The sequence below is a fragment of the Squalius cephalus genome, assembly GCF_949319135.1.
Source record: "Squalius cephalus genome assembly, chromosome: 20".
In the NCBI taxonomy this organism is placed as follows: domain Eukaryota; kingdom Metazoa; phylum Chordata; class Actinopteri; order Cypriniformes; family Leuciscidae; genus Squalius; species Squalius cephalus.
In genome coordinates this window covers 11,157,853-11,287,331 of record NC_137141.1, presented here as the reverse complement: position 1 = coordinate 11,287,331, position 129,479 = coordinate 11,157,853, and the positions used below count along the sequence as shown (strand labels likewise).

The 129,479-nt window shown below is 38.8% G+C and overlaps 4 protein-coding genes across 10 annotated transcripts in view; 3 read left to right on the top strand and 1 right to left on the bottom strand.

Moving 5' to 3' along the window:
- Positions 1 to 6,143, top strand: part of krtcap3 (keratinocyte associated protein 3) — an 8,597-nt gene extending 2,454 nt beyond the window's left edge. Inside the window, exons 3-6 of the mRNA XM_079854001.1 lie at positions 87 to 146; positions 3,434 to 3,622; positions 3,997 to 4,131; positions 5,259 to 6,143. Of these exons, the coding sequence (XP_079710127.1) occupies positions 87 to 146; positions 3,434 to 3,622; positions 3,997 to 4,131; positions 5,259 to 5,354 (480 nt within the window). The 3' untranslated portion in view covers positions 5,355 to 6,143. The remainder of the gene's footprint in view (positions 1 to 86; positions 147 to 3,433; positions 3,623 to 3,996; positions 4,132 to 5,258) is intronic.
- Positions 6,144 to 7,787: 1,644 nt separating this feature from the next.
- fzd3b (frizzled class receptor 3b) lies at positions 7,788 to 42,792 on the top strand. The gene is made up of 7 exons (XM_079853979.1): positions 7,788 to 8,093; positions 9,628 to 10,180; positions 29,645 to 29,841; positions 30,856 to 31,873; positions 36,441 to 36,589; positions 38,669 to 38,893; positions 40,140 to 42,792. The coding sequence occupies exons 2-7, from the start codon at positions 9,878 to 9,880 to the stop codon at positions 40,354 to 40,356; spliced, it is 2,109 nt and encodes a 702-aa protein (XP_079710105.1). The 5' UTR covers positions 7,788 to 8,093; positions 9,628 to 9,877; the 3' UTR covers positions 40,357 to 42,792.
- cdc42bpaa (CDC42 binding protein kinase alpha (DMPK-like) a) lies at positions 42,556 to 118,986 on the bottom strand. 7 transcript variants are annotated; one of them, XM_079853937.1, is made up of 40 exons: positions 118,101 to 118,986; positions 107,906 to 107,997; positions 102,349 to 102,432; positions 102,147 to 102,242; positions 100,802 to 100,950; positions 77,624 to 77,717; positions 75,479 to 75,520; positions 74,168 to 74,368; positions 73,273 to 73,524; positions 73,063 to 73,142; positions 71,765 to 71,925; positions 71,546 to 71,668; positions 71,158 to 71,291; positions 68,515 to 68,757; positions 68,330 to 68,440; positions 67,311 to 67,561; positions 66,921 to 67,026; positions 62,043 to 62,167; positions 60,414 to 60,519; positions 60,080 to 60,228; positions 59,254 to 59,345; positions 59,074 to 59,150; positions 58,731 to 58,769; positions 58,046 to 58,168; positions 57,724 to 57,798; positions 57,515 to 57,620; positions 57,298 to 57,434; positions 56,399 to 56,538; positions 56,224 to 56,305; positions 55,861 to 56,080; positions 55,299 to 55,361; positions 54,569 to 55,165; positions 52,844 to 52,941; positions 52,606 to 52,690; positions 52,062 to 52,185; positions 50,571 to 50,688; positions 49,979 to 50,161; positions 48,889 to 49,006; positions 47,067 to 47,227; positions 42,556 to 44,674 (listed from the first exon to the last, which is right to left on the bottom strand). In XM_079853937.1, the coding sequence occupies exons 1-40, from the start codon at positions 118,276 to 118,278 to the stop codon at positions 44,543 to 44,545; spliced, it is 5,547 nt and encodes a 1,848-aa protein (XP_079710063.1). In that variant the 5' UTR covers positions 118,279 to 118,986; the 3' UTR covers positions 42,556 to 44,542. The 7 variants fall into 7 exon arrangements, with proteins under 7 accessions (XP_079710063.1, XP_079710064.1, XP_079710065.1 ...); XM_079853938.1 differs by lacking the exon at positions 75,479 to 75,520 and having other exon boundaries at positions 57,724 to 57,801; XM_079853939.1 differs by lacking the exon at positions 75,479 to 75,520 and having other exon boundaries at positions 57,724 to 57,801; positions 67,311 to 67,558.
- Positions 118,987 to 123,962: 4,976 nt separating this feature from the next.
- Positions 123,963 to 125,822, top strand: lft2 (lefty2; the record flags this gene model as incomplete). Its single annotated transcript, XM_079854119.1, has 4 exons — positions 123,963 to 124,227; positions 124,800 to 125,043; positions 125,132 to 125,383; positions 125,495 to 125,822. The coding sequence occupies 4 exons, from the start codon at positions 123,963 to 123,965 to the stop codon at positions 125,820 to 125,822; spliced, it is 1,089 nt and encodes a 362-aa protein (XP_079710245.1).
- Positions 125,823 to 129,479: the final 3,657 nt, after the last annotated feature.

The following is a 129,479-nucleotide window of genomic DNA, read 5'->3' as shown; positions in this document are numbered from 1 at the left end:
TTCGAACCGGGTAATCAAACCAAGTGTGAAAGCACCCTAAAATTACACTTAAGTCCTCAAACGTTTTAAAATTATGTTTTCCTCAGAGCATCGCAAGTGGAATTGTTGCAATATTGGTGTCGAGGAATATTACCTACTCGAAACTAGTAAGTAACCTTTTCTCTGTTTTAGTGTTATATTTCTAAGGCCTTATCTATGTTCTGCATACCACTACAAAAATACTATGTTCTTTCCCTGTATTATTTATAGTCAGCATGAAACAGAAGTTGCGATAAGTCTTAATTGTGACATACTCACCTAAAGGATTATTAGGAACACCTGTTCAATTTCTCATTAATGCAATTATCTAATCAACCAATCACATGGCAGTTGCTTCAATGCATTTAGGGGTGTGGTCCTGGTCAAGACAATCTCCTGAACTCCAAACTGAATGTCAGAATGGGAAAGAAAGGTGATTTAAGCAATTTTGAGCGTGGCATGGTTGTTGGTGCCAGACGGGCCGGTCTGAGTATTTCACAATCTGCTCAGTTACTGGGATTTTCACGCACAACCATTTCTAGGGTTTACAAAGAATGGTGTGAAAAGGGAAAAACATCCAGTATGCGGCAGTCCTGTGGGCGAAAATGCCTTGTTAATGCTAGAGGTCAGAGGAGAATGGGCTGACTGATTCAAGTTGATAGAAGAGCAACTTTGACTGAAATAACCACTCGTTACAACCGAGGTATGCAGCAAAGCATTTGTGAAGCCACAACACGCACAACCTTGAGGTGGATGGGCTACAACAGCAGAAGACCCCACCGGGTACCACTCATCTCCACTACAAATAGGAAAAAGAGGCTACAATTTGCACGAGCTCACCAAAATTGGACAGTTGAAGACTGGAAAAATGTTGCCTGGTCTGATGAGTCTCGATTTCTGTTGAGACATTCAGATGGTAGAGTCAGAATTTGGCGTAAACAGAATGAGAACATGGATCCATCATGCCTTGTTACCACTGTGCAGGCTGGTGGTGGTGGTGTAATGGTGTGGGGGATGTTTTCTTGTAGGGATGTCCCGATCCGATCCACGGCATCGGTATCGTGCCGATACTGGCCCAAAACGCTCGATCGGATATCGGAGGGGAGAAAAAAAATTATCCGATACCTATGATCCGATACCCATTAGCAGCTAGGGGTGGAACGGTACGTATTCGTACTGAACGTACGTTCGGTGCATGGATTTACACAGAGAATACACGGTATAAAAATAAATAAATCTCGCGTGCACATTAATTAATGTAATACGGAACTAACGTTACTGTTAGATACGCGCATATGCGGGTTCTTTAGGGACACCTAATCTGTAGCCCGCCTTAGCTCTGAACGCGCGTCTATATCGCTTCAAACGCTCACTTTATCATTATACGCGCGCGGCGCGTCCTATTCGCTTTGGACGCGCGAATGGATTCAAACTGTTCAAGCATCGAACTAGACGCGATAGACGCAAATTTGACGCTCTATTCGCGTTTGGTGTGGACGCAGCAAAATGAACAGGCTGCGATGTCAAGATTGCAATGCTGGAGTGTGTGTGTGTGTGTCAGAGAGAGAGAGAGAGGCACGGGCGCGATCGAACAGTGGAAACATAAAAACATACTCCGTCATTTTCATACAGGACATCATTAAAACTGCAAAAAGTGTTTAGCCTACTTATATTTCTGTAAAACACAACATTGTGCTTTTGTCAAACTGTCAACTCTTGTCAAACTGTAACTGTCACCCAACCAAAATCACACACACACACACACACACACACACACACACACACACACACACACACACACACACACACACACACACACACACGCTGTTTAAAAGCAAAAATGATCTCATCTTTTGGACATTCATCATTGCATTGGTTTTCATTTCTTGTCCTAAAACAGAGCACTAATCTGTTTATTTTTAAGTTACACATTCTACATTGAATAAAAAATAAAATCAAATGTGTTTTTAAAAGTAGTATTAGAAATAAATTATTTATAATTCAGATGAGAATAAAGTTAAGGTTAATTAAAATTTTAAGGAAACAAATATATTGATCTGAAATATAGCAAATTAATTTTAAATTCATTCAGGTTACCAAACATATCTCAAGGTCTTTTGAATAAAGGCTGGCAGTCTTTCATTATCAACTGTTGTTGTGGACTATATACTGGAGAAGTATTTGTTCTCCATTTGAGTGAGATGTTTTTATGTGGCTAATTGATCAAAGTGCTTCCATTATATTTTATTATTATTAGTATTAGTTCAAGAATAAAATAAAAATATCGGATTGATATCGGTATCGGCAAATAGCCAAAGCTGCGGCATCGGTATCGGTATCGGAAGTGAAAAAGTGGTATCGGGACATCCCTATTTTCTTGGCACACTTTAGGCCCCTTAGTGCCAATTGGGCATCGTTTAAATGCCACGGCCTACCTGAGCATTGTTTCTGACCATGTCCATCCCTTTATGACCACCATGTACCCATCCTCTGATGGCTACTTCCAGCAGGATAATGCACCATGTCACAAAGCTCGAAATACTCTAAAGTACTAAAATGGCCCCCACAGTCACCAGATCTCAACCCAATAGAGCATCTTTGGCATGTGGTGGAACGGGAGCTTCGTGCCCTGGATGTGCATCCCACAAATCTCCATCAACTGCAAGATGCTATCCTATCAATATGGGCCAACATTTCTAAAGAATGCTTTCAGCACCTTGTTGAATCAATGCCATGTAGAATTAAGGCAGTTCTGAAGGCGAAAGGGGGTCAAACACAGTATTAGTATGATGTTCCTAATAATCCTTTAGGTGAGTGTACAGTACAGTGCAAAAGTCTTAGGCACGTATACCTTGAAGTATTTTCACCCCAATAAAATGGTTTTAAGCCAGTTATTTATTTATTTTGCTATAATGTGTCAGTGTCATTTCCAAACATTCATTTTACCATTAATTGTTATAATCCAGTGAGATTTCTGTATGCACAAGGAGTCTGATAACAGTCAGTATGACCTGATCTCATAATCACTGAGTCTGTCTGTGAATACATGAAGAAACAGGAAAAACTGAGACAGATTAAATCCAGAAGATCTGCGGCAACGTCTCCAAGACACTTGAAGAAACCGATTTTTAGAGTAAAAATACTAATGTGCCTAAGAGTTTTGCACAGTACTGTTACTGTATATCCGAGTGAAACAGCTTCAATAACAAGAAAAAATGTAAACACCTTTTTTAATGCCAGTAAAAACAACGTCATCAGAGAAGAGATGTCACTGCAAGAGGAACGGGAAGTTATTTTCATTCCGAGGGCACATACATTTTTTTATTTTTTTTTTCATATTCCATGATAAAGCATGAATTGTCCATTTTGATTTTATGGTGTCATTAACACAGCTCTGTTCTTCTGCTTCCTGCAGCACATCGGTCTGTTAGTGAGTTCCTTTCTGAACACCCTGCTCACGCTGGCATGTTTATTGGGGTTGATTTTGGCTATCAGTCTGACTATTTCAACCGACGGGAGCGGCCTCATGAAAGGATGCAATTCCACCAACAATGCACGTTCTCTGGTTATCGTCAACTGCCCTTTTGATGCCACTCGCATCTATGTGAGTCTTTCTACTGGAAAACATCTTAAAACTACAGCGAAAATATTAGAAATGCATCTGTTTATACACATCAGCATATTACAATGATTTCTGAAAGATCATGTGACGCTGAAGACTCGAATAATGATGCTGAAAATTCAGCTTTGCATCACAGGAGGATATTACATTTTAAAATATATTAATATAGAGAGAATTTATTTTAAAATGTAATAATATATCACGATATTCCTGTTTTACTGTATTTTTGATCTAATAAATTCAGCCTTGATGAACAAAGGAGACTTTTTTTCAAAAACATGTATAAAATGTTAATTATTCCAAATGTCTGACATTGAGAATCTTGCATATGAAGGCTGAACTTGTTTCTCATCCAGGACACAACCCTTGCTCTGTGGTTCACCTGTGCTGCGTTTACTGTGCTGGAGGCTGGACTGTCTGTGTGGTGCTTTATTGTGGGTCTCCAATTAAGAGGCATCGGACCCTGTGCTCAAAACTACATCAGAGAGCAGGTACAACTCTGAATATTCATGCAGGTGACTCCGCTGAATTAACCTGCTGTGTGTAAAACCGAAATCATTTTCCTAGGGATTTTCTATGGACTGATTATGGAAATGATTTTGCAGGGTTCAGAGATTTTTTACATTTATGCATTTAAGGCAGAAGAAAGCAGGTGGTCAAAGCTTCTTACATTTATACATTTTATCAGCCTTTCAAAGTGCTAGTTTTTGAAAACGATACCGTTATTAATTATCTCCATGTAAACTACAAAAACTTGAATTTGAGAAAACGGAAACATCATGCACGTGTGTATTATGTGTTCAGTTTATTTGTTTCTTTGCAAAGCGACATCGCCAACTACTGGCCTGGCAGCAGAGTACAGCATTTTTAGTCATTTTCGCGGATCCGTGTGAACGGAGATCGTTTTAACAACATTGTCATCGTGGAAAACGCAAAGGGAAAACTTTTTTGTTTTTAGTACATAGCTGTCATGTAACTGTACCCTGAATCTTCAAACAAACCGGTTTCAGACTCTTTGAGATGAGGTGATGTGCAATGTTTATTATGAGAATTTATTTATTTTTTCACTTTTGATGCATATAAATCTATTGTTTGAGACCTCCACAACAAAATGAGAAACGGTAACACTTTATAATAACGTTCAGTTGTAACATCATTTATTAAACATTTATGAAACGCATATTCATGTTTTGTAAATGATTAGTTAATCATTTACTAATCAATTGTAAATGACGTATAACTGAATCTACAAAACATACAAACAATAATTAACATATCACTTATTAATCATTTATGAACGCATAGTCATGTTTCGTAAATAATTAGTTAATCATTTACTAATCACTTGTAAATGACTTTGGTAACGAAATTTACAAAACATACATAAAATGTTAGTATATAACTTGCTAATCATTTATGAATGTTATGTAAATGATTAGTTCATCATTAACTAACCATTTATAAATGCCTTGCAACTGAACGTTATTATAAAGTGTTACCTGAGAAACCTTTAAAATAGCATAATTTGGGCACTGTCATTCTAAAAAGGTCATGTAGAACTGTAATTAAAAAACATAGGGATTAAAAAGAGCTATAATATGAGTGTCTTTCATAACAGCTGGAAGAGGAGGCCTTGGCGTCTAGATCAAAGATGGACCAACACCACACAACTCAAGGAGAGCGTCTCATTGCACATCAGTCCGCCAGCGCTTAGAGAGAGGTGGGACATTTACTGTGGTGAAACAGAACATAATGCAAGTTTTCATCCATATGGAGTTACATTCTGCATTTGTATTAATTAATAATGTAAATTGTTCTGTAGATGATTTGAAGCACTGAGGTTGTGAAACAGATTTTATGCCAGTTGAGGATGTTTGGTCTGCATGTGTTCAGTCTACTCATATAGACTGTAAATAAACCAAAAACATATTCATTGTCATTTTCTGTAACTGTATACTGTATTACATGTTGTGCAGTTATCGTTTACATGGAAACTAAACGCCCAACTTAATTTCAATTTTTTTGATGTTTTGTTATTGCGCTCCCAATGTCAAATATACCAAATACTGTTTTATTTTACTTTAAAGGAAAGCAATTGTTTTACTATCTAATGTGCCACACGGTGAGCTTTCTATAGCTAGTTGTCATACAAAGTCCAATATGCAGTATAGAGAGTGTGCTAGAGCGCCGTCAGAGACGTTAATCTGGGGTGGATTCAGTGATGCAGAGAAAATCTCACACTCACAGATAATCTAGTGTGATTACAGTAGTTAAATATTGACAGAGACATGACTGAAACTGTCAAAACACAGAGATTTCCCTCTGCTTGATGCATTCAGTTTCAATTCAAAAGACTGCGTTTGTTTAGAGAGCTGTAATAGTTTCATTCCTGACACGTTACTCAAAATCCCTCATCTCGATGCAGAAAAGCGATTTATTATTTTTAATATTGTGGTGTGTTGTTATCAATGTGCATTATATTTGAATAAATACATTTTAATATAAAAGAATGAGTTTTCAGAAGTCTAACTGCTCCATAATGATTTTTTTTTTTTTTTACATAAGGCTATGAAATGTTTTTGACATGCAGATATAATAATTTCATTTTAGATTCCACAACTAGAGTTGAAATGGTGAACATTGTTCTTTTATATCTGCACTTTAAAATAAGTTTTACACATTTGCTACAATGTTTTAGTAGTTTTATGAACAATTATCTAAAATGCAATTAACATGGCATGAAAAGTATGTTGAAGAGGATGAACAACATTTTCTGAAGACCCACTTCCACTGATCCTTTGTTAGATTGGTAAAATAGTTCTCAAAGACCTGTTTTGTGCCCTTGTGCCTCCTGTGATCTCACACTGGCCCGGTTTAATTCCATATGTAAGTTGATGATGTGTTCTCAGTGTTATGGTAAAGCTGACCTCATTCACTTCACTGCACCTGTTGGACTGCTGGACATCTGCTGTTCACTCGATGCATCAGAGACAAAAGAGTGTCAGAGACAAAAACCTCTACAATCTAGATTATCAGACTCCTCTCTTTATATGGTTATTACTTTATCATTTAATCAAGATGAAGAGAAAAATGCATAATAAAATAACCTGTTCCCCTGGTTTTTGAGGTCATTGTGAATATTAGTTTGAGAGAGTTTTATTACATAAGGAATAGCATAATGTATTCAGTTATTTATCGTTTATATTTTTCCCATTATCTTTTATTTGTCACTGCTTTGATTCCTGTGCAATATTGTATGTAAAACAAGTTCCTCTGTAACTGAAGGCAAAATATTAGTGCTGTCAAATCGATTAATAGCGTTAACATACAAAGTTTGAGTTTATTTAATGTTACATATATATAAACACATATGTAAATTCAAACATTTATGTTAGATGCGATTAATCTGTTTGTCAGTGCTACAAAATATACCTTTTAAAAATATTTTTTTCTAAATATATTTTTTTTTACTTTAAAATATATAAAATATAATTCAGCTATAAAGAAAAATCACTCAGTTTTCGTTTCGAAACGACTTAATTAAAAATGCACCGTTACTCAGTGCCAGAGATGGACATGCGCAGTTCCTTGAAGTCGATTGTCGCTGTCTTGAGGAGGGGGCATAGAAATACAATAAGCTGAAAGATAGGAAATTACTATGAAACTTCATAAAATGGGCGAGTATATCTGCCGGGAGGTTGTTTATATCTTGCCAGGTAGGTTGTGTCTAAACATTAAAAATCATAGTTTAAGCTTTCACGGTGTATTTTCAAATTAAGCGGTTATTAAAGTTTCTGAGTACTGTTATTAGGGATTGTGTCGACCGCACACAGAGCTGTTTTGGTCACAAGGCGCTTGTTACTTTTCTCAGCGCTGGTGAGTTTGGACTAATCACAATCGTTAGTGGTTATAGATTTTAGCTGTATTATATTTGAGAGAGCTATCTTAGATTTTTTATTTGTTTGTCAGATATTAATCCTTCGAATTAAGGTACTTAAAAGATTATACATATTATTAAAAAATACTTTCTGACAAGACAAAAACCGTCGTGGGATTTGAATGCGGCTCAATAGCGGTCTGCGCCGTTGAGCCTCCAAGCGCCCCCTGGAGGAATAAAGGTGTATGTGTCATTGGAAACAGCTGAAGGTGGGGCGAATCGGGAGTTTCGTTGCGATCGTGAATATGCAAAGCCACCGGGCAGCCGTCCGTGACGCTCTTCATGTGCTCGTTTCGGGTAGTTTACGATTTTTGTGTCCATCAGCGTCTCAATGCAAATAAGCAGCCGGAGCGAGTGTTTTCATGCTGTGTGAGTGTCTGAGTGAAACTGCAGCACGGACTTCAGTGTGTTACATGACTGTAGGTGCTGAAAGCAAACCTGCAGCGTAAATCTACACCGAGAGACACGCTGTATAGTGTCATATGGAGAAAACCAGATGATCTTTGCCAGGGAAAGGTAAAGTTTCATATGCATAATATTGCACGCACTGTTCAAGTGTTTTAATCCACATAAATATGTGGTTTTAGCATATATTTTCTATAATCATATATATATATATATATATATATATATATATATATATATGTGTGTGTGTGTGTGTATATGTATATGGTCTACTGTTCCTGTCTGTAAATGCATGTTGATTAATTTTCAGACATGAGTAATCCAATCATATGTTACACTGCTGACACCGCAGACCTGTGTGTGAAATATCGGAAATGATTTATGTTTATAACACGTATAATGCAATCTAAGGTGTGCATAGGTTTGTCTATAATTAAATTATTTGAAGAATATTGGTTAATTTGACATGTCTAGTAATAGTAGAGAATTCATGAAGACTTTCTTCAGATTTTTAATGTCTGGTTTCTGTGTTTCGTAGATGGTTGTGTGTTTGTAGACTCACACAAACGTGTTGTAAGGGGGATGGGATGTTTACACTGGATCCTGTTAATTCAGATTCAACACAATCGGGATTAAGAAGGGCTGATGAAATGGCATGAGAAAGTGTATTACTCACTGCCCATATTACTCGCTTTTCTCACAAATTGATTTGAATTAAATGCATTTCTGTTTAAAATAAAATATATAATATATATTGAAATTAACTAGGCTAGAATTAATAATATTTTCACGACAATTAAGCGTACAATACTGTACGTCTTTTCAGTACAGTAATACAGTAATGAATGTCTGGACACAGTGATTTTTAATTTATAATAAGAAATAATGGTCATTCTTTAGTTTACCATCCAATTCTCACTATTAACTACAACTTTTGCCTCAACATCTCCTAATTAATGTTTATTAATGTAAGTATGGATAAGGGTATGTAGAATATGGTTATGCAAAATAAGACATTAAAATGTACTAATAAACAGCCAGTATCATTAATATGCATGCTAATCAGCAACTAGTTAATAGAGAGAATTGGACCCTTAACTAAAGTGTTACCGAAATAATTAGATTCACCACAGCAAATACTACTGTAATGTATGAGTAATTATTTATATATATATATATATATATAATACTTCAACACAATTAAAATATTTTCTTTTGCATGCACAATTTAATTTTTTTTTTTTTTTTTTTGTAAAAGAAATGTGCTTAATTGTCATGAAAATAATGAATAAATGCTTAGGGGTCCTAAAATAGATTTTCTTAATGCAAAATATAATTGTGTACATTTTCTCCATTTTGGAGCTGAAATATGACCCATGCATGTTCTTGAACGGTTTTGTGAGGTTCACCTAGTTAATGGATTGTTGGTTTTGGTTTACGGCTGTTATAACAGCTGTTTAACTGGTCTTGCCTAGTATAGTAACTGTTTACAAGCTGGGGTTTACATAAGCTTGCTTTGCCAGACACAAAACTAATGAAGTTAACCAGTTAAAATGGATCATTTGCTTATCTACACACACTGGCTTCAAATGAGTCTGGTAGCATTTTAAATTCATCTTATATGTATTTTTAAATGTTGTTCCAGGTATCCAGTATCAGTTGTCGTAGCCACATCCTAGAGCCCCGTTTGAGGGATCCATTGAAGACCACCCTGACCAAAGACAGTTTCTCATTCATTCAGTAGTCTTGTATGCATGTGAGAGGATGCATAAGACTGCGGATCAAAGCGTGCACTGACCCGAGACGCCGGTCAACAGACAGGTATCCATGAGGACCATCTGACAGAACAGGAAGGGCATGGAAGCAGTCGATCGCAGCGGTATGCCTTACACACTATGGGTGTGGCGGATCTCTGCGTAGAGAAGAAACCCTTGTGCTCGCGTTCCTGCCAGTCTCAGTTCTGCCACTCAAACATGGATTTACCTTCCCGAGGGATGTGGCTCTTCGGGGCTCTGCTGCTCTTGTCCCTGTTCACGAGCAGCCTGGGCATCCACATGGACTCGGTGGTGGGCAGTCACAGCATGTTCACCTGCGAGTCGATCGGTCTGCGTATGTGCCAGGATCTACCCTACAACAGCACCTTCATGCCCAACCTCCTGAACCACTACGACCAGCAGACGGCCGCGCTGGCCATGGAGGTACGAGCCGCTCCTTCTGTCTCTCGTTCTGCTGGGATTTAGAGAAGGTGCCACAGAAACCGTGTTGCCATGGAGCTTGTTGTAGTGGAAGCTTGTGGTTTGTGGTTGGTGCTTTGATGAACTTGAATAATTTAGACTGTTGCAAGTGAAGTAATCTTAATGTCATATTTTTAAACCTGAGTGTGAGAGCTGCAGGATTAGAGGTGCTATTTTGGGGGGGGTTGTTCTTGTTTTTATCTTAAGGGTTGTAAGGTACTGTTATTGTGACTACAGCTTGATCTGAATATGTCGTCTAATTTTCGTCTGTGACATCCAGATTTTGATTTTGAGATACATTTTGCCCTTTTTCCTAACTATTCACTGGGTGATTTTGCTCTCTTATGGACATTGTATATGAGAACCCTTTAAGTTGATTACTTCATGATTTCTAAATATTTATCCATTTGGATAGGAATCTATTTTTGTATTTATTGAATATATTGAAAACAGATTGTCATTACAACCAGTGTTGGGTTAGTTACTCTAAAAAAGTAATTAATTACTAGCTACTAATTACGTCAACAGTGTAATTAGATTACTATACTGTGTTAATTAGATTACTTTAGTGTAATTAGATTTCTCCCTAAAAACTATTGCATTACTAATTACTTTCTAAATCCCATATCAACCTCGACCAGTTGGACAGTGCAAGGATAGTCATGAAACTGCTCTTTTAATTCTTCCAAATAAATAATATAAAATCGCATAAATTATTCTTGAACTGACCAAAGTATTTAAAGAGAGGTTACATTAAAAACAGACATTTTAAAATGTTACGCAAAATGTTGATGTTTTAATCCACTATTGTTTAGAATTCTTCTATTGTTTATACAGTATTTAATACAATTACATCAGAAGTAACTGTTATTAAATTACAGAAATATTAAGAGTAATCCTTTACTTCACCTTTTCAAGGGAAAAGTAATTAGATTACAGGAAGTAATCCCTTACTTTACAGTTTAAAGGAAGACTAGATTACAGAAAAAATAAGAGTAATCCCTTACTTTACTGTTTAAGGGAAAATTAAATTACAGAAAAATTAAGAGTAATCTCTTACTTTACTGTTTAAGGGAACATTTTATTATAGAAAAAATCTGAGTATTCCCTTACTTTACTTTTTTAATTGAAAAAAAGTAATTAGATTACAGAACAAATAAGAGTAATCCCTTACTTTACTGTTTAAGGGAAAATTAAATTACAGAAAAATTAAGAGTAATCTCTTACTTTACTGTTTAAGGGAACATTTTATTATAGAAAAAATAGGAGTAATCCCTTACTTTACTTTTAAGGGGAAAGTAACCAAATTACAGTAATTTAATGCATACACCAAACACTGATTACAACCCTCCGAATTTGTTAATGAAAAACAATTAGATTGTTTTGAACAGTTTATAGTGACATTTCAATCTACAAACATTCTCTTTTTCCCATTTGTGTGATGCAGATTGTGCTTGCTCAGGATTTTTTTTTTTTAATTCCTTCCACGGCCATTTTGATGAATCATATCCATATGAAATGCAATGAGATCATTTTTGCCCAGAGGTGTTTTTGTGCAATGGATCTGTTATTCATCATAAAAGTAAACTTAAGTGCTGTAACGTCAGTCATCAAAGATAGTAGATTTAATCTCGTTTTAATAAAAAGGCTAGAATAATTAAAAGTAGGCTAAATATATATTTATCATACAATCATTATAGGTTAAACATTCACCGCATTTGAGAGACGTTGGATATTGTTTCATTTGACTAAAACATTTCTTCCTGCTAAATAATTAGACTTTTAGAAATTGATTGTATAGATATAAGTAATTATTAACCGTTAACTCTAAATGATTTGTTTCTAAAATAGCTCATCTGTTACAGAAATATCTAGGGAATGTCAAACAGCCAGGAATGGAACGTTTGTTGAATGCTGCTTTATTCCATGTGTTGAAGGAACAAATGGAGCCATCTTACATTTTTTCCCAGTTCGAACGGCCTCATAGTCTCTGCTGAGACCCATAAAGGCTGGATTGATTTGAAGCGTGGAATAATGCTCTTTCTCCCATTGTTTCAGTCAATTAAACACGATGAAGAGCATAAGCGTCCATCTGTGTTCTGAGATCACAACAGGGCAGCCAGTGTCAGTTGTCTGCTGTAGGTCTGGGGGGGTCACGTGACCCGGGCGGCACTGAGGTGTCAGGGGTGTACAGTATCCCCTGTGGATATGTATTACATCACCCCGAGATGCCCTGCTGGTGAACCAGAGCCAAAGTCCTTAAAAACAAGCCTTTACCCCCCTCCCTATTTGCCCCAGTGTCGCGATGATGTTGGGTGGACGAGTTGATGAATCAATGGGATATGGAATTGTGATTTGTTCCAACATCACTGAAAGTATTTTAACTTTAACAACGTCAGTATCGTTTCCAAATTTTTTTTTGCTAATATTAATATTATTTTCCCCCAAATTGTTTACTTCTTTACAGATTCATCCCTTACAGTAATTATTTTACAGATGTTATGTGATTTGGAATTTATTAAAACAAAATCGGTTCAAAGGAATTTGTTCTCTGATCGGACATGGCTGGCGTGTGACTGTTGCACAAGGGCTTTATGTTTCTTTTCTGTTAGAGATCGGATGGGATTATGTGGAAATCTGGTGTGTATGTTAACTGAAGTTTTCTCTGTTGTGAATGAGGCCAGGCGATTAGCGCTGACCCTGATAAAAACCATAAATATAGGTTATCCGTGTATTATGTGTTTATGCTGAGCTGGATTCTGTGCTCGTGGATATAATCCAAGCAGAAGGATATTATGCTTTTTACAGTTAAAGCTAAATGTTAAGTTTAAACTTACAGAAGTTTGATGAATGTCACAAAATTCTTTAAAAATGTCAAATAAAAATAGCCTATATATATATATATATATATATATATATATATATATATATATATATATATATATATATATATATATATATATATATTTGTAATTTCACCCAAAAATTAAACTGCTTATTTTTCTATATGAAATTATTAGGGTTTTTGTTGTGCATTGTGACATTATTTTCATTATTTAAGCAAATATATTTCCCTCCCAAATTACTGTAAAATAAAATGTCATTTTAAATGTTTATACAGAAATGAAAAATCATCCTGTTACACTGATTTAAATTTTTTTAAGAATGCATTAAATTCAGTATAAAAACACTACCATTAGGCCTATGTATAAATACTTTACAGTTAAAATAATATGTAATTATTTTTTCACTTTACATTACTTATAATTTGGGAGTAAATGTGCTTTATTGCCATGGAAATAACTTTACAATGCAAAAATATTTTAATGTTAGTATTTAAACAGGTTCAATTTATTTTTATTTTTTATTTTATTTCAAAATCATACTTTTAATTTTAGGGTGAAATTTGACCCATTCATGTTCTAGACAGGTTTCATGAGATTAACCCGGTTTTCAACAGCGGTAACCAATGGGTAATTACAAATTAACCAGAATAAGATGTGACTGTGGGTTTCCTTGACGTTTCACCAAAACCACTCACCCTTCCCGCCCTGTGCTGATTAAACATCTCCAGAGGAATGGTTGGTTTTGGGGTCTAGACACCCTCATTGTGATGCGAGCGGTGATGCTGTAAGTGGGCGGAGTCTGGGCGATAATGACAGACCTGTGTGTGAGATCATCAGTAAGAGTGATGTTGCATCCCAGTTCATCTGTTTCTACTATGCCCTAAAAGTATGAACTGTTTTTGTGAAGAAAAACACACTTTTGAGTGTGTAGCAGAGGAGTAGGCAAGCTTTGGGACATCTTCATCACAACTGCCTATAACGGACAGCTCTGTCGCTTAGTTACACGCATCCTGTCAGCATTTAAACTGCCCTGTCAATCATCTTGTCACAGTTAAAATCCTCCACATTCAATTTAGTATTTAATTTCCTACCGTTTCTGAAGGAAATGTAGTCGCACGTTGATCTGCCAGTCGTGGGTCACACATTGCCATGTTTGTAGTTTTTCTAAATTCGAATGCTATTCAGGACGGATAGTATGTGAATTGGGACGCAGCATGAGACTGTTCAAAATGTACTGTAAACTACTACTGTATCACTGCCTAAAAACACAGTTTTGCATGCAGGAAATTTGCATAGTATGTGATGCTACATTGTTGTCCCATGACCTAGTCCTAGTGAGTATATTGCATGTTTCATTCAGCAAGGGACGTCCAAGCATGTATAAAAAAAACTTTTCACATTTTTATCAAATAATGAGTCAAGAAAGATATTTAACTTGTAATTTCCGGTTTCATTTGTTACTGTGGAAATGCAAGTCAAGTCGACACTAAATCACGCATTCTGTTTAATATGGCACGTTTTGGCAAATGTAAAAGGTCATCTGTGTAATCCAGGCATGCAGAACATTTGCATACTAAGCCACACAACCTTCATATGCAGCAATAGCACAAGTAGTATGTTAATGTGCTATTCTGCACATCACCTAGAACATTTTCCACAGCAGAGCTGAAAAACGTGGATCTGGGATAGAAATGCTATTTTTTTGATAAGCTTTGTTTTTCCATTGCTGGATGAAAGATAAGGCATAGAAAATACAAAGAGCTCGCTGGCTGGTAAGTTTTTAGCATCTCTAGTGTTTTGTTTTTCAGAGGGAGCATCAAGTAGCTAAGGTCGGAAAAAACATGTTTTGAGTCCTTCAGACCTCTAGCTGTTTTTTTCCGAGAATGCATCTTGTTGTGAACGGCCCCTAATTCTGCACATTTTTGTGTGCGTTCAGATTGAAATAATTGTAATGGTGTGGTGTTTTTCTGTAAGACCCCCTGTAGTTTCTACAGAACTGCTCTTTTTGAGATGGACTCAAATCTCTCTTTCACCCTCTCCAATTCTCTCCGTCCTCCTTAACAGGGTAGAGGCGTCACCATGGCCACAGACCGTAATTGTACGGCCTCAAAAGGACAAGCTTTAGTGTTCCCAGGAGGCGGTCTCTCACGCTGACCTTTGACCCCTGAGGATGAAGAGTTGTCAAAAGCCCTCCACTTCAGATGGGCCTGTTCCTTCTTCAGGGTTACCATGGTATGGCTATTAAAAATGTAGGGAAAGAACGCTTGGATGTGTGAAACCTAGGGAAGACGCTGCCAGGGCGAGAAGTGATATTGATTCAGGGCTGGTTGAATGACAGGACAGAAGGAGTGTGGGAGCGAGCTGTCCTTTCTTTCTTCTGTTTTTCTTCCAGAGCTCAGATGAAGGAAATAACTCCACGTTTTGGCCAATTTTCCCATTCAAGGCCCTTGAGTCTTTCACGTCTGTGTGAAAGTGGAGGGCCGCCCAGAGCCAATTGGTGACTGCAGAAGGAGTTTATCTTTGTTGTTGTTCTAGGAGAGACAGGATGTGTTTTATTCTCCGTGTGCCCCTGAACACCACAATTTATTCACCCCGTTCAGAGAGGCCAGCGTGTTGCCGTGTCACTCACATGGACGATTCACTTCTTGTTTTGTGTCCTCATTTATAAGCACTCAATCAGCGTCTCTTTATATCCGTGAGCTCAAAATTCAGAGTATGGCCTGGAATATTTTACAGCATTTTGAATAATGCATAAATGTTGCAAAGTCTACTTTTCATAAATATATGTTTTCCTGCAAGGCTGTATTACATTGATCAAAAGTAAAGACTTTTGCATTGTGACAAAAAGATTTCTATGTTAAATAAATGCTGTTCTTTTAAACTTTCCATTTATCAAAGAATCCTGAAAAAACGTATATTTCGGTTTTCACAAATATTTTAAGCAGCACAATTGTTTTCAACATTGATAATCTTGCTTGAGCACCAAATCAGCATATAGAATGATTTCTGAAGTATCATGTGACACTGGAGTAATGATGCTGAAAATTCAGCTTTGCATCACAGGAATAAATTACATTTTAAAATATATTCAAACATTATTTTAAGTTGTAAAATTTTAATTAATTCTGTATTTTTGATCAAATAATTGCAGCTTTGTTTGATTAAATAGTGTATATATTCAACCCTTAAATGCATGAATGTTTCGCCAATCATTATTACATATTTGGGTCTTTAGCGACCCGGATCTATATCTAACATGAATGGATCTCTCACTGCTGCCATAGTATAAAACCTACCTGATATTTTAGTTACAATTACAAAAGAATTAATGAAGCATATTTCGTTTCCTTTTGGAACTTGGAAATTTGGAACTTAGTTCAATTTTAGCAGATCCTTATTACCATCATCACTGTCATCATCAGAGCTCATTTCCCCAGTACATTCAGCAGCTGGCTCATATTCACAATCTCATATTCTCAAAACTATCATTTTCATATTCTTCAAAATCAATATTATGATCGCTGATAGCTTCTTCACCAGATCCACCATCAAGTGACAGTGTGACACTAATATTTCATTGCATACAGTACTTGCTCTGCAGTAAATCACCGAGCCAAGTTTTGCTGATGACGTATTATTTTGTTTTATGTGGAACATCATGTCATTGTTGTGTCTCAGACATTGCCACCTTGAGGAATAAGCACTTATTGAGTCAGAGATTCAATTTTTGTGCAGAAAAAATATGCACTATTACATACCTGGGGTCGTTAGCGACCCTATACTGTTTTACAACAATTAATTTTAAAACAGAATGGCTATTATTTTTCTTTTCTTGTTATATTGTTTATAATGAATAGATTGAGGAATACTAAGAAGTTGATGTCTAATTTTGTGTAACTCTATCTGTGATATTTTGGTCTAGATGTGTTGAAGGAGGGAACTTATTCATACCGCTAAGTCTGAGAGATTTAAAGTGAACTTTTAGTTTCCTTAGCTGACAGTGATGATGTAGTGTAGTGTCACTCATCATCAAGCAGATTTGATTGATTAATACAGCACACCTTTTCTGTGTTTAAACCATAAGTTTGATATTTACTGCCAAAAACACTTGATCTTTAGCAGGAATGGTGGAGCTGATGTGAGCTGCAGACAGACTGATGGTAGGTCACTGTTGATGGGAAACGTCCTGATAGTATCTGACAGTATTCTGGGCTGGAGGGAAGAATCTGTTACGTAAAGACTCTACAACTCTTCAGTTCAGAATATCTAGTACACAGCAGTTAGTCAGAGCTTGTTAACTTGAGATTTGAGCTGCCAAGAGCGTATAGCAAGAGATGGATATTTGTGTTTGAATGGGTTCTGTGTCCTCCAAGACTTCAGTGTTAACTGGCTTTTATTAGTAAGGTTTGATAAGACAAGCATCACTTATTATTGCTTATACTTGGGGTTTGTGATTGGACAACAGTGTTGCACAATAATGTTCTGCATGATAAAATAATAGGCAAACAATTTCCACCGATTTACATGGGATGAGGGACCAGAATTTCACAGAGGCTTGGGGATTTCAGTCAAATGTAGGATTAAATGAATGTAAGATGATGATCTGTCATTTGACCTGTCATTTGCAGTAATTAAATGACTAATGACAGCTTAAGGAAGTGTTTCGAGCAGAAACGCAGTCATTCAGAACTCAGCATGGCACACACAACGACCCAGTAGGGAAAAGGTGACCGATTCTCGCATTAGACTCAAATCCTTTGACTTTCTAATCCTGAGAGAATGCAACTCTCCGTTTTCTCCTCAAACACGCTCTCTGGAAAGCTGGCAAACTGGATTTTCCACTCGCACAAGGCATGTTTGCTCGACCGATTCCACCTGCTCCGTGAGCGAAGGGGGGAGTGAGGGGGTTTTCCTGTTCGGATCTGATTTCAGTCTTCATCCGTGTTCAAATCTGCCAGAAAACACTGTCAGTCAGGATCCCAGTCTAGACACCTGCATTACCCTGCAGTCATCCATTATTATACCTCTATCACTGTTTTTATGGACAACTACTTGGTAAAAAAAAAAAAGTAACTGCACTGCACACTCGCTTATAAGTTTATTTCTACAAATAATTTGGCAATGTTTCATTTGATAAAGGCTTGTTGACGAAACATTGGTAGAAATAAACTTATAAGTGAGTGTGCAGATATATTATTCTTTATAAATTTCTTTTCGCCTAACTTGCACCTCCATAAGGTGCGTGTCTCCTTTAATGTTTTGCTAAATGTATTATGTATGGTACTACCATGCAAAGTGGTACTACCATTACCTGGTACTATGGTACCATTTTCTACCATTGTCCTGTATCATGGAAATACCATGTTTTTTTTTTTAAAGTACCTTGTAAATAATGTATTATGTAAAAATGAATATGGTAATCATTCAGTAGTACTCTATACCAAAGTACCCTGGCAATTCATGTTTTTGTTTTAGTTTTTTTGGACATGATGGTTTTTTTTAATCATGACAACAACATGGCTGTGTTCGAAATCGCCTCCTATATCCTCATTGGGAATACGTTACTCCACTAATATAGTCCACCTGAAGGAGTAGCCTAAATGAAATGAGTGAATTCGGACACTGAAGGGATTTTGCATAGTTTGTGATATCCATTTAATAATCATTTGAAACTTTGCATACTGGCAGCTAAGTAGTAATGAAAACTAGCATGCATAAACCTTAATTAAACAATTTAATAATCAATTAAAAAGGAATGTATTACGCTGTAGCCACATTGGACCAGCGGTTTGGAAAATGGATGGATGGATGGATGATTCAGCACGGGAATTCATTCGGCACGACCCTCACAGTGCATTATGGGTATTCTCTACACTCGTTATCGCGGTGCATCGTGGGATTGAATGAATGCACTCGATATCGTCCACTATGGTTTCGAACACCACTACAAATGGCTGTCCTCTTAAATAGTGCCCAATTTAAGGGTATAGAAGGCAATTTCGGACACAGCCCATGTTTTGGGGTAGGTATCACGATAATGGCGTGATATTCTTTAAAAAAAGTTACCATGGGGAGCCAAGCAAACCATGGTATTTCCTCAGGACTTTTTTGTAAAGGAAATTCTTTCTGTTTGTCTCTTTCTGCAAAACTCAAAATGGTGCCAACCCTTGTTCAGATATACCTCCTTTTCAACCAAATCCACACTGAAATACAGTAGCCTAGATAGACATCTTTATGTGTTATTTTTCTCAGCAAAGTTCTCAAGTAGCCCAGGAAGCCGTAAAAGCATGCAGTCGTATTCTGAAAGCTCAAGGCTTTCAAAGGTAACCTCTATTCATCGATTCTTTAAATGAATCATGAGCCTGACAAAAGAAAAACAGGAAGAAACTTAATCCATCCATTGAAGTGTTAGAGGAGTGGCGGTTGGCGACTGTGAGAGACAAATGTGCTGTTTTGCACCGCTGCCAGAAACCCCTCTGGTTCCTCGGGCTGCTCCTCCTACACAGTCTGGGCTCGCTGGCACGACGGCGCGCCATTCACATCAACCCCGCAATGTTTTAATTACCATTACCGTCTTAGACATGGAGATTAGGCTAAATAATATGTATGAATCTCTCTTTCGGGAATGCGTGAGTGGTCTTGATTAATTACACCTTCACGTCTCAATGACAGACGAACAAAAAGATCTTTTCGCAGAAGATTAAACTCTTGCGTGCATTAGTCTTGCTTTATTTTTTGCTGATCACAGTGTGAAAGGTGTAAAGTGAAATCTGTAGAAAAGTAACGTTATACTTAAAGCCAGTGCAATTTTTTTAAATTGTCCTGGATGCTGATTGATCAATGCAGTGTTCCAGTAGCCCAGGAATATAAATGAATATACACTGCCTGGCCAAAAAAAAGTCGCGGTTTGGATTTGAATAGGCAAGAGTCTATTATTGGATCATTGTTTCAGTGATTATTATGTTTCTATCATGTTATATGTTTGGCAACAGTTATTCTAACCCTTATTGATGGAGTTTGTAGCTTTTCATTTCTTGAACAACCATGTTGGAAGACACATCATGGCCATATTCCAGGAGGACAATGTCAAGATTCATTAGGTTAAAATTGTGAAGGAATGGTTGGGAGAGAGCATGAAGAATCATTTTCACAGATGAATCCAGACCTTAAATTCAATAAAGTCTTTGGGATGTGCTGGAGGAGACTTTACAGAGTGCTGGACTCTTGCATTCTCATATGATTGGAAATAACATCACAACATTTCCATTAAGAGGTGCATACATTTTTGGTCAAGATCTTTTATTGACAATGCACTGTAAAGTCTCCTCAAGCACATCCCAAAGACTATAAACATATAAAAACAAATAACATGCTAGAAACATAATAACCTCTGCAATAATGATCCAATCAATGCCTATGTAAATCCAAGCAGCGACTTTTTTTTTTACTTTTTTTTTGGGGGGGCTGGGCACAGTGTGTGTGTGTATGTGTGTGTATTTATATTTATAGTATTGGGACTCCAAACCTTCAAATTTTTTCGTTTTCTTAAAACATTATAATAACTTTGATACATCAGATTACACATTGTAATGTATTTTATCTGTTTAGAAATAATTTTAATAGCTAAATAATTATAAATGTTATAATTTTATTTCATTTTTTATTCCTTGTTACACCTTCAAGATGCATTACATTCATCATAATATGTTATAATGAATAATATAACACTTGATATCTACATTCAATGCTTAATGAATGATATGCCCTTTAAAGGTACAATCATGAATACGTAAGCCTTATAATTAAATGAATCAAATATACAGGCTTCAAATAAAGTGCTAGTCCTCAGCCAGTAGCAGGTGTGTCACCAGCTCTGTATACAGTCAAGTAGAGAGAGATATACGAGTTAATGTAAGTATGCAGCATGAGTTACATATTTCAAAACACTGTCACATAGGATCAGGCATATACTCTGATGAGCTGAATTTTTAGGCCGTTCGTGCAGAATGAGATATATGCTTTTAAGTCAGCGATGTGAAATGGGTGGTGATTTGTTCAGCAGAACTTGTAAGGTGATGGAGACCGACGAGAGGCTGTTAGATGAGGAATCGTCTCTGAGAGTGGGGTCAGTGGGGGCGAAACCCTCGGGGAGAGATGGATAGATGGAGAGAGAGCTATCCGAATGCTCTTCCCGCTGGGAAGTTTGTGCTGAACATCTAAGTGCACACGCTTGAAGACACACGCTATTTGAGTGTTTACAACACACGCGTGTTACCATACATACAGTATGGCTGCGTGCTGAAATATTGAGAGCAATTGTGCCTGTTAAAAGCATGTGAGTAATGGAGGGTGAACACGCTTCAGTGGAGTTTCTCCTGGTGGGACGCTTAGATGCTAGCGGTGGGCGGTAGGAACTAAATCTTACAGTTGTTTAATTTCATTGTAAATGACTTCATATCACAGAATAGATATTTTTGCTATAAATATAACCCAAAAGCGTTTTTATATGTTAGCCTGTGAATGAATATTCTGTGAATTAATACTTGGACTGTTGGGCATGGTTTTTTAAGCATAGTACCATGGTAAAACCATATTTGAAGTATCTTGATACATATGGCATTAGCATGTTACCATATTAATACCATTCATTTCAGACAGAATATTGCTTGGCAAACCTAAGAAACTTATGGTTGCGTCTATTATTATAAATAAAGCTGTCAACGCTGGAACAATCTGTGAGACTTTAAAAAGACAGCTATTGTTTCTACTTTGAGTCTGATTTTTTTGCTGTTGTGGTATGAACAGCATAGCAGAATCTTTAAAGCTTGACACATTTCTGCCGTCACTTAGTATATGGTGTACAGCCCAGCCCTATTAGACAGCAAAAAATTCCCTTTATAGATCCGTGTCATTTTAATCCAGCTTTCTTCATTTTAAAGTAGTTCATCATTTCCCAAATGTCTGTTGCTTGATGGATGTGCGGCGCTCTTTTCCTCTTCAGAAGGCATCAACCCTCAGGACTGTCTGTCTAAATTTGGCAGCGCTCTTTTTTTTTTCTTTTTCTTTTTTTTTCTTTTTTTGTCACTGTGCGTTCTTTAGGACCATCTTTCACGCTCACAAAATAAAAGGCTGTGATCTCCATTCTGGATTCAGAGTAAGCCTGCAAACCGGCATTTCACGCTCTGACAGGGAGAAGATTCATGGCGTTCTTGTGGCATCTCTATCTGCTCGACAGATCCAGAGATTGTGTTGTGTTGTGTTCAGAGACGGAGACGGTCTGAGCTGCCGTTTGATGTTACACCCCTGTCATTCACATGCTTTTAGAATTACTTGGGCTTTTGGGGTGATTTATGAAAAACAAGTTTTGACATTTCAAAGCAGGGCTTTTCAAACTCTCTCTATGTTGTTGATGCAATTGTTTTGATAGACGGGAAACAAGATCCATTTCTAGTTTTAACATTATTTATTTATTCAGACATTCCACTTTAAAATACAAGTAGTAGGCTATCAGCTGTTTGAAAAGGTACCCACATTTTTCGAACAATAAAAATGGGTAAAATACAAAAATTTGGCCATCAAGTAACATTGGGATCCCCATATCTATGGGATTGAACCATATAGGGCCTTAAAAATGAAGATTTCAAAAGAAAAGTTTATTAGGAATGAGAATCTAATAGGATATTGAGATATCTTTAATACTTTTAGAGTTACAGGCATGTAAACTTTGGAAAAATAATATTTATGACATTTAGACAGGCGTTTTCTAAGCAATTGCATTGATAGAAAAAATTAGATGTATTTCTAGTTTCAAAATTATTTGTTCTTCAGATATTCCTCTTTAAAAGAAAAGGTATCATCAGCTGTATGCAAAGTGACCCACAATTGGTTTTTGACCACTGAAAACGTGTACAATTTACGCACATTGAAATCCCAATATCTCTGGAAATGCACCATTTTGAGCCTTAAAAATTGAAGATCTCACAGAAAAGTTTAAGAACCAGAATCTAAAAGGATATTTTAGAGATCTTTACTACTTCTTGAGTGACAGGCATGCAAACATGCAAACACAATTCGTGCTTTTTCCCATTTTTGAACTGTTACCATTGGATTATAACACAACAAATGTTGCCAGAGTCAACAGATTGTACTAATAGACTAACTAATCTCTGTGTAAAAAAAGTCATTTTTACCTCCCTGTAATTTGGTTCCAAATCTCATGTGAAAATTGTCAATTTCAATTTTGAAATTTTCACAAGTGCGTGAAACGTTGCTTTACCCGGGGGTTCAAACTAAAGGCAAGGTTTAGAACGATGATAACCCGGGGGTAAACAGTGTGAAAAGCCCTGTATTTTTAATATGAGCTTGAGACTATGCTGATAGAGAATATTTTATATCAACTTAACTTGTCTTAAAGTCTGTTTTGTGTCCTACTTTGTGGAATATAGAGCAAGTTGTATGGACCGCTTGAAAGAAAATCATATGGCTTTGCAACAACATTAAAGTTCATAAACACATTGTGTATGTTTGCACTGTTTGTGTATTGAATGCTGTGTGTTTTCTTCAGCTTGTAGTACATGTAAGGCGTCCTGTCGCGTACGGCTGCACTATCGTGTCTGATCCACATAAATAATAAAGACTGCTGGTGTAATTCAGTTCCTCTGTTGTACCTGAACCCGACTCCCATAAGACGACTCTATTATCTCCTTCTGCACGTGTCTGTGTGTAACAGTAGAGCAGGGAGTTATGGGGAGGACACTCAAAATCAATAAAATGTCCAGTTCAGCATCTACAGGGGGGGGAAACATGTCAAGAGCGATGCAAATTCTGTTGGTACAGCTCAATTACTGAAGCATATGTGGTTTCCATACGGGAGGCCAATAGAAGCTGCTCGTGTTTCTTTTGATGTTGCTTTAATTCACTCGCTCCTGAGGCAGGGTAAATATTTCATAACCCTCTTCAAATATTGATAAAGCTTTTATTCACGGCTCATTTGCTTCATGTGAATTTTGAGAAATTTATTTTGGAACTTTTTTAAGGCACGCTGGAGCTCCTCGTTGATGTTCCCAGTACTGAGCTGGTGTCTTTTTCTTGGTGGGAAACCCGTAATTTATGCAAATTATCTGTAAATATTGTCCTACTTAGGGATTAAGTTCACTCGAGCAATCCATGCAGGAATGAAGCGCAAATGCTGCGGTGTGTCAATCTCCCAGTTCCTTCCAAAAAGCACGGTGGTCACAAAGGGCCAGTCCCCAGCAGGAAGTGCATATGTATGGGCTAAGCCCAGGTGGAGGCTCATTGTCTGTTCCTTCGAAGATTTAAATTTAAATGCCCAGCTCTGCAGCTGCTCTCTCTCCCAGCATGCACTGGGCCCCTTCAGGGCACAAAAGCGTCCTTGGAGCTGCCAAACTGGCATGTAATCCTGCTGAAGGGGCTTTAGGTTACTGTACCCAGACAACTTTCTGCCTGTCTTTTTGCACCTTGATTTTGGGAGGCAGGGGCCGGATTCACGAAAATCTTCTTAAGAAAGATACATTCTAAGAAGTTCGTAAGAATATTCTTGGGCGCAGTTCTTGAAAAGTTCTCATACTTTCTCTAACAATAAGCTCATAGTCTTACTGTCACAACTGGGTTGTTTAGCACTCAGAGTCATGTTTTATAAATGTGTTGAGTGGTTTAAGTAGTTCTTTTTAAAGAGCCTGTCTCAAGATGGAGCAGTCTATTGCATTTACTTGCGATTGTCAAATCGCAGGATGTGCTGTGTCAAGTAAAGGGATCATAGTTGATCTGTGATCCGTATGGACCAGGCACCGCGGTTTGAAACGCATGTGATTCTCTGATTAATTGCAAGGTAGTTGCATAGAGTGAAAGTTTATCTTTTTAAGTTTTAGGTCCTGTAATTTTAAACATTCAAGTGATTTAAAAAAATTCAAGTGCAAGAAGACAAAAGAAGTTTGAACATGAACGTGGCAACATGCACATACACGCAGAATTGAATATCCTCATAAACAGTCTTGTCTTTATGGCTTACGTGAGCGTAAACAATTGAGAAAGAAAACGGATGTGCATCATTATATTGGATCCATGCATTAAAGTGACAGCAGCCTAATAAACCTGTTATTAGGCTTAATATTAATCAAACAACTGAAGATAAAGAGAAAATTATTTCTGGAGCTTTAACAAAGATTAATTCTATTTCATTTATACAGTGAAGACTATGCAGTGCTATTTTACATTTGACTATTCAATTGCTGTACTTGAAAACTCTTAGACTTACCTGAAAAACATAAAGCACTGTTTATTTCATTTGTATATTTGTTCTACTGTATTTATCTATGCTTGTAATTTGCTTTTTTTTCAATGCATATTCACTCCCCTACAAAATCACCCCAATCTTTCTAGAATGATTAATTCTTTACAAATAGAGCTATTCAAATCATCTGGTGAAATTGTTTTCATATCGCAATATATAGAGCAGAAAAACTAAATATTGCAATGTCAGTTTTTTCCAATATTGTGAAGCTTTAGGGGTGGGAGGTATGACCAAAATTCTGTTTCACGGTATGACTCATTTTATTTCACGGTAACGATATATTTCAAGATATATGTAACGGTCACCAGCCGGAGTGCCCTTGAGAGCCACCAGAGGGCACTCCACATAAGACTATGATCACTCACAAACTACATTTCCCATAACTCACTGCCCGGACTCATCATCACTTATCACTGATCACATTCACCTGTTACCTCATTCACTGATTGCATTCACCTGTCTCATCCTGTTAGTCTCAGTCTATTTATACCATGTTCATTCATTCACTCACCGCGAAGTCTTGTTAAGTGTTACACTGCTATTCTGAGCGTTTCCCTGGTTGTCTTGTTTCTTGTTTTTGGATATCTTGCCCTGTTTCCTGGATTACTCTCTTGCCTCTGGTCCCTGGATTATTCTCTTGCCTCTGGTCCCTGCCTGTTTTGTTTGTTTGTTTGTTTCTTTGTTTTGGACTGCTTTCCTGTGTATGACCCTAGCCTGTATGTTGGATTACGCCTCTGGATTGCCCCACAAAATAAAGCTGCATTTGGATCTCCTACTTCGTGTCTCTGAGCAGTACGTGACAGAAGACTTCGCCTCACCCAGATCCAGCAGCTATGACCTCCAGGAATCCAGCAGTACGGATATCGCCTGATCTTCCCAGCATGAGCCGGGAGTTCGCTGGACAGATCGCGGCCTTGGCCCTGGATAGCCTCGATCTGTTTCAGTACACCTGGGGGTTTGTTCCTCTCGCTGCCTCTTGCTCTCTGGGTGATGAGGCAATTAAGTTGTGTTACCGGCTGGGGGCTAAGGAGGTCGACCCGAGGGAGCTCCCCGATCTCTCCGGTCTGGATTGGAGAGAGGCACTCTCCAGATGTCTGGAGAGCTTCCTTCCGTGGCACCCCATGTCACCGCCTGCACTTCACGCCAGTCCAGCCGAGCCCACACTTCACGCCAGTCCAGCCGAGCCCGCACTTCACGCCAGTCCAGCCGAGCCCGCACTTCACGCCAGTCCAGCCGAGCCTGCACTTCACGCCAGTCCAGCCGAGCCCGCACTTCACGCCAGATCTGCCGAAGCCAAGGCAGTATGCGTCATGCCCGCCGCGCCTGAGACAGCAAGCGACATGCCAGCCAAGCTAGAGCCTTCACCGCTGGTCCCGTCCAGCACAGAGCCCTCTTCACCGCTGGTCCCGTCCAGCACAGAGCCCTCTTCACCGCTGGTCCCGTCCAGCACAGAGCCCTCTTCATCGCTGGTCCTGCCCAGCTCAGAGCCCTCTTCATCGCTGGTCCTGTCCAGCTCAGAGCCCTCTTCATCGCTGGTCCTGCCCAGCTCAGAGCCCTCTTCATTGCTGGTCCTGTCCAGCTCAGAGCCCTCTTCGCCGCTGGTCCTGCCCAGCACAGAACCCTCATCGCCGCTGGTCCTGCCCAGCTCAAAGCCCTCATCGCCGCTGGTCCTGCCCAGCTCAAAGCCCTCATCGCCGCTGGTCCTGCCCAGCTCAAAGCCCTCATCGCCGCTGGTCCTGCCCAGCACAGAGCCCTCTTCGCCGCTGGTCCTGCCCAGCTCAAAGCCCTCTTCGCCGCTGGTCCTGCCCAGCTCAAAGCCCTCTTCGCCGCTGGTCCTGCCCAGCTCAAAGCCCTCTTCGCCGCTGGTCCCGTCCAGCTCAGAGTCCTCTTCGCCACTGGACCTAACCAGCTCAAAGCCCTCGCCGCCGCTGGTCCCGTCAAGCTCAGAGACAGTTCACGCCACTGCTGCCGATCCAGAGACTGTTCTCGTCACTTCTGCCGATCCAGAGACTGTTCACGTCGCTTCTGCTGATCCAGAGACTGTTCACGTCGCTTCTGCTGATCCAGAGACTGTTCACGTCGCTTCTGCTGATCCAAAGACTGTTCACGTCACTTCTGCCGAGCCAGAGCTTCACGTCAGTCCTGCCGAGCCAGAGCTTCACGTCAGTCCTGCCGAGCCAGAGCTTCACGTCAGTCCTGCCGAGCCAGAACTTCACGTCAGTCCTGCAGAGCCAGAGCTTCATGTCACGTCTGCCCGTCCAGAGTCTCGTCCCGCCGAGACTGAATCTGTTCCTGAGCCTGAATCTGTTCCTCTTCCTCTTTCTGCGCCTGTGTCTTCGGACAAGATGGCCGAATCCACGCCTGTGTCTTCGGACAAGATGGCCGACTCCACGCCTGTGTCTTCGGACAAGATGGCCGACTCCACGCCTGTGTCTTCGGACAAGATGGCCGACTTCACGCCTGTGTCTTCGGACAAGATGGCCGAAACCATGCCTGTGTCTTCGGACAAGATGGCCGCCACCGATCCAGAGTCTGTTCAAGTCACGTATACCGAGCCAGTGTCTCCGGACAAGATGGCCTCCACCGATCCAGAGTCGGTTCAAGTCACGTATGCTGAGCCAGTGTCTCCGGACAAGATGGCCATCGCCAAGCCTGTGTCTCCAGACAAGATGGCCGCCACCGAGCCAGTGTCTCTGGACAAAATGGCCGCTGCCACGTCGTCTGAGCCCTCAGTAGAGATAGCCGCTGCCACGGTGTCTGTTCCTGTCCTTGAGCCGGTGTCTGTTCCTGTCCCTGTGTCTGTTCCTGTTCCTGAGACGGTGTCTCTTTCTGTTCCTGTTACTGAGCCAGTGTCTCTTCCTGTTCCTGTTACTGAGCCGGTGTCTGTTCCTGTGCCATGGCCGCCTGAAGGGTCGCCTGCACAGCCTGATCCGCCCTGGTCGCCTGCACAGCCTGATCCGCCCTGGTCGCCTGCACAGCCTGCTCCGCCCTGGTCGCCTGCACAGCCTGCTCCGCCCTGGTCGCCTGCACAGCCTGCTCCGCCCTGGTCGCCTGCACAGCCTGATCCGCCCTGGCCTCCCATCCTGCCGCTCCATGGGCCTGGCCCTCCATCCCGCCCCCGGGTCCGCCTCCGCTCCACCTCCCTCCTGAACAGTTTTAGGAGCGTCTGGAATCCGCTCCTTAAAGGGGGGGCTATGTAACGGTCACCAGCCGGAGTGCCCTTGAGAGCCACCAGAGGGCACTCCACATAAGACTATGATCACTCACAAACTACATTTCCCATAACTCACTGCCCGGACTCATCATCACTTATCACTGATCACATTCACCTGTTACCTCATTCACTGATTGCATTCACCTGTCTCATCCTGTTAGTCTCAGTCTATTTATACCATGTTCATTCATTCACTCACCGCGAAGTCTTGTTAAGTGTTACACTGCTATTCTGAGCGTTTCCCTGGTTGTCTTGTTTCTTGTTTTTGGATATCTTGCCCTGTTTCCTGGATTACTCTCTTGCCTCTGGTCCCTGGATTATTCTCTTGCCTCTGGTCCCTGCCTGTTTTGTTTGTTTGTTTGTTTCTTTGTTTTGGACTGCTTTCCTGTGTATGACCCTAGCCTGTATGTTGGATTACGCCTCTGGATTGCCCCACAAAATAAAGCTGCATTTGGATCTCCTACTTCGTGTCTCTGAGCAGTACGTGACAATATAGTTATTTATATATGTAGTTATTCTCGAAAAATTTACAATATAGTAAACAAAACACACTCAACTAGTGCATGTATTTATACTATATCCCCTTTTACTTCCATAATGTGACGCATTTATTTATTGGGAAAAAATGTGGGCTGGGACTTCACTTTATCCATCGGAAATTGATTGGATGTTGAAAATAGATGTTGAAAATAAGAGGTCTTGATGACATAATCTAAAATGTCATCAACATTTAGTTTGAAAGTTGTTTCAAAAGCAGAGCAAGTTGTATTTTGATTCCACAGACAAACATCTGTGTTCAATGAATCACTCACATTTTTAAAGTGAATTTTGAAGGTGTCAGTTGTGATTTCATGTTGACTTCTGCCTGAGGAGGTTTCTTGCACTATTGCACTTCGACTTAAATCCTTATTCGTAAGCATAACACTTGCCAAAGGTCCAGGGGGGGTAATTTTCCTGCCAAACTGCTTCCAGAGCCAAGCTGTGTGTTTTTACGAGATCTGTCCTAAATTCTCAGGGCTCTTGGCATGAACTAACTCTCTGTTCTCCCTCCCCACCAGCCCTTCCACCCCATGGTGAACCTGCAGTGCTCTCCAGACCTCCGGCCGTTCCTGTGCGCCCTGTATGCCCCCGTGTGTATGGAGTACGGACGGGTGTCTTTGCCCTGCCGGAGCCTGTGTGACCATGCCAAGAGAGACTGCCAGAAGCTCATGGATATGTTTGGAGTCACCTGGCCGGAAGAGATGGACTGCAGCAGGTACCGATTCAACAGCTCCAGTTTTTTTAATAGAAATTGTAGATCATTTTTGAGAAAAGGGACGAAGTGTACTTTTCCCTGTTTTCTGACTAAAACGGTGGTTTAACCAAACGCAGATGTTCCAGGGAAACCTTTAATCTCCAATGAAAAATAACTATTCTGATAAGGGAAAATATGCTCACAATTCAAACCAGCTTGAAATAAGTCTGCAACATATTTCAATTTAATGTTAGCAGCAGTAAAAAAAAACCAAAAAAAAAACCAGTGGTAATAAGGAAACACTTTGAAAGCTATGGAAGCTTGTTTCCGCCACAGAATAAAAATAAAAAAAAGGTAATTGTGACTTTTTATCTCACAATTCTGTCTTATTTTTCTCACAATTGCGAGTTTACATCTCAGAATTGCATGTTTATATCTCGCAATTCTGACTTTATAACACGCAACTGGGAGATATAAAGTCACAATTGAAGAACTTAAGAGTTTTCTGTTAAAACGGTGTCGTGTTAGCGGTTAGCGGTTTAAGTTAATAACTAATGATTGTTGCGACGGAAGTGAATCAATCAAACTAACTTTAGCTGGACAATAACTTTACTCTAGAGCTGCTATAAAGCCAAAACACTTTACTTTAATTTCCCATTATCACTGTAAAGCCACTTTGGAACCATCTACATTGTTAAAAGCGCTATATAAATGAAGATGACTTGACTTGACAATTGCATGATATAAAGTCACAATTGCGTGTTTATATCTCACAATTCTGAGAAAAGATGTAAGAATGGCAAGATATAAACTCGCAATTGCGTGTTATAAAGTTAGAATTGCAAGATAAACTCGCAATTGTTAGTTTATATCACACATTCTGACTTTATATCTCGCAATTCTGACTTTATTTCTCGCAATTGTGAGATAAAAAGTCGGAATTATCTTTTAAAATGTTTTATTCTGTGTCGGAAACAAGCTTCCATAGAAAGCAGTAGTTTTGTGTATATATACATCTTTGTCTGTTAACTGCAGGTTCCCGGACTGTGATGAGTCTTACCCTCGCGCGGTGGATCTGCTGGTGAACGAGGACCCCACTGACCAGTCGCCCATGTCGGTGCAGCGCGACTATGGTTTCTGGTGCCCCCGCGAGCTCAAAGTGGAACCCGAGCTCGGCTACACGTTTCTAGGTGTGCGCGACTGCTCCCCTCCCTGTCCCAACATGTATTTCCGGCGCGAAGAGCTCACCTTCGCCCGCTACTTCATCGGCGTCGTCTCCATCGTCTGCCTCTCCGCTACGCTCTTCACCTTCCTCACCTTCCTCATCGACGTCACACGCTTCCGCTACCCGGAGCGGCCCATTATCTTCTACGCCGTCTGCTACATGATGGTGTCGTTGGTGTTTTTCATAGGCTTCCTGTTGGAGGACCGCGTGGCGTGTAACACGGCCAATCCTGCCCAGTTTAAAACGTCCACAGTGACTCAAGGCTCGCATAACAAGGCCTGCACACTGCTTTTTATGGTGTTGTACTTCTTTACCATGGCAGGCAGTGTGTGGTGGGTCATTCTCACCATAACCTGGTTCTTGGCCGCTGTGCCCAAATGGGGCAGCGAAGCCATCGAGAAGAAGGCCTTGCTCTTCCACGCCAGCGCGTGGGGAATACCTGGCATGCTAACCATAACCCTGCTGGCTCTGAATAAAATCGAGGGCGATAACATCAGCGGCGTGTGTTTCGTGGGCCTGTACGACGTTCACACTCTCCGCTGGTTTGTGCTGGCGCCGCTGTGTCTGGATGTCCTGGTGGGAGTGTCGCTGCTGCTGGCCGGGATCGTGGCGCTCAACAGAGTCCGGATGGAAATTCCCCTGGAGAAGGAGAATCAGGACAAGCTGGTGAAGTTCATGATCCGGATCGGCGTGTTCTCCGTGCTGTATCTGGTGCCGCTGCTGACTGTGGTGGGGTGTTACCTGTACGAGCAGACGTACCGCTCAGTTTGGGAGATCACATGGGTGCAGGAGCGCTGCAGAGAGTACCACATACCCTGCCCTTTCCAGGTAAACATCTGTCTGTCTATTTTAATGTTTTACTTTGACGTTTTGTAAATTACACACACACCCGTGCCAAAAACGTGAATTTTGAAGCGGTTAAGTTTATTTTAGACTTATGTTTTTAATAAATAACTAGATAAGACAGTTTGGGGGTGTGAGTGTGTGCAGTTAACGTTGTAAAACAAAACGTCAAAATATCGTCACCACAGTATGTTTACCACAGGCTTTATTTTACTCATAAATTGAAAAACTCCACCGGAAAATCTTAAGGGATCCAGCAGCGAATTAGTCTCCCGTGTTCTGACGTTATTCCTGCACCAAAATTAATACTTAAGCACCCTACACACCGGGACGAATATCGGCGTGCGTTATTCGCCAGCGTTTTTCAACGCGCTTTTTGTGTTCACACCCAAGCGATTTTCGCTGACGATGAGCCGAGTGAATATGCAAATTCATTCCCTGACATTAGATGGCGCTTAATGTAAAACAGAAACCACTCCATAACAGTTCTCCTTTATCAAGATTTTTGTAGTCGCTGTCGCGTTTGTCATATAGTTCTTTATGTTCCGACACCAACGAGATCAGCAGCTCTACAATCATCTTGCCTTGCATCTTCCTCGTCTTATTTCTTCCCGGCAGTGTAGACGCTACTTGGTGTATATCTTCTTCGCCGTTACGTCTGTGTGCTCGGCAAGACCGTTTTGTGTTTGAGCGCCCCCAAGTTGTGTTTTACTGTAACTTCACAAGCTCCAGACACGTGAGCAAAAGCGCCAATCTCATTGGTCGGACAGTTTTTGACGCGGCGCGTCAAATAAAAAAAACGAACCCGAGGCGTTTTTTAAAAAATGACGCTTTTACGCGTGCCGTTTTTCGCGTCGGTGTGCACACTCACATTGGCGCCCTTTGTTTAGTCACGAGGCGTTAAACGTCGGCGAATATCGCGCGCGAAATTCGTCCCGGTGTGAACAGGCCTTTAGTATTCAATTCTAAATAAAATCGTACTCACCCCAGATAAATACATAATGGATATTTAATTGTTCATACTCATTTTCCTTATTTTTCCATTTATATTACATTTGACATCTAATGCTCACTTAAATTAATCCTTAAAAACATTAATAATTTAACACTATTAAATGTAATCTAGTAAATCTCAAAATGAATACGTTTTTCATACTGTACATTTTATAATGGCATGATGCCTATATTTGTTTTTCTATGCATCTTTTGCATAAACATAAAACCTGTAGCTCTAGTTTGCTTTTTTTTTTTTTAAGATAAATACCTTAACCAAGTTTAGTGTTTTGTTCTTCCCTCATATTTAAAATATATATAAAAATCAAATATTTTACTTGTATTTTGATGGTTTAAATCAAACTTAAAGGGCCATTAAAACCAAACATCCCCTCCATACATCACTTTTGCCCACTACTGTATTACTATAAGAGATATTGTCTTTTTATATTCAGAGTTGTGGCAACAATACTTTGACTTTATAACAGAATTACTACTGGTTTTTCTGGAAAGTTTAGTCTTTAAGCCCTCAGATGGTGTTTTAGTGTTTCTAGCAACAAGGTATAGCCTATAAAACTGTCCTACTTGTGCAGAGAGGCTAAAGAGATTCAGAATAGTTACCGCCCACCTTTCCAATTATTTCTTCTCCCCTGATCGTAGCTATTATCCTCCTCTAAGTGTTACACCAGTATTTCTAGTTGCTTTCTTTAAGATAGAGACATCATAAGTGTTGGACTGATTTACTATACAACTGTTTGATTTGACTGACTGACTGAATAAAGATGATTGTAATAATCGCAACCTTCTGCAAGAGCCACATTTGTTGAAAATATCCATCGTAATGGTTCTTTTGTGTTGGGGGTTGAATGGATGGTGAGATACGATCCAGTGCAGTGATGCATGAGGCATTTTTATTACAGTGTAACCGTAGACGCTCGGCCTCTCCCTCCACACAATAATAAACGGATCCGAGCATCACGTGGTGTAGTAATTCTCTCCCCTCCCCTCCGGCATATATCTCTGTGTTCACCATCACTGGCTCTCTCGCTGTGGCTTGGAAGAAGAATGCCTACATTCATCTCACACATTTAACCGTTGAGTACGTTTAGTTAGAGGCTCAACTAATGGAAGCCAGTTGGCACAGCAACAGTCCAGCATATGATTGGTTAGGACTAGGTGATGTACATAAAAAAAAAAAAAAAATCTTAATTAGTCGTTAGGTTTTATTGAGATTATATGTATGTTTGTAATTACATATTATTTGTTGTCTTGATTTACTGAAAAATGTATATTTGCAAAATATCTTTTTTAAATAAAAGATTATTTAAAAATATATTTAAAAATGTAAAAAGGCTAATATAAATGTATATGTATGTGTGTGTGTGTGTGTGTATATCTATACAATAAATAATTTAATTTAAAGGCTAAAAAATAATCAAGCATAAAAGATCAAGGCATGTTTTTAAAATGATCGTTTAAAAAATATTTTATTAATTAGTTATAAGTAATGAAAATTAATTAATTAAAAAAAATATTTCAAAATTATTTTAAAGTAAATATATTATTATTTAAATTAGTATTATATTTATCATTTATATATTAAATATAATATTAAATTAAAGTAAAAATATGTATTTATTGTAAAGTAGTATTTACAAATAAATTAATTTAGTTGTTGTAATTATTTGTTTTATATAAAACATTATTTACAAATATATTTAAAAAATATCAAAAGGCTATAATTAAATATGTGTGTATCTAAAATAATGTAATTAGTTTATAGATATTTTCTATGTATATAAAAAGTCTAAAAGGCTAAAAAAAATAATCAAGCAAAAAAATGAAGTTCAATTTACTTTTTCTACAGTTTTCCAGGACAAGACCCAATATTCAATCATTTTTATTTATATGCATAATAATAAACATTTTGTACCAAATTCTGTACTTGTATTTGTACTAAATTAATAAAAACATGGACATATAATAATAAAATGCCACATGATCATATGATATTTTTTTATTAAACTTATTAATAAAATATTTTAATATGCTATATTTGTAATATTTTAATATTCTTAATGTTTTAATATTAACAGCGTTGTCTCAATTTTATCGGCAGTAAAATCATTTAATTTAATTTGTGCACTTGATATATATATTGCCTTGTGCAGATATACTTTTGCAGGATTATTTTTCAGATACTATACATCTCTCTCTTTCTTGCTTCTCTTGGCATGTTTCATCATTGGGCTTGTTCTGCCTGTATTGTGCTCAGCCCCTGTAGCGCTGCGTCCCGTAGTGAAGGACAGACCCCCTCCCCGTCCCGCTGTGTTTAAAGGTGCTCAAGCCTGTCATTACCTCAGCCGCTCTAACAAAGACCACAGATACTGACTCACTAAAGCTCAGGGGCTGAGCAGGGCCGTGATTGGCTCTACATGAGACACGCTCTAGCTCAGTATGTGAGGTCTAACGCACCGAATCTGACGACACGTGTGTTATTCGCTCATTAGGGAGGGTTCTCGAGTATGTGGAAGTAATGCACTCGAAGGATTGAGGATGTGTGTCATTCACCTGTCAATGTGAAGACGTCTTAGTTTATGCCAATTAAGTCTTGTACTAACAAATGTTTAGTCATTTTAAAAGTGTGTCACTGAGCAGAATTAAAGGGATAGTTCACCTAAAAATGAAAATTCTGTCATCATTTACTCACCCTCAAGTTGAACACAAAATAAGATATTCTGAAGAATGTCGGTAACCAAACATTTGTGACTTCCATAGTATATTTTTTTCCCACTATGGAAGTCAATGGGGTCCATCAACTGACTGGTTATTCATATTCTTCAAAATATATATTTTTTGTGTTCGGCAGAAGAAAGAAATTCATACAGGTTTGGAACAACTTGAGGTTGAGTAAATGATGACAGAATGTTCATTTTTGGGTGAACTATCCCTTTAATAAACTTGACAGACGGTCTTATCCTTCCTTTCTTGTAAATATATCTTGAAGGCAGCATACATCAGTATTTTCTATGAATATGTATCCTTGTATGATAACGTGTGCTTTAAAGACGTAAAATGTCATCCCATGTAATCATCTGAAAACACCCTCCAGAGTTTTTACATATTCACTTCCTTGGCGGTGGCAGTTGGCGCTGTGTGTGTGTTGTGTTGTGATGTGACATGCATGAATGCAGCATCCAGGCGCTGTGACAGAGGAAGAGGAGGAGAACAGGCTGTTGTTGTGGCTTGTGCTCGCAGGATAAAGCAGGATTGTCCGGGAGCAGCGAGCTGTGCAGCCTGAAGGAGTGAACGGATACACGTTTAAACACACACTGGTACAGAAAGAAAGTGTGTCCATGCACACACTGCGAAGTTTTGAGAGCGAAGATGAAGCGGTTAGATGAGATGGCAGATCCGTAAATGACAAAAACTAATGGTGGAATGTTCCTGAAAGTGTTGTGGTAAAGTAAAGGATGCAGTGAATGTGTGGAGTATCAGAGACGGACTAATGTCTGAACATCTCTCTCTCTCTGTGTGTGTGTGTGTGTGTACTGTGTAGGTGGAGGAAACCAGCAGGCCTGACCTCGTCCTGTTTCTGATGAAGTACCTGATGGTGCTGGTGGTGGGCATCCCGTCGGTGTTCTGGGTGGGCAGTAAGAAGACCTGTTTCGAGTGGGCCGGCTTCTTCCACGGGCGTAGGCGTAAAGAGTGAGTTACCTTCCTCATTCGGCTTTAGTTTACAGGAGAAACGACTCAGGAATTCATTTAAAACTAGACATGATCTAGTGGTGTATATATGCAAGAGGGTGTTGATGATGGACAGAGAACAATAAAACACTGTAATGCTTTTAATGGCATCAATAGTTTTATTCAGAAAGCTCTCTAAAGCAGGGGTTTTCATGCCACCGACCCCCCATTTCTAACTTATAAACACAGCTAAATATTTTAATGCTAAATAAAGCAGCATTAATACTGTAAAAATATATCAATATACCGTATGTGTGAAATATTATTTGGAGAAAATAATAATAAGACAATAATTCTTTCTTTTTTTGCTTTTATAACTGTAACATTTAAGTCATTCTACATTTTTTTTATTTAAAGGTACAATATGTAACTTTTTTGCTTTAAAAATAGCAAAAATCACTATATCTATGTTATATATATTTTTTAGTTGTGTACTTACATTATCCCGACTGTTTCCAACAACTTTCAAACCAGGAGAAATTTGTAATTTAATTCGAAGATTTTTTTGTCGCCGTCAATGGCGTCATATCCGCGTTGTCCCTGGTTTCCACTCGTATTGCCATAGTAACCAGAGCTATGAACCAGAGCCCTCTGATAGTAACCAAAGCGACTGACATGGACCACTGTGTAGTTCGCAATGTCTATTTGCACGCTGTTGTTGTTTCGTTCAAACATTATGGACCATGTCAAGCAGACTTTGGATAAAAAAGGAGAACTAAACGAGAATCAATATCAGCGCGGTGTTTTCGAGATGCTGAGAGCTCCCATAGACAGTATATAAACGAGAGCTCCACATCCGAGACTTCGACCGCTCCTACATGTACTTTATTAAACAGGTGAGCACATTTACATAAAACTAATCAATGTTATATAGTTCAACAATGATAAAATGTTAGAATATGGTCTGTATGTTATTCTAATGTTGATCTAGCTTACTGCTAGTCTCATACAGACAAACTAACACATTAATTTCAACACATTCAAATGCAGTTTAGTGTGCTAGTGTAATGTTAGACCAAGTGAAACAGCGCTGCGTTACCTCACAAGTTTAATTTGTCTAATAAACTGACCTGTGAGTTGTAATTCTGCACTGTGTGTAGTTCGGTAGAATGTAATGTCCATATTCCTTTTATATCCACGGGACTCGCGTCGCGTGTGGAGCTGATAGCTGTCTCTTAGCAATCCCGACCTGCTTCATATCACAGTCATGATAAAAACATTGATGTATTCAGTCATCCATAAACATTATTAGATCGGTCGGCTTGACGTTGACGACAAGATCCATAGTTCTTGCAAATGTTGCGTCATCAAACCACGCCTTTGTTATTGTAAGAGGTTAGCGACACCTAGCGGCGAAAAAATTACATAGTGTTCGTTTATGAACTCAGAATGCTAATGTAATTATATTGGTATTTTTGATTTTATATAGGCCTAAAATTAACTCGCCAAACACCAAATGCGAAAATCGGTGTTGGCGAGTATATGAAACAGTGTGAATCGCCAGTTGGCCGGTAACAATTTTATTAATTTTAACAATGCAGTGTTGTGTGAGAACATGAATGTGAACAACACTCGGGACAGTTGACGTGCCAGTGCTGCATCCTCACGAAAGTTTAAGCCTTGACAATTGAAATATTCAAGACGTGAAAGAGAACTCAATGCGTAACTCATTACCAAAGCGTGCGCCCAGAAATCCACGTCTCAGTCCTGAATCGAGTCCCTTCTTCTTGCACTTGAATAGACATTGTCAAAATGCCGGTCTTGGCAAGTATCCTCGTAAGTGAATGTAAACAGTTGAGAAAGAAAACGCATGTGTATCAGAGTATATTAGGATCGTGCAGGTCTTAAAGTGACAGCAGAAAACCTGAAAACTGTGTTATATATAGATTTGTATCTTTCTGTATGTAAATATTTTATTCTGCTTGTCTATCCTTTATCTCCGTTTAATTGTTCTGTTTATTTGCCTATATTTGAACTGGTTTTAGCCTGTTGTTGCCATGAAGATAGCATAAAAGTCCATTTGTTTGTCCTGGTATCCAGCAGCGGCGCAGTGAATGAGAGCCGGCAGGTTCTGCAGGAGCCCGACTTTGCTCAGTCTCTGCTGCGTGACCCCAACACACCCGTCATCCGCAAGTCCCGCGGGACCTCCACTCAGGGCACGTCCACCCACGCCTCCTCCACACACCTGGCCATGCTGGACGACGTGCGGAGCAAAGCCAGCAGCGTCCACAGCAAGATCAGCAGCTACCATGACAGAGACGCCAGGTGAGTCCTGCAGCGTCCCGGAGGAGCTATGATGATCCACTTGTGCTTATATATGGAGAGAGATATGCTAATATCAACTGCTTGTTTATATTGTCTAAAAATATAACTATATTATGACCCTGATCTTTATATAAAGTTGGATATCTACGTCCAACTTTATTCGTATTCATACAGTACACTCACCGTAAAGTGACAAATACCAAATAGCAAATCTCAACTGCCTGATTTTTTTTAGTCTATCTATATTATCTTTATAAAAAATTGGATATATAAGTACGTCCAACTTTAATCGCATACATACAGTACTCATGTAGGGTGATACAGGATAGCAAATATCAACTGCTTGATTGCTTGTATCATCGAAATATGTCAAATATATTATTGCCCAGCTCTAATCTGCTAAATCCAGCTATAAGCCATGAAGATGTTAAGATATTATAAACATCATGATTTTCAAAAAGCGATACACAAATAAAATTAACTTGATTTGACAAAAGATCCCCTCCCTAAAAAAGAATGGCTGATATATATTTTCATGTATAAATGAAAATTCAACTGTGAAAAAATCACATTTATTTCCACAAAAATAAATGTGGAAAATATGTGGAAAGTATTTAGGTTCTATTAAGTTACTATTTACTAACTATAAGTTACTAACTATTTTTTCCTATCTATCGTTAGTCTACCTATACTGTAAATTATGAAGTTATGAGTTATGATAAAAAAACTCAAGCATTGAATATATATGTATACACACACACACACATATACATACATATATATACATATATACACATACATATATATACATATATACATACATACATACATATACATATATATACATATACATATATATATAATGTATGTATGTATGTATGTGTGTGTGTGTGTATGTGTGTGTGTGTGTGTGTGTGTGTGTGTGTGTGTGTGTGTGTGTGTGTGTGTGTGTGTGTGTGTGTGTGTGTGTGTGTGTGTGTGTGTGTATGTATGTATGTGTATACATATATTCAATGCTTGAGTTTTTTTATCATAACTTCATAATTTTTTCTATTTTTCTCTTTTTTTCCTGAACCTTTCCTTGGGTCCCCTCGATCCCGAGTTTGAAACCTCTGATCTCATGCAAGTGTATCAGTTGAGCTTCCTCTTAGAGTTTAATATAGTTGTGCGTGTGCAGACATGTTGAAGATACGTGTTCAAAGAAGCCTGAACTTAATTAACCTGCCGATTTTCCTTCTGAACACAGGTTCACCCCCTCCAGCCACAGAGGCACGGAGGAACGCCCGGCGTACGGGAGCATGCCACGACTCAACGAGCAGCTGTCCCATCACGGAAGCCTTCACCGCCTCGACAGCCAACCCAGACACGGCAGCATGCGGGACCTGAGCGACGCTCCGGCCACTAGCATAACGCACGGATCCAGTGTGAACCGCGTGGCGGAGGAGGACGGGGCAAGTGCGTAACCCAGAGACCTGTCCTCAGATTTGAGTGAACTGAAACGAGAGACGTATATCTGTCGGCGCGGGAGAGTCCCTTGTCCTGTAGGAGCCTGGGAAGCCGTTGACGGACAGACATGTGCTTTGGCAGCGGCAGGGAAATCCGAAACTTGATGCATGCGTGTTGACGGGCCCGTCCTCAGGATCTGGCCCATCGGCGGCGCACCTGAGTAACAAGATATGTTTCCTTTGATACTGTGAAGTTCTGTTGGATGAAGTTTACTGCATGTTTCGCAGGACCGGCCGCAGCTGTCCGAGGGGACATTTCCCATTACATCCATCGCACAACCCTGTTTAAAGAGTTAATGGATCATCGACGCTTCAAGACCGATGATATCAGGTTTCAGACCCTTGACGGTTCAAAGAGAGGGGGTATCAGTGGTTTTGTGCCTCTGGCGAGCTGTGTTTGGTTGAGAAGGATCGCATGGAGAAACGACGTACCGGAATCCTCACCAACACCTGATGTGCTTTGTCCCAGCCGCTCTACCTCATCACACTTGATATCGCTTCACTCGTCACATTACGCAGTTAAAATGGATCGAAAACGGCGAGCTGTTTTTCCGACCGTGTGTACAAGCGTCTTAAGCTTTGTAAATGGTGCTTCTTTCTGATGTTGCTTCATGAATATTTCAGCAGGACATTTCCTCATGCGCTGGTGTACTAAGGCTGGTTGAAATGCACATGTTTTATGGAACATAAAAATGTGTTCTTGAATTTCCATGACGTTAAACTGTAGGCCATCACGCGCTGTTTCACGACACGCTTTAAAAGTGAAGTTCTGAGTGTTTCTGTTTACGTGTTGGATGAGATTACAGTGGTACACGGTGCCTAAACGTGACTTTGGACCTGAGCTTTGTAAAAGCCGCTATTACTGCTTCTGCTGTAGCTTTGCCTTCGGTTTCCCGATCACATTTGATCTTCATGCTCCGTTCGTCTGTCCACTTTACTAATGAGGAACAATACAGCACTTTAACCGCGGCTATCTGTTGAATGTGTAGAGACAGTAAATCCACTCATAGCGTCGTTCAAGATTTCAAATAAAGATTTTGTAAAAATTAAAAGCTTGAGGTGTGATTTGTAGTTCCCCATTTTATTGAAATAGTCAGATAATGAGCTTTCCATGTGAAAAGTGGTGTCCAAACCAATACAAATAACAGTATTCCACCTTAAATACATTTGTGCAAAAAAGAAGAAGAAAAGAAATAGGAAAAAGGTCTACATTGCAGTATGGGGTAATTCATTTTCACATCCCAACCATTCACGCCACACAGGTCAATAAAATACAATAAAAATAAAACAGAACAAAACAATCCAGCCGTACAGTCCTTAAAACAAGTGATTACACCTATGACATGCAAATCTGTACATAGTCTTACAAAAGTCAAAATCAAGAAGAAGAAACTATGTGATATGAAGTAGCAATTCACTAACAAGGCAAACAAAATCCTCACGTGAAATGCATGCGAATGTGTCTTAAAAATCTCCAGCCGTCTCCTCTCATTCTAGTCCGTTCTACCTACATTGACCAGTTCACACCGATCTAAGAAAACTAAGGCACCTCCCGCTCTAATATTGATCTATTCATTGCTAAGTAACAGTCCTAAATATCAAACGGCCGATAAATCTGGATTTGTCATTTCTACAATCTTAATCCTCCATCATGCAAACATATCATCATTGGTTCTGACATACCTGAGATCATTTCAAACAGGTTTCCTGTTCATGTTAATACCATAACCCTGGCAAATTGTTTCTAACCCGTTATAGCCTTTTTAGAGAAAAACAAAAAAACAACCTGTATTCTGAATATTAGTTTCCGTTTAGAAATGAACATGATCATGGAATAGAGCGAATGCATAACTAAGGTCCCGAGCAATACCACAGAGTGAGCGCTTGAATTAAAAATACAACATGTGCCGAGTTTGCTGGACTGGTCCACAGTGAAGGTTTCAACAGTGCTTGCATATAATGGAACATACAAAATGCTGGCAATAGTAGAATTAATAAAACCACAGGTACATATGCACAAACTTATTGTACTTGGGTGTGCTTCAATACTGAAAGTTCGTTCGTTTTTTCAGCAAACAAAAGCTCACTCAAAAAATGAAGCTGTCCTATATGATTTTTAGCATTATATTGAGAAACTGTGAACTGCAATGTGTGCAGTTCTGTAACGTCAGACATTGACAATGCAAGTGGAAATATGTATATATACATACATATATAATTCTGTATTCTTGCATTGCGTGGAAAAGAACTGCGTCAACATTCTACCTAACGTCACTTTCCCAGGAGAAGTTCAATCAAAGCTTTAGAACAACATGCGGGCGAGTGAATGATATACATTTTTATATTCGAGTGAGCTTTTCCAAGGAACAACCTGGAATATTTGGGAATTCTGAACAGCGTACAGATGTACAATCATCTGCAAAATTAGTTTGAAAGGAATGGCTGAAATCCATTTCTCAATTTAGCAAAAGCGAGCAGTAGTGGATGTGAACACGTCACATGCCCATTAGTGTATGGAACCGGACTGATGAGGTTCTGTTGGAGTCGTAATGGCTTGGCTCTCTAATCTGAGCTATTTTGAGGTTCAGGGATGTTTGACAGATCACCACAGCAGCTTTACTGTACGTACTTGATGACCTAATCTGTCATTATGAGCTGCAGGAAGTGTTAGAGGCAAAGCGTTGAAGCCCTTTCAATGCTTTCTCCATGTCACACACACATTAAATGCTCTGGTACAGCTTACACTACATGTTATATTCACATGTACACTTTAGGCAAAATTTGGTTCTCGCGAGTAAACAAACAAAAAAAACTCAAACACTGAAAATAAAAACACATTACTAAAAGAATAAAACCTCTTTGGAAACAGCATTATTGCTTCTGTAACAGAAGCGTGAAGCACAGATGAACAAGGCTGCAGTGAATCGGTTACATTCAGCACAACAGATTATTTATGATCGCGTATGATTGAGTGTGTTTTATGTGTTTATGTCTTGAGTTCTCTTAACGCTGGATCTTGCACGCAATGCAACAACATTCATGAAACAAAAGCAGTTCTTAGAAAACATTCATACATCAGTTTTGTTAAATGTTTTCAATTCAAAAGAACCTTGAATTCAATGCAACAATTCACACGATGGTTTTATGAAGCGGCCTTTAGAGTGTTTAATGCGACAGTTTACACATGAATTCACTGCACACTTGTGAATCTCGCATTCAACTAAATTTGTGCACGACTGTCTACACGAATGATTTCACTGCAAGCTTGTTAATGTTATATTCCATGGATAAAATACACATAAGAATGGCTTAACGAATGATTTGCACAAAAATATTGTTCTCCTTGTGTTTCATGAATGAGGCCCAATACTTTTTTGTAGTGTTCCCTTGCAAATCTTTTCATCTCGACAATGGAATTAGTGGAATTACGAAAAACTAGCGTTTCTTGACGAAATAATGCTTCGATTTACATAAAAAGAACTGACGCGGAAAATAAAAAAGGAACGAAGACTCTCTCGAAGCCAATTCACACTTATTTAACAACAGAATAGTGTTATGATTTCATTATATATTATACTCTACTTAAACTCTATTTACATTATTGAACTCAGAATCTATGTTGAACTCTGACCTCTGAAGGTCGGCATGGCACTGGAGGGTAGAGGCTGAGTTATACAGTAGTGCCACAGCTGGGGGCGCTCTATCTATCGGGGCTTGTTTTACACTGATTGGAATGCCAGGAACAGTTTTCCGTGTTAGTGTTATGTGTTTTAAAGTAACATCCCACCCTGTCCATTAAGACTTTTGAATGCATATTTTTTTCCCTTGCGTTAGATGAGGCGCACTTGACAACAAACACTGATAAATTCACGTTAAAGCTGTGTGTTTGTCTTTTTGGCCCCCCCTCCACACCTGTGGCGGTGAGAGATGAGCTACTCTCAGTGGACTGTTCCCCATCCAACAGAGGAACAGAAACTGGTGATGGGTCCACTCAAAAGGGATGTAAGGTGCAGGGTAATGTGCGTGTCAAACAATCACATGTGTAATGCATATGCACACAAACACACACCTGGCCCCAGCGGGTGTTTGGGAATATGACGTACAAGGAGTGGGTTCTTGGTCTTGGTTAAATGCGTGACTGAGCTCATGTCTCCCAGCCCAGGTGCTGGCCGCGCTCCAGAGACTGAGTCTTGCTCTTGTGCGGGGGTGAAGGGCTCGGTGGGCTGCTCAGGTTGGAGCTGTTGGAGGCCGTGGAGTGACGTGGCGAATCTGAATCCTGAAAGTAGGACACAGACATGGAGATGATGAATAAACAGACTAAAAATCCAGCAAGGATGCATTACATAAAAAATTCTTCAGCAAGGATGCAATAAATTGATAATAAATGACAGTAAAGACATTTATAATGTTACATTAATGTTAATAATTAGAAATGTTCTTAAGCAACAAATCATCATATTAGATTGATTTCTGAAGGATCATGTGACACTGAAGACTGGAGTAAATTCAGCTTTGCAACACAGGAATAAATTACATTTTAAAATATATTTAAAGGTACACTATGTAATGTTTTTTGTTCAAAACATTCAAATAATAAATACATCAAATAGTCAATACATCATTAATCCTTCTTCCAAAATGCGTTGGCCTGTAAACCTGTTACAATTGTTTTATATATTTGTTTTTTTCCGGGAAAATTAACTACATATGTCACTTGCCTGTGTGTGTATTGTCATATGCGTAAATAGAGAAAAGCTGCTCTGCTACTTTGACGTGTGTATGGTGTGGGAGTGGCATTGGTCAGCTGTTACAACGAGAGAGAAAGGTTGACATGGAGCAGATAAATCTCCAACCTCCAGTGAATCAGAGGACTATACAGAGGAGCGTCTGCTGGCAAAAAGAGAACGCGACAGAGCTCGTAATAAAACAAGAATCAACATTGGCTTGGCTTTTCAGAGACGGTGAGAACCGAGGGATTTGAAATGTTGTAAAAGTGACGCAGAGATGGTGTTTTTACTCAGCTGGTGAGTAAGGTATATTCTTGAACAGAAAAATTGCCATATGTAGCTCTCTAACAGAGTTCATTGTGAAGCATTATCTATTGTGAAGGCTCATTTCATTATGGCTGTTGTAAAGCTGTGCTGGAATTTATTTTCAAGGAAGTACCGCATCTATTAACAGGTAAAGCTACAGTGACATCTTCAGCCAGAACGCTTGAGATCTTTCCATCTAAACTGGTTATATCTCTTCAGACTAATAGTGAATGTTTTATGAGCAGTAGAATAACCATATTCATCCACACAGTCACACAGAGCTGAAGCACAACCAAAACAATGTTCTTCTGCAAAATGCATGCAGTTATGTTTATTTAACCACTAGAGGGTCAAAGGTTACAGTGTACCCTCTAAGGCAAAATAACAGCTGACCATTTTAACCCATCTCCAATGCTCACGGTCAAATGCTGTAACTACTGTATAAATATATAAAAGTTAGAACTAGAGAACAAATTGCATATCGAAATTGTTGACACTTTGCACATTTACTCAAAATTCACTAAAAAGACCTGAAAATATTTGTTGTCCATTTACTCGGCTGTTGGTAGATTTTGGGTCTGACGTAAATCTTCATCTGCCATGCAGAAACATGTATTGGCTGATGTAATCGTTTAAAAATAGACAAACATCAGCCGATTAAAGAGTTTATCACTAGCTAGAACAACCACGACAGCAACTCCTCCTCTACACAATATAAGTGGATGTATAAAAGGTGCTATGCAACACATTAATGCTAGCAAACGCTAGCACTTCCACCACCTACACAGATCAAACACGCTTTCAATGTGGAGACAGCTCAACTAACCCATTTCTCCATATGAGGTGGGAGCTAAAGGGTTCAGGGTCATGTGTGTTACCTTTATCTTACTAAGCAGGGTCCTTAAAGCCCTTTTCAGATCAGGGGTCTTCTCTCCTGGACACTAAAGAGTCACACACAGCACCCACACATCATTATACAGTCGATGTGCACAAAGTCAAACGTGGAGCCGAGGCGCAAACTGTGTGTGTGCAGGTGGAGTGTTAGCAGGTCAACACCTCAATCTGTGGATATGGTGCCACTTCACACACTCAACACATGCATCTAGCGTGAGAAAGAGAGGATGGAGACCCTCCAAACACATTTTGGTATGTGAAATGCAAAAAATGCCTGTATATTGGTTTTTAGGGATTATATAACACACTTTTAGTGCTCTCTATTGGGTTTTAACTGTGATCAGCATCGCACAAAAACCTCCAGGAGTGAAACTTTTACCTGTTCTGATCAGTCTGGAGGTCGAATCAACATGTTAAATCAACATTCACAGGAACAACACACCATTAAGGGGCAAATACCCCTTTACAATTGAAATCCCATCAGTCTTGTCATTCAGAAAACACCAAAACATTTCCACATGACTATCTCAGCAGTGGGGTTGCAGAAAATCTACATTTTATTCATAAATAACCTTATTTTTAGCAATAAAAACCTTTAAAGTCTTTTTTTCAAATTCGTTTTTTTTATTTTTTTTTTTTTTTATTTGCTTGCTGTTTTTTTTTTTCTTTAAATGCTAAAGTTAAAAATGGATATGTAAAATACTTTTAGAAACCAAGGCATCTGGGAAAAAAGCCACTGACCTCTCTGTCAAACTGGGAGAGAGGGGCGTCACTCCCGCAGTCCACGCCCCCTCCGGAGGAGAGCGAGCCTTCAGAGGGTGATGTCATCTGACGTTTGGTGGAACCGTAGTTGCCAACCGAAAAGTCCCGTCTCATTGCGCTGCCATTTTGAGCGGTGGAGCCTGAGATATGGGACACAGCCATAAACAGATCCTTAAGACATTTGCCGTGGCCCTATTCACCTACTTCTACTATGCCCTTAAAGTATGTACTGTTTGTGAAGAAAAAGTACACACTTTTGAGTGTTTAGCAGAAGAGTAGGCAAGCTTTGGGACATCTTCATCATAATTGCATCTTTAACAGACAGCTCTGTCGCTTAGTTACACGCATCCTGTCAGCGTTTAAACTGCCCTGACTAATTCTTATTTCGAATACTATTTACGACGGATAGTATGCGAATTGGGAAGCAGTCATTGACTCATTTACCATGAGAACCTGAAAAGTTCAAATTACACTATGTCTGACGCAACATCAATTGAAGATGAAGTTTAAAAACTCAAAAGAACATCCGAAAGTTCAAAAAGAGAAATTGAAAAAAGAAAAGAGAATTCAAACATTCAAAAAACGTTCAAATTTTCAAGACAATTTAAAAAAATATTTTTTTTTTAATATATATATGTATTTTTTTATATATTTATACAGGTGCTGGTCATATAATTAGAATATCATCAAAAAGTTGATTTCAGTAATTCCGTTAAAAAAGTGAAACTTGTATATTATATAGACTCATTACATGCAAAGTGAGATATCTCAAGCCTTTATTTGTTATAATTTTGATGATTATAGCTTACAGCTTGTGAAAACCACAAAATCAAAATCTCAGAAAATTAGAATATTACATGAAATCACACAGTAATTACACAGTGATCCTATGGTCACTGAACCAGGTTTTGGTTGTTTTGGCAGTGTGGGCCGGTGCAAATCCTGCTGGAAAATGAAGGAAGCATCTCCATAAAGCTTGTCTGCTGAAGGGAGCATAAAGTGCTCTGGAAATGTCCTGGTAGACGGCTGCGTTGAGTGGACAGCACAGTGGACCAACACCAGCCGATGACATGGCTCCCCAAACCAACACAGACTGTGGAAACTTCACACTGGACTTCAAGCATCTTGGATTGTGTGCCTCTCCATTCTTCCTCCAGACTCTGGGATCTTGGTTTCCAAATGAGATGCAAAATTTGCTCTCATCAGAAAAGAGGACTTTGGTCCACTGTGCTTTATTAAATCCAGAGTCAACGCAGCCGTCTACCAGGACATTTTCACAGCACTTCATGCTTCCTTCATTTTCCAGCAGGATTTGCACCTGCCCACACTGCCAAAATAACCAAAACCTGGTTCAATGACCATGGTATCACTGTGGTATCACATGGTATCACTGATACTGTGTGATTTCATGTAATATTCTAATTTTCTGAGATTTTGATTTTGTGGGTTTCATAAGCTGTAAGCCATAATCATCAAAATTATAACAAATAAAGGCTTGAGATATCTCACTTTGCATGTAATGAGTCTATATAATATACAAGTTTCACTTTTTTAACGGAATTACTGAAATAAATCAACTTTTTGATGATATTCTAATTATATGACCAGCACCTGTATATATATATATATATATATATATATATATATATATATATATATATATATATATATATTGGCCAAATATGCCAATGTTTTATGGATATTTCCTATTATACCAATAGATTTTCTACCAATAATTGAAACTAGCAATAGTTTCTTGAGTCACTCTTATCCATATATATGAACATATTTCAGTACTCACGTGTACCGAGACCACTGCTGGCGCTCATAGATCGGCCCGGTTCAGGCCTGGCCTTGCTGATGGAGGGGATACTGACGGATGCTCCCAGGACACCACGACTCTCCTGAGCGCGCACATTCTGAACACCCCAAACACACAGTGGGCAGAGAAAAACATTATTATTAAAAAGCTAAAAATACACCAATGTCACTGTAAATTACAAAGCAAGGGGAAAATTAAATCATTTTCTCACTTAAGTTTTTCAATAACATTAAAAAAACCAGCAGTATACACAATATTTTGTCATTTAACAAAACCCATTAAATGTACACTTAAATTTGTGGTTTTTAATCCATGTCTGTTAGCATTGCGGTCATACCTGCTTTTAATCCTTAAAGGTGCAGTAAGCGATTTCTGAGAAACACTGTTGATATTTGAAATCAACCCAAACAAACACACCCTTCCCTTCGTTGCTCCGCCCCCAAAATGCACAAACACGCAAAGAGTAGATGTCTCTTTATCATAGCTGAAGTGAAGCAAATTAATGCTTTAATGACACTCAAAACTGTCCTGTTACTATAGCTAATTACAACAACCGAATATATTGGTTCTGTGAAATGAATCAAAACCAGTGTTACTCACATACAGAGCAGAAATAATGCAACCTCGGCATCCGTTTACAGGCCTTCCCGCTTACTCTCCAGCGCTGGTCCTAAAGCTCTTGCCTGATCATAACCCTTCTTTTTCAGTGATATTCCTCTTAACTTTTCTCTTTTGTAATATCTCTCTTTCTACAGCCTTTCTTCAAATCTCCCTCTTGCTCACTCTCTCTCCTCCCCCATTATAAGTGGACATGCCCCCAATTGCTGATTGGCTACAAGTGTGTTGTGGTTCTCGTCCAAACCACTTTCAACAGTGTTTTGGTTACTGCACCTTTAAAAAAAACTAAGGAGGAGGATGATTTGGCATGCAGAGCAACAAACAGATTGTCAAAAATTGTGACACAGGCAGACAGTCTGAAAACAGACTGAGGGTGAAAGTGCGTTAATGCATGTGGGAATACATTCAGAAAACAGATGGAGTGAGTCTGTGTCTCTCTCTCTGGTCCTACCAGAGAGCAGATGGAAGCAGGGGTCCCAGGAGCGGAGCTGAGAGACAGGGAGTGGGAGGAGAGAGGGGAGGAGTCCTGGGACAGGAAGTTGTCAGCAGAGGTGAGTGTCATGTGATAGACATGCTCAAAGCGGGTAGGGGTGGAGATGAGGCGCAGATGAGGAGAGGGGAGAGGAGAACCGGGCTACAGAAGGAACCCAAGAGAGGCAGATACAGAGGGGTGAAATGGAGGAAAAAAAGAAAGAAAAAATATAGATGCATGCAACAGTTTACTGCTCAATAATGGCGTAAATAAGAAGAATAAGTTGGAGACAAGTCAATGAGATAAAGTCATTTAAAAGACAACATAAGAGAAAATTGGCCCATTTACTTCCTAAATGCTGGTTAAATAAAATGGCCATGTAACGTGACATTATGAAAGTCAAATGTGGTTTTATGCCATCTTTTAATCAAGCTCATCTATAAAACTGAAATAATAACAGTGGAAATAATTAACAGCTCATGCTCAACAAAACAAAACAGCTCTTAGAAACAGATGGATGGAGGCGTAGAATCTGAGAGGTGACGTTCTCCCTGCTGTCAGCCGCTCCTACCATTGGCAGATCTTTCAGGATCTGGATCCCATCTCCCGGGCCCATATGAACCACATGGTTGAAGTTTGTTGGGTTTGAAATTAACTTGTTCCTCATTTCTGGGTCTCTCAGCATCTCCCTGAAGAGCACAAACAATGCAGTGAGACTCAGAGCACATGAATACCTTCTCAAGACTAGAATAATTCAACAAATTGCAAACATGAAACTTGGATTACAATTAAGGGCTTTCCACAGTCTTACCTCATGCTTCTCTATAAATTCATAAATTTTTAACAGAAACTTTCACTTGCTGTTTAGTTGCAAAGAATTACAATGCTGAAACTGTAATGAATTATTCTATTTATTTTTATTTTACATGACATTTTCACAAATAAACTTGCACCGATACTAAATTTAGCCGATACCGATTATTTAGAATGATATCTGCTGATACGATAGTTTGATTTTCTTAAGGAAAAAAAACTCCCAACTAATGCTGTAAACTATACAGGGAACCTTCTCATTTGGTACACTATTAGAGGTTAAAATTAACAACAGAGCCCCAACTACTATTTTCAACTCCTATTTGTAACTTAATAATAACAGTGTAGTTTTCAAAAAAACACTTGTCTTCATGGTAAATTTATTTAAACATACATACATAATTAACAGTAAATAAGCTCTTCTTTTTTATTGCAAACTAATGAACTGTGAACACTGGATAACTATTAAATGCAACGTTAAGTGACATGTTTACAAGCTTTTTTATTGATGTCTTTCCACGATTGAAACACTGATGAGATGTGCGCCTTCACACTAGAGTTTATGGTACGCTGCGCATCCACAGAGATGCATTGAAGAAGTACATATCGCATGACAGAGCAAAACTCTCAAGCGCTCAGAGTGTTCAGTGACTGAAAATATATCTATGCTAAACTTATACTTAGCCTCTAACACACACAGGTGTGTAAAATCTAGAAATGTATTATCCAATGGCTAATGATAGACATTTAGTCGCCTAGAGTGAAGATTTAGTCGCATTGTAGAGTTGACTTATAGTTCATATCGTGGATATCGCAACTTTAAAATTGATTTTTTTTAACTGTTAATGTGTTATTGTCACGTTCTTCAACAGCCCTAAATTTAACACAAGAAACGTTTTCTTCACACACAGTATGAGTTGCAGTCTGACAAGTTTTTCCACCCTCTGACAGACACAATATATTTGGCCTGATCATTGGCTGTTTTTAAACAATTGGCAGATGACCGATAGTGAAAATAATCCCGATTATTGGCCGATACATTGGTGCATCCCTAATAGACTTGCTGCTGACCTCATAAATATGTACATAAGAATTTTAAACCAGGGATAAAATAATCATGAACAGTGTGAAACTTAATTTTTTCCTAGGATTTAGAATGGCCTAAAAATGAACAATTTCAAGTGTGAAAAGCCCATCAGAGTTTCCTTTAGAAGTCATGCTGGTTAGTGTTGCTAGACTTGAACATTACCTCCTCTGCAGAACTCTCTCCTCCTCCGGCACGCGGAAAGAATAGCGGCGTTTGCTCGTCACACTGCGCACCATCTGTTTACGGCTGTTGTCAGATGTCTCTGGCACCACCAGCTCATCTCCCTCTGCACATCATTACACAGTACACAAAGCATTAAACAAATTACACAACACATTTAACGCTATGAAACGATAGAACAACAAACGTCTATTAGGATGTAAAAATTGGTTAAATCACATACGCATGATGAGTTTAAGCTTCCTATTCACAAGATGCTACATGTTAAGCCAAATTCTTTACATTTTAACAATATGAAATCAAAATCGACCCCATTCTATTTTCAATAAATGTTCCCAAACCTAGTGTGAAAGATTATTCAGTACAAATTATTAAGAAAACAATGTTTGTGTGAAAATGCATTAGCTTTCTCTGCCTCTGAAAGAACTTTTCCCTTTCTTATCTTTTATTTCCTGCTGAATATGCATAAGTACGTGGGGCAGGAATATTGAGAATCCTGGAGGAGCAGCAGGAGGGAGAATCTCACCCGCTGTCTTGTTTTTAAAGTAGATGAGCCGTACGGTCTCCAGCCCCAGCAGGTTTAGAGAGCCATCAGCGTTCAGAGGATGAACCTGCAATGCAGGAGACACACAGCTCATTAACACACTGAACTTTCATTTACCACCTGCTTCCACTATATTTTATTCCAAAAAGAGATGAGAAGCTCTCTGGAAGTGTGTCTTTTTTATGATGTGGTATTATTGAAGATATAATGAAAAGTGTACATTTTTCAAAGGCATCGTTTGAATCCAATCCATAGTGTTGACGTCGAAAACATCCACTGCATTCTCGCTGTACACTGACAGATAAGGTGCATTATAACCTGCAAGACATAAGTCACAGAAAACAAACAAGTTATCCTCAGCATGCCAACGTCCCAGGACATTTTGTGCAAATTATGAGCACAACATCCGCAACTATTATAATATATGAGCACATAACTACAACAATGCACACTCTCAACTCGAGTACACAAAATATCTAGCGTAAAATAAGGTCATAATATTTACATAAAATAAAATATAACATGTATTATATTCTAAATATAATGGGCGATGTGACCAAAATCACGATATGAGTAATAAAAACATAAACTAAATACAAGCATAAAGGAAAACTAACTACAATAGAACAGAGACATAAATTAAATACTGTAGGGTGTTTGGTGTTTTAAGCCCCCAACGGCGCCTTCCAGGCAGCGAGGGGATGGGTAGGTTTAAGGTTGAGGGTAGGGTTAGCTGCCTCTAAGGAGCCATTGGGGGCTTAAAACACCATCGAGCAATTAAATAGACCTTCCTGAAAAACTTAAAGCATTAGAAATAAGAAATACTAGGTGTTGCATCCAAGGACGTATTCATTCATTTATTTATTTAGTGTTACGTCCAAGGACGTATTCATTATCATTATGAATCGTCTCCTGAACTTTTTTTTATTTCTGAAAGTGTGGGCGTGGTTGTGTGCCCTGTGTTGTTGTTTTCTCTCTCTCTCTCAGGCCTAATCATCAGCACCTGTAACTCGTTTGTGAGTGTGCCTGAGACGGAGAGTATAAGGGTGCAATCCAGTGTTTGCAGAGAGAGACGCACTTCTACCCTGCTCCAGATTGAATGTTGTTCTGATATATGTTTGCTTCTGACATTCAGAGACAGTATTTGTGAGTTAGCAGTGGCTAACTGAGTTTAGCAGTGGCTGGTGTTCAGTGATCTTGTTCTCACTACAACTAAAAAATGAAGCAGAAGGTATTGTGTCTTTGTTAAACTGTTTAGTAACTACCGTTGTGAGGGAAGCTGTAGGGGGTGAGCACCTTTTTCTTTTAAATACTATTTTTGTCCCTTTTTTTTGTGTGTGTAGCAAGGGAGTGGAGGGAATTTTATGTTTATTTCTTTGTGTTTAATCTTTCTTAGGTTAGTTAGGACTCCTCCCAAATTTAGGTAGTGGGCTGTTTTGTTTGTTATTTTAGGCCTTGCTCTCCCCTGAGCCATTGCTCCCTAATTATGGTTTGTACTTTCTTTTGGTATCTTTTTTTGTAAATAAAATCTTTTCTTTGATTTATACATGTTCTGGTGTCGTCTTCACTCTGGGACAGAGGATTGAAGTGTGTGCTCGCTTTTTATTTTATTTTTATATTTGTTACCTCCCCTCCCGACCCCTAGACGATTAGGGGAAGGTAACACTAGGCTACATAAGCAGCATTTAGCGAATGATCCAAAATCACTTGTTTTTAAACCACTATATAATACTGTACATATATCAATTATATTATAAAACCATTTCAGCAATAATATCTTTGCCTTTTTTTTTTTTTTTTTTGAAAAGCTACAATATTGTAAAAGCTACAATAATACATTTCAAGTGCAGTAATTTCATCCAATTTTGTTGATTGGTACTATCACACTGTAAACAAGTAAACACAAGCCATGATAATCAGAACAGAAAGACCAATCGTCACTCACGGCATGAGGTGGGCTTAGCCGGCCACATCAGTTCCTGTTGTCGTGAACGTCTGCCCTGGCAGTCCACATACACACCGATACTGTTAAAGCACAAGAGCAGCTCTTTACTGGAGATCTCCACGAGGCAGAGAGCGTCCAGGCTCAGATGCTCGATGAAGGCCAGGGTGTGATCGTCAGGGTGAAGGAGGCTATTGAACGCTCCATCCCCCTGAAGATTGAAGCGCACGAACCCGGAGTGGAAGCCCACGCAAAGCTTGTCGCCCTGGAGACCCATCCACTGCACTGATCCTGGGACGACGATATCCCGCAGCTTCCGATGGCGTGTTTTGCTCTTGTTGAGCTCATAGATGATCACCTTGTCAGTTTTTTTCATGGCCACAAAAAGGCATGTGAGAGATCCGTGTCTGATTGTACCCGAAACCAGAGTTTGGCAGCCTTTGGTCTCCGCTATCTTGCAGAATTCGGCATCTCGATCATCTAGGGCCGCCATTGGGTAGAGTCGAACGTGGCCGTTACGACCGGATATCACAGCAATCAACTGTTCTGATGGGATTAGCTCAATCTGATGGACCTTTTTATCTCCTACCTTGATAATCTCTGTGAATAGGAATATATAAACAATAAGAGGCTTTGTATTAACATCAAAGAATGCAGTAAGATGTCTAAAAATACAGTGTAAACGCAACAGATAAGTACAGTAAACGCAGATAAAGCTTTTAATTATGCTTACCGTCTTTGGTAACATGAATAACGTACAGCCCTTCCTCATTGCCCAGGGCTATCCTCTCATGATCTGTGGATAAATAGAAGTGTAGTTAAAATAAACAGAAAGCAGTTTGATAAAGCTACGCTGGATTGAGTTGGACCAGTGCGGACCGGTTCTTAAATTGTTGTTATATTAAAGAGGATTTTTCTTGCTCTTTTGAAGTACGGGAATTCAAAGAATTAATAAATGTTATATAAAAATTCAGCAGTATATCTTTATATATTATTATATAATATTATTTTACACACATTATAATTATATTTTTAAATATCATTATATTATTAAATATCATTATATATTTATTTATAAAGTAAATATAATTATAATTTTTGGGTGAACTATCCCTTTAACATATGATCGCTCACATACACAAGGCGAGCAGATATCTACTCATTTCACATGTGAAGAGGTTAGCCAATCACATCAGAGATTATATAAATATGGAAGTCTTAATGATTGTTATGTAATAAAAAACCTTGACATTAACATTATAAACCTAAGATTATTGGGACGTGGTGGATTGTACCTATAATAGCAGCAGCTTGTGTGGTTTTGATGAGAGGCAGTGTGCTGTCATACGCTTCTTTAGGGACGTAAACAAAGCGTTCTTTAAGTTTGCTCTTCTTCAAGAGGCGGTGCAGCTCGTTCAGCAGCCCGACCCACTTGGTTCTTTCCTGATCGCTGTCGGCCAGGATCAAGATGGAGCATTTCTTATTGCTGGATGAGGAGAGCTGTGACGCTGTCACCTGCAGGAGAGGAAGAGGACAACAACTTCAGATTTTATCACTGAACACAGGCACAAAAGAATTTTCTAAAATTGCAGTACAATACTAATGTTACCAATATGAACTTATGTAAATAAAATATTGTACAATCATGTTCAACTCACCCTAAAGATACAGGGAACGTCCTTCCTGTTCGCATGAATGACATCTGATGCCAAAACTGAGCTAACTGAAAATTCCTCGTCCCTAGGAAACAAAGAGAACGATTTAGATGTCATGCAAACACAGTCATTAGAGTCAAAGACAGGACCAGATGTTTGTTTTGAAGTTCTCACTGACCTCATGTCAATAACCTGGTTCACCGTGACACCAGGCTGAGCAGCTTTGCCCTCTGGGAGATCATATAAGAAGAGTTTGAAGTCACAGACCACAGCGATGGACCTCTGCCACCCCTTCTTCACACCTAATGGTTTCGGCACCTAAAAGAAAAGATCTCAGAATTAGTTCTCAAATAAACTGAAAACAAAACTGTCCAAAATAGAGGGTTAACAGGTTAGTTCAACCAAAATGAGAATTCTGTCATTAATTACTCACCCTCATGTCGCTCCAAACCCGTTCTCCGGGAGACAAATGAATATATTTTTTATGAAATGTGAGAGCTTTCTGTCCCTCCGTTGACAGCTACACAACTACCACTTTGACGCTTTAAAAAGTTCATGAAGAGATAGCTAAACTAAATATGAATTGAGCGGTTTAGTCCAAATTTTCTGAAGGGACACGATCGCTTACATGATGAAAAGAATTTTGGCTTTTATATATAAACTTGACATGAGAGAACCAATGAGGTTCATTCTCGTGTTACGCAAGCATGTTTGAGCTTCCACAAGAACCAATGAGGTTTGTTCTTACGGGTCTTACGGGTTTGGAACAACATGAGGGGGAGTAATTTATTACAGAATTTTCATTTTTGGGTGAACTATCACTTTAATAATATTTTATTATATTATGTTATGTTATATTATATTATACTTTTATTTATATATATTATTTATATTATAAGTACAGCAATATTGCCTTTGGTGACAGACTATTTTTAAAGCTAAAACATTATAGGCTGAAATTATAAATGAATCCTAGTCCATTTTTCAGGAAGATAAAGTTTATCTGCTAATAGTAATATTAACAGTAATAGTTTTGATTACAAAAATGTAATTAGGATTTAAACTAAAGCTTCTAACCTTGACGTGGCCCTCATAAGCTGTGCCGATGCCCTTCTGGGGGTCGATACCCAGCGGTCCTTTGGTTTGATCCGGTGGGATCGGGCACACGGCAGGAGCTTTGTCCGCACACGTCACATGACAGGAGAAATTACAGACTGCAGGAGGAGGAGAACAAGATGAATGCCAATCTTAACGTCATTTACCATTTCCATGACAACCTCAGCTGAGCCCTTACCTTCACACGTACAGCCCTGCCGAATGATTCCCACCATTAGAGAAGTACACTGGTTACACTTAGTGGCCGTATTGAAGGTTTTCACCACGAATTGATGGGCCTTTGGCTAAAAAAATAAGCAATTTAGAAAATTTAAAAATTACAAAACATAAGATATGTTTGACCGGCTGATATGAAAGTAGTTGTAGAATGTGAGGAAAATGAATTACTTTAGGTGTGCTTTGACCAGAGCTACTGTATCCTGATCGAACGGGTGTTTGAGCGCCTCGTTGTGGCTGATCTACCTGCTGGAAACATAGTCACGGCTATTAGTCACAACATGCTCCCTACCTAGACGACAGCCCTATAAGGCATCTAACCACATGCTTCTGACCACATTCTAAGGTGGCTACTTATGTGTCTGCATTGGATAAGGCAATCCCTGAATGCACTGCAACAAGCTCTGTGTTAAGTTTCATCCAAAATGGCAGTTAAATGGACTAAGTTTCTGAGTTTTAGTGTTGCTAAAGGGATCAGACATTGTGAAGTCACCTCTTGAGACTCCTGCAAATCGCTGGTAGTTGAGGGCGAGCGAGAGTGTGACGTGACCTGGGATCTTCCATCTTCCTCACGGGATGGTGTGTTGGACAGGCTGAAGTTATCGATGGAATCAATCTATTGAGAAGGTTAGAGAAAGGAAACATTTAGAGAACCGATCCAGCTGTACTATGAACTATGAGCAGCAGATGGAAAGCATAATGCATTCAGACCCAAGACATGCCTGCTAAACATAACAACTGACTCTTTGAAACAACATCATGCACATTAGCAACATTTTGACAGGACAGACTCAAACAAGACCCAAACAACACATCAATGATGCTTGAAAGGAACAAGAACCGAGAATGTAGAGAAATCTGAAATGCAAACAACTCATGTCTGTTTCACAACAAGCTTCACAGTAGTTTAGCAACAGCAATTATATGCAAAAGTGAGTTAGAAGTTGAAATAAAATATTTGCATATGTATTAGATACAGAAAGTGTCAGTTTGCAGTCCAAATGCTCATGATGAAGAACCTGCACATTGAAAGACCCTCTGTGCACATGAAAGACCCTCTGGGAAGTGTGGATATGTCGCTTCTGCCATGCAGTAGCAGACCGCAGACATGCATCAAAGTCACACAATCAAACCAACAGAGATGAACCACTGCACCAAGCACAACAAAAGGAGCTTACACGTCTGCCTTTGCCGGATGGCCCAGAGACAGTGGAGCGCTTCATCACAGACAAAAACAGACAGATACAACGAGAGAAATAAATAAAAAGAGAGCAAACAATATATGAACACGGAGAAAAGGATTTGCACATTTACTCGATTTTAAAATTACAGACTCAAAAGCCCAGAGGTAATAATCGAGAACGTATTTCAGCCAGTTATTTAATCTACAGTAAACCATGTAAAGACAGAGAATATAAGAGGAAACATAAATATCAATAAATCATTATTTTCTGATTTACAAATGAAAAAGCAGACAGAATGAATTAATGAAGCCACATGCCACTGTTTCAAAACACCTACATCAAACTGATCCAGGGTGGAGGTTGGAGCATTGAGGAAGGCCAGGAAGGAATTCTGGGAGTCTTGGTGCTTGACCCCTATGTAACACATAACATGACTTAAATTTCCCATACAAACATATACACCATCTAAAATATCAAGAAATTCTGCCTGATTGATTTCAAATGTTCAGGCTTTTACCTTTAGACAATCGCAGATTCTCAGTTTCCTGTTTCAGCCTCTGGATCTCTGCCTGCAGGTCCTGGTTCTTCTTTTCCAAGTCGTCCAGCTTACTGTGCAGAACAGAATCAGACACAATGTAATGACCATAACCTGATTAATTCACCAATATATGGCCATTTTTAGATCATCATTGCTGGCCACTGGTCAATTAACCTTTTACTGAATTACATTGGTCAAACCCATATCGGTTGACCATTATTTGGGATTCTTACCAGCTATTCACTGGATTGTCAACAAGATAATACCAAAGTCCCTTTTAGGCAAGTCATTTGACTCGGCGGCCATCTTTGAAACGCCTCTCAGGCAGCTATTTCAGTCATGCAAGTGCAGCTCCTATCTCTTTGAATGAGGAAATTCTCCAAAGCTGTTCACCAAGCTTACGATTATATTTCATATTTAAAATCACCAATGAAATCTGACAACAACGGTCTCATAAATTTTGTTTCTAAATGCTCAAATCATGACAAAAAAAAATAATTTTTCATGCTGGAGCAGCCAATGCAGTCACATAAGCACATGTCTCAGAACATGACTGTTTTTATAGCAACCGGAGCTTCTAACGGCAGCTGCAGTGACCCAATGACTTTGCCAATTGGCAATTGCCTCTTTTACTTAGAAGGCGGGATTTATTCCGCCATATTGCGCGTTGAACTTTCTCCCATTCATAATACAAGTGCATCATCTTTGTATATCTAAAGTCCTTGTTAATACCTATCAACTCAATTCCTGATGTACCAACAGGTACGTCCTACTGCAAGCTTTAAAGGAGAGATGTGTGTTTTACCACTCAGTGGCCATATGGGACGTCTTGACTTTGTTGAGCTCATCCTGGATGGTTTGTTTGGCTCTAATCTCGGCATCCAATGCAGACTGCAGCTCCAGACGGGCAGACATGTCCAGCTTAGCAAAACGTCTAATCTTCCATGGCATGTCCTGGAAAACCAGAAGAAAAGAGAATTAAACATCTACTGGGACTCAATGCAGTAAGATTTGGTGCCATTGAAATCCTTTAAATTAAAAAAAGTCAATGTTTAGAATAAACTCTTAACTCATGCTAAAATGCATTCCTAAAACTAAGCACTAAGTTAACAGTCAAGATCAAAGTTTAGTTCTCTTACAGTAGCACGTGCACCCAGACTGGTGTTCCTCAGGCCTTCCAGTTCTTCTGTCATCTTAGTAGCCAAAGCCTGCAGATATCCTCGAGCATCTTTCTCATCACTGACCCTGAGAGAGAAAAACAGATGTTCAGAACCACCCTTACCAAACATGACCACAAGGTGGCCCCACGGCCACGCAAATACCAAAGGTTTGGTGCCAAAGAAGCAGAAGTGAACAAACATTGAATTACAATTATGCAGAGGAGTAGCAAGCTTAATAACCATTATTTTACTTTTTTATTACATTTTAGAATTTTCAGCCTTGCAGCCATGATTTTAAAACCAAGAAGAAGCTTTTCAAGCAGAGGTTTCAAGCAATGGACTGAATGAACAGGAAAGTGGTGATCTTTTATGGCTAGTTCCTACTAATCTGCCTTTCAGCCAGGACTACTGGGCAAATGTTATGTCGCATAATTAATATTCATTAGTCAAGCTGCTAAGGTTAATAATTTGTCCCCATCCTACTCTTTTCAGATCATTCCTACACTCCAGCACTTTGGGTCTAAGGTCTAGATTTGTATATACTGCCAAATGAACTGATGCATTAGTGCATTCATTTTTATTTTTTTAAATAATTTTTCTAAAAACACAAGTCAATTTGTTTTGGAAATGCAAACTGATTGTGTATGTTTGAAATAGCTACTCTTGGGGATAAAATTTCTGGGAAATAGCTAATAAAAGCTAATTAAAAGAAAAAAAGCTTGTTATAAAGAAATTATAATATACACTGCCCAGCCAAAAAATTTAAAAAAGGCAAATGCTTAAGAGTCTATGATTGGATCATTATTGCAGTGATTCTTATGTTTCTAGTATGTTTTATGTTTGGAAATAGATCTTCTAACCCTAATTGATGGAGTGTGTAGCTTTTCATTTCTTAAACAACCATGTACAAGATCTTGACCAAAAATGTATGCATCTCTTGATAGAAATAACATCTCAACATTTATTTCCATCAAGAGCCTGATGAATCTTGACATTGTCCTCCTGGAATATGGCCATGATGTTTCTTCCTACATGCTGTTTAAGAATTGAAAAGCTACAAACTCCATCAATTAGGGTTAGAAGAACTGTTGCCAAACACATAACATGATATAAACATAATAATCACAGCAACAATGATCCAATCATTGACTCTTAAGCATTTGTCTATTTAATTCCAAACAGCGACTTTTTTTGTTGGCCCGGCAGTGTATATTTGCTTCTTAAGTTCAGGGTTTGTCTGGCCTACAACAGGGTCAAAAATGTACCATCGTTTGAGGGCAAAAAAAAACGCCCACGTCTTGTGGAGAATTCCTCTGATTTTTATTGTTAAATTAACATTTGATAAATATCATTATATAGCACACTAGGCCATTCTAGTAATGAGTTTGTGTTTAGCACCTCAGAAGACTACATAGGGACCTGTAATGTAAACCAGCAAAGACATTACACTAACAATGGAACTGAAAAATGGCTTTTATTTTTTATTTGACAATAAATCAGTTTTCTCTGAATCTAAGCATGATCAGATACATCAGAATAAAGTCTAAGACTGATTCCAGATTAAAACGTGATTAGACAGCAAGGTAAAAGCATGTGTGCGTTTCTCACCATTGAATGATTTCTGTGATCTGGGCCTCCCAGTGGGCCACACTCTCTTTCTTATCAGCCAGTTCTCTCATTTCCTCCTCCAGCTGTTTGTTACTGCTGCTCAACTTCTCAAACGAGGACATCGTCTACACACAATAAAAGATGTTATTAAATACACTACAGATTAAAAAGTTTAGATTTTTTTTTTTTTTTATTAATACTTTTTATTAAGCAAGGACACATTACATTGATCAAAAGTGACAGTAAAGACATGTATAATGTTACAAAAGATTTCTATTTCAAATAAATGCTGTTTTTTCTTTTACACTTTCTATTCGTAAAAGAATTCTGATAAAAATGTATCACGGTTTATACAAAAATATTAAGCAGCACAACTGTTTTCAACAATGAGAGAGATCATAAGAAGAATGATTTCTGAAGGATCATGTGATTGAAGACTGGAGTAATGATGCTGAAAATTTAGCTTTGCATCACAGGAATAAATTAAATATATCAAAATAGAAAGTTATTAAGTTGCAAAAGTAGAAATGTACATTGCAATAATATTTCACAATAATATTGTTTTTCTCTTTTTGATCAAATTAATGCAGCTTTGGTGAGCATAAAATAGATCTTTCAAAAGCATAAACCTTTACCGACCCCAATGATGTTTTTGAATGCAAGAACGGATAAGATTATACAGTACTTTCTTATAAACAAATAGTCATTCAGTCAACCCACAGACTTGATTCTGAAAATGTCATTTAGCACATCCCTAACCCAGCTATACATTTAATTTCAGTAAACAGAAAATAATCCTCATTTGAGGGTTTTACTCCTGCACAACCCAATTAACACAACAGGCTCGAAAGCATGCCGCCATCATCATTTCAGAAAATCACAAACCAATACGGCAATTTGAGGGGGCAGATGTAATTAAACGGACCAGAGAATCAGAGCCTGCAGGATGGACCACCATGCAAAGCCACCCACGTCCCTCTAATACCCTCTACATTTCCACCCCTAAACCACTAAGAACCACCAAACGCTCATGAATAAACATGACCCCCTCCGTCTGCAATGCCTCAGTTGACTTCGCAGTAAACATGTCTGCTAGTACACATTTATCCAGTCAACTCTGATTTAGATGCGCTCTCTATCTTAAGCAAGAGCTGGTGAGGTTGACCACCCCATAATTACACTTGCATTATTCAACATTTTCATTTAACACCAAGCTCTGACCGGAGTGCTGAACCCTCGCAGTGGTCCTCGGGATAACCGTTCCAGATTCCTGTCTGTTGATCAGCATATTTCCCTGTGCTTACACAGGGGGGAGGATGCTGACTGACTTCCCAGTAAAACATTGGCATGGTGGACCATATCTTCAGCTCAACACACTCATGGAAAGACTCAGTCCGCAAATGGCAACGGCATGTTTTCTTTCTTTCACAACTGAGTGCTGCCCTCCAAGGGTTCTTCTCTAAACATCTCTTGCGTGTTTTTTTGCACCACTCTGTGTGCTTTACACTCCATTTGAAGCGCTCAGAAACGGTCCCAAGAATTAATCAATGGTTTTAACAAAAAAGCATCAACTCTGACCACTAAGAAGCAAAGCGTCCTGTCATCTTCAGCGTAAAGACCACATCAAAAGTGAAGTGGAATCTTTGACTTCAGTAATATGAGAGTTGGAGGTTGTGGTTTCAGGATTGTGGGCTGATGTGTTAGTGTTGCACAGCATCCTGGAGCCACAGTAGTGTCATAGTATCCAAGCCTAAAAATACTGGTATGCCACAAATTTTTCAAATCGTAGTAGTTTTACTATATGAAACAGTTTATGCAGTAGCTAAAATTGTTTGCACACCAACAGTTTAACTTGAATCTGAGGGATGTCTAAAATACTGTAAAACAATAAACATGACAAACACAGTCGACTGTCATTCGAGAAGACTTAAAGGGTTAGTTCTCCCAAAAATTAAAACTCTGTCATTAATTACTCAAACCTGTAAAACTTTCGTTCATCTTCAATACACAAATGAAGATATTTTTGATGAAATCTGAGAGCTTCTGTCCCTCCATTGACAGCTACTCAACTACCACTTTGACGCTTTAAAAAGTTCATAAAGAGATCGTAAAACTAATCCATATGAATTGAGCGGTTTAGTCCAAATTTTCTGAAGAGACACAATCACTTTATATGATGAATAGATTGAATTTAAGCTTTTATTCCTATATAAACATTGATCAGCGGACATAAACAGAACCGAACCTGCTTGACGCGCAAGAACAAACCTCATTGGTTCTTGATGAAGCTCAAACGTCCTGCGTAACACGAGAATGAACCTCATTGGTTCTCACATGGCAAGTAAACATGCTTGAGCTTCATCAACTCACACATCAGTGATTTACCATCACTGATGTGTGAGTTGATGAATGTTTATATGTGAATAAAAGCCTAAATTCAATCTGTTTATCATATAAAGTGTTCAAGTCTCTTCAGAAAATTTAGACTAAACCGCTCAATTCATTTGGATTAGTTTTACGATCTCTTTATGAACTTTTTGAAGCGTCAAAAAGGTAGTTGAGTAGGAGTCAATGGAGGGACAGAAGCTCTCAGATTTCATCAAAAAGATCTTCATTTGTGTTCCGAAGATCAACGAAAGTCTGCGAAAATGACAGAATTCTCATTTTGGGTGAACAACCTTTTTAAGATGACAATATTCACCACCCTCTAAAAAAAACAACATGAGTGGCACTGAGATAATTCAGTTGGTGTAATATTGTGAGATATAATTTAAGCCAATGTAAAAATGCTGTTTGAGATTGACTTTACTTCTATCCACCTTATTCTGCTCTAAACAATGGGCGCTGCCATAACGACGACTCCGGTTCCATACTTCCGGTTCGTAGCGCTTGACCTGTACTAGTAGCGAGAGAAGTTCAGTTTTAACGCTAACCACTCTAAACGTTTACTTTATTGAATGCATCTGATACGGAATCGGACATGGGCATTATCTCCTTCTTATCTTATGCTCGAAACACTCAGTTTCTAAAAAGTTTGAAATCTTCTTTGAATTGTTAAAACAAATAACAACAGCACATGAGGAGCTTGAACTCATTCTCTCGCTGCTAGTACAGGTCAAGCGCTACGAACGGAAGTAGGCAACCGGAGTCGTCGTCATGGCAGCGCGCATTGTTTAGACTGAGCAGAATAAGGTGGATAATGTGACGTTTTTGTGAGAAAATGATTAGGTGTCAAGACCTGATTGTATCGCACTTCTATTTTCACTTCTGGCTCTATCATCCTGAAGTCAATGGTTTCTTTGAATGGGTGTTCGGTTAAATGCCTGAAATGACGTCTCTGTGGTTAACATGATAATATGTTCACGTTAGGGCTGAACGATACATCGAATTTTCATCGTCATCGCGATATGAACTCGCGCGATGAACACATCGCAACAGACAGCCTGACACGATGAATAACACCTGGTTCAGATTACAAGATTTTTGTGTCTGTTAAGATAGTCACGGTGTCAGATTACTCGATTTTGACTCCTAAAATCTTGTCGTGTCATGGACAAGAAACATGTCAGACTACACGTTGCTTTCCGACCAGTCATCGCGTGCCGTCACACGCACACATTCACTCGCAAACATTCACTCGCAAACATTCACTCGCACACACACACACACACACACACAGTCCCTCGCTCGCTCACTCACTCACTCACTCGCGCGCGCACACACACACACACACACACACACACACACACACACACTGTCCCTCGCTCACTCACTCACTCGCGCGCACACACACACTGTCCCTCGCTCACTCACTCGCGCTAAATAGTAATCCAGGCAGGTAATAAACGTTTGACCTATCACGCAAATAACCTATTAAAGCACTAAGACATGGGAACAGTATATTCTATTTTACAATGTCTATTTAAAAAAAAAAAAAAAAAAAAAATTCAGGAATTGTTGTTAGCTATAGCTAACATTCACATTTGAAAATTTATCGCAAGTCATATCGTCATCGCAATATTAAACAATGTTATCGCACATCGCAGCTTTTCCTCATATCGTGCAGCCCTAGTTCACGTTTTATTCTATGACATTAAATAGATCGGTAATGCCCTGCTCATGAGTTTTTAAGCTTTTATTTGAAAAGGTGGTTGCTTAAATGTGGCTAAATGGGACAGTCGGGAACATTAAACGTCGTCATGTCGACCAGGAAAACCCATTTAGTTAACTTTTACAGCATCGTTGTTAATACTCACACTCTTGCAAACTAATCTAACTCAAACTACAACTACAAAAGTTGTAGATCTGAAATAAAGATTGGTGGTGACGTTAAAGTCATGTGATCGTGGTGTAGTTTGTTTAAAGCCTAGCTTTAGCTTTTTACTTCTGACGATTGTTTTAGGCTTAACATTTCATAAAAGTAGTGTTCATTTGTGCTAATTATCTTGATGAACAACGCATGTAAAATCATAAACTTTTGTTGGTCACAGAGTTTATTTTCTGCAATAATCCAAAAGCCAATGGAAAAAACGTATCGTCTTAACGTCAAGGGAATCAGGGCGATGCTAACTTACAGGAAGGCAAAAAAAAAAAAAAGTCATCCATGCAGCACTCAATATGACTTTCCTAAAACAATGCCTAAATAGATATTTGGATATTGGTTAACATTATGCAATTGCCCGCAGTGCCAAAGGGACATCAATGGAAAAGCAAAGTCATTTCAGAGTTAAGAGCAAGTTATTTCATTTTTAAGAACGATTATAAAAACATTTGTTCTTTGAAATAACCTGCATCAGTGCATTAAGTAAATAGGCTGAACTCCCATTTCATGTTGACACTCAGTTATCGTGACAGCCATAGGAGTGTGTGAATGTTCACCTTGTCAAGTTCACTGGAAAGTTTCTTGTTCTCCTCTGACAGCAGCACTCGCTCTCTCTCGTACTTCTGTTTGTACTCGGTCTCAAACTCCTCTCGTTCGCTCTGACTGTGAGGGTGAAATGATTTATTGAGCATCAGGGTTACTCAGCATCCAACACACACTGCCAACATCCTAACACAAGCCAAACTCCATAGCTTATTTTTAAGAGGTCATGATCTACACTATATTTCTTTTTTTTTTCCTTAAGACCACTTACAATGTTAGTCAAGGTTCGTTGCACCACAAATTATTGTAATTTAGTTTTACAATCAGCATTTTCCACCCTCTCTGGCCCTTAGACTTATCAAGTAGAATAATACATTGAATAATACATGTAGTAAGATCAGTACCCCTCTCTGCGGGTCTTCTCAAGCTTGTCTTTGAGCATCATGATCTCTTTCTTCAAGGTGAGCTGCTGTCCCTCTGCTTCCCGCAGCTCCTTCTTCAGGTTCTTCAGTTCGTTGCCATGTTGTAGTTCCCTGCGTGACAGCTCTTCCTCATAGAACAGACTCTTCTTCTCCAGGTCTGCTCGTAATTTACTGAGCTCCTGGTGCTGCTCAGAGGACCCAACGCTTGGAGAACGGCCCACCTGCTTCTGCTGCTTCACGACACAGGGGAAAAAAAGGAGATTATCAGAAACATGTATACAGATCATTTTAAGATAGATTAAATTAATAAATGTGACAAATGAATGTTTTGTGATGTACATGCATAAAAACCTTCTCACAACATAAAATAATTTACTAATTAAATCAATGGAATCATAGTGTTAACAGAACACTATATTAATTTTCTAATTAATTAATTAACATTTTGCACACTTTCCAACCGACTTAATATTTTTACTAATAATCAATTTAATTATTTATTTAGGATTTAAGTGAGAAAAACTGAATAGGTTTCATAAAACAAGCAACATTTTGACCAAAAAGCTGAGAAAAAAGCATTTTTGTCAAAGACTACATCCAGATCAGATTCAGAAAGATGATCAAAACACAGATGGACTAGATCGAGTCCATCAACTCGCTAACTCCATCACTAAGGTTGCACATGATATACCTCGTCCTGGGGTGACATTTCATTCTGTAATATTAGGCAGTTTTGATTTATATGCTGTTTAATGTTGATGATCGCATTATTTTACATATGCATCTGCTAACATGATATGGCTTGTTTCTGCTTCTTCTTCACGTGTCTTTTGATTTCCGTCAATGGCATGGAAAGAGTTAATAAAAGCAAGCCAACAGACATCACAAAGCACTCTTAATTTTCCATGCTTGTCGCATTGTGCATAAAACCCCCTTTAACAGTGGCAAAATCACTGTAACACCTTTATTTTCAGAGAAAAGGTGTGTTTGTGTGCACATACCTTCATTCCATCCAGCTCTTCTTCCAGTTGTCTGCTGTACTGCTCACTGCGTTCCCTCAACTTCTTCTCTTTCTGAGCTTCAGCAGACCACTCTTCAGTCTGGGCCTCCATCTACACACACAGACACAGAGTTTACACATGTAAAAAACAGACTCCTCTGTTCAGCCGTTCTCCTCCACACTAACCTCTTTCTTTGCCCGCTCAGCTTTGCGCACATCCAGCCGAAGCGCTTCCACCTTCTGATTGAGGGAATCCATCTCCTCCTCTTTGTCCCGAAGCTGTCGGGAGAGTCGTTGTTTCTGTGACCGCAGCTCCGTCACCCTCTCGCTCAACTCTGCAAACTCCTGCATGGCCATTTTCCTCTGGCTGTCTGCCTCTTTCAGCTCCTTCCCCTGAGCTTTCAGCTTCTCTGAGGAGTCCTGCAGGCCCTATAGCCAAACAGTAAACAAAGTTGTACAAAAGATTAATTAATTAATAACTATTAATAACTGTATTAATTATACACTATAATTAGGGATTATAATGATGCTGTGATACTGTGCTTGTGTACTCGTACTCTTTAATATGCTCCGATACCAACAACCAATACCACGCAGCGTGTTCAGTTCGTACTGCTTGTGACAAAGAAAAACCGACAACAGAGCGAACAGAGAGCAGAATGGAGATATCTGAGATGTATTGAATTAATGGCATGTTAAACAAATGAAATATTTACGCCTATATAGCTGCTGTGCGTGAGCTGATAAACGAAACGAGCAGTGGATTGAGCGTGCAGCAGTTCAGTCTTGCGAGCTTGTCGATCGCATATCCCTTTTTCACAGAATCACTGGAAAGTTTGTAGTTTGGTCGGATATGGCAATAGCAAAGAAGGTAAAACGAAGCACATATTACTAACGTTAACTGATGGTAAAAGGAGAGAGCGCATTCTTGGCTGCTGATTGCTCGATCAGCACACACGAGTCAATTTCGATTCAAATTAAAACGTATATGGAAGTAAAAACTTGAACTGTAACATGATTTATTTATAACAAGTGGTTCCCTGCATTATTACAAGACATCTACAGGACAAAAAGTTTACTGTGCACAAACATCCGAAGCGTGCGCCCAGAAAGCCGCGTCTCAGACAGCGATTGAATACGCCACTGAATTCTCTTTCACGTCTTCTTGCGTTGAACTGACGAATTCACACAAAATTATGTAAAAACACCCGTCTTTGCGAGTTGGTTATGTCTTAAGTGAACAGTTGAGAAATAAAACTCATGTGTACCAGTATATTGGATCCGTGCATTTGGTCTTAAAGGGACAGCAGCTTAATAAACCGCCTGCAGTGTTTTTAAAATTAATCAAATCAACAAAGGACAAATAAATCACACACTGCTCTTGACTGAATGATTTTTGTAACATTAATAAAGATTAATCTATATTTAATTTATACAGTAAAGACTATGCAGTGTTATTTTACATTTGATTACTTTATTCAAATTCTATACCTGAAAACTACTGTTAGAACTACCTGAAAAGCAGTTGTTTTTTTGTTTATTGCATTTATTTGTACTATCTGTAATTGGTTATTTGTTCTTATTTTATTACTGACTGTTTCCTTGTTTTGGAATGTTTTCAATGTACAATAATTAGGCTAGTAGTTTTTGATGTAGTATCAAAATTGTAATATTTCACTGGTATCTAAACATTTGAACCAGTGACCCAACCAGACCAGTAAAAAATAAAATAAAATCCTTAGCACTGAGCCCTGCTGAAGCAGCTCTACAAATGTGCTGTGCTGTGCTATTAAATGAAAGATAAAATATGATAGAGCAAAGAATGAACAGTGAAAGTAACAGAGGCTTGTACAATACATTTTAAAGCAACACCAAGGAACTTTTTCTCTGCGGTCGCCCTACAGGTTGGAAGCGGAATTGTCCATTACCGCTGTCGTAAATAATTTAGCCTACCGCATCCTACTATCGCACACGCACACGCACGCTCGCTGTTTATCCAGCACTGGCTTTGGAATCTATTGTAACGTTTGCCGTAAAGCAAGTCAAATTTGTAGTTTTCTTATGTCTCATTAGAACTACAGAAACGCGACCCGATCTGGCAATCTTACATAGCGTGGATATACCAGATAAAGGACCGCAAAGCGGTGGCATAAGTGCCTTTCACCCTGTTACGACTTGATGAACCACTGAAACGATTTTGGAAACATTATTAAAAATAAAAGGTAAAAAATCCTACTTAGTGTTGCTTTAACAGGAATAATTAAGCAAGAAAATAGCTGAAGGAAATATTATTTGCTAAACAAATTAAATCAATGAATATGATTCATACTCTTTTGGATTCCCTACCTAATATATTTAAAAAATTATAAATGCAATGAAAATACAGGTATTAGTATCGGCGAGTATCAAAAATGAAAGTATTGGTATTGGCCTCGTTCTGGAAAAAGTGGTATCAGTGCATTCCTAATTATAATAATAAAACAATCTATTACAATTAATAAAAATAAAGATTGAATACTTAATTAATATTCAATTTAAATGTATAATTATTATTTTACACACTTTCATACCAACTTGTTTATTAATATAAAACTTATTTATTGAACATTTGAGTCATTTATTATACGGTATATTGCAGTGGTTGCCTATTTTTAGAAGTTCAACAAAAGTTGAGGTGAATTTTGTCATCTACTAAATTATTCTAATCAGTGAAAATTAAACAGATGCATACAGCATAACATAATACATCATTATACCTCTCAAGAGATATTATGCAGCGCTTTCAAACAAATCTGTAGTGAGAGACATTGCTTGTGTGAAGCTGTGTACCTTCTGCAGGTCATCTCTTTCCTGCTTCGTGCTCTTGAGCTGTTTCTCTAGAGATCGGATCTGTTTGGAGGAGTCTTCCAGATCCCTGCGGGCAGAACTGGTCTGTTCTAACTTCTGCTCCACCTGTCCTGTATCTGAAAGGGGGAGGAGAGAGACAAGAATACATGGAAGGGGCACAAACAACAACGTGAGACATTAAAAACATTGTGTATTTATGAGATTCAGTTGAGACACAACTGTAAATGTCATGTGCAAAACAAACATGCATTTCTTGGTATGAGAAAAAGCAGCAATTTATGTTGATCAAAATTGTTAGTAAAACCTCTATAGACAAAAAGTTTAGTCACATCAAGCTAAATTTGTGTGATTCATGTTTATATGAGATTACCTGCGATCTGTTTCCTTAGCATTTCTATCTCCTCCTTCAGTCCACGGATCTCAAACTCTTTGTTGGAGGAAACAGGCCCGTCCCCGCTGGAATACTGCAGAGCCTGAACTGCTTTTGTGGACTCTGAGGACCAGAAGACATTACGACTGTCAGCCAGAAAGACTAACAACTCTGGGATTATTTCAGCAGAAAATAGGCTAAGGACATGAGTGCAGACACCTTGTAGTTTGCGACTGAGCTCCAGTTTTTCCTGCTCCAGACGGCGGATCCTCCGTTCATACGCCTCAGTAGCCAGACTGTCCTCCAGGCCTCGCTGCACGCCCACGTCCATCTGCGTAGGTGCCACAGACTCCCGCAGGCAACCGCGGTCAGACAGCGTACTGTAGGGGAAAACAGGGTCAGGGGTCAAATGATCACACTAGAGCAGGGGTTCTCAAACTCTGGCCCTCAAGGTCCACTTCCCTGCAGAGGTTAGATACAACCCTAATCAAACACAACTGAACAAGCTAATCGAGGTCTTCAGGGTTATGAATAGGGTTATTCATGTTTAATGAATAGCCTCGGGTTCGGGTTTGTAACTTAGAAAAACTATATAGGCTATACATATCTATGCGTGCCGTGTGCTTGGCTGCTTGCTGTGTTGTGATCGTAATTATGTGAGAACGCGAGAGAGAAAGTAGCCTACGTGCAGTTTCAGCACCGTCGTCCTCTGATTGCGGTGTTGTGACCGAAATAGTGCGCGCGGGAGCACAAAAACAGTTTTGTAAAATTACATATGAATCATTTTTATTTTATCATATATCATCTTACAAAACTGTTTTGCACATGTGCTCCCGCGCACGCTATTTCAGTCACAACACCGCAATCAGAGGACGGCGCTGAAACCATCAACTGTCGATGCTGTTCTCTTCCTTCATAACTCGTACTGAGAAGGATGTATTAGTGTAAATAGTTGTGCAACTGCGCAAACTTTGTTTTGAAGTTTAATGTTTCAGTTCCAGGGGAATTTGTGACTGTTTCTCGTAAGAAAATCCGTGCTTTTTCTCTTTTTTTTCTTGTGTGCTCACTGATGAGGGGGCCACTGTGCCTTGGTGAAATGGTGTTTGTACATCTAGCCTATTTTTTTAATTATCGTTGCAAGCAATCATAAAATACAGCATATTGCATAAAAAAAAAGGTATTTACTGTGAGAAACGGACCTCGGGTTCTGGTCGGGCTCTGGCTTAAAATATAACCGTAATGGTCGGGTCGGGTTAAATGATTTCTGGTACGGGCCGGGTTCGGGCTTAAGTTTAAATCCTGTGCAGACCTTTAGGCAGCATGAGTTTGATCATGGTCTGAGTTAAACTGTGTAGGAAAGTGGACCTCAAGGGCCAGAGTTGAGAACTCCTGCACTAGAGACTTATACGAGTCAAGATATCATCAATTTTAGGGCTGATTTTTGTTTTAAACAGGACGGATTTGAACCTGCATCTCCAGCATGATCACCTCAGATGAGTTTTACAGTGATATCTTACCAGTTGCTGGTGTAGGTGAAACCTACAAATGGGAGATGGTGTCCTGAGAAGGCGGTGTGGGAAGGAGGTGGCATTGTCTCCTAAACAGAGCAGAGATCATAAGCTGTAGCATCTCTAAAAGATCTGGGTTGGTAACCCAAAGGTTGTGGGTTCAAACCCAACAATGTGTGATCGTCATTAAGGTAGGTCAAAAATAAAAGTGCAATTTACTGCTGTATTCTTGAGGCAGTCGTCATCCACGTCAAAGTTTGATGTGTCAGATGGGCTGCTGACTTCAGGGATGTAGGGGGCGTCACAGTTGCGGATGTTCTGCCAGTCAATGCCGGAAAAGAAGGGGTGCTGTTTGAAGTCCACAATGCCGTTCTGACCTAGCCTGTGCTCTCTGCAACAGATGAGTCTGCGGATCAGGTCTTTGGCATTTTCCGAGACTTCTGTCACATGGGCAGGGAACTGGAACCGTTCCTGCGGGAAACAAGGTATGAAAAGAAAACCACTTAATAAAAGACACAATATTGGAGACACAATTGCTGTTGCTTTTATAAAAGTGTTCTGCATTACAGTGTCAAAGAGGACCTATTACGCCCTTTTACAGTCTTGATTTTGTTTTTGGGGTCTACAAGAATAAGTTTTCATGCTTGAATGTTTGATGATTGGTCAACCGCTTCCAGCGTGTTTCAGAAACATCACGCCCTTTATCATAACTGCAAGTTTCAACACACCACCAAGCCTTGTCCCTTTTTTTGTCTATACCTTGGGGCGGGAATTATTTAAATGAGGAATAGTGATGTGTTTGTTCCCGGAAGAAAACTCAAGACTACAATGGAGGCGTTTCAGGGAGTTCAGAAACAATGCTTCCTGATATTGAGAATAACTCCCTTTGGAGTAACTTTGTGCTGTGTGACTTTGCAGATCTTTTTTCATGCTCAAACAGCAACATTACACACTAAAGAAAGCTGGAAATGTAAAAAAACTTTATAGATCCTCTTTGAAGGTGTTCTTAAAAGCTTTGTGTTATGCCTAAAAAGCATTAAGCATTGTAAAATCACTGCAGTGCATGGCCTTTCATGGATTATTGTTTTAAAATAACATTGCTATGAGTCTATACCTTGTGGTTCATAATCTTGCCATACGTTTCCACCAGGGACTCTGCATAGAAAGGAGTTTCCCCGTACAGCATCTCGTACATGCAGACGCCCAGTGACCACCAGTCACATTCGGGGCCATATTTCCCTTTCCCGTCCTCCATAGCTTGCAGGATCTCAGGAGAGATGTAGTCTGGAGTGCCCACAGCCACAGAGGACTGCACCTGTGATGACAGAAAACGAGTTTAAGAGCATGCTGGAAAGTTCAACAGGAGAAAAGGCTGCATATTACACTCAAAACTGGAACACATTCTCAATTTAGTAAGCTTAATTGGACTGGTTTAATTTACACTTAATTTCTGCTTTGGAAACAAAGTCGAGTTTACAAGGAACTGGTTGACAGCCATACAGAATTTTCTGCTTTGTTGTCTTAGTCATGTCTGTACTAAACTGCACTAGTCATTTACTGCTATTTAGTCAAGGGTCTAGCTACATTTTAATAGTCTGTCTAGTGGTTTTTAAACTTTAACATTTTTTGGATCAAAAAGACACTTTATATTATATGAAATGCATCCTGGTGTCAATTCATGACACAATGTCAGGTCTCTACCTGCAGGGCTGTGATGCCTGGTAAAGACTTTTTGCATGAATGCAATTATTTGCATGAATCTCACAAAACCTGTCAAGAACATGGCTTTTCTTTTTCCTTTTCTCTTTGTCATTAAGTATAGCCAGTCTTTTTGACAGGTATCATGAGATTCATCTATTTACTGTGGTGTTTGTTATTACGACTGCAGGAAAATTCAGGACCTGGCATGTTGAGAACAGAAACAGAGAGGGGTTCAGTGTCTGTCTGAGCAGATCACATCACAACACATCCTGTCAGGGAACAAGGCTGAAAGGCAAACTGATCCCTGAAAATGCGTCTTTATTGGCACAACACTCATCACTATAAAATGCAAATTAATAACTCAAGCCATTTCATTGGTTGCAGCCAGCAGAGGTGGGCGTGGCCTAGGGGAACATGTCGCTCAAAGTATTCAGATACACAAAGACCTCTCAGAGCACAAACCACATTGAGAGAGAAAAAAGAGATAGAGATATCACTAATGAACAAGGGGGATGATTGGAGCTTCCTGGCCTGGGTTTAAGTGGGCTGAGCAGCCGGAAACCGCCTGTAATGCAGCCTGTGGCAGATGTGTGCAGCTGGAAGAATTTGTGGAAGTGAGGCAGTAAATTAGCTGCTCTCGCTGGCAGTGACACACACTTGAAAACACACGGACATGTGAAGAGAGTTAGGCACACACGTGCGAACACGCAGAGACCACACTCACGCTGCTCTTGTCAGAAGTCGGGGGGATATCCAGCCGAGCTGTCTGCGACGTGCCAGAAAACAGCAGCACATATCAGATCAAGTGAAATACTCACCCCTTCTTCAAAGACAACTCTGAAATACAACTCTGATCAGAAACTGCCTTTCAAACCGAGGGTGTCCTCTGGGTCTCCCATTATTTTATATTAAAACAGTGTGCCTACATGATTGAGCTGGAGCCCAATTTCTTCAACAGAATTGTTTTTTTGTTAAGCACAACTCTCAATTTATTGTCCAAGCCCTTCTCATCAGAAAACTAGATGAAAGAGCATGTGTCAGATGACATAAAACTCTTTTTGTAGCATTTTCTTTGAGGCTAGAATACACTACAACTTTTGCACAGTTTTTTTTTTAGATGAGTCAACAATAGTTGCCGAAAGTCTTTTCGCCAGTCGGAGTTGACAGATTTCACAGAAAATCGCACAGTGTGTGATGGATGCAGACTCTGATTTTTAGCATCAGAATATGATTCCATCCTGGCGGAGGATATAGAAACGTTTGATATTTTGAGCCCATTTTAGAAAACATATTGTAATGTATGATGCATCGCTACTGATTCACACAGATAAAACAACTGATAGCGCCAATCACCTCTTACTCCCATTATAATCTATAGTGTCCATACTGGCCATACTGCATTCAAATGCGCTTGGCTTGTTTTTTTCTTAGGCGACTTAGCGCATAGAGTCGCTACAAATACTACTGCAGTCATCCCTGCACATTTGTTTCATCTGCCACGAGTCTTTTAGCAATGAGCTACATGTTTCTGTTGAGTTTGTTGTGTTCGAAGTCTGGTAGTGTATGACCCTCAGCCGGCAAGTGTATAATGCCCAGTTTTTCTCTGTAACCATTGACAAAGTAGGCAAGTGAACAATGCCTAGGTTTAAATCTGTTCGGATTTTAAAAATCGTGTAGTGTATTCCAGCCTTCAGCTGTGTAGTAATAATCTAATAATCTACACATGCACTGAAACTGACTTTATTTTTAAGAACCTTAAATGCCGATACACTTGCACTACCATTCAAAAGTTTGGGGTCGTAAGATTAAAAAAACAAAAACAAATTAATCTCTCTTGCTCACCGAGGCTGTATTAATTTGATCCAAAATACAGTAAAACATAAATATTGTGGAAATATTATTACAATTTAAAATAACTTGTTTTCTATTTTAATATATTTTAAAATGTAATTGATTCCTGTAATGGCAAAGCTGAATTACTCCAGTCATCAGTGTCACATGATCCTTCAGAAATAATTCTAATATGCTGACTTGATGCTCAAGAAACATTTATTATTGTTATCAATGTTCAAAACAGTTATGCTACTTAATTTGTGTGGATTTTTTTTAAAAACGTGATACTTTTTTCAGGATTCTTGAATATAATAGAAAGAACATTATTTATTTTAAATAGTTTTTTTGTTTTCTTTATGAATTTGATGCGTGCTTGCTAAATAAAAATAGTCATTTCTTGAGAAAAAAAAAACACTGCCCCCCAACTTTTAAACAGTAGTGTAATTGAGGCAAAACATTGTTGGGATATGAAGTGAACTAAAATATGGGACAACCAACCCAAAACTGATCCCAAAAAATAGCTACACACTTACATCACACTTAAAAAAAAATCCTCAATGTCACTGCATAAGATAGACTTGATTCCAAAGTATTTTCTCGTTCACTTTCTCCCTAGTGATTTAAAAATATATATCTTCAGTAATGGATTATGCAATTCGCAATGCCTCGGGAGACTTTTTAAGTCCCATGAGGCATATGCTGTAAGTGACATTTTATTAGGATGTTTTCTTGGAATCAATGCCATTACTTTGGTGTTGGTAGCACCAGTTGAGCTAGAGAAACACTGATGAGAGCTTTGCATTAAAATAAATATGTTTTGTTTTTACATTTACACATTCCTGTTGTGAGGCTTTCAAGTTCAAGATCTGTCTGACTCATTACAGTGTAGATTAAAACCCTAAAAACACTAAAACGCATTATCAGCTCTAAACAGCAAACCCAATGACTTCCTCCTCCTGTGAAATATGAGGATTAATCTTCTGGTGTGCTCTTATGTCTGCATATCCACTGATATTCAAACAGCTAACATACATACCGTTCCATCCTCCCTGAGTTTAAGACAGGAGCCGAAATCTGCAAGCCGAATGTGTCCATTCACATCCATGAGAATGTTATCTGGCTTGATGTCTCTGTCAGAGAGAAAACAGAATGACACATTAACACAAAATCAATAAAAGATTTGAGATGTTATATGTTGATGTGAAAGAATTTGCTATGAGCCATGTTCAAAGCTGCCATGGTTGTGGATTCAAATCCCAGGGAACACACACACGAACCACATTTACTCTTTGAATGCACAGCAAGTTGTTTCGGATACGAGTGCATGCAAAAATACATTAACGTAAATGTAAATATTGCTGTTATTATTGTATTTGGTTTACATGAAGCAAAAATATTTTTTGAGGCATGCTACAGCTTAGAGCCAGAGGACTTTAGAGAGCTTCTTAATGAGACGGAGCAGTAATTCACAGTGGGCTTCACAGTGGGGACTTGTGTCCGCCCCGTAAATCACCTCTATTCCTGAGAGAGCCACAGAGGAAACGGCTCTGTGACACAGAAAGCCTCCATCCACTCCACATAACACAAGCTCTTATGAGAGGAAGTCAAAACAAACAGAGGTCAGAGATTTGAACCTGTCATTTGCAGGGCAGGATTAGTCTTAATAGGGTATGAGAGGTGTTCTCTGCCCCGTCTGTGACCTGCCCATGGGGAAACCGGCACTAGAAGCATAAACAAACAGGCATCAAAGTGTCGCAAGTTCATGTCTCCATTACAGCTTATATGAACCTATGTGTGAGAGAACACGCTCGAGGCGAGAGCGAAACACACACTGTTCTTATTCTTTTTCACGCTCACGCTCTTGTTCGCCCCTCGTAAATTTGATCCAGGAGGGTTGACGTGGAGCAGTAATAAAGACGGAGTGAATGTTAGCATGTGCCTTGTATAGACATGAATTACTACAACACTCGTGAGGTGAGTTTCCTTCAATATCTCACCCAAACGGCCCTGAATCCTGTAACAATGTTCAATGGGCAGTCGTTGTTTTTTAGCTTTTTTTTAAATAACCATAGTAAAAAGCCCTATTGAGATTTATAATGAAAACAGTTGTACTAAGAGCTGATGGAAACTTGATACTGAGGTATATCATATTCTACAATTTTTGCAGCATTTTTATATTCCTGAAATTTAAGAAATGAGTCTGTGCAAACTGAATATAAACTGCTACTGAAATAGAAACCAAGCAATCAACAAAACCTCCTGTCGCTTGTGGCGGTTTGTCTACTGGTTACGAGAAAAACTCATGCCTGGTTAAGACAAGGCTATAATATTAGTAAATGCTTCACCCTAAACATAATTGAAACATACATAAATTTACATTTTCCATCATCTTTTAGACATTTGGAAATTACCTACAACATCCTACATTACCATTCAAATGTTTGGGGTCAGTAAAGAAATTAACACTTTTACACTCCAACATTAATTTTTTACTGTATTTTTTATCAAATAAATAGAACCTCGCTGAGCATTAGAGACTTGCAAAAACATTTTTAAAAAAATCTTACTGACCCCAAACTTTCAAACAGTAGAGTACATTATGATCTTTTTGCATGCAAGAGATTTGAGAGCTAAATATCAAATGCTTCCTCGCACAAAGACTTTTTTTAAAGTGAATGAAGTCCTGATCATGCTTTTATTGTATGTAAAAAGCAGCATGAAAAATTCAGAAGAAAGTGAGTCATATGGGTTTGGGATTTTTTTTTTTTTTGGTGAACTATTGCCTTAATGTGCTCATGGTTGTGACATCATAGCCATGACAATATATGAATGCCTCATTTTTGCAGTTTAGTTTCAATAAATGTTCAGTGCAGACTGGGGTTGTGAACTATAGAGGATTTCACATAAAAAAAAAAAAGTTTTTCATGGAATGTCCCCTTCAAAACACTCCTGCTGCGACTCCATTTGAGAGCTAAGGAATGAAAACAAAGAGTACTTTCGTGGTCTACTACAATTTATAGTCATAACTGGGGACTCTTCCAAAAAAAATCAGCACGGGAAGCCTGGACAGTCATGGAGACTTCCTCACAGGGAACACTTCTCTGGGCACATTAAAGAGTCTCTACAAGCTGTGTGAATCGGATCACTGATTTTATCCTTTATACGGCAGCGGAAACTTCACATTTGTCCCAGATGAGGACCTGTGTGGATTTGGCCCGTGTGTGGGTACGGGCACGACACTGGTTTGGATTGCCTCATTAGAGGCCGTGTTTATTTGTTCCGCCCCTCTCCGGCTGCTTTCCCTCCATGTTTCCACAGAGGCAGAGCTACTGTGAAGGGAGGCCGCCTCAGGAGAACAGGCGGAACGGTTCACATGCAAACCAATACTGATTAACATGACTCATCTGGTGCTCGAGATCAGGATCTCCTGGAGTCTGTTCTGGGATCAGAGGAAAATGGTGATGACACTCGAAAAATACAGTTTCAACATTTCATATCTTAAACACTCATGCACGCCATCAAATCAAAGCTTGTGAAATACCACTTTTCTTAAAAGGAGAACTGACTTAAAAGACCTTAGTTTCTTCTTTAGACAAATATAAAACATAGACCTTGCTGAGATTTGAGAAGCAGTCGTCAAAAGTCGTTAAACTGCTGTTGTATTGCTGAGGTTATTTTAACCACTGACTCTGCACAACCTCATCCTATGAAAGTACATACAAAGAGAATTTGCTTTTGCAGCGCAGAAAACCGTCGTCTCGACATGTACACAACACAAACCAACTACAGTGTTTGAGAACGGGAAACAGTAATACAATTATCAGTAATAAAATAATAACTAATAATCATATTACGAGCAATAGCACAAATAAATACAATAGAACAAACATTTACAAATGAAATAAACAGTTATTTTCAGGTTTTTCATGTAGGTCTAACTTTTCAGGTAGGGTACAGAAATAGTAATCAAATATAAAATATCACTGCATTGTCTTCTTTACTGTAAAAATATAGATTACATTTATTCAGTCAAGAGCAGTGAACGATTTTTCTTTTGTTTGATTAACATAAAAACAGACAGCAGCAGGATAATTAGGCTGCTGTCACTTTAAGAGCTGCACGGACCCAATATACTGTTACACATGTATCTCATGTTAACGTTTAATGTTTAACCAACTACGTTTACGATGATACTCGACAGGCAATTTGAGAATTTTGTGTGAATATAAACGTGCAAGCTCAGGAAGTCGTGAAAGAGTATTCGCGCGATGTGAGACATGGTACTCTGGATACCAAAGTTGAATATTTAAATTGGCAAGGCTAAAAAATCCGCAAATTATCAAATTCTGTGAAGATGCAGCTCTGGCCCGATCGGGCAAGTGAACTGGCCCGAGTGTCTTTCACGCCCCACGGGTGCCATCGGGCAGTCCTTTTTGTCGAGGCCTGTAAAACTTTTATTAAACTAAAAATTATTCCTGAAATTAAAGCGGAAATAAAACAAAAAATGAAAAACTTAAACTTAGAAAAAAAACTTAAAATGATGCCTTGGCAACTAACTAAAATAAGTTTAAGTAGTAAAATTACGAACACTAAATTTGAAATGGAAATAAATAGAAATATTAAATAGAAATATAAGAAATCTAATAAAAATGACAAACGCACATAACAAAATTACTAAAATTTTTAAATTAAAATAAAATAAATCTTAAAAGCTAATTAAAAATAATAATAATAAATACTATATTAGTACGTAAACAATTAAATAACACTGGTCTAATAACTAATATACAGACACAATTTAGGTTTTTTTTTCAGATTTTTAATGAGTTCACAGGTCAAATATAAGAATATAACCTAGTGAGATACATCTAACAACATGACATAATCATCCGTTCGACGGATTAAGGATCAAGGTCGACGTCCCTCCTGCCAGTAGGTGAACTAAACCCCAGTCCTCCTGACAACACCGGAGCTAACATCATCCCCTCAGCCAGTCAAAGTGTTGAAAGAAAAACTTATCTTCCTCTCACATGAAGGATGCTACACACAGGCCCTGACAGAAACACAACGCTGGGAAGCAGGAGGACATTAAAATGTGATTAGAGCTGGTTTCCTGCTCTGTCGAGTCGACGCACGTCACCACAGCTGCGGCGAGACTACAAATGCAAATTTATATGAAAGGCTAATGTTTTATGTATTTGAGGAGCGGAAAAGAGTGTCTTAAATATAATAAAATAATATATCAACCATTGAACAAGCTATCAGCGTCTGTCAAAATTCTTGCTGATGTATGTGGTCAACAAAGACCAAGAGGACATTATTAAGATGAGTTTGAGGAAAACAATCAAGAAAGAGAGAGATGTGTCCCTGTAGACTGTATTCACCTCCCATTAGGGTTGGGACGATACACTTATCTCCTGATACAATACTATTACGATTCTTGGGTGCCGATTAGATATGTATTGAGATTTTTAAAAATAGGTATAAATGACCTTATTGTGTGAATGGTCATGCAATGTTTCATGTCCTCAGGGTCTCTTTAACACACACACACACAGAGAGAGAGAGAGAGAGAGAGAGAGAGAGAGAGAGAGAGAGAGAGAGAGAGAGAGAGAGAGAGAGAGAGAGAGAGAGAGAGAGAGAGAGAGAGAGAGAGAGAGAGAGAGAGAGAGAGAGAGAGAGAGAGAGAGAGAGAGAGAGAGAGAGAGAGAGAGAGAGACAGGAGGGGCAGCAGCTGGTCAGTAGATGGGCAGGTGGTGGAAGACTGTGTGTGTGTGAGTGATAGAGACAGTAAAGGATCAGTGGGCACTGAGAAACAGAGCCGTGTTGTTAAAAATAACTTCTCTCTCTTTCTTTCTCAGCCAGCCCAAAAAATGCTTTGATCCACAGAGCATTCCAACGCACTTATTAGTCGCTCTCTGTAGGACATGATTCTTATTCTGCAATCAATTATTTCTTAATAACTTATGAATAATGACCATTTATTTACTGATTCAGAAAGTAGTCATACATGCAGGATACATGTACATTCAACCACTATTTCAAAATTAACCATTTCACAATTCACATCAGTGTCCTGATCATCCTATAAGGGTTTATTCTGCCATAATCACTAACATACGACATACATGCACAGAACACAAACTTAACTATCGTTCGGATATAGTTCAGATTTATTCTGCAAGGATGCATTAAAATGACCGAAATTGACAGTCTAGACATTTATAATGTTACAAAAGATTCTAGAAAAAAAAATATCCTAGAAAACCACTAACAAAACTACATAAGAAACAAAACTACATAAGAAAAAAGATATAAATATGGGTTTACTTGCAATGAGGATAAACATGGTTTTGTGTGTTTATTATAGTGCCTGGTGAGAACATGAAACAAATAAATTAACCAATAATAAACTAGGGGTGGGCGATATACTGGTAGACACAATTAAACAGTGGAAATTCGTCAACTGGTAGTTTTTTTGGACTATTGTCTCTACCACGGTTATGCTCAAGTCACGTTGCTGTGCTGCACCATCACAAAAACGTACCATTTGCATGCATTTTTAAGCATTGTTGTTTAAAAACAAGTGATTTAAGCAGCGAAAGACAACTAATTTCACTATATGCGGGCGCTGTGAGATGGTTTCTGAGCGATGTCTGAGAGACGCACGCACATGAAGCCACTGCTCAGAGCGCGTGAGGACTGAACTGAGTGCTTTTTGCCACCTAACCGGGTTTAATAGAAATTGGGTGAAAAAGAAAAATGTCCTAATAAAGGCAAGCTGATGCCAACCTCACGGCATGATGACGAGACCACTGGAAACTCTTATCAGACGAGCTATGTTTACAGAAAAAGAGATTGGTACTGCCAAGATACTGAGAGAGACAGAATTCCACAAATTCCTAACATTAACATGGTGCTAGGATTGGCTGTGTCCACCAAATAGTTTTTTCCGAAGGCCAGCATATTTTTTTCAAATATTTTCAATGGTAGCGTCGTGTATTTAAAAATGCCAGCAGCGTGACAAGACACTCAGCGTCTATTTCACACTGGGCGCTTGGCGTTTTTTCCAGACCTTTTTTGGGATAAAATTTAATTTTCAAAGCTCATCACTGTCGCTTTTTACCCAGCTGTCCAATCACAATGGAGGAGGGGCGGGACAATTATGCTACGTCGATCATGTGCTCTCAAGAGCCCGAAGCAAAGCATTTTCAAAAGGGCTCCTGGTGTGTTTTCGGCTGGCTAAAAAGGCTTTGTTGGACACATGACCTTAGTTTGATCTGCACTGCTATTAGTCATGTCTGCAAAGGCAGGCTTAGTGTTGTCAAAAATATCAATATTTATCAATATCAATCAATATTGTCTTTAAATTCAATTTACTATTTGAAATCAAGCTTCCTTGTGCTGTGTGTCAGCTACTGCAACACAATTACCCCATTATAAAAACAAATACATTAAGTTAGCAAATATTTGTGAGATTGTAATGGTAATTGATCAACGTTTATATGAAAAAAGCTTAAAGGAACACTCCACCGTTTTTTCATATTAAACTATGTTATTCCCTTAACTAAGACGAGTTGATACATACCTCTCTCGTCTCAGTGCGTGCACTCAATCGCTCTGGCGTGCGGCGACACTTTGATAGCACTTAGCTTAATAGCACTTGGGAGCACTTCGACTCGGCGCAGTAAAAAGTCACGTTGGTTCTAATGACAGAAGTGAGAGGAAGAGGCTTTTTCAGGCGTGACTTTTTACTGCGCCGAGTTGAAGTGCTCCCAAGTGCTATTCCGCCATACATTATAGTTATCCTTTTTACCCGCTTAGAAAAACGCCACGTTTTATTTTGTGTCACCATACTTGGTTGTGTAGCTACTCGTGTAACTGTATTTAAATAGGGAAAACGTGGAGGTGTTTGGTCGCTTCTAACTTCATCTCTGTTTGGTCCCTAATGAATGAACTGGGCTAAGCTAAGTGCTATCAAAGTGTCGCCGCGCGCCAGAGCGATTGAGTGCACGCACTGAGACGAGAGAGGTATGTATCAACTCGTCTTAGTTAAGGGAATAACATAGTTTAATATGAAAAAACGGTGAGGTATCCCTTTAAAGGCTTTACCATATAAAGTCATCTCTTCAGAAGATTTTTTTGATTGCCTAGACTTCCCATAGATGGATAAATATATAAATATATACACAACCCCAAATCAGAAAAAGTTGGGACACTGTACAAATTGTGAGTAAAAAAGGAATGGAATAATTTACAAATCTCATAAACTTATATTTTATTCACAATAGAATATAGATAACATATCAAATGTTCAAAGTGAGACATTTTGAAATGTCATGCCAAATATTGGCTCATTTTGGATTTCATGAGAGCTACACATTCCAAAAAAGTTGGGACAGGTAGCAATAAGAGGCCGGAAAAGTTAAATGTACATATAAGGAACAGCTGGAGGACCAATTTGCAACTTATTAGGTCAATTGGCAACATGATTGGGTATAAAAAGAGCCTCTCAGAGTGGCAGTGTCTCTCAGAAGACGGGCAGAGGATCACCAATTCCCCCAAAGCTGCGGCGAAAAATAGTGGAGCAATATCAGAAAGGAGTTTCTCAGAGAAAAATTGCAAAGAGTTTTAAGTTATCATCATCTACAGTGCATAATATCATCCAAAGATTCAGAGAATCTGGAACAATCTCTGTGCGTAAGGGTCAAGGCCGGAAAACCATACTGGATGCCCGTGATCTTCGGGCCCTTAGACGGCACTGCATCACATACAGGAAGGCTACTGTAATGGAAATCACAACATGGGCTCAGGAATACTTCCAGAAAACATTGTCGGTGAACACAATCCACCGTGCCATTCGCCGTTGCCGGCTAAAACTCTATAGGTCAAAAAAGAAGCCATATCTAATCAGGATCTAGAAGCGCAGGCGTTTTCTCTGGGCCAAGGCTCATTAAAAATGGACTGTGGCAAAGTGGAAAACTGTTCTGTGGTCAGACGAATCAAAATTTGAAGTTCTTTTTGGAAAACTGGGACGCCATGTCATCCAGACTAAAGAGGACAAGGACAACCCAAGTTGTTATCAGCGCTCAGTTCAGAAGCCTGCATCTCTGATGGTATGGGGTTGCATGAGTGCGTGTGGCATGGGCAGCTTACACATCTGGAAAGGCACCATCAATGCTGAAAGGTATATCCAAGTTCTAGAACAACATATGCTCCCATCCAGACGTCGTCTCTTTCAGGGAAGACCTTGCATTTTCCAACATGACAATGCCAGACCACATACTGCATCAATTATAATATCATGGCTGCGTAGAAGAAGGATCCGGGACTGAAATGGCCAGCCTGCAGTCCAGATCTTTCACCCATAGAAAACATTTGGTGCATCATAAAGAGGAAGATGCAACAAAGAAGACCTAAGACAGTTGAGCAACTAGAAGCCTGTATTAGACAAGAATGGGACAACATTCCTATTCCTAAACTTGAGCAACTTGTCTCCTCAGTCCCCAGACGTTTGCAGACTGTTATAAAAAGAAGAGGGCATGCCACACAGTGGTAAACATGGCCTTGTCCCAACTTTTTGAGATGTGTTGATGCCATGAAATTTAAAATCAACTTATTTTTCCCTTAAAATTATACATTTTCTCAGTTTAAACATTTGATATGTCATCTATGTTGTATTTTGAATAAAATATTGAAATTTGAAACTTCCACATCATTGCATTCTGTTTTTATTCACAATTTGTACAGTGTCCCAACTTTTTCTGATTTGGGGTTGTCTATAAAAAATATCTATATGACAGTATATGCAGCATTTTTTCCTTGTGGTATCACATGTATTGAATACCGATACTTTTCAAGGTATTGTATCAAAGTTAGAAATGCCAGTATAGTGACAACACTAATCACTATTACTAGCGCTCATGCTTAAATGTTACAGATTTGAATAACCCCTAACACAAACTTTTTGTCATGCCAATAAAGCACTGCTGAATTTGCATTGCCAGAAAGAGAGAGTGCTCAATGAACTGAAACGCTTTCCCATGGCTAGGCGGTCCAAAGTCATGAGCTGTACTTAAAACCCTGCAATTTTCCCTATAAATGCGTAAACAGTAAACACCAATGGCCTTTAGCATGACCCAGCATTCCTCTCTCTTGCAACTATTTGTTATTTGTCAGTCTCGCGAGTGGAAGGGGGTGGTCAAAACAGCAAACATCCCTCCCAGCCCTTCCGCAAATAGACCACTTACAGTGATGACCATGTTTACTCTACTAGCAGCTATTTTCTCTTCCTGATTTTCTCTTTCCACAAAGAAACACGGGAAAGACTGCTTCCTGCAGTTCAAAAAACTTTTGGCATTATGAGCTTTTAAAAAAAAATTGCAGTTCTGGACATATAAACAAAACTTCTTGTTAACTGGTCAGTGAAAAAAATAAAAATAATGTAACGCTCAATATTCATGCTCAGTGTGAATTACCCCATAATCGGATCGTACTTTCTGGTGTCTAATTGGTTTAAATCCAGCTAGCATAACTCCGCCCTTTCTTAAGAGCATTCCAGACAAAGCACACATTTCCCAGACACTTCACATAAACCAATTAGCTACATATCAACAAATAAAGAGTCAAAGATGTCAGTGTTGTGCATCAAGGCCTCAACACACACACCAACAGAAAGAGAGGACAAGTGATCAGAGGAAGGGAGGTAATCCTGCTTTAAAAGAGCATGTTGATCTGTGGACACCATCTGCCCTGACATCAGACAGACAGAGAGAAGTGGTATGGCTTACTGACCACTAACGTCTCCAATGGTCAGCTGTCCGGTTGTACTATCAGAGAGCCTCATCGCAGTCACACTGAGCATTTCACAAAGAATGGTGTCTCATTTCCTGGAAATGAGGCATCACTTCCTATGAGGAGCAGAACAACTAGCAGTGGTGTACCACTTCCTTCAGGGTTTACACCGCATCCTGTTTAGTGGTTTACAACAGGCCTCAACTTCCTCAACAGGTGCTGTTTTTCTTAAATGCATCTAAAATGACTTAAAGGAGAACTCCGGTCAATTTTAACATTGAGCTCATTTTTTTGTACATTTGGAGTGCTGTCAATACAGAGAACGACAAAAATCGGTGTTGCCTACACAGAGTTATTCTATTTTTAAAATTTGCACCCTGTTGACTTCAATGGGGCAAGTTTTAAACCTGCTTTTAGCCTCTTAACATCCTTGATGTGTCATTACAAGTGCACAGAAAATGTGAGTGATTCCTTCAGAGTGAACACGAGTGAATCTGACTGCAGAAGATGTGAAAGATATGTATAAAAATTATGTTATTTAAGCCAGCGCAAATACCTGTGTTTATATCCTGTTTTCGGTTGAAGTCCAAAGTAGTCGATTGCCGAGTTCATGCGCATAGGTTTAGTTACCTATATATATATATTTATATATATATATATATATATATATATATATATATATATATATATATATATATATATATATATATATATATATATATATATTTATTTATATATATATATATATATATATATATATATATATATATATATATATATATATATATATATATATATATATATATATATATATATATATATATATATATATATATATATATATATATATGAAGAGTTCAGATGCAAAAGCCTCTAAGTGCCATCTGAAATTTTCTTCTAGAATGATAATTTTTATAAAGCTTGTATATTTAGGTTAAGTAATTTCACTTAAATGACAATTAATAGGTAATTTGCATTGCCATTTAAGTGAAATTATTGAACTTAAATATACGAGCTTGATAAAAATGATCATTCTAGAACAAAATTTCAGATGGCACTTAGAGGCTTTTGCATCTGAACTCTTCATATATATATTCACATCTAATTGCACCTGATTATTGATTGTTCATATGAAACATGCAAAAAATTTTTTTTGATAATATTCATAATAATATATTAATATTAAGTATAATAATATTAATATAAATTAATAATGTTTAAATTTAAAAGCTTAACTTTAATCACACTGCTGAAAAATGTAGTTTAGTTTCAAAGCATCACAATTTTTAGTTCCTTCCCAAAAAGGAAGATCCCAATTTCCACATTTACAGTCTTAAGCCCTATTCGGACGGGACTAGTTTTCCAAACGACGTTTGAGTTACAATTCTTATCAACCTACGTCTGTGATTTCATGTACGGATTCGGACGGGACTAACATCTCCGTGTTTATTACCGAGGTAGGAGTGTCTGTGTTTTACATGTGGGCATTGCAGAAGATCACGTGTTCAGAATGCGTGGATTGCATATGGTCATTTGAAATTAAGTACTTTTAAAATTAAGCACTTTGAAATATAAAGTAAAACGTCCTAACGTATTTAGTGTTTTGTAAACATTTTATAAAAATTGTAGTATAAAAAAACTAAACATAGATTTATCATCATGATTTTATAGAACTGGGTTCTTATAATAAACCCACCGGAATAAAAAGTTTTAACTTTTATAATTTACATGTTATGTAATTAAGTGCAGAAATGAAAGTACCTGAAACTGATATTACAGTATCCAGTCTTAACAGTTTACGTGATTTGGCTCTTCTTGTTGATTTCATTTTTTTTATTATTTCTTCGCAGTGTAGGCTACCAAACTACATCCATTATCGGTGCGCAAAAAGCAGAAACTTGAATACCGGCTCGATAGCAAGAGATTGTACGGTAGTTCACGTTGACCAAAACACATAAGAAAAAGCGTTTTGGAAAAAAAATGTTCGGCAATCACAGACATTCGCATTCGGACGGGATTAGATTTCTCTGAGGACCGCCGAGTTTGACGAAAAACAGTAGGTAATTTGCTCTGGAATTTTTACAGAGGTCGTGTGAGAAAAAGACAGACATGGCAGATTCGGACAGGATTAAAATCTCAAAGTACGTCTGTGAAACAGAAATTTCTCTAACGTCCCCCTGTGAAACTAGTCCCGTCCGAATAGGTCTTTAGACAAATCTACCGATTCATTATGGCTTGTTTAATTCCCGGTCAAAAGAAAATAGAACAACAGAGAAAAACAATTGAATGTTATCTGTAAGGACGCTGACTAAGACGGCTCCAATCATCTGATGACAGCTATTGGCAGTTGACTGTAAGAGACACCAAGGACCTGCGGTCAGGAGAGGGCCGTATCTATCCGACCCATCAGGTTATCATCCCGAGAGAGAGGGAAAAGGGGTGGAAATTCAGGAATTCAGATCAATATCTGCACACAGTCCAGAGGAGGGTCAATAACCAGATTATCACAAACAGACCTCGCTAAACCACTAGAGTGAAGATCTCAGGAGCTCCAGAATAACTGAGGTGTGTGTTTGTCAATGCGACAGAGGCCGACCTCATGATCCGAATGAGCTCCAGGCTAGATTTTCTCTGCCAGCAACTCATTCGAGCAGAAAACATGCACACCTGAATCAATATTAACCCAGATTACACAATAGCTTGGAGCGGAGCTGTGATGGAGAGGTTAATTCCCCATCCAAAACAGCCCTGAGAAGAATCTTACAAGAGGAGACAAAACTTCACATACTTAAACCACAATAACCTACTGTTACTAATGGCTTCCTCCAGCTGGACAGTTACTGTACTTTATAAACTCGAACCTTACAGTTGTTACACTGTAAGAACAGGAAGCTGTGAACTGCCATACAAAGGTCACAGAGTAGTTTACTGCTGACTTCAGTGTCGGCTTCCTGCTAAAAGAGACCGCAGGAATGCGAGGGGGCTTTCTTCTGCGGCCTCCAGGATTCTGCAGATGGTGATCAGCGATGTGGTCGAGGATCTGGGGTTGAGATCTCGCTCAGAAGCTGCAGTGGTGTTCATTCCTCTGGGAGCTCCTGAGATTCCAGGCAAAGATGGACGATCCTGGTGATCCCAAGAGGCTGTGCAGCTGTGCCACACCACACCCTGAATCAAGCACCAACAGGATCTCACTACACACTTTGGTTATGTTCAGAATGGAACATTAGCATACTGTATACTGTGCAGTATGGTATAATCACTACTTTTTGAAATAGCATGCAGTATGCTTGTCACATGACCTCACTATGTTGCATGTTTAATTTTGCGAGTTGTGCCAATTTTTCATCTCAGAAATATGGTTATTTTGCATTTTTAATCCAATTGTGTGAAAATATTTAAAAAATGTTGGCAGCCTGATCAAATAAGATGACACAAAGAAAGGAAATCTTCGAAATTGTGGTTGATATTAGGGCTGGGTATCGATTAGAGATGGGCATTTTTCAAAAATATTGTATTAGAATATTCAGGCTTATAAAAATAGAATATTCTAATATTAGTTTATTTAAATGACGTTTAAGCGAGAAAGACGTTCTTTTTTTAAGTTTAAGTTTAAGTTTTTGTCACGATTTCTGAACAAGCTTACTATATATCTTAAGGTTTTCTTTTAGTTGAAAACATCAAACAATATATGTAAACAAAAAAATATATAAAGAACAAAAGCATAAGCTCAAGCAGCGCGAACAGGGGGAAAAAACGCTAATAAAGCAGTTATCGTACAGACCGTACATATGCACTCGAGTCAGCATATGGTTATCGTGTTTATATTGTTTCACATTCATGTTGAGAAAAACAATAATATCCACATGCTCGAGTGAGAAAAGACACTGTCCTGACAGACATTGCAGAGACACAAAGATAACGGTTTGCTAAGCAAAGTTTCAACCAGCACTTTGGGTTTTTATTTTTCGCATAATAATTAGGCCTACAGATCGAATAATCGAAAATTAGAATATTCGTGCACATCCCTAGTATCGATACAGACGTTCGATTTGATTTGATTTTATACCGATTCAAAAGATCTAAATGTGATTTGATTTTCGATTCAATTCAAGATTTTCGATTCTATTCAATTAATTCAATGATTACATTTTTACAGGCCCCGCCACAAAAAAAGTAATAAATGAATAAAAGAGTAATTGTTTTGGTTATTTTTGACCTATGTATCTTTTAACAATTCTCGGCAGGATTATTAGGCTGCTGTCAATGTAAGACATCTCTACTATTTGCATTCACTTAAGCCATAACCGACTATAGCCCTATTCGCACGGGATTAGTATTACCTAGGGACCTCCGGTAATTTGTAATAATCGCAGAGGTTAGATTTTTCTCCGATAAAAACTATGAAGTGCTGCAAAAGAGAAAACAAACTACAGTAAAGACGTGATCCGGAAGCTCAACTCGGACCGTTGTCATGGAAACATCAAATTAAGCATTTTGGCGCAGCATGGAAGCTCTTTTGGAAAGTTTGGACGCTTTTTGTGGTAGTGTAATTTAGTAGTCTGTATCGTGGAGCATTTCTTTGTCTCACACGGCCTCTAAAGACGTCCATCCTGTAAGTATCTCAAGAAATCAAAGTGTGAAAGAGTAAAAATGATATAAAATGAAATAAACCAAATAAAATGAATAGAAAAACAAGCCTATCGCGACGTTTCGGTATTTATAATACCTTCTTCAGGCAGGCTTGTTGTAAATATGGACAAAGAATAAAAGAAAAAGAAGATATTGTGGAAATTGCAGTAATTTGCAAGAGACAACTTCTCACTTTGAGCACACGAATGCGTGTCGTTTATTTTACAAGGTAAACAAAAAACCACGGAAGAAAAGCGCTGCCGCGCGTCCTACGTCATCACACCTTCCCAACGTCTTAAAGGGACCGCGATCCCTGAACAGTTATGCAGAAAAACAGTGTACAGAACTACACTTAATAACAAAGGTGAATTATGTCTTTTACATTCACTACACACGTCCCCCCAGAATTCACCATAACATAAAAACCAAACAGTCAACGTGGAGGTGGGCGTATCAACCGGCCACAACGACTGCGCTTTACCGAAGGTCGAGGAGACCCCAATGCAGCCGGTGTAACGTCATTACACGGGTGAGGGGCATGGAGTGTGGGAGGCTTGAGTGGGATGGGAGCACAGGGTGGGGGCAGAGCAGGAGGCCGTCCGCGTCGTGGGGGCTGGGCCAGGTCAATGGGCCTAGCCACGTCCAAATGAGCCGGTTTAAGGCGGTCGATGGAGAGTCGCTCCGGTTTGCCACCCCTGTCCACCACAAAGTGTTTGTCCCCTGCCTCCAGAACCCGGAATGGGCCCTCGTAGGGTGGGCGTAGTGGTCCCCTGTGGGCATCGTGGCGAATGAAAACATAGTCGGCTGTTTGAAGTCCTGCGGGGATATGTGACTGAGGGAGGCTGTGACGGGAAGTGGGGATGGGTGCAAAAAGCCTTGCATTATCCAGTAGAGTAGACCGCTGGAGAGAAGCAGACCAGGGAACGGTGGTGTTAGGGACAAAATCCCCTGGCACTCGCAGCGGCTGTCCGTAAACAAGTTCCGCGGATGAGGACTGAAGGTCCTCCTTTGGTGCAGTCCTGATGCCCAGCATCACCCACGGGAGCTTGTCGACCCAGTTGCTGTCTTTGAGGCTGGCACGCAGGGAAGCCTTCATCGACCTATGAAAACGTTCACAGAGTCCGTTAGCCTGCGGGTGATATGCAGTCGTGCGGTGGAGTTTCACTCCGAGGCTCTGTGCGACAGCGTCCCAAAGCTCAGACGTGAATTGCGCACCTCGGTCAGAGGAAATGTCCGAAGGGGTACCAAAACGGGCAATCCAGGTGCCAATAAATGCCCGTGTCATCTCGACAGACGTCACAGATGTCAGTGGCACAGCCTCAGGCCAGCGGGTGGTCCTGTCAACCATGGTTAACAAATATGTGAAACCTTGAGAGCAGGGCAGAGGACCAACCAGGTCCACGTTTACGTGGTCAAAACGCCTCTCAGGAACCGGGAATGATTCTAATGGGGCTTTAGTGTGGCGGTGTACTTTGGCCCGTTGGCACTCAACACAGGTGTTAGCCCAGTCCCTAACGTCCTTCTTGAGGCCGTGCCAAACAAATTTAGCTGCAACAAGTCTCTGTGAAGCTTTCGCACCTGGGTGGGAGAGACCGTGGATGGCATCAAACACTTGTCGTCTCAACCCTGAGGGAACGATTGGCCGAGGACTACCTGTGGAGATGTCACACAGGAGTGTTGTGCCGGCATCGGCAAAAACCACGTTCTCAATCTGCAGTCCAGTGGTAGAGTTTTTAAGATGTTGCACGTCTGGGTCTGTGGTCTGAGTCGCGGCCATGTGGTTGTAATCTAAACCAAGATGGACTGCCCCTGCCACGGCCCGTGATAGGCAGTCCGCCACGTGGTTGCTCTTACCGGCAACGTGCTGCAAGTCCGTGGTGAACTCGGAAATGTAAGACAGATGCCGTTGCTGGCGGGCAGACCACGGCTCAGCCACCTTGGCCATGGCAAAAGTCAGCGGCTTGTGGTCCACAAAAGCAGTGAAGTGTCGGCCTTCTAGCAGGGAACGAAAGTGTCTAATGGCGAGGTAGAGACCCAGCAGCTCCCGGTCGAAAGTGCTGTACTTCCGCTCACAAGGGCGCAGCTGACGGCTAAAGAAAGCCAGCGGCTGCCAGGCCCCGCCCACCCACTGCTCGTAAACAGCGCCGACAGCGTAATCCGAGGCGTCCGAGGTGATGGCAATGGGGGCTGTCGCAGAAGGATGCGCCAGCATGGTGGCGTTCGCTAGTGCTGTTTTAGTGGCATCAAAAGCCTTGACTCTGCTCTCAGTCCAGTCCACAGCGTGTTTGGGTTTACCCTTCAGGGCCTCGTGCAAAGGCCCCATGAGCTGAGCGGCTCGAGGGATGAAGCGGTGATAAAAATTTACCATGCCGAGGAACTCCTGCAGGGATTTGACAGTGGGTGGGCGTGGGAACTGCATGACTGCCTCCACCTTTGATGGGAGAGGAACTGCCCCGTCCTTAGTGACTCTGTGTCCTAGGAAGTCGATGGTGGAGAGACCAAACTGGCACTTGGCGGGGTTGACAATTAGTCCATGGTGGCTAAGCCGCTCAAAAAGGGTTTGGAGGTGCACCAGGTGCTGAGACTTGGACGTGCTTGCTACCAGGATGTCATCCAAGTACACAAAAAGGAAAGGCAGGTCCCGCAAAACAGAGTCCATGAGGCGCTGGAAAGACTGGGCGGCGTTTTTAAGGCCGAACGGCATGCGTAGGAACTCAAACAGACCAAACGGCGTGATTACTGCTGTTTTGGGAATGTCCCGTGGGTGTACCGGCACCTGATGATATCCCCGGACGAGGTCCACCTTGGAAAAAATTACCTTGCCAGCCAGGTGTGCTGAAAAATCTTGTATGTTCGGGACTGGGTATCGATCAGGTGCCGTTGCCTCATTAAGCCGCCGGTAGTCGCCACACGGGCGCCAGCCGCCGCCAGGTTTGGGGACAATGTGGAGGGGTGATGCCCATGGGCTGTCGGATCGGCGTATTATGCCCAGGCGTTCCATGTTTGCAAACTCAGCCTTTGCAACGGCAAGCTTGGTCGGGTCGAGGCGCCGAGCGCGGACGTAAACGGGTGGACCAGCAGTGGCAAGATGGTGCTCCACACCATGCTTCACAGTAGATGCAGAGAAAGTGGGCTGAGTGAGGGCTGGGAAACTGGCCAGTAGACGGTGGAAGTCATCGGAAGCTGAGAGCATGTTAGACAGTCGGATGGGGTCAGCCTCACTGAGCGTGCACGTATAAGAACAAAACGTGACAGCATCAATCAGACGGCGGTTCTTAACATCTACCAACAGTCCATGTGCACACAAAAAATCGGCGCCGAGGAGGGGAACGGCAACCTTTGCAGTAACAAAGTCCCAACCGAACTGCTGTCCTCCGAAGCACAGTTTGACATACCTTGTTCCATATGTGCGGATGGGGCTACCGTTGGCAGCTTCCATAGGGGGGCCGTGGCTGTCGGTCACCATGTCCAAACGGGATGCAGGCAGAACGCTCCTTTGTGCTCCCGTGTCGCACAGAAAACGGCGACCGGAGATGCTATCGTGGATGAAAAGCAGCCTGCCTACTCGGCCGACACTCATGGCCACTACTGAGCGCCGGCCCTGGCATTTCCCGAAACACTGAAACTGCATGGTGGACGGCATTTGTTGGCCTTGGTTCCAAACTTTGCATGATAGAAACACAATCCAGAGAGCTGTTGGGTGCCAGAAAACTGCTGCCGACGAGAAGTAGTCGCAGCAATAACAGTGGAGTCGTCCTGTGTCACTGAAGAGATATGTGCAGGGGAAAACGCGGCCGCACAATGTCCCTGACTCGCCAGGAAAAATTTATCAGCCTCTTCAGCTAGTTTACGACAGTCAGTGATTGTGGTGTTGGCTAATGCAGCTCTCACTTGGGAAGGCAGCTGACGCAGGAAAAGCTGGATGAAAAGAAAGTCAGGTCTGTGTTCGCCCAAAAGATCCAGCATACGGTCCATGAGCTCGGACGGTTTGCTGTCACCCAGTCCTTGAAGTGAGAAAAGCCTGCTGGCTCTCTCAGTGTCCGACAGTTCAAACGTTTTCAACAGGTGGGTTTTAAGTGCTGTATACTTCTCATTTTCGGGAGGATTTGTAAGAAGGCTAACCACCCTGGATGCTGTTGAATTTCCGAGAGCAGACACAACGTAGTAATATTTAGTCGTATCCGCGGTGATCTCACGCAGCGCGAACTGCGCTTCAGTCTGGGCGAACCATGCAGATGCTGACGATTCCCAGAATTCGGGGAGTTTGAGGGTGACAGCGTTCGCGGTCATGATCGCGTCGTGTCTCTGGATACGTCCAGCAGACTAATGTCGGGGTCACCAGTGTGGAAATTGCAGTAATTTGCAAGAGACAACTTCTCACTTTGAGCACACGAATGCGTGTGTCGTTTATTTTACAAGGTAAACAAAAAACCACGGAAGAAAAGCGCTGCCGCGCGTCCTACGTCATCACGCCTTCCCAACGTCTTAAAGGGACCGCGATCCCTGAACAGTTATGCAGAAAAACAGTGTACAGAACTACACTTAATAACAAAGGTGAATTATGTCTTTTACATTCACTACAATATATTATATATTTATACAATAATATGATATTCTATAATATATATAATATATTTCTCTAATAAATTGGTTTTAAATAAGTTATTTTTTTGAATTGCAATACTGCAGCGCGATCTTCGTCTCAGCACGTTCAGCTAGTGAAGTGTGAATGGGTGGGCGCGCGCTGTAAAGTCCGTAAACTCGAGGGAATTACGAACATTTATTTGCCCGTGTGAATGAGCCACCAAAAACACAGACGTCAGGGGGTAATTTCTTAATTACAGAGGTCCAGGGGTAATACTAATCCCGTGTGAATAGGGCTTATGTTTACTAGGAAACTCGCCATTTGTGTGAATTTGTCCTTTCAAGCGCAAGAAGACGTTAAATCTAATTCATTTTATTATTTGAATGCTGTCTAAGCTTTCTGTCATTTCCTATGTTTTTATATCAGGCAACCAGGTAGACATTTAAAAAAAAATCAGCTCAAAACTCACTTTCAGTCACCAGTAAGTGTTTTAAATAACTTGCTTTACGATACAATGGGGAGTCTGATTACTGTATGAGGCAGAAATATATTTATATGCAATGCTAAAGGCTACTTATGCTAACCATTGCGCTAATAAATACTCGTATTATTATGGAAAATACCAGAGACTGCTTGAAGAACTTATAAACATGCATTTATTTGGTGTCATGTTTCATTTGTCTCTTCCCTGTACCTTTGTTGATACCGGGCTAATGCTTCCGGATATATGTAGCCTACTCTGATTAACTCATAAAACTCATATAACTCCTGTTTTCTGTCCGTGAGATCCCTCTGTTGCTCTGGCTGAAAGGATAACAGTATAGTGTAGACGGGAGAGATCGCTCAAACCTCTTCAGATTGCATACTTTCGTGAAAAATTTATAGAAATACCCATTCCTTCTAAAGAAATGTGACACAAACACAATATTTTATCAGTATTTTTCTAAATGTGTAAAGGCCCGTTCACACCAAGGAAGATAAAGATAACGATAAAGATAAAGTTCTAGTAATCGTTCTCAATATTAAAGAATAGCAGAGTTCACACCACAGCTATAATGATAATGGCACAGAGAAACGATATAGTTTTATCCAGCTGATGAACGATCAGATCCAACCAGAATCCATCTTACTGTAACAAGCTCAAGCATTTAAAGTGACAGCTCATATGACCGGAGCCGAGACAGACTGCAGATGGCAGTGGTGTGGCTGTCAGAGCCTCAGAAGTGACAATGAGGTGTCAAAATCCCAGACACGCCACTGGGTTCTTCTAGGAATACGAGTGTTAGATGTCTTTTAAATGCTGGCCAGACTCGCTCATAGCCAGACGCTGAGGGGCGGCGCTGAAAATAGCCTGCATTCAGGAGATTGTTGCTGCTGGTCTGGTGGTGTTCAGAGGGATGGTCCTGGGCGAGTCACATACCTGTCTGCGTGTGGAATGAGAGTAATGCGGGAGGTGAACTGCTGACCTCTGGTGAACAGGTCGGTGCAGCGGTCACAAGCTCCACGCTGTGCTCCGCTTACACATATGGAGTCCACTCGACTGGAGCCGAACATGCAACTATTCACAGCTGTCCTCATTAAGAAACAGGACGGAGACACTTTCACTTTTTGTTTGTTTCAAATAAACAGCTATTAATTGGAAAGGTAAATGAGTCTATATACCCACCTGGGCATCTAGTCAAAGATCAAAATGTTTTAGAAAACGGCATTTTCCTTTTTCATCTGAAATAAAAAACTACTCTGACATGTATAACGCTCCACACGGAGATTTTATGGAAAACAAACAGCAAAAATCGTCGGAAAGAAAATTAGAAAAATATTATCACAAAAAAGTAAATTATTATTAGGGCTGTCACTAACAATTATTTTGGTAATCGTGTAATCGGTTGATTATTTTGACGATTAATTGAGTAATCTTGTTTGTTTGTTTTTTAATAAAAATAGACCTAAGTGAACAATAACCATTGAAATGACTTAAAATAGACCTACATAAATATCATAAGAATAATAGATAAGAATATAGATTATAGATATAGTAATCTCATGGTTTTATTGAACAACACTGTTAAAATACATATACATAATATAAACATAATCATAAAAATACATGCACAAGGCACCAACAGCCATTTGATTGTTGTTGTTGTTACACTTTACAGCATGATCAATCCCAGTGCATATATTTACTGAATATTTAACTGAATCGAAGCCTTTGTGATTTCACAATAGCACTATGCTATATTATGATTTTAAATGATTTTAATATCTTGATTCGTGCAGCCTTTAAAAACAGTCTAATAATGCGGTTCATGGATTCTCATGCATGGAATAAGTACTGTTTATTTGAGCACTCAAATTTAATTGAGGAGTCGTGACAGCCCTAATTATTATTCTATTAGTGCGTGAAACCATTTTAAATGGACTTCAGAGGAAATCAGCATTGTTGATTTCCTCAACACATTTTAAGGTAAAAGTAAAAGGGATTCATAGCGTTTGGTCGAAAAGGAAAATCTTTTCAGAAGCTAGCCAGTTATTATAAAAAAACTGCAAAGAAAAAGTGTTATGTTTGGATTTGGAAAAATGTGCAAAGATGATTGTGCACAATAAGACCAGAAACAAGGAATTGAAATTGAAAAAATGTTATGCTGACTTTGGTCAAGTTACTGAGGTAAACGCTGCACAAAGGTATCGCTCTTTAAAATGTCGGACACATGGCGTAATTAACATGATTAGCCTTCTGCTTGACAACATTATCAAACAGCTAATGATGTGTTGCTAATGTTACACAAGCCATGTTCCCATTCACCATCTCAGAGGCTCACAGCTGCCATCTAAAAACCAGTACGCTTAGAAACGCTTTGAACAACTCAGAACGTCAGAGGAGAAAGGCATATAGTTCATCATCATAACATAGTAATATACATCATATATAAAATTTACCCGCTATATTGCTAAAAGTATCGGATTTTTCATATCAACAGAAAAATATGTGCTGATTTATGACTTTGCAGATGGTTCGTCTTGTGCACACAGACATATAAAAATGTGATTTTCACCACAGGGGGACTTTAAGACTTTGTTTCAGTTGATAATATATTTAACAACACCACTCCAAATACAGAACCGAAACACTGAAATTCTTCCTATTCATGCAGCGAAAACGCCAGTGCAGCCATGCCCATGTATTCACATAAGAGAGATGTAAGGTAAGAAGAACAGCTGTCTTGGCCAAAACATGTCACAGTTTATCACTGAACATATGGTGTGAGCTCTGACTACCACTCAAACGCAAACAGCTTTAACTGGACAGCAGGAAGATGTAGCGCATCACCATAGGCACACTGCTGCAGGGACAAACATACACTTTATACTGTAATAGTGAATAACAAGCACCTAAGAAATAAAAAACACTGTAAGCGAAGAAACTCAAACAATACTTAACAGACTTGGTGAACTGAAAAGCCTCCAGCATGGGGGACAGACTAACAGGAAATTCACAGCCTGGCACACAAATAGGCAACTTCCTGCATTGCGTTCCCGCATAAATGACAACAATGGAAGCCCCGCCCCTTCGCCAGCACCTAAAGTTAAGCTTTGGGTTATACTATGGAAGCGGTTATGTAACCATTCATTTCAAGCTTGAGTAAATCTGTCCAAAATTGGACGATGCACTTAAACGTGGGTAAAAATGCAACTTCATCTATTTTCCTTTTTTTGGAAGGGAGTTGCCCACAGCATCGCACCCTTTTTAAATCGTCCAAAACAAATCTCTCACGGCCGGGGTGGCTAAACCTGTAATTACAGTCCTTATTTGAGTTACCAGAGCGCAAACTGTACGCACGGACCTCTGCTCTGCTCCGTAGCAGCAGCAGCCTGCAATTAGTAAGACCAGAATAAATCAATTCCACTGGAGCCACATCTGAGAGGCTGGGCGCCTCCGAGCGTAATCCCTGGAACAGTGCCCCGCAGCATACATCGCAATAGCAACTGGGCAGCCAAAGGCAGTACTAAAATGTCCTCTGTGATTGCTGAAATCAGAACAATTTGGTCACTTCCTGTGTTCCCATAAGAATTCACATTCCCATAGACCAGCACACAAATTATTACCATGCGATTTGTTCCAAATGTCAGTGTCGTGCAGTAGAAACCAAAAAAGTGAGAAAGACAAGCAAAACCAGGCCAAATCTGTGAGCAAAATGGCCTCACCTGTGAACGTAGTGCAGCTGATGCACAGAATCGATCGCCAGAACCATCTCCGCCAGGTAGAATCGGGCCATGTCCTCTGGTAAACGGTCCTCAAACTTGCTGAGAAGAGTCAAGAGGTCACCACCCACGTAGTAATCCATCACCAGGTACTGCAGAAGACAGACATGTCAGAACTAAATGACATGAAAGCAGACATACAACAGATACAGTAGAAATGTGCAGATTGATAGAAGATAAAACAATACACAGAACGATAGATGTCGATAGATAGATAGAACAATAGATAGAATGATAGATATCGATAGATAGATAGAACAATAGATATCGATAGATAGATAGAACAATAGATAGAACGATAGACAGATAGAACGATAGAAAGAGAGAACGAGCGATAGATAGATATAGAGATAGATACAGATAGATACTATAATGATAGAAGGATGGATGGATGGATTGACGGTTGGAACGACAGATAGATAAATAAATCGAAAGATATAATGCTAAATATAAATGATAGAATGATAGACAAAGGTAGATAGATATAAAGATGGATGTAAATAGAACGATAAAATGACAAACAGATAAATAAATAAATTGATAGATAGAACAATAGATATAATGATAGACTGAAGGATGGATGGAACGATAGATAGAACAACAGATAGATAAATAGAATGATAGATAGAACTATAGATATAATTATAGAATGATAGAATGATAGAACGATGGATGGACGGATGGATGGATGGAATGACAGATAATTAGAACAACAGATAGATAAAAAGATTAATAGATGGAATGATAGATATAATGATAGACTGAAGGATGGATGGATGGATGGAATGATAGATAGAACAACAGATAGATAAATAGAATGATAGATAGAACTATAGATAGAATGATAGAATGATAGATAGAACAATAGACAGGTGGATGGAACGATAGATTGATAAACAGAACAATAGAGAGAACGATAGAATTAGAACGATATACAGTACAACAGAGAGATAAATAGATTTGATGGATGGATGTGACAAAGGTTTACTGTAGTAGTATTCTGGTCTGGTGGTCGAGAAGACAACCTGCATGACAACAGCAACCACTCAGACCTCTAGAAGAAGCGGTTTGCTTAATGAGAAAAACCACATGACCACCACACTTGACTGGGATTCTCATCGTAATCCCCCACATGGGAACCGGCCAGAAGTGTGGTTCTCTCCTGCCCAGCATCCTCACGAAACAGACCAAGACTGTTCAGGGACTACTGGGATTGGCTAATCAAGTCTGATCTAATCAAAGCTCCTGTTAATGTGGAGTCAGGGGCACTCAGATGGCAGAAGCCTACCAGGAAGTTGTCATCCTGAAAGGTGTAGTGCAGCGTGGTGATCCACTGACTGTCCCCATTCACCAGCACGTCCCGTTCCTCCCGGAAACAAGCTGTCTGGGGAAAAAAAGACAAACATTGGTTAACATTTAGTTGATCACAAACAATGTAGTTTTCCAAACTAAACTAATTGATTTTGCACAAGAAAGATTTAATTGTGTACCTCTGCTCTTTTCAGCATCTCCCACTTGTTGAGGATCTTCATGGCAAACACCTTGTCTGAACTTTTCACCTTTACAACTGCTACCTGTAACACACCGGAGAGCACACAGAGATCTGACACACGGCTCCTCCATTAAGAAAGCAAGAGGGGATTTCTAGAGGTCCTGATAAGATGATAAGCGCTTTGTGTTGCTTTTGTTCCATCTAGATTACCAGATCACACATGGAAGTGGTTGGTTATTTGTGACAGCAGAGTGTAAACCTTGAATTACAGGGCAGGTCGGGTTACTACGGGTGTACACATACATATACACACGCTGCCATGAAATCATGATATAACTCATTCTGAGGGAAGAAAGCATTCTTCACAAAGAAGCACACTCAGGACTCAACAAGTAAAGACAATCAGCTGACAGCAATTCGATCTCAAGTCAGTGACAATTTCACTGACAGCCCAAATCCAATTTTAATAACTCAAACAGCAACTCAGAAGTTGAACTGAAAAATATGACTTTGAAATCTGACCCAAGCCACTTTTTTATGTAGTAACACACACACATACACGCATATAACGTCAAATTATGTCAAATTATAACATTTCTTATTATTGGTATTAATATCATATATAATTACCAATTAACGCAACATCCATTTTTTCTGTCATTCTTTGGCTAGCGTTACATTATACTGTATGATCACTCTTATTCATGGAAGTGCTTTTAAACCATTCAAGTGCAAACTCAGTGCAGCACTGGCACGCGCACAGAAAGCCGCTTGAATGGACAAAAGCACAACAAATTATGCCAAAATATACGTTTGTCGAGTATCCTCGCAAGCAGTCTTGAATGTAAAGAGTTGTAAGAAAACGGGATGCGCAATTGTGCGTCAGATCTGCGGCAGGTCTTAAAATGACAACAGCCTAATAAACCTGCTGCTGTTTGTCATTAATGTTAATCAAAGAACAAAAGAAAAAGATTCACTCACTTTTCTTGCTCTTGACTGAATAACTTTTGTAGCTTTAATAAGGATTAATCAATAATCTTCAATTTATGATTTATGCAGGGAAGACTGTGTAGTGTTTGATTATTATATTCAATTTCTGTACATATCCTACCTGTTAGACCAACCTGAAAATCTTAAAAGCACTGTTTACAAGGTTACATGATTGATCACAAGGTCAAAAACAATGAAAACAATAATTTTTTGTGCATTTTGACAGGGCAAGTAAAAATCTGAACAGGTCTGACTGGGCCGATTGATCTATTGACACATTGAGCTATTGATATATTGAAGGGCATAGGTAAATTTAACATTTATTATAATGGGTTTATTGGAAGATTGTTTAAGTTCACTTAAATTAGAAGTTGTTGTATTTATTAAAGCATAATAAATGTTAAAATTGATAGCTTTTAATTATACTGGAAATGCTGAATGGCTATAAATGACTAAAATTTAAAAACATTTGACATTGGAATCGGTGATACTGGCCTTCTTTCAAAAAAAAAGATGCCATAACCGATGGCATTATCAAATTTTATAATATAGCCTAAAATTATAGTTAATATTAATATTTTATAAAATAATAGCAATATTAGGTTTTTCTTGGAAGGAAAACCAAATTATAGGGAGCATTAGTCCAAACACATCCCCCTAAACAGCACATAATGGACCAATAAATGAAGTTTGGTCCACACATTTAAGTGTGAGCATCATGGGAAAAGGAAGTGGAATGGACATGTATTTGTCTTGAACTCAAGGTGTCCAAGTGAAACAACGGTGTGATTCACTCCCTGCGATTAAATAAGCCAAAACAAGCACGCATTGAGAGGTCTACACATTCCAGACCGAGCCAGGATCCGAACATTATTCCAGACAGAAATCACGCTCTTCACTCTTCCACACATCTGATGGGGATTTAAAATAAACTAAATCCCAAAAGCACAAACCCTAAAATTTAGATTACGATTCCTAAGAAAAGCTAACTACTATCAGCTAAAACATCAGGCAAATATCTGATCGAAAGACTGGAAAGTGACTTTTCAAACAGCGTTCAGAGCGCTGTCTGGCATTGTGCCCTCAAAACACACAGCCTTACATGGGCCTAACTCCCACAATGCAGCCTTTGAAATATAGTTATGGAAATCTAATTATTACTCCAAAAAGACATTTATCTTCTGTCATAATTTGGTCAACAGCACGAGATATGTGCGGGTGGACAAGAGCGAGCAATTCAAATGAAAAAGCCAATGAAAACCAGGGGAAATAACAACAGCTAGTACATTAGTTCTTTACTCTGATTCACTGGTGGTCTGAACACAGATCATTGAGATTTTGGCATCTTTAACTTAGTTTGGTCCTCTACAAATAACACTGCTGAAGTGGTACAAATTAGGGCTGAACGATATTCTGTTTTAACATCGACATCGCGATGTGCGAATGAGCGATAGTCACATCGCTGGAACATGCGATGTGAAGGGTAACGTTAGTAGCACACAGTAAACACGAGATTGTTGTATGGCTTTTTGCTGGGGTGACATACGCGTTCCGCGTGCCTGCACAGTGATTGGTTCGCTGTGCCGCGCTCACCGCTCACAGCCAACATTCACTGGCAATCCTATAGCTAAAAATGCGCTACGAAGAGTATCCGTCGCAAAAAAGTCAAAATCAGCTATTTGGGACTAGCCTATTTCGTCTACAAAAAGAGGTAGGCTACTTTGCTGGAGTGTTATAAAGTTGTGGATGGTTGTCTTTTTTTTTAAAAGTCGTTTATTTTTCGTGTTCGCATTTATGAGGAAAAAACAATGTTACGTGACATTATGGACGCGACCGTTATGAAAGAGGCACTAAAAGACTGCTAAAAGTATGTCAATCATCATTAGAAACTTTCACAGAGACCTCAAACAGAAAGCACAAAGCCTTTCTTTAAAACGAATTTCGTATTAATTGTATCTTAATTTTAATCAGTATTTCATTATCCAATTTCCTGGATTTAATAAATAGCCTAAAAATGAAATATAGCAGCCAGCGCCTGAACTGGAGATTAAGCTATCATCCATGAACCGAAACTCAGCATAAAAGGTAGCCTACTCGCCTCACACACCTAAAAATAATAATAATAATAATAAAAAAATTGAAATATAACTATTATCTACAGAGATCTCTACTTTTAAACAGAACCATAAAAAAAAAAAAATCTGTATGAAAAGTGCATTTCTCCCGATCACTGCTGCGAAGATCCCGAGTCAGTATTGTCAACTTCATCTTTACAGAAAACACTTGTTTATTACTAAACAAATAAAATGTCTCATTGCAATATTTTACATATTATTAATCATTACTTTTGCTGGTTCTAGGTGCCGTTTACATGAACGCGTCAATGAATCAGCACAGAAAACATCATTTTTCGGGTCCTAGAACCTGAAGAACGTTAGGTCCTGTGTAGAACGTTCACCGAATTCTGAGAGAAATATGTTTCTGGAATAAAATATTAAGTGGCCTTTTTGTTACTTGTAATGAAGCTTGCTTATTAGTGAAATTATTAATAACATGGAATGGTAATTATTGACTTTAGACTGGATTGATGGCTCGCAATATCGCAATATATATCGTTGGGAAAAAAATATCGCAATGTAATTTTTTTTCCAATATCGTGCAGCCCTAGTACAAATTAACCATTAACCAACTTTCCTTTACAGTAGGGATGCACCGAAAAAAAAAAATCTGTGCCAAAACCAAAAATTCAAGCCGAAAACTGAATTAATCAAACTTATTTAATAATCAACACTCAATAGTCTAAAACTGAGCTGTACAAACATTTAAATTGCACATTATGCAGTTTTAATATGGTTTGTTGAAATATAAACTGTAATAATTTGTTTTCATGACAGATTGATTCAAAAATACATTAAAGACATCACTAACAGGTTAAGTAAAAATAATTATTGTTAAGTTTAGTGAGTAAATTATTGATTAATGTTAAGTGACATTGTTTAGCCTACAAGCTGTTTTATTGACGTCTTACACTGAGCGATTACATGAGGCGGGATTCATTTCGGTAAGTATCTTTCAACATACCTTCTGGTGTTCACTGTTCAACAACCATGTTTATTTTGTGCTGTAACTAGTAGTAAAGAGGAGATGAGATGATCGGTTCACGTGCGCTTGATCTATGCTCCTGCTTGAACTGAGGTGTTACAGCGATCTGTCACGCCGTATTAAAGAGCGCCAAGATGACACTGTTTGAATTTCGCAATAAAATCGACAGAATTTTGAAGTTGAGACTTTGCTTCATATTAAAAGTAACAAAGCACAAAGCTTTTTGTGATTACTGGATGGCAGGCATGCTACACATATTTAATGAAGTTTTATTCAAGCTGCGAATCAACAGAAAACAGCACATCATGAAAATTCAATAAAAAATTTGACCTTTTAAACTTTAAACTAGATAGAAGTGCATGCACACCAGTGTCACAGCTACGAAATTGATCAATCTAAAATCGTTACACACAATGAATAAATGAATGTCAATCATCCAATTGATCAGAGAAGAGCCAGCGATGTTATGAGAGAGTTTAGCGGTGCGCTCCTGTCAGCGTCTAAGAAACCAGGATCCGGGCGGCACGGGGCGGTCGGGGTGACAGGTCAACCTTAACACAGAGACGACCCTTTGACAACTACAAAGAGAGACCATGACACCCATCAGCATCTGCTCAGTGTGCTCTCATTCTGCAGATGGTGATGGTGTCATGGTCCCTGAACGGAACTCCAAGCATAAAATATGCAAGAGTGAAAATAGCTTGGCTGCTAAACTGTTTAAGTGAAACACTTTCACTTTTTCATGGGCTTGCAAACTGTAGGCCTACTTTGCTTAGTTTATGACTCGTAAAATATCTTGGCATTTCTTTGGGTCATGAAAAAATTCTTGGCCCAAGAGACAACCATGTCGCCAACAAGGGTCATAACCACTTCTCTGGTGCTTAAATGTCTGATTGGCTGCATCCCAATTCGCACACTTCTACATTCTGTAGAGTATGTAGTTCACTGGTGAAAGTACTGGAAAGTTCTAAACTACATACTAAACAATACTGCTTTAATAACATTATTTAAATAAAAAACATTAACTCTTTTGTGACTGTATGTGTTATTTTAGTTAGATGTTAATTCACTAACTGCTCACAATAAGTTTACGGTTTCATAGCTTTGACACTTTTTGACTTGATTCAGTACAAGATCCAGCTTGTAAGAGTCATTTGTCCATGACTTTCAGAGCACAAGCATGTTTGTTTTAATTTAGTTAAATTTACTTTCAAAATTATTATTATTTAACAATTAGGTTTATTTAGCATGCACGGATCCAGCAAATGTTTGACATGCTACTAAAACCAACATAATATCAAAACATTTGACCAACATAATACCAAAATTGTTTATTGCACAAAAATAAAAACAACCGTATCAGAAAATTGTTGGGGTTACGAACCATCACTTGAGAGCCACTGCTATATACTATGGATAGTATGGGGATTCAGATGCAGTCTCAACACAAGAAGGATGCTTACCTCACCGAAAGCTCCTCGACCAATGACCTTCAGTATCTCGAAGTCCTCCTTGTGCAATCGCATCTGTTTCACTTTAGAGGTGAACGGTTTGGCTGCGGAGAGAGAGAGAGACGACAGCATGGAGTTATTGTTGAAGACGTTCAAATCCATCACTTCACTATGATGTGCCATAAGGATCCGATCTTCTCGAAGGGATTTGTAGCAGCTTCAGTTACAGCACATTCACACAAGTCAAAAGTTCAGAGGCATCTCTGAGCAGGTGTGAAGGACAGATTGATGGTGTACCACAGCAAAAAATAAAACTGGCCACTAACCGGTCACATAACTCAAACAATATTTCATGTCCACTTACTTATTTATTTGGCAAGTAGCAGAATAGCATAATCATCTGGTCATAATCAAAACAACAACAACAAAAACCCGTTCAGAGACCCTGATTATTTTGCAATAATATATTTTAATTTACCCTGACAACACCCAATTAGAACTTACGCAGAAAGCTTCGCATACAAGTGTGTGTTCTATCATGAATGGCAGCACAAATTGCCATTAACCCTTTTATTGTGACTGATTGTGGCAAATCATAATTGTGTACAAAGCCACATCATCAAAAAGTATGGGGCCATTGCACAATGACTACCATTATAGACAATGGTTTCTGTTTTCAAGGCTGCATCCTTCTGCAATGAGAATCAATTATCACGTTTGTATCATTTTATGGAGCACACAAAATATGATTTACTATGGTTGAGAGGATGTGCAAAGGATTAAAAGCTGTGAAGAGGATGCACTCAAGGCAGCATGTTATCACAAATCTCAATTGGCCAATGGCAATTAACACTTATTGATACATTTAAGCCCAATTATTATGAGCTTTTAAAATGTGTTAAATTAACACTGGTTCATCTTAATTTCATTGTTTTTCTAAACACTAACCAGTCTATTCATGACTACAATTTCATAAAGATTTTGGGTGCACTTTTTTGACTTGGACCAGTAAGCGATCACCTAGCAATCATCCACAACATCCCAGAACACCCTAGCAACCACCCAGAACACCTTTGCATAGTAGCAGCAAGTTTTGAATGGAAAAATACTACTCACAATGAAAATATAGATATTTATTTGAGTCCATAAATGTTCTCAATCTGTGACAGGTAAACTATAAATCATTGTATGATAAACAGGGGAAAGGCAACTACTTTCTATTGAAGACCTGTGATGGAACGCTCCCTCCATACAAGCTCTTTGAGGCCTGACGCGACTCCCACTGTCGATCGTTGCCTCTCCCACCACAACCCATACAGCTGCAATGCTGAGCGCTGCTTATGAATGAACTCTGTACTGGTCAATGAAAGTCACATTGAGCTCAAGACTGCCAGCACTAGAGATCAGACACAAAGACGGATATCTTTTCACTTGGACTGCATTAAGTCCAGTCTCTTGTACAGATAATAAGCCTTGTGCTATTCAGTTAACTCTGCATAATAAAAAAACTGATGAACATAGCTGAAACCAAAGCAGGCTCCAAGATACTGAAAGAGTATACTGTGCTACTGTGCTAGTATACTGTGCTATACCACAGCCAAGCGTGGTATAAGCACGCTTGGCTTTATAAAGGAACAGTTCACCCTAAAACGGAAAAAAATATTGCTTGTTCACATTTAAAATAACCACATAATACCATATAGACAGTCCACCCAGACCATTTATGTAAACAAAGTTGATTTAAACAGATTTAAACAACTTAAACAGTAAAGATTTTATTGTGCAAAAAACGGCAAACGAATTATAGGCTACTGGATGTTTTACACAAAATAAACTAAGCATACAAAAACAGCAACAAAATTCTAAAATTAGATTAAATAGGCTACATCAAATATGCCTTCTTCGTGGTTTTATCATGGCAGACAGTGGTTAGAACAAAAAAAAAGTTCAAATATCTTTCTGGCGCACTGCCATTCATAACGGTGCGGAGCAGAGCGAGCGTTTTCAATTAGGCTAATTCCTATGGAAGTTAAGCTTCCATAGAAACGCTCTGCTGGTCGCCAGTGGACACGCGCCGTTATGAATGCCTGTGCGGCCATGCGCATTTTACTTTCACTTTAGAATTAGCGCCAATTTGGGGTGGGCAAGTGATGTAACCGGTGAATAAGAGATGGTAAAAGTGAGTGGATCCAAATCATCCAATATTATTGGTCTTAAAAAGTGGGTTTTCAATGTTTTCAGTGTTTTCAATGTTTTGGGAGATGGCCATCTAGCGAACTGATATACATACACATTAAGCAAGAACCAATGAAGTTCATTCTCATATACGCATTCTAATTACGTTTGAGCTTCCGCAAGAACCAATGAGATTTGTTTTCACGCGTGAGCTTCTGTTAATGTGCACTGATCAATGTTTTCATTTTTGGGTGAACTAACCCTTTAAGAGGTTATCCAATCATAACAGTTGTTATTTACATTTATAAGTTTTATCCTAAAGCACCTTTTTTTATTCTATGGGTGTTAAAGAAGCTGGAAAATGATCAAGTAACTTTCAATAAAAGTGATTTGCTTATATTCCCATGAGAAATGATTCACTAATGGTGCTGGGCTCACTATGGAAACAACAATAAGATAAGAAAATATGGTAAATCTGACCTCTCGTCGAACATGCAAATCCAGATTCCATGTCCCTGTTGAAATCACCTGACTATGATGTGTATTTACTGTCATACCTTTCGCAAGAGTGTATAATTAATGTACTGACAAACAGCAAGAGATTCTAAAGACATAACTATTGTACAGCAAAAATGACAGAAAGCAACTGTTTATGGCTGGTGTGGCCTATAGTGGTTAAAAATCTGGGTTGGTTGTTGGTTTAGCCTCACAAGGGCTGATCAATGAATTATCACCATCATGCATTTGGGCAAGTCATTTAACATCACATCCTAATTGCAATGCAACAATTTACTAGTGACAATTAAAGTTAAAAAGCTATACAACAGCCATTCAGAATGTGTTTTAAGTTTAATATGGATTTGGATCAATGACATTTCACTGGGACTACAGAGTAAATCCTAATAGAAAAAGAAAACAAGTGACAATCAAAATGTCTAGTTCCTCATTGTTTGTTGCTCTTACTCAGCGGTGGTTTGCGAGCCACACCTGGCCAGGTTTCGCACCCTTTAGCAATAAATGATCGATATAAGATTAGTCATGTCACTAGAGATCAGCTTTCTGCATAAAAAGCAACCAATTTCCTTTGTTGGCCTTCCTAAGTTAATGAAAAGTTTAGAATAACAACACATTTCAAGTCGTAACGGCAAAAGTGCGTGTTCACTGCTGTTCGCCAGTGTCACGAATGCAATCAATGTCAAACCACTTACGATTCAGTGGTAACAAAGAGATTGAAACTACTCAGAATTAAGCAGCTACATAGCTTGTTTGTGGTAATGGCGAAAATAAATATTATTAGAACAGCGACGAAAATTTAAAAGTGACTGGACTTTATGATAGATGTTGGTTTCAAGAGAGAGACCGGAAGGTTGCCGGTTAGTTTGTACACGGCTGTTCGTGGATGTAAAGTGACAGTTACAAGTTCACTATCATATTTATGGGTTAAATAAGATAAAAAGACATGTTATCAAAATATGTTTGCACATAATGTGTATGTGTTATGTATTGTGACAGGGGCTATGTATTTTCTTTTATTATGGCCTACTTGAGCATATAAAAATTTGCTCACTAAGAACCTGTGAACCACAATCCCAAACTGGCAGTTTGATTTTCTGTGTACTGAATTGTTTACCTAAAGTAAACTTCTTTGACTTTTATGCACATCTTGTCTTTTTTTAAATATTACTTTTTCTAAAATTATAGTCCTACTTTAAAAAAATCCCAATATATCGCCTTATGCACAGTATCGCAATATATTGCAATATATTGAATCGTGACCCATGTATCGTGATACGTTTCGTATCGCTAGATTCTTGCCAATACAGAGCCCTAATGTTTATTTTCTTATTAAACATACCAACATGCATTTATCCTTCAGTTTAGGGCTTTTGAATTTGACAGATTAGATTAAGAGAAATGTATATAGAATTAATATGTACGGTACATGGATACTATATAAATAAAATAATTTGCTGTTGTAGCTCCGCCCCCCGTGCTGGGAGCAGCAGCTCATTTGCATTTAAAGGGACATTTTTGCTCACCCTTATTAAGTGACAATTTTAACATGCTATATAAAAATATCTGTGGGGTATTTTGAGCTAAAACTTCACATACACACTCTGGGGACATCAGAGACTTATTTTACATCTTGTGAAAAGAGCATTATACCACACCTTTAATATTGGCCAAACAGCATTAAATTCAAATGTCCACTTAATCTTTAATATTTGGCCACTTCTTTACGATAGAAATAGAACATGTGGACATCAAAACTTGCAAACTCAGAGCGAGGGTTTAAACTTTTATTTTGAAATCGCCATGAACAACAATTTGCATATTTAAAAATGTATTTATGTATTCTCCTGCGTTAGAGTAGGTTTAAAAATTATTTGCCTTACAAATCTGGTGAAATGGCACACGATACGTTCAAAGATGAGCGTTACAAGCAACCCAAACTCACAGCATATGCAGAGATGGAGTTTGTTAACCGAGCTGCTGAGTACATGATAACAGTGCATATATTATTTAATTATCATATACAGACTGAACAATATAATGCAAGCACAGTAAAAGGTTTTGCCACAAACTCAACTCAAGCGAGACAGCTTTTCAGTTCACCTCGACAAGAAATATTGTCACGTTTTACTATTGCAAGATCTCGTCATACCCCAACTGAATATCAAGTTTTATATTGATCTATAAACACACAACTACTAAGCATGGAAGATATGGGATATATCACTTCTTGCTTCACACAGCGAACACACCTCTGGCAAACAAGGCCAAACATTTCAAGCTGCAAAGGGCGAGTTCCATTAGGCAAAATGTCAGGCGACTGATTTGTTGATATGAAATCTACACACATAGCTTTGTGGGATATGAGCGAGATTCCACATAAACAATGCTGTGAATATCAAATGTTACCACAGTGTCAGGCATCCTTTTACAGGGCATTAGAAACAGATGGAAAACAGACCACCTGGAACTGCCATCATGGTCTCTGATACATCAACCAGGGAAAGTGTATAAAGTCTATTCATGAAGGACAGTTTAAAGGTCAAGCCTTCCTTAGAAGAACCTACACTGTTTCCAAAGTGTCCAAAACAACTGCAGCACACTCAGGTCGGTGTTCATTAAAGATCTGAATGCAGAAAGCTCATTGTGTATATCACTGTCACAGTCTCCAGCGCAAGGGGACACAGAGCTGCAAATCAAATGAACCACACTATCTATCTCCTGCAATACCCGCATTAGGAGACCATATAAAGGCAAAGACACTGGCAGGATCATTAAAACACGCTTTCCATAGAGGGAAAGAAGCGCTTAAAGCCAGACTGCAGATAAACTTGTGAGCGTGTGCCGTGTTCAAATCCAACACCAAGAGCATTTTCACTGTGAAAAGTCTGCATAATATAAACACTGGGCACAAAATAAATTGTCAGCTTTCGTTTAATAATGTCACAGGGTTATTATTTCATACACTAAAACGGAAAAAAACAAAACGATTAATTTCAGACCAATTTCAAATCAAAAGAACCTGTAAATGGTGATATAATGTGTAACACAACCTTAAAATCATAAGACTTAGTTCACACAAAAACGAAAACTCTGTCATCATTTACTCACCCTCATGTTGTTCCAAAGCCGTGAGACTTTCGTTCATCTTCCATACACAAATGAGGATCTTTTTGACGAAATCTGAGAGCTTTCTGTCTCTCCATTGACAACTACGCAACTACCACTCTGACGCTTCAAAAAGTTCATAAAGAGATCGTAAAACTAATCCAAATGAATTGATCAGTTTACTAGTCCAAATTTTCTAAAGAGATTCGATCGCTTTATATGATGAACAGATTGAATTTAGGCTTTTCAAATATATAAATATATAAACTCACACATCAGTGATGGTAAATGGAAGCTCAAACATGTTTACTAGCCATGTGAGAAGAACCAATGAGGTTCATTCTCGTGTTACGCAGGTTCGGTTGAGCTTCTGTTTATGTTCGTTGATCAATGTTTATATGTAAAAGCTTAAATTCAATCTGTTCATTATATAAAGCGATCATGTCTCTTCAGAAAATTTTGGACTAAACCGCTTGATTCATACGGATTAGTTCTACGATCTCTTTATGAACTTCTTGAAGTGTCAAAGTGGTAGTTGCGTAGCTGTAAATGGAGGGGCAGAAATTGCTCAGATTTCCTTAAAAAGATCTTCATTTGTGTTCTGAAGATGAACAAAAGTCTTACAGGTTTGGAAAGACATGAGGATGAATAATTCATGACAGAGTTTTTAGGTGAACTAACCCTTTAAGGGTGTTAATCTATTTATGTTAAAAAATCTCAAATACACAAAAAACATAATATTACATTATGTCAAAAAGGATAAAAACAACATGATCTGCAAGGATACGATAGTCTGTTATTCTGAAGATTAGCCATGTTTTTAACTTAAATGGATTTTAAAACCGTAAAAAAAAAAAAAAAACTGATAATGTTTATGCTTTGGCCCTTGTTTTCATCTGTGAGAAAGCCAATAACAATGGAGGAACAAGTCTGGTCCTAAACCCAATCCGTTCAGAACAGACAACAAGATTATGCATCCCTAAAAGGCATACTGGTCTTGCAAATCACGGCGACTAAACAAGTGTTGACTTGCCATGATATTAAAACTGCAAATAAGGACGAAATATAAAGGAAAAGCTTGCTTGTGACGAGGAGGATTCAACCTTTGAATACGAGAAACCTCCCAAAGTTAATACAAACCTAATCCCAAAATATGAGACCGGTTATACCTGACAGCAAACCCAACCTGCATAAATAAACGTAGACGGTATGAAAGCTAGAACACTGGAAAAGCAGATGATGTTGGGGTAGTGACAGGATAGTCACATAAAACTGCCTGGGTTGTCAATTTAAACCAGCTGTCCGGGGGAACTCACTATACAGGGGGACTTCTTCAAATACCAGAGGGTAGTTGTTAGTCACCGTCCACCGAGTCAGCCTTTTCTTTCAAACAGTTGGGCCTGAACGGCATCTGTGACTTACACATTCCTACATTTGCCTTCAAGTCTTCAGGCCTCTTTCAGATCAGCACAGAAAGAGCATGAAATTGACACACTAATTACTAGTCAAATAATGCATTTAAAAGTATAAAGAAATGCTGTTAAGTGTCAAAAATTGGCTGTTTTGAGGGTTAACATGCACATCAATGAACAGAAAATGCAAGAAAGGTGTTTTGATGTCATAACGTCAAAGACATGCGCAGAACACGTGTTGGAAAGCAAGCAAATCTAGATTTTGCTTCAGCAAGGTTGTGCATGTAAACAGACTCAACTTGCCATACATTTATGTGAACAGTGACCATATGAATATGCCTAAAGTATTAGCAGTTTTAAAAAAAAATTAAATCACCTGATAAGGGCAGATATTGGAAGCATACAATATCAATGCTAGGGATGCACCGATATGGAAATTTTGGCCTATACTGGTAACCGACAATTCTTCATATTTGAAAGCCGATAACTGATAAATCTAAATCTAAATTTATATATAATTTTTGAGAGCCTGATTACAAAAACAAAAGTCTCACCTTTAAAAGACATGTCCCAAGCACACAGTTATAATGTTTTTGTTATAATTTTATGTAGCCCATATGACTGCACATGTTGCACTTAACCGTATTTTCCTTTTTTCAATCATATTTCCAGTGATTTAAAACCATCATGGTGAACAGTGTGCATCTGAAGTGTCTCAGCTGAAGGAAATAATCCATTATTTATCGGCTTTAATATATATCGACACGATAACGATGACATAAAATATTTACATATACCGGCTGATACCTATATATCGTGCATCTTTTTCTAATTTAACAGTGTATTAGACATTACACAATAATCTGATGCTGGATTTCACTTCAAGTAAGGAAATATTTTATACAGTAGTGGCCAAAAGTGATATCTGGAGGGATATTTGTTTTTAATGACACTACAATTTCGACAAACCATGAAAATACTATATAGTATTTTAAATATTTTAAATATGAGGGAAGAACAAAACACTGAACTTGGTTATATCTGACAAAATTATTTGGCGAAAGAAGCAAACTACAGCTACAGATTTTATTTTACTATGCAAAATATACCGGTACATAGAAAAACTAGACTTATATATAACCTGAAATTACAATTTTGCTCATAGGTAGCCTACAGCTTATAGGATTTGAATCTACAAACTTTGAGTTACTAGAGTAAACTACACAACCCCAACAACAGCATTTCAACATGAATGAATTAATGTATTTCTCCTCCAGACTTTATAAATCAAACCATGACATCATCAGTTATGATGGATGTTACATTTACCATCTCTAAAACTGTCAGATAAAAGTGAAAGCATCCCATCTGAAGCATGCAGTCTTCACAGGAATATAACACAAGAGATATTCACAAATCTGGCTCATGATCTGGGCACGAGTTCAACTTTTCCTGGCATCGTCTCTAACCAACCTGTGGTTTAAAGGTGTGTAAGGATAATTTTAGCCTAATGCAAAGGAGAGAGTTTTTACAATGCTGAACTAAAGTTTTAAAACTAGAATACAAATAAATGACCCGAAAAGCAAATTCCAGCAACACTGCACTAGCCAAGCAGCACATGCAAAAAAATTGGAAAGTCTCTAAGCATCAATGAATCTGCAAGAAGCTGACAAGAAATGCATCAAAATGAAATCAAGTGTCTTTTTTTTCCAAAATATTAGCCTAAAATATAGCATATGCTCTGCTTAAGAGGTCTACAAGTGCATAGAATAGATTCAATCACGAATAAGATCGATCACGTAATATTATTGTGTTACGGTGTGTGCGTTTATTATTCTCTGCCACACTCGTTCGGTCTATCCTGCGTGCATCATGCCTTCTGTTTCCATGGAAGGAATGTTTACCATTCAGGTCATTCAGGGTAGCTGCAAGTCACGCCACAAAACAAACAAACAAACGGCACACTATGTTCATTCACGGTGGAATGTGATGTAGCGCTCCAGTCATTTCCTGCTCAAATTAAACATGTAACAAGTTTAAAGTCATATTCATTAGTTAAGCTGGGTCAGGAGGCGCATGATTAAACATACTCAAACAATACACTGCTTTTCCCCATCACACTATATGTTCAGCTGCATTTCAGTCACATGACTGGCCACTTAATACTTCCCAGCAATGCCTACTTGAATTCAGTTCATGTATTTACAACTTCACCACCACAAAAGCCCATGTCATATTCCATGCTTGGAGAAATACTTTGTATAACACAAAAGAGGCAGATTTCATGTGTTAGTCGAAAACAGAATGACACCATATGACCCAGGGGACTTTTTCTACCTTATTCATGCACAATCCCAGGACCAGCTGTAGTCTTTCCTATAGGGAACCAGTTTGATCAATCACTATGACAGTGAAAAGCACATCCTTCAGTGTCAGAACACTTTGCCACAAGCAGAAGTAGCCTAGATTTCTTTCATAACTTTTCAACTAGCCCTTTAAGACTTTTAATAGCACACATTCTTTTAAATAGAAACCGTTTAATCAAAGTCCAATAACTTATACTCCCTTTCTGAGGTTAATTTCAATCCATTCCCTATGATATACTGCTCAGCATGCTGGTATGATGGCTCAGAATTTAACAGCATGTTGCTACTTGACTTTTCCAGGGCTGTACACACACACACACACACACACATCTATGATTCAGTGCTGCCAAATGTGGCTTAAAGACATTTGTTGCATAAACTTCAGTCCATATTTATGATGACTCTAAAATCCAAACATCTAGTGAACTTTGGTGCTACAATAAGATGATTTAATCAATAAATACAATGACTTAAGATGCTTTAAACATAAAATGCATGGGATTAAGTTGACTTGAACATGAAATGCATTGATTTAATATGGGTTAAACATGAAATGCATTGGTTTAAGATGGCTTGAACATGAAATGCATTGATTTTAAGAAGCATACATGTCTTTATAAGCACCATACTCACCCCATTCCAAAAACTCAGCAATGTTCTTCTCTCTTCTGAGTGGGGAGTTGATGCACTCATCATAAATGCAGATGAGAACATCCAGAAGAGTTTCCACACTAAAACACTGTCCATTAGACTGGACAGGACCATCCAGGATCAGTTTCTCCAGCTTTTTCAAACGCACTTCTCCAGACATGGTTCAAAATTGTTTAATTTACAGATATTTAAGTGCCTTTACTGTAGCTACTCAAGCTAACCAGCTAACAACATTCTCACGACACAATGTATCTTAACTGTTTTTTTCTAATATAAATACAAAAAATCGTGTATTAATAATAACAAAAACTAGTGTCAAACCATGTCAAGTAAATAAACTTCAAAAAATTCCCAGTTTGTTCAACTTTAACGGGTTAAAATAACTGATGCTAATGATCCGGCTAATAAAGACGTTCGGCTAGCAGGCTAGCCGATTTTAGCTCGTCCTCGAAGAGAATTCTCCTCAAAACCAACAGAAATAACATGACACGCCCCCCAAATGTTATGTTCAGGCATTACGTGTGTGGAAAATATGGATAAAATGTGTTTATATCCGCAAAAAGTGAGTTTAGCGAAGTTCTCCAAAGGCACCGATTGAGTGTCACTTAGTTTTCCTCATTCCTTTTCCCATGAATAATTCCTGAAAAAGTAAGTCCTGCCAGCGGGGATGAAATCAGTCCGTCAGATGATGATGGTGGTGATGGTAGTGGTAGTGGTGGTGGTGAAGATGGGGTGAAGATGAGGAGGAGGAAGGTGACGGTGTGGATGCGGGGTGACGGGGTGATTCTCTCTCATCTGCCCGCCGACGCTGAGTGTGTTTCAGGAATGATGAGGAGAAACATGGCGACTCTCTCTCTCTCTCTCTCTCTCTCTCTCTCTCTCTCTCTCTCTCTCTCTCTCTCTCTCTCTCTCTCTCTCTCACACACACACACACACACACACACACACAATCACATTCAGACACACACAAATAAAAAATAAACATACAAAGATAAACAGTACACATACAAGGACACATGTAGCTACATACCTAGAAGAACACACATACAGAATATATAGACACTCTAAAGAAAAACTAAATAAATAAATACATATAAATACACTTACATACATAAATAAACACAGGTGCGTATACAAACACAAAGACACAAGTTTACATATAATACATAAATACACACATATATAACAGCTGTTTTGCTTAAGCAGAGAATTTAGGGGGGGGGGGGGTGGAGGGGGTTGGGGTCACGTGTTCACACTTTCATTTTTCATGATAACTTGGATGGTATCAGATATGCTTATAGGGATGATTTGCTGTAGTTTAGTTGTTTAGTTGAATTAGTTAGGCTACTTTACTCTTCTAATTTATATTAGGCTTAGTGTTATTTATATTAGCTGTAATAATCCATAATTGTGCAATACATCTCTGTTTATATATCACTGAGAGAAATCTATCTATCTATCTATCTATCTATCTATCTATCTATCTATCTATCTATCTATCTTTTATTTATTTTTTGTAACCTATAGGCCTATATCTAGAAACTTTAATAAGGTGTCTATCAGTCAAAGGTAAGAGCATTCTTTTGGTAAAATATTAAATTATAGTACATTTAAGTAAAAATTTTAAATGCTTATAAATGGAAAATACTGAAAAGTTTCTTCTTACTGTGAACTTCCAAGGATAACTACAACAAGTGTATAGCCTATATAACAAAATACATTCCACTAAAATTAAAAACTTTAATTGCTGGCATGGATGATAAGCTCATTGCACTTTTTAAACACGTTGAATTTAATTAAGAAAATAGAGTTAAAGTTGAGGAAATGACAGAAATCATTGTGACAAGTTAAACAAACAGAATGACGTCACAGTATGAGACAGCCATGATGTTCTGCTCTAAAACTAAGTTTGCTGGCAATAAATGCTCTCACTGTACCATAAGAAATGAATCTATAGTTGACCTTTACAGATGATTTATTTAGTAAATCGTACAGTGTTTTAATTGAAACAATAGAACGGCTGTTAATATTTGTAATTTTTTTTTCTTACAGTGTTTAACTATATAGTTCTTTGTATTTGTGCTGTTGATGTGTGATGTGTTTTTTAAGCAGTGAATGTATGTTACAGTGTCAAAGAAAAATTTCCGCTCTGTGAAAACAGACTGGACAATAAAGTTCAATCAATGAAGTGTGAGTTACAGTAATATGGCGGTCTCTACCGGTAATCAGTTTACAGTATCATGCTGTAATGTAAAATGCTGTATTTGATGCCATCTGTCTGTCTCCCTTCTTCTGATGCATCTCTGATCAATCTGATGTTATTGACACTCTCATTCCTCTCCCTTATACTTTATCCTGTTATATGTTCACAAATTTCAAATCTCTCTGTCACACACACACACACACTCACACTGAACAGTGGTTATAATGTAAAAATAATTCATTACATTTGGTTATCCGCATAAATTGCAAACAAAGTATAAACTAGAATCTGTATCTATAGAAATCTATAGATGTACCAAATGATTAAGATCAGTTGGATTACATAATAGAAAAAAAAATATTAAACTGAACGAAAAGAGATATCAAAAGTTTGATAGAAATAGCGTTATAAAGGCAGTTACTGTGAATGAAACATTTTTACAGATGAAACACTGATACTTTGTGATTTTGTGTATTGTATTGAAAACATGCTGAAATGTTAGACTTTTGACGATCTGTTGTGATATTATGCTGCGTTCCAGGCAGGTTTTTGAGCACGTAAATCACGACTTCAAACCACGACTAACGACTTTGTAGCGTTCCAGGCAACCTGTAACCCGTGTTTTTCCAACCTTATACCCGTGAAAGTGCACTGGAACGGCAGTCAAACCCGTGACTTCCCACCCGTGAACTCGTACTAGATCGATGTACTCCCAGTTACGAGTTGGAAAAACACGAGTTACAGGTTGCCTGGAACGGGGCATTAGTACTAAGAGTTTTGGAAAATGTAAAAATTGCTTGTAAAAAATTGTGCCAAAGCAATTAAAAACGGTATAATGATGACTAAGATCATGTTATTACGACTCAGAATAACATTTATTTTACTGTGGCATATTGACATAAATATGTTTACGCTGCAGTCTATGCTGAAGGACGGTTCGCCGCCGGCGCAATGCATTGAACATAAATGTGCAGTATTTATTAGCTATATTTAGATCTGTCTGCAAAGTCTGCGAATGCCAGAGCTCCCTCTGGCGACTGGAACAATCCACTGCGATTCTCCAGACAGTTTGGCGACAGTTCCACGCAAAAACACGGTAAAGCAGCGTCACCTACAGGTCATTTCAATTATCAATCTAATACTTTTCTAAAGGCGAGGAAATAAAAGGTTACAGTTTTGATGTGAATGAATGAACATTATTTATCAAATGTAGGCAAATTGTGATTCAGAATAAACTCTTCTGGTTAGGCATTCTCAAGCAAAGAAAGCCAAACCAGACAGTTTATTAACAGTTAGTCTGTCTGAATAGCTTAATTTCATTTCTATTAGTCTTGATAGTGGATCAAATAAAGCCCTCCATCATAGCAGTAAACATGAAGGACATCTGAGCTGTGTAGCTGGGCTGGTTTCTATGAACAGGGTCTATAATGATCATCATTAACACCTTTTGTGTTTATTGGGGCTCTTGATTAAAAGGGGTAAAATACAGGACAGTGTTATTGTTGGTTTAATCCTTCTGATCCCTTTTCATATGCAATTAGAAAATGAGAAATACCACTTTCAGTCTAGATCATCTAATTAATTGATGTGCTAGAATTTGCAGCATGGAGAAATCAAAGAAAGTCAGTTGTAACACCCCACCCTCCAAAACAACCGTCTATATGGGTATAAATAATAGTTTCGCTTAATGAGTCATTGAAAGTTTCAGGTCTAAGATCTTTTGTTACGTGCTGTGTATTCAAAACATTCTCAACGTCTCATAAAATATCTTACAGGGACAGAAGGTTTGGAGTTGAAGTATTTTAAAATATCATTTAATACTGAGTACATAACTACGTTATGAAATTTACTCAAACTACTGGGGAAAATTAAGTTTAACATTTTTTAACAAAAGACATTCAAAACATTTCAAATTCACTAGAACATTTTTCTGAATGAATGGCATTAAATTCATTTGTATTTATCTACATGAATACAGAACTTCAATCCTTTAGTCTTTATTCATTTGATGTCAAACTGCTTTTCTCTTTAATCAATGAGGACACTTTTTTAATGACTTGCAGGTGAAAGATTTGACAGAGATGCAATTGTGTAAACACATTAATTTAGCATTTCCCAAGTCTTTCTCTACAGATTATTACTTTTTAAATTATTATACCTTTATATTATTGTGCCTTATCATCTCAAACTACAACCTGTCAACTGGAGTTTTCAGTTGCCTTGCAGCACTATACTATGCACAAAAATGAATAAAATATATATATTTTTTAACAGTTCTGTATTCATTTTAGCCCTTTAAATGTATGTTAGAGAAAATGTGCCTTATCTGTAGTGCTATTGACTTCATTTGGAATAATAATAGCCATGTTGATTGTAAACATTGGATTGTACTTGTCTTGCCCATCCTGACAAACAGCGTCAGATAATAACACGATTACCATGAAAACATGGCTGTGTAGCAAGTAAATTTGCTTAGCTGTCTGACGTGACATGATCCGTCATCAGCCGTTCCTGTGCCGTCATTGTCTGACATCCCAGGACAACCTGCGGGCCCAATACACAATACACAGACTGGGGTAAGTTTAGTCCTTCTGTTGGCAGGACAGAAGAGGTCTGATCAGTCCTGCAATAGTAACAGGATAATCACCCCCTTGAGAAAACTCCCTCCAATCCACATCCCATCAGCTCACTCCTGGATTTACTGCCTGTGTTTGGGGAATAATGGACAGCAGGGGTGGGCATTTCTCAATACACTTCCCTCTCGCCTCTGCCCTGCCAAATACACTGCTGCTTTTACCAAAGATGGTTAAAGCTGGAAAGGAGAAGAGAATGAACTGAAATGCAGGCAGAAAGAATGGAGATGAACGCAACAAATAACTGAACCGTGCACTAAATACACTGACACAATTTTAAAAGTTGTATTAGTTGCATTATAAACACATAAATGCTAAATTTTCTTCACAAAAACACATTCATTACGCTTAAGAAATAATAAATGAATGGAATAAAAAAGAAATCATATTGTAAAAATGCTTTGAAATAGGTTAAACTGATAAATAAATGTATAAGTACATATACATTAAGTCACTTTATTTTTTAATTTTTTATGAATACGAGTAATATATATATAGGCTATATGCACTGAGCATATTTAGGATGAAAAATTTTCTTCACAAAACAATCATAAATAATGTAAAAAGTGATTTATTCTAGATTAAATTAATAAGTAAATGTATAAATACATAAATATAGTGTAAATACATGGATACAGTATATACTAAATATATAATATATAAATATAATATAAGCATTTATATAAAATATATATATATATATATATATATATATATATATATATATATATATATATATATATATTAATAATATATATACAAATATATAATGTCCTAAACATACTTAGAATTTGAAAAAAAAAAAAAAAAGTCATGAGCAACAATAGGTGGTCTAAATGGGACATGGCTTTGAAGGGTGTCTTTTTTAGGTTGCCTCCCCTTTGTGGAGGTGCGAAAAGCCAGACAGGGTGGGGGGGGGGGGGGGGGGGGGGTCAACTGTATATAAACCCTGAGAGACTCAGTCAGTCAGTCAATCAGGAGAACGACACTGGCATCACTAGATCAAGCATGGCTTTGCTCATCCAGCTGTTCACTTGTGCCGCAGTGATCTCATTCACTGAGGGATTCCACCATGAGGATATGAAGCAGGCCATGCTTCAAAAACTTGGACTAACGGAACTTCCCAGGATTCAGAAGAGAGATTTGGAGAACCTAGTCGTCCCGGCTCACATCAAGAGCAAATATCTGTCCATGCTGAAACTTCATAACAAGCGTAAGAGGAGATCTGTGCCAAGCCTGGCGGGCATTCTGAGAGGCATCCATGGGAGTGCAGGTGGGTCACATCTGACAAATGAAATTGAACTGCTAAAATGTTTTAAAAATTGTACTATAGAATTGTATTCTATATTTTAATATTAGTTCATGTATTTGGGATCATGAACAAACAACCAACAATAATAAATGCCACAGATAACTGGACCATGCATTACATTTACAAATGATTTACACGATTAACTGATTTTTATTAATGTTAATATGAATATAGTATTGTTGCAGCATTAATGTATAAAACTTTTAAAGATAAAAATGTATTACTATGTCAAAATTATCATTAATCAAAATTAATCAATGATTTAAAAGTATTAACTAGGTTTATATTAACTATTGCATTAACTAATTAACTTTATTGCTAAATCTTACCACTGAAATTATTCTTAATGAATTGCTTATGCCTTGATATTTATTTTTGACTACTGTCAATTTACTTACTGATCAAGAAAATATCAAATATAAATGATCATACCAAATGAAATGAATGAGAAAAAGTTGCTAAAGCATAAAGATAAACATTTTTCAGTGCATCTCTCATAAACAGTGATCTAACGTATCTTCTGTTATCCACAGATATCACAGGAGAAATCAAGTACTCGGACACAACCCGCCAGCGTCTCGTGTTTGACATGGAGGCCAGGCTGCAAGAAAACACCGAGGTCACTATGGCCGAGCTAAAACTTTTCCAAACCGCGGCACAGAATCCAGCCAAACCCGAGCGGAGGAACCACAGACCCATTAACAACGCCAGAGTGAGCATCTACTGGGTGGAAGTACTGGGAGACGGATCCAACAGGACATCACTCATAGACTCAAGGTATGTCACATGTCCAAATATAAATAATCACAAACTTTCATTTTGTAATGCATGAATGGAAACTCATTAGTCTATGCTTTTTTAATAGACTGGTTCCTATCCACGAGACCGGCTGGAGGAGCTTTGACGTGACTCAGGCCATTCATTACTGGTCTAAATCCCAGAAGAAGACTCGTCTGCATCTGGAGGTGTGGACTGAGGGAGAGAGACCTGGGAGCTACGCGGCTGAGATGGCCAAAAGAGTGCGCTTCTCCACACAGGACCCGAAAGAGAACACCCTGGAGAAGGATACGGGTGCACCTGAACTTGTGTTCTACACCTTAAACCTGGATGAATACGGGTGAGTACTGTTATTAAACTGGAGATTACTTAGATTGCATGACTTGCATTGAACTTCATACCCGTTTATCATATATTCATGAACTAAAATCATTCATTTCCATGTCAACAGATCCCAGGGTAACTGTAACTCCAGCCCAAACAGCAGCAAGTGTTGCCGGGAGGAGCACTTCATCAACTTCCGAGAGCTGACCTGGACTCAGTACTGGATCATCGAGCCGGCCGGGTACCAGGCGTTCAGATGCGCCGGCGGATGCAAGCAACCCAAGCGCGGTTACTATGGATACGGGCAGAGGACCTGTGCGGTGATGGAGAGCGCGCCGCTGCCCATGATGTACCTGGTCAAAAAAGGAGATTACACTGAAATCGAGGTGGCAGAATTCCCAAACATGATTGTTGAGAAGTGCGGCTGCTCCATGGACAAAATCCCCCCGATCTGAGACGGTCTGTGGTTTGCTCTCAGATGAGAGGTGATGGTGTTTCGATTTCAATGTCTCAGTTACTGAACTGAGATCCACATGCTGTCAATCCCCACTGAGCACTTGAAAATAAAATTATTTATGAATGATTAGTTTATGTGATGCATCAGAAATGGCCTGTTGAGTGATGTGTTTTCTTAAAAAAATAAAATAAGTAAATTTATATCCATCAGTCAAGGTTTTCATCTCTTTTTTTCATGATTCGAATTAGGGTTTTACATTTATAGTGCCACAACTTCACCTGACATTAGATTTTATATTAACAACATTTCCTCTAATCAGAGAGTCACTAGAATGTTCTTAACATAAATGATTTTGACTATTTCATATGAGATATACATATATAAATACATATGTATGATTTACTGTAAATAAACACTAGGCCTATATAGGCTACTTTTTAATCAACATTTTTAAAAGATTTTTAACAAATGTATAGGTGAATAAAAACACATTTTTTGTGAGAAAATACAATGCAAATACAATTATATTGGTCATTCTTAACTTTATATTAAAATGGCTTTCAGGATCTGGAAGCAACAGGAAAAAATTAATTATCAGCCCATAATAATGTTGCTTTCAAGACAAGCTGATCACACGACAGCTCCTCCTCTCATCCACAGTCAAGATATTTCTTTTCAAATCAGACTCATGTTTCTTGTTTTCAATTATGTTGTTACATTAATGTATTATTAAGAACTTTAATAATATCTGCAATAGATTTATGTTGGTTCTGTTCTGTTTCTCCTAAGGGGGGTTATTGCTGCTCTCGCCCAGAACAGAATCATATACCGCAAATCCAAACCATATGCAAATTTTTCAATCATCTTTGATGTGGTCCTGACTTTACATGATGATAAAAAAAAAGTCTTAACCAATTTGAATGACTTCACATTATTTAATCAAGGAGATTTCATTAAAACAAGAAGTATTTTTTTTTTAATTCTCTAAAAAAGTAACTAAGTGCATTACTTATTTAATTTTTATGAAAAGTAATGTGTTACATTACTTTTGCGTTACCTTTTCTCACCCGGGCTGGGCTTCCTTGTTTGTTTTGTGATAACAACAACAAAAAAAAGTTATATTTTTGGCAAATGTAAAGGCCCTTCAAAAGTAACATGAATAAGCCTCAAGCTGATAGAAATGCAAATTCACACCTGTACAGTAGAGGGCGCAGTTAAAAAAAAAAACTTGAAAAAAGTAATCTGATTACATAACTTGTAATGCGTTACCCCAACACTACATACAGTACATAACTGTATATACAGATTATTATTGTATTTTAAAAACATGTAAGAATGCAAATAAAAAAGGACATGCCAAAGCAGGAAAAGCATGTGATTGATTTAAACTCTCCAATCTGATCAAACTAACAAGCAGAAGGTGATCATGACAAAAAGAAAGAGAAAGAGAAAAAAAGAGAAAGTAAGAGAAGTAATGGCCCTGTCTGTTGTAATTGGTCTACCGGTTACTGCACTTGTTGGAAGCTAAACGCCCATTACCATAACTGAACTTCAGCAGCACTGGAGGCTTCGCTTCCTAGTCCTCAGCGATTGTACAATGTAAAGACATAACGATGACGCTGATTTTACCATATCAATCTGAGCGTCCGATGATGAAACATTAGAAGAACTAGTTCTCAGTGATACGCTACTCAGTTTGAGGAACATTATGAGATGTTGCAACTGTAATTTCTCACCATCAGCATTAAAGGGGTGGTTCAGGATTTTCGACATCGGAAATCATTTTCAAGTGAGCCTGGTTGTTATTCATCAGTGGAGACAGTTTTCAAAAAAATTCATCCAGTCCTTACTTTTGGATAGTTCGCCTATGCTAGGCTAGCGCGAGTCAACGGTGCACGCTAGCCTGCCATTAAAAACAGTTTTACCCACTCCACAGTACACCAAAAGCAAATAAATTATAACGCCAGACTATCGATGTAAATGTCTATTGAGAGAATAATGTTAGAAATCAAAGTACTCTTGTATCTCAATTATCTGCGGCAGGTAATACACTTGCGTGATTGTTATGTGGACCGGCTCTCTCGGTTTCCTAGGTAACCAAATATAACTCCGCCGCTGCTGTAGACTGCTTATAAATACAGGGAACAAATTATAACTAATGCAATGTGATGAAAGGGTAGTTTGATTTCTAACATTATTCTCTCAACAGACATTTACATCGATAGTCTGGCGTTATAATTTATTTGCTTTTGGTGTACTGTGGAGTGGGTAAAACTGTTTTTAATGGCAGGCTAACGTGCACCGTTGACTCGCGCTAGCCTAGCACCGGCGAACTATCCAAAAGTAAGGACTGGATGAATTTTTTTGAAAACTGTCTCCACTGATGAATAACAACCAGGCTCACTTGAAAATGAGGTCCGATGTCGAAAATCCTGAACCACCCCTTTAACAAGTGTATGTCCATCAACAAACCAAATGTGTATATTTCGAATTTATTGCGGTGCACATGCAGGAACTATTAAATGTATTTGTAATGTATTGATGACAGGAGACCACATGTGGTCGAACTGAACTCGCTTTACTCGTGTGTGCCTATGTATGTGACATGCTACCCCTAGGAGATATCATTAGGAAGCATGGCATTAGTTTTCACTGTTATGCTGATGATACGCAGCTCTATATTTCTTCACGTCCTGACGAAACGCACCAATGCACAAAATTAACGGATTGCATAGCTGATATAAAAAACTGGATGACTAGTAATTTCCTACAACTTAATTCTGAAAAAACAGAGATTCTAATTATTGGACAAAAAACGTCCTCATGTAATAATCTAGAATACTGTCTAACACTTGATGGCTGCTCTGTCAAACCTTCGTCGTCGGTGAGGAACCTGGGTGTGCTCTTTGATACCAATCTATCATTTGAAAGTCACGTGTCTAGGATCTGTAAAACCGCATTTTTCCATCTTAAAAATATATCTAAATTACGTCATAGTCTCAATGACAAATGCGGAACAATTAGTTTGTTCATGAAGTCTAGATTATTGAAATGCTATTATGGGTGGTTGCCCTGCACGCTTAATAAACAAACTACAGCTGGTCCAAAACGCAGCAGCTCAAGTTCTTACCAGAACCAGGAGGTATGACCATATTAGCCCTGTTCTGTCAACACTGCATTTGCTTCCTATTAAATATCGTATACATTTTAAAATATTGCTGATTACTTACAAAGCACTAAATGGTTTAGCTCCCCAGTACTTGAGCGAGCTCTTAACGCTTTATTCAGATCATACACACAGCGAGTCAATATTATAAACACTAGATCATTCGTCACCTCATTCGACACCTCATCAAATGGAGAACACTGAATCCAAAGCATGCAGTTACAGAAAAAAAGTATATTGTACCAAAGTAAACTAATTTTGCAATTACGTAAAAAAGTATACGTAATACAGTAGTAAGGTAAATAAATTGTATACTGTATGCACTGTAAGTAGAGTATTGTTCTGAATATTGTATAGTAGGCCTATCGAATGTCTGTATATTCAGCACTTGCACATGTTACAGTAAAGTACACTCAGAAGAGTTGTGCAACTGCAAAATCAAGGTCAGTGAGAGAGATTTTATTCTGCTTCAGCATCTTGTCTTCATGT

Excerpts from the sequence above, each read along its gene's own strand:
- cdc42bpaa (XM_079853937.1), bottom strand. The coding sequence starts at position 118,278 with ATGTCTGGAGAAGTGCGTTTGAAAAAGCTGGAGAAACTGATCCTGGAT. Across the intron at positions 100,951-102,146 it reads TTCAGGATGACAACTTCCTG|TACCTGGTGATGGATTACTA; the intron begins GTAGGCTTCTGC and ends TGTCTTCTGCAG. Across the intron at positions 73,525-74,167 it reads GCAAGATTATGAACCACAAG|GAACGGTTCCAGTTCCCTGC; the intron begins GTATAGACTCAT and ends TGTTTCCCGCAG.
- fzd3b (XM_079853979.1), top strand. The coding sequence starts at position 9,878 with ATGGGTGTGGCGGATCTCTGCGTAGAGAAGAAACCCTTGTGCTCGCGT. Across the intron at positions 29,842-30,855 it reads GAAGAGATGGACTGCAGCAG|GTTCCCGGACTGTGATGAGT; the intron begins GTACCGATTCAA and ends TGTTAACTGCAG. Across the intron at positions 36,590-38,668 it reads CACGGGCGTAGGCGTAAAGA|CAGCGGCGCAGTGAATGAGA; the intron begins GTGAGTTACCTT and ends CCTGGTATCCAG.